This window comes from Thamnophis sirtalis, unplaced genomic scaffold, assembly GCF_051295495.1.
Source record: "Thamnophis sirtalis isolate CommonGarterSnake01/CBP01778 unplaced genomic scaffold, rThaSir2_p1.2 scaffold_3, whole genome shotgun sequence".
NCBI classification, from domain to species: Eukaryota; Metazoa; Chordata; class Lepidosauria; order Squamata; family Natricidae; genus Thamnophis; species Thamnophis sirtalis.
The window spans coordinates 163,701,519-163,814,748 of NW_028261383.1; the positions used below are offsets into that span (position 1 = coordinate 163,701,519).

At 39.5% G+C, this 113,230-nt stretch overlaps 5 protein-coding genes across 8 annotated transcripts; 3 read left to right on the forward strand and 2 right to left on the reverse strand.

The window, feature by feature from the left end:
* Window positions 1–26,835: 26,835 nt before the first annotated feature.
* PIN1 (peptidylprolyl cis/trans isomerase, NIMA-interacting 1) lies at window positions 26,836–61,102 on the reverse strand. Of its 2 annotated transcripts, none has more exons than XM_014068644.2 (4): window positions 60,973–61,102; window positions 48,699–48,899; window positions 37,477–37,587; window positions 26,836–28,343 (listed from the first exon to the last, which is right to left on the reverse strand). In XM_014068644.2, exons 1-4 carry the CDS (start codon window positions 61,028–61,030, stop codon window positions 28,234–28,236), a joined length of 480 nt encoding a protein of 159 aa, XP_013924119.1. In that variant the 5' UTR covers window positions 61,031–61,102; the 3' UTR covers window positions 26,836–28,233. The 2 variants fall into 2 exon arrangements, with proteins under 2 accessions (XP_013924119.1, XP_087566790.1); XM_087710664.1 differs by lacking the exon at window positions 60,973–61,102 and adding an exon at window positions 58,309–58,345.
* Window positions 61,103–69,853: 8,751 nt separating this feature from the next.
* UBL5 (ubiquitin like 5) lies at window positions 69,854–75,784 on the reverse strand. The gene is made up of 5 exons (XM_087710666.1): window positions 75,555–75,784; window positions 75,025–75,117; window positions 73,676–73,759; window positions 71,300–71,337; window positions 69,854–70,082 (listed from the first exon to the last, which is right to left on the reverse strand). Exons 2-5 carry the CDS (start codon window positions 75,078–75,080, stop codon window positions 70,039–70,041), a joined length of 222 nt encoding a protein of 73 aa, XP_087566792.1. The 5' UTR covers window positions 75,081–75,117; window positions 75,555–75,784; the 3' UTR covers window positions 69,854–70,038.
* Window positions 75,726–78,462, forward strand: FBXL12 (F-box and leucine rich repeat protein 12). Of its 2 annotated transcripts, none has more exons than XM_087710665.1 (3): window positions 75,726–75,865; window positions 76,516–76,588; window positions 77,264–78,462. In XM_087710665.1, the coding sequence occupies exons 1-3, from the start codon at window positions 75,762–75,764 to the stop codon at window positions 78,062–78,064; spliced, it is 978 nt and encodes a 325-aa protein (XP_087566791.1). In that variant the 5' UTR covers window positions 75,726–75,761; the 3' UTR covers window positions 78,065–78,462. The 2 variants fall into 2 exon arrangements, 1 of the variants encoding a protein (XP_087566791.1); XR_015696067.1 differs by lacking the exon at window positions 75,726–75,865 and adding an exon at window positions 75,897–76,161 and having other exon boundaries at window positions 77,264–77,330.
* A 5,731-nt stretch (window positions 78,463–84,193) lies between these two features.
* LOC148048295 (hepatic lectin-like) lies at window positions 84,194–92,487 on the forward strand. The gene is made up of 8 exons (XM_087710669.1): window positions 84,194–84,389; window positions 85,085–85,205; window positions 87,649–87,750; window positions 89,764–89,838; window positions 90,246–90,258; window positions 90,300–90,438; window positions 91,102–91,214; window positions 91,860–92,487. Exons 2-8 carry the CDS (start codon window positions 85,163–85,165, stop codon window positions 92,023–92,025), a joined length of 651 nt encoding a protein of 216 aa, XP_087566795.1. The 5' UTR covers window positions 84,194–84,389; window positions 85,085–85,162; the 3' UTR covers window positions 92,026–92,487.
* A 7,705-nt stretch (window positions 92,488–100,192) lies between these two features.
* LOC148048296 (hepatic lectin-like) lies at window positions 100,193–107,625 on the forward strand. 2 transcript variants are annotated; one of them, XM_087710667.1, is made up of 7 exons: window positions 100,193–100,294; window positions 100,401–100,521; window positions 103,243–103,417; window positions 105,248–105,322; window positions 105,736–105,887; window positions 106,551–106,663; window positions 107,309–107,625. In XM_087710667.1, exons 2-7 carry the CDS (start codon window positions 100,483–100,485, stop codon window positions 107,472–107,474), a joined length of 720 nt encoding a protein of 239 aa, XP_087566793.1. In that variant the 5' UTR covers window positions 100,193–100,294; window positions 100,401–100,482; the 3' UTR covers window positions 107,475–107,625. The 2 variants fall into 2 exon arrangements, with proteins under 2 accessions (XP_087566793.1, XP_087566794.1); XM_087710668.1 differs by having other exon boundaries at window positions 100,195–100,294; window positions 103,316–103,417.
* The last annotated feature ends 5,605 nt before the right edge of the window (window positions 107,626–113,230 follow it).

Sequence of the window (113,230 nt, forward strand, 5' to 3'; positions counted from 1 at the left end):
TGACATAGGTGAAGTCTTGTCAATCATTTGGAGACCAATCCCAGTAAGACTGGATCACAAGGATGAATGGTTGCTGGGATCTGGAAATGTTGTATGCTTTGAATAAGGTGATATTTTTCTTGAAGGAAAAGTTTCACAGTCTGGGGAACTCCTAAATTCATTTGTTGGTGGCAGTGGTGGGTTTCTAATTTTTTCCCCTACCAGTTTGCTCACGCATGTGCGACGCTTCTGCGCATGCACAGAAGTGTCCAGGCGAGTAGGCGGAGACTCCCGCCGCTGCTTCAACCAGTTCACCCAATCCAGGCCGAACCGGCAGCAACCCACCTCTGATTGGTGGTCCCGGTAAACTACATGGTTAGGAATATACATTGCCAGTAGAACCTGTTACATCTCAAGCATTCATTGGACAGGATAGGAGAACCTTGTCACTGTGATTTCTGTATGGGTACCTTCAAGATTGGTTTTCTATGATTAACTTGATTTTGTATTTAATAACGGCAGCAAGACTGTTGGTGGCACAATACTGGAAGAAGGAAGATTTGCCTACTATTCAAGAATGGACATTAAAAGTAACAAACTTAGCAGAGATGGCTAAAATATCAGCATATCTCAAGGACCACTCAAATGAGAGATATAAACTGGAGTGGAGAAGATGGATTGACTATACTCAAAATAAATATGGGACTAAGAAATTCCAGATAGTTTATGACTGAAGAAACAAGGAAAGATATAATCTGTTTAGAGTTAGCCTAGCAAAGAGGAGTTAAAGCTCAAATGAAAGATGATACTAACTTTCTTTAAGTTTATTTTAGAACATCTTTGTTAAAGATTTATACCCTGTATTTGTTTGGGTGGGGAAGGCAGGGGGTGAGGTAAACATTTGCAAAAGGTTTTTTTTCTAAAAAAATTCAATAAAAAAAAGATTGGTTTTCCATCATGCACTCTGTGGAGTTGCTCTTAGGACTTGCCCAGAATTTCCTGATACCTTTTAACCTTTACTAGAAGTTCTACGTTGTTTGCCAATGTCCTACCAAGCCAGATTGATATTCATAAATAAAGGCCTAAACAAATTAAAGATCAACTATTGTGAATGTTGGCTTTGTTTTTAATATGTTGTCTTTGTCTAGTTTCCCCCTTTCCCTTGTCTTTTGTGAGCCGCCCGGAGTCCTCCGGGAGTGGGCGGCATACAAGACAAACAAACAAACAAACAAACAAACAAACAAACAAACAAACAAACAATCTAAAACAGTGGAGTGGGGGCAACAGTGGTGAAATCTAATTTTTTTTCCTACCGGCTCTCTGGGTATGGCTTGGGGGGGGGAGGAGTCCTGTGACTGGGTGGGCATGGCTACATAGCCATGTGATTGGGAGGAGTCAAAAGACAGAAATTCACTTTGACAATGTCCTGCTGGAGCAAGGGGTTGGACTAGATGACCTCTAGGTCTTCCAGCCCTGGATTGCTGTGCTCTTTCAAGATATCCTTTGAAGCTGCGTCTAGTGCCAGGTTTGTGGGCCTCCCTTCCTCCCTCCCTCCCTCTCTGTTCTTTCTTTCTCTCTTCCCTTTTTTCTCCCATCCCTACCTCTTCTTTCTTTCTTTCTTTCTTTCTTTCTTTCTTTCTTTCTTTCTTTCTTTCTTTCTTTCTCTCTCTCTTTCTCTCTCTCTCTCTCTTTCTTTCTTTTTTTCTTTCTTTCATAGCACCCACCTCACCCATTTGTTTTTGGCTTACCAAGCCTCAGGGAAGCCTCCTGGGAGCAAAACTGGACCACAAATGCTAAAAAAAAGTTTAAAAAAATGTTCCTACACACGTGCAGCACAGCTGATCGTAGGAACTTTTTTTTTACTTTGTTAAACATTTTTTTACTACCGGTTCGGGCCGGGGGGGGGGGAGCAACCTTTTGGGCACCAGGGACCGATTCCATGGAGAGAGGTTTTTCCATGAACCCGAGGTGGCATGGTTTCATGTGCTGCCTGCATCCCGTGGGTGGGGTTTCGCTTGTTCGTGCAGACTGATTTCTTACAGGCCGTGGACCAGTGCCAGTCCACGGACTGGGAGATTGGGGACCATTATGAGCCTGATAATTCTTGTTCTTGGAAGGAATTCTGGTTTCTATCCCTCAGCCAGCAAACTACTTATTAGTCATGAATCAAAAATGAGCAGAATTGGTATAATTTAGTGATACCAAGCCTGTGCAATAACCTCACCTTTTAATACACCAGTTTAAGTATAAGTGTATTTAAGGGTTTTTTTTTTTTAAATCCCTTATTGTATTGTATTGTATTTGGTTTATTTGTATGCCGCCCTTCTCCAGGAGGGACTCAGGGCGGCGAACAACTCGGGGGGGAAAGGGAACATAAACAACAGTACACATAATTAAAATACACGAAAATCACACAGCCATACCAGTCGAGAGGGGAGGGGAACTCATCAACCCCAGGCCTGCCGACACAGCCAGGTTTTGACGGCTTTCCGGAAGGCCTGGAGAGAGGTCAGGGTTCGGATCTCCGCGGGGAGTTCATTCCAAAGGACCGGAGCTGCTACAGAGAAGGCCCTCCCCCGGGTAGTAGCCAGATGGCATTGGCTGGTGGACGGAACCCGGAGGAGGCCGACCCTGTGAGATCTGACGGGTCTTTGGGAGGTAATTGGCAGCAGGCGGTCTCTCAAGTACCCAGGTCCAATACCATGAAGGGCTTTATAAGTTACGACTAGCACTTTGAAGTGTATCCGGAGACCGATCGGTAGCCAGTGCAGCTCGCGGAGGATAGGTGTAACATGGGTGTACCGAGGTGCACCCACAATCGCTCGCGCGGCTGCATTATGCTTGCCTTTCCTAGTCTACCTAATTTTTCTAACATATTGAATTAATTAGCAATGTGATATCTCAGCTAAATATTGAACCTTGCAATATGCGACACTGATAGACTGCTGGTATGGTGGTTTATTAAAAAGAACCAGCTGTCTTAGAGAATGTTGATATATTTATGTTCCTGTATTCTTGAGGATACTATAAGGAGTGAAAAGAAATAAGGAGTCTGGCTAATGTTAATGAAGGGACTAATGAATTGAGGTCAACAAGGAATGGAAACTCAAAATGCCAAGACACACATCTCTCTCCATCAATCATAGATCATCCAAAGTTGGAACGTTTCTTGAAGAATCCAATCGCAAGCTTCACATTGTGGAGTAGCAAAACGGTCATGGCAAGGATGGACCAGAGTCAATTAGCATCAATCAGATGGGCTTTGGAGGCAATTATTTAACAATTCTTTGTTTCCACTTTCTGGCAGAGGAACATTGCCATCTAGCTCCTGGCTTATGTTTTGCCTTCTTGCTTTTTGATCCATCACTTCAATCTTTCCCTCCTACTTAGGCTGAAAGCATTGGATATAAGCCACTTGATTTCCACATCTGCATTGAGGCAGATTCCTATGCTCATGATGTTTCTTACTGTTGTCTTTTAAGCTGCATGCTTGCTTTGCAAATCTGGCAGTTATTTCACAAAGCTAAGACAGGAGCATTTGAACTTGGTTTGTTTTATGTCTTGCCATCAAACTGCATCAAGTGCATTTGGGCTGGTGTATCAAAAAAGGCTTCTTAATACAAGGAAGCAATGCTCCCTTGTATTACTAGTAGTAATAGTACTACCCTGAAAATAATCCCTCCCAGAAAATACTGTGACACAGCAGCAGCCATGAGGTGATCATGCTCGCCGCCTCCTGAACCTCAAAAATAAAAAGACTTCCCCGAAAATAAGGCCAAGCGCTTATTTTGGGGGTCAAAATAAAATAAGAACCTGTCTTATTTTCGGTTCCACCACAAAACCGCGGTCGACTAAAGTGCGCTCAACGAAACCACGTACCTGACGTCATCACAGCGCGACGAAAAAGCACGCTGTGAGCGGTAAAGCTAAAATTAACGCGTAAACCTAAACCTAACCCCCCCAAACCTAACCCTAAACCTAACCCTAAACCTAACCCTTAACCTAACGCTAAACCTAACGCTAACCCTTAACCTAACCCTAAACCTAACCCTAATGCTTAACCTAACCCTAAACCTAACCCTAACCCTTAACCTAACCCTAACCCTAACCCTAACCCTTACCTTAACGTGAATCGGCTTGCTTTAAAAGCGCTTTTTAAAGCGCCCTTTTTTCTCCGCGGTCGTTGTTGTCGCACTGCTGATGACGTCAGCGACGCGCTTTAATCGGGCGCGCTTTAGTGGCCCGCAGTTTTGTCGTGCCACGCTTATTTTCAGGGGGGGGGGAACGGTAGCAATAGCAATAGCAGTTAGACCAGGGGTAGTCAACCTTTTTATATCTACTGCCCACTTTTGTATCTCTGTTAATAGTAAAATTTTCTAACCGCCCACCGGTTCCACAGTAATGGTGATTTTATGAAAACCTAATGAAATTTTTAAAATAATGTTATGAATTTTTTTTTAAAGTCAATTAAATTTTAAAAAAAGGAAAGTGCTTCAGTATAGGACAAAACCCCTACCGCCCACAATGAAAGCTGGAACACCCACTAGTGGGTGGTAGGGACCAGGTTGACTACCACCGAGTTAGACTTATATACCACTTCACAGTGCTTTACAACCCAACCTCGGAAGAAAGGATGGAAGGCTGATTCAACCTTGAGCCTGGTGAGATTCGAACTGCCAAATTGCAGGCAAAAGTAGCTTGCAGTACTGCATTCTAATCACTGCACCACTCCAGGGAATATGAATATGAGCATGAGTGCAGGTATTGTGTTGGGAAGTTGACAGTCCATAAAGTGGTCTAAGAGCCTAGGAATGAGATTCTCTTAGATCAGTGTTTCTCAACCTTGGCGACTTTAAGTCCTGTGGACTTCAACTCCCAGAATCCCCCCAGCCAGCTCTTGCTGGCTGGGGAATTCTGGGAGTTGAAGTCCACAGGACTTAAAGTCGCCAAGGTTGAGAAACACTGTCTTAGAAGATCTCTTGCATAAGCATTATTCACAGAAGAGACAAAGTGGGGATATCTTATCTACATGACTGATGGGCAATAAATTCTGAAAAATTCTGCAGACCTAACAGAGTAGTAATAGCAGAATACAAGAGACTGGCAAACAAGTTTCCCATCTAGTACTGGGACCAAAGAGCTAGCTTCCAGGTACAAGTAAAGGAAGTGATGGACTCAGAAATTGTGTTTTCCACTTTTGTTAAAAAATAAAGAGGATGACTCTTGGCAACAAACTTTACAGTTTTTAGGATGCCCATCCTGGGGTGATAAGAGAAAAACTGGTTGCTAGGTTACAATCACACCAGCTGGAAACCAACTGAAGAACAAAACTTGACCTCTCTCACATGCCTGCTCTGAGTTTTTCCACACAGCTTGGAGCTATGGTGTGAAGAGAGCTTGAAAAAAAATGGTTTTGATAAAAAGAGGCTCAGGATTGTTTCTCTGGGGAGAAAAGATGTAAGGTGTAAAAAAGATTTTAGAGACAAAAGAGGAAAAAGTGGGTTGTTGGCAACAGCCTTGCCTTGCTAACCCAGATGGATCAGATTAATAACTTGGAAGCACAGATGCTGTTGGAAAAAGCTTTAAGCTATGCTGCCCAGCTTGGAAAGGGAGTTCAGGAATTTTAGTAGACAATAAAGTTTTGAGGGTATTAGGATCGGTAGGAAAAAAATTGTGATTACGATTGTGTTATGTCTACCTTAAAAGAGCAGTTGCAACAACAAAAAAAGAATTTATTTATTTATTAAATGTCAGCTTCCATCTTCGTTTTCTTTGAAACTCGCTAGCAATAGCCATAACCAGCCTGGGGGCAGAGGGGACATGGGGCATTTGGGAGGGGAAGAGTGCTGAAGGTGTGAAAGAATGCTGTGGGAAATTTGGGGGTATGAACACTAAAAGAAATCAGAGGTGCCAAAGTAAGCCCTCTTCCTGCCTTCAAGGACACACTGGCCCTGGGAAAGGAATTTACAATGGTGCCTGATATACTGGGGTCCCAAAACATTACAATGGAACCTGATTGGACTACTCTCAAAGGGGGAAAGGTTTTGGACATTGGGGGTTGCTTTCAGTATATGATTTTCATGTGTTTTTTTCTTCAGAGCTTGCCTTGCTATGCTGCACTCAGCATCTCTAGTAAAAGTACCTTTTCTCTAACACCTATGTAGACAAAGTCATTCTTTCCTAGGGAGTAAGCTGGGGCCAGTCTGACATTAAATTTATATGTCACCCATCTCACTGTCAAGCAACTCTAGGCACCTTGCAAACTTCATAAAAACAAACATGAAAACGTATTAAAGTATTAAAATGAACAGAGGTTAAATAAATTAGGAGCCAGAATACAACAGGGTGGGGGAGTGGGATTTTCTTCCTAATCCACTAATCACCTCCAACATGGGATGCCACTTTTGGCACCCAGGCTAATTGACAGAGTCAGATAATGAGGCCTCTTACAGAAGGACAAGAGGGAGGGGGGGCAGGTCTCACTTCTGGGGGCTCAATATTCCATGTTCTTCAGATTGCACATGTCCCACGAAAATACTTTGGGACTTTGTATGGGGAAGTGTGGAAGCAGGATAACTATCATCTAGTGGTCCAAATAACCTCTGATTATTGGGGAGCTGGGGTCTGAAGCCATTTTACATCAGGTGGCTGGAAAACCTATAGTGTGATGCACCAATATTTTTTTTTAAAGCATAGAAAAAATAGGAAACTCAAGGAAAGAAAAATAGTAATCGCAATTATTTTGGATGAAACTTTATTCAATGCCATTTTAATTAGAAGACAACTGTTGTAACCATTGCGCTAATATTTAGAGGGGGAAATGATGCATAACCTTGATTAACAGCACAAACTTGGCATAAGAGTAAAGTTTGAGTTTTGAAGAGATATGTGAAGAGCACTTTCCAAACTGTAGGCAGGGCCAGAACAACGGCAACCTCATTTTCAATTAAATTTAATTAACATTTAATTAGACCAGATGCATACAATTAGAATGGCTACTCCTTATATATTTCATAATTTCCTCATTTTTGCTATTTGGTGACTACTGTTGGAAAGTCCCAAAGGTGCTTTTCCAAAAGTCCACTGGAGTTTCTTGTTTTTTTCTTTGAAAACAGTTCTGAAGAAGCTTCTTGGATGAGACATGAAATGCTTTCAAAGGAAAAAAACCAAGAAAGTCCAGTTGCCTTTTAGAAAAGCACCTTTGGGACAACTATGACCTGGATGATTGAGAAACTCCACAGACAACTTCTAGAGAGGATTTGAGGGCTAAATGTTCGAATTTGCAATATCTCTATGATGGTAGAGGAGAAGCCTTGGAAAATCTGTTTGGGAGATACTTCAGAAGAGCATACCGTGTTTCCTCGAAAATACGACAGGGTCTTATATTTTTTTGACCCACGAAATATGGCCTTGGGCTTATTAAAGGGGAGGGTGTATTGTTTTTGGGTTGCTGGGCGGCTACTCCCTTGCGAGCGGGCTCCAAAAGAGCTGGGTACAGCCTCAGGGTCGAATGGCTATGTTGCGCTGTCACAGCAGCAACACAGCAGCCATGAGGTGGCCACGCTCGCGAGCAGCTGCCCGGCAACCCCCCTTTCCAACCGGCCACAGTGCCACTGCCAAGTTAGCGGGAGGCAGAGGACGAAGGGCGGCGAACTGGCGCTTGTGTTGCTTGGTGCCTTCCGGGTACTGCTAGATTGGTCAGTGGCGCTGTGCCCGGCTGGAAAGGGGGGGTTGCCGGGTGGCTGGTCATGAACATGGCCACTTCATGGCTGCTGTGTTACTGCTGCAACAGCGCAACAAAGCCATTCGACCCTGAGGCTGTGCGCAGCTCTTTGGGAGCCCGCTTGCAAGAGAGCAGCTGCCCGGCAACCCCCCCTCTTCAGCTGGGCACAATGCCGCTGATCGACCTATCAGTACCCCAAAAGCACCAAGCATCGGTACCCCCAAAGCACCAAGCATCGGTACCCCAAAAGCACCTCGTTCCCGCGGCTTGGTGCCTTCGGGATACTGCTAGGTCGGCGAGCGGTGCTCTGCCTGGCCAGAGGGGGGATTGCCCAGGGGGCTTATTTTAGGGGGTGGGCTTATATTTTTGCCCACGCAAAAAATGTGGCAAGGCTTTAGTTTCAGGACAGGTCGTTTTTTCGGGGAAACACGGTAAGAAATATGAACAACTGCTAGCAGCAAGATTACATTGATGTATACTTCTGCAAGTTGACTCATTGTTGGAAGTTTTTGCTGGATTAAAAGCCCTTGCAGATCCACCCGATCAATTTTCCAGCCTTCAGAAGGAAGAGAACATTGTCTGTGATGCTTGTACTGAACAGTAATTGCTGAAAAAAATTAATGTTTTTACTGGTGTATATCTACAAAAACTTCAGACTTTTACTCATACATTTAATGATTCATTAAATTAGATATGGGATGGGACAGAGGGAGATACATCTGGAGCTTTGTCCTCTATGAATCTATAGCACCTTTTTGTGGCCATTTAACTTTCTTGGCACCTTTTATTTCTTTTTTCATTTATGTAAGAAAAAGTGTCCAGATGTATCAGTAAAACATACCCTGTCTGGATGCCTAGTGCCACTCTAGGAAAACAAAGCCCAGGAAGGAGTTATGGATGGAACTAAAAAGATAAATATGTCCTAATCACCTAGGACTGTGATGGCAAACCTATGGGATCCAGCGGTGGCACACAGAGCCCTCTGCTCTTCCAGGTTGCAGTGTATACATGTGCAGCGGCCAGCTGGTCTTCACAACTTCTTATTCAATTAATAGGCCCCTTTCATTTCCTTACACTGGCAATAATGTGGAGGGCGTTTTAGAGCATTATGTGCACAAGAAGACGTGCCTGAATATAATTTAGACTTCAGTATTAATCAGCTTTCTAACTGACCGATGCTACAAGCTCTGAAATAACAGGCCTTAGCGTGGCGGCCAGCTGCTCTTCCAGGTTTCAACGCACACATGAACCCAGAAGAGAGCAGCTGGCCGCCGCGCATGCACATGACAGACTCTGGAAGAGGAACTGGCCACAGCTCTCATGCGCACCGGCCAACTGCTCTCTTTTGGGTTCCAGTGCTCGGGCGCACACACTCCAGTTTCAGCACTCGGTGCCAAAAAGGTTAGCAATCACTGATCTAGGATGTGTACATAGGGGGAAAGGTAGACTCCTCTTTTTCTCGTAAATTACATGAAAGAGAATTAGTTCTGAAGCTGCCCCTATACAAATGAGGAACACTAATTCGGATAGTCCTGTCCTGTTAACTCAAATGGCATTCTCTCACCAACATCTAAGAGCAGCCTCACCTGGGAGCTGCTATCTGACCCTTCTAGTTAAAGGCGCCCAGCATTTAATCAGGCAGATGAGAAGTGTATCTATTGACTTTCCCACCCGGTGGGGGATTCCCTTCTCCTTCTCTGCGTGGCTTCAAAAAGAGGCAATTTCCTAATGTGCTTTTTCTCCCTTTTCCTTTTAGATCAGCCAGTAAATTGTGCAAGAGGCTTGGCATGTGTTTTGATGACAAGGGTCTCTGGGCTTGAACTCAAACAGAATTAATTGGATGTCACAAATTCCTTCATAGGGCTGCTGCCAGTGAAAGGAATAACAACCTTGAAGTGGATCTTAATCTTGCTCAATTAAGATGAAGGCAACTCCGTTTACTTCCAGGCCTTTGGAGTGAAGTTGGTGGATGCCAGTTACGATAAAACTGAGAACTAAATGTTTGTTTTTTTCTGTGAAGTTGGTTGAATGGTTTGGTCAAAATTGCTAAAGCACACATCAAAAGTGTAAGCAAAGATTTGCCCTCTAAAGCAGGGGTCTCCAACCTCTCCTGAAGAACTCTGGGAGTTGAAGTCCACATGTCAATCTCTATATTGCTTTGCTCGCTATCAGCTGCCATAGTAATGGGGAGGTAGGGGTTTTTGGTATTTGGGAGGGGAATTGTACCAGAGGTGATATCTTGGAGCGAAGAGGGAGTTTTGTTCTCACCATCTTCTGCGCATGCTGAATGGTCCTGTTTAGGTTTGGTCAAGGTCAACCGTCTCTGCATACTAGTTGGATGAGGCCTCCTGAAGATGCACCCCACATGACACCCTTGGGGGCTAGAGATTGGACATATAGCTTGGGGTTGCTGGGGGGAAGGGATTTGGGTAAACTTTTGATGTGTACAATTTTGCGCCTTTTAACCTCAGATCTTGCTTTACTTGAGATGCTATCACTTCATATTCAGTAAAAGTACCTTTTCTCTAAAACAATGGAGTTGAGGGTTTCCTTTCTTGAATTTTGAAGGAGGCACGTCTGACACCACAAGTCTTAAAGTTGACAAGGTTGGAGACTCCTGCTCTAAAAGAAGCTGGACATGTGACTGGTGCATTTCAAGAGAGAAAGAAATAAGCTGAAATTTTTATACCCAACATGAGAAGGACTCAGAAAAGGGCAGAGCAGAGAGGAATCTCTCACTGGTCCTGAAGAAATACTACCCAGGCAGAAATATATATTAGATTGGGGTGCACAGTGAGATTGGAGGATATTTGAGAGTGTTATAGCAATAACACTTAGCCTTATATACCGCTTCACAGTGCTTTATATACTGCTTCACAATGCTTTATATACTGCTCCACAGTGCTTTTTACAGCCCTCTCTAAGCGATTTACAGAGTCAGCATACTGTCCCCAACAATCTGGGTCCTCATTTTACCCACCTCGGAAGGATGGAAGGATGAGTCAACCTTGAGCTGGTGAGATTTGAACTGGCAAATTACAGGCAGCCGGCAGGCAGCAGAAGTAGCCTGCAGTACTGCATTCTAACCATTGTGCCACAACAACTCTTGTATCACGGTTATGCTAGTTCTGCCATCATACCAGGTTAAAAATGAATTTTTGTACTATTAATTCAATTATTATAGAATGATTAAGTGCAATTCACATCATTCCACCCATGTTCCGATTTCTCCTCTGCCATAGTACCAGGGATAATTTACTGGCAACTTCTGGAAGACTTGCAAAACTATATATTGTATGAGTACTCTGTTTTTTGCAACTCTCAGTTTCAATCTGAGGGAAACAATATTCACTTACGTAGATCAGTTTCCTAAATTAGTTATTGATTCAAATGGGTCATGGAACAATCTGGATTCCCAAAACTCTGAATATAGGAAATGTCTGATAATATCATTTAATTTTCAGTTTCATGGCATCCAAATAACCATTGATCAATGTGAGTTTTCAGATGGGGAAGTCTAAGGCTTTCACAGACTCAGACTATATTTAAGCAGAAGATCAATTCCTCCTGTCCCAGATCTTAAGTTATACCTAGAGGACATGCTATTAACATTAATCTGATGGGACACAGTGGTGCCTTATACTATTCCTTCAGAAGCAGCATATATTTCTTTTAAAAAGGCTTGGCCATCTCATTTACAAGGCATGTCTATACTCATCTCAACAGATTTTTTTTTATATTTGGTGTGACACTGAAGATTAATTCAAAACGGTCTGGATAAAATGCTTCTCAGTTCTGGATAATGGCCCTCAAAAGAGAATATGATATACTATTATTCAGTGTAGAGGAATATAGAGCCCAAGGAAGAAGGGCAAGTACCATTAAGTAAATGAAAACTCGATTCTGAAAAGAGAAAGGGAAAGACATTCAAACCAACTCTTTGCAGAGGAATATTTAGGCAGGTTTCCAAGGTTATGTTATGATGCCAATGACAATAGCGTTTCAATAGTCCTTGTTTTGTTTGTTTCATTTCTTGGCCCAATGCTAGGGTTATTAATTCAACTGTAAAGTCCTAACAAATTCAGAAGTGTGCCAGGATGTGCTTTATACCTCTACATCAGTGGTGGGTTAACCGGATGGTGAAATTTACCGATCCGGTGAGAGGAGGTTCGACCAGTGGACCCAGGAGTAACTTCCAGAACACCTGCCCCTGCCCTGTCGCTCGCTCGCTCACCTCTGCCCATCCGGAAGCAGCTCCATTGCTCGCTCCCCCTGCCCGTCCGCACTATCCTAGCCCAATTCGGTGTCGTCCCATACCTGGGAGTGGAGGTGGTGAACTGAGAAGCATGGAGAGGTCCAGCAGCACAATCCACCAGACAGCAGCGGCAAGCTCAGGAGTTTTCTCTTGGATTCCTCTCTGTCCTGCCTCCTCCGATCTCCCAAAGTTCTTTTCCCAGCGTGATAGCTTTCTACTGGATTCCCCTCTGTCCTGCTTCCTCCAATCTCCCAAAGTTCTTTCACCAGCATGTGATAGCTTTCTACTGGATTCCCCTCTGTCCTGCCTTCTACGATTTCCCTAATTTCGGCCCTTAATCCTCCAGTTGTCTATTTTTGGAAGGTTTTCCCCTCTCTTCCCCCTCCCCCTTCATAGGAGTCCCAATTTTTTTTGCCATATGGCTTGTGAGGGGGGGGGTGTCATGCGACTGAGTGTGCATGAGTGATGTCAAGTTGTCCATACCCGCCTGGTCACATGACTGCCAAGCCACGCCCATAAAATAGGCCACACCCACAGAATAGGTTCTAAAAAATTATATAATTTTTATAGATTGGGTTTTTCTTAGTATTTTGCTTGTACACCACTCAGAGTCCCTCCATCAGAGAGATGGGGGGAGCGCAGAGGGGTCATGTGCAGGCATGCCACACCCATAATGCAATGTGCACCCCCAGTGCTCATGCGCACATGAGAGGCGCTCCCCCCCATTTTTGCATGCTTTTTTCACCCTCCCCAGTCTCCAGAAGCTTTATAGGAGCCTGAGGAGGGCGAAAACAGCCTACCCCGCCCCCCAAGGCCCTCCACAAGCAAACCTACCCTACCCTACGAAGTCACTTCCTCCTGAAGGTCCCTGAAGCCTTCAGAGGACTTACACTGGCCCTACAAGCAAACCAGAAGTGACTTCCGGTTCACTCATAGGGTCCTTTTTAGTCCTCCGGAGGCTTCAGGGAAGCCTCCTGAAGGTCCCTGGAGCCTCCGAGGGGCTTAAACTGACCCTACAAGCAAACTGGAAGTCCATTCCCGAACTTCCAGTTTGCCCATAGGGCCGTTATTTTACGCTCCGGAGGCTTCAGGGAAGTTCCTGAAGCCGTAGGAGGGCCTGGGGAGGGGAGGGGATGCTTTTTTCGCCCTCCCCAGGGTTCTATAAAGCCTCTGGAGCCAGGGGAGGGCGAAAAATGGCTTTTAAAAAGGCTGAACTCAACTGGCCAGCGCCCGCATGCGTCGTGGCCAGCCGATAGGGCAACGCTTTGCATGCCCTGACAAATGGCTCCCACAGGTGACACGCGTGCCATGGTTCACCATCCTGGACATAGGTCAATTTATCATTTTAGGGATTTGTGGGACCACAGATATGAGAACCATGACTGTAAGAGTTGACATACATGAGAGTTAAGTCAGTCTTTCAAAGCTAGGAAACCAGTCGTGAAGGTAAATATTACTCTTATTATAAATTATGGCAATAGAATCTTGCAAGTCTGAATGTTCTTCCTTTCTCCCTCTGTCCATCTTCCTGAGAGCCAGGGAGGTCTTATCTGAGAGGCTTTCTCAGATTACAGTTCTGCCCCAGACTCAGATTTCTTTATCTGGTCATTGTTTTGGTAATGGCTCTTCCTTCCATTCCTCACCATTTCTTCTTCCCATTATAAAGTGAAGAAAGATGAACGAGAAGCAAGTATTTGCTGCTCAATATAGTGGCTGTGGACCCATCTGCAGTTTAAGGACCTCTTTATTCCTTCCAAACTCTCTGCTTATTTTTTAAAATTGATCTTTTAAAAGCCACTCAAAGAAAGGAAAAAGCAATTTAGGAAGTGAAATTAGATGTCCCAGAGGATGCACTATTGCAATGTCTTTTTAAAAGCAAAGATACACACCAGTGTATGTGATGTCCTAATTTGTTCTTATGCAGTGTCTTATACAGCCTTTGTTTTGTAATAGGGTGACATTTGGGTTTCTAATCCCCTCAAGGAAGTTCCAAGTTCTTTGTCTCCCTATCAAATGGCCTTCTGTAAGATGGACCAGAAAATCGTGGGCTCAAGAAACCAACTTTGTGTTTTAGAGGATGATCAAAATGTACATGTGTTGATCTTTTCACCAAAAGTCACAAATTTGTTTTCCAGGAAGTCAACTCTGAAACTGACCTGGCTGAAGCTATCTTGGAGCTTCAGCATTGCCACACTGAAGCAAGGGATAAGGAGGGGGGGGGATTAGAGATAGCTGGGGATGTGTAGTTAAAATAAAATACTTTCCGCTGGAAACCAAGGACGTTCTCACACCTGGCTGGAGGAAGGAGTGGTGATGTAACCAGGCCAGCAGATGCTGCATTGATTGGGCCATGCGAGCAGAGGTGGTATTCAATTTTGAGTAATTTGGAGAACCGGCAAATAGGCTGGCTCTGTCCCTGCTGCCTCCCAGCTGATCTTCTTTTGTTGCCCTGAACAGGAGAACAGAGCTGGAAAGCAGGTTAGCGGGATGGGGGTGGGGAATGGGGATTTTGCAGTATCCTTCCCCTGCCACACCCACAAAGCCACACCCACAGAACTGGTAGTAAAAAAAATTGAATCCCACCACTGCATGTGACTGATAGTTTGGGACGGGGGGGAGGGGGGAGAGAGGGAACTGTTACTTTTAATTAGATGAAAACCAAGGGGCCCTTCAGAGATGCTTTTCACCAGATATGTGCCAATTTGATTTGATTGATTGATTTGATTTGATTACATTTATATGCCGCCCTTTTCCCCAAAGGGGACTCAGGGCGGCTCACAATTCAAATCAGGGAAGGGGGTACAGACAGGAAATAAAAAGATGAAACATAACAATACATAATTTAAAACACACAACAGTCATACCATTCGAGGCGGGGGGCAACAGCTCTTTAGCCCCAGGCCTGTCGGAACAGCCAGGTTTTAAGGGCTTTGCGGAAGGCCTGGAGGGTGGTGAGGGTTCAAATCTCCACGGGGAGTTCGTTCCAGAGGGTCGGAGCAGCCACAGAGAAGGCTCTCCTCCGGGTAGTCGCCAGTCAACACTGGCCGGCGGATGGAATTCGGAGGAGGCCTAATCTGTGGGATCTAATCGGTCTATTGGAGGTAATTGGCAGCAGGCGGTCTCTCAAGTACCCAGGTCCAATACCATGAAGGGCTTTATAAGTGACGACTAGCGCCTTGAAGCGTATCCGAAGACCAATAGGCAGCCAGTGCCTATTTGGTATTTCTAATAAAGCTATTCTTTGCAGAATCTACCTGCCTCGGAGTTTTTGCTTGCAAAGGATCTATTACTTGGAACCACGACACGTATCTTGCCATCATGCAGATTTCATGTAATAAGACTGTGGAATATTCTGCATCCTAAAAATATATTTCCCCAGTTGATTGTCCTAGCAACCTAAAAATTGTACCCAGCAGAAAGAATCCTGAACCCAGATTTGATATTTGTTATATGCCCAATAATACATTTTTTTAAAAGAAAGGGAAAGGAACATCAACAATATGTTTCTGATCTAGAAGGAATAGAAGTATATCATCCAGTTTTCAATTTTTAGTTTTATATTACTTCATTCCGTTGCTAAAAAGTTATCTCATTTTGCCTGCATACAAGTGATGGCATATGAGGAAATGCACCTTTGGAATTACAGTTATAAAAATACAGCTCACATAAAAATGTAGTTAATAACATCCATGATCCTAAGAAGGATTTATGACTATTGAAATGGGATTTACATCCTTCTGCCAAATAATAATGTAACTGATATTAAAATACATGACCTAGGCTGACCCAAAACTAGTTTAGTTATCATGAAGCAGTTTACAGAAACTGGGAATTGGTGATTATACCAAGGAAAGAAGGGCTTGCCAAGCTACAGTGAGACAGTAGATTTATTAGAGAAATTATTCCAACTGTCCTTGCAAAAGCTTCATTAAAAGGCAAAAGGAAGATGTTCTCAAGTCTTTATTTATCAGATTTCTGATAGAAGAAATGTTTTCCCTGCTGCCTTTCTCTGACAAGCAACATTATCTTTTTAGGTACAGTGGATTATTCTTAATAAGGAAGAATAGAATTGCTCATTTTGGAAATTCAATTCTGTTTAGGAGGGGTCATTTTACAATTCTGTGGTTATTTTTAATGAAACAGAATACCTTAAATGAGGGGGGGGGGGAGTGATTACTTATATTCTATTCAGAGGTGGTATCAGTGGTGGGATTCAAATAATTTAACAACCGGTTCTCTGTCCTAATGACCAGCTGGGTAGGCATGGCTCGGAGGTCATGTGACCATGTGGGCGTAGTCAACTCAAGGTCACTCAGGTCGATGGGTGCTTCCCCTTAGCTGTTACAATGTAATAAGGGTTAACCGGAGAGGCGGTTTCTGTAAGGAGGGCAATAAAGATTAGGCTAGAAACAACACCAGAATGTTTCCTTCCTGCCTTCCTTGCAGGATTAGCCCTGTAAAGTGGAAAAAAACAAAACGAGATTTCTTCCAACAACCGGTTCTCTGGACTGCTTAGAAAGTTCGGTTCTCTCAAATAGGTGCGGACTGGCTGAATCCCATCACTGGGTGGTATTCAGCTGGTTCTCACCAGTTCAGGCAAACCAGTAGCGGCGGCTGTAGGAGGTTCCACTTACCCTCCCCAACGTGATGTGCAAGCACTGCACATGCACAAAAGGTGGTGCACATGTGCATATGCGGCACATGCGCTCGCACATGCGCTCGCATTTGCAAACTGGCAGGGAAGGTAAGTGAATTCCACTGCTGATTCTATTTTTGTGTTTGGTTTCTTTCCTCCCAGCAATATTTCATAAGCCTTTCTCTTCCCCTCCAGAGCCTTCTCCTTTCCATTTTAAGCCCCAAATTGCACTGCAAGGCTTTCTCCTCTGCCAAGATGCTCTTGATTCAAGGTCATCCAGGGAGCGAGGAAAGACAGTAGCGGCTGTACTAAGTGCTGTGGGCCAGCACAGATTTTAAAGAGCAGAGGGAAGGCAGGCATACCCTGGCATCTTTAAAAGGAGCGGGAGGGCAGCTGCCCCTATGACAAATTAAGAATCTGTGTGAGAGCATCAAGAATGGATGAGATTGGGGAGTTCTTTCATCTCAGCCATAAATAGAGCATTAAAAATTAATCTGCGGCAAGGCATCCCACTGCTCATACTATCATGAGCATGTCTCCTACGCCTTATGCAGAGACATTATGGGCAACTTCTTTTAAAAGCTGGCAACTTTGTGAGATTGTTCCTTCCAGTAGAAAGGAAGCCTTTTAGACTTTTAGCTATACAATTTGGGATGGTGTGGGAGTAGGAATGGATTTCCAGGGGGAAAAAAATTGCAGACTACATGAACCATTAGCATTTCTCAGGTGACCCTGAGGACATAAGATAAATCTCCACATGCTTCAATGACCCTCTAAAATGATGCAAATGACCAGCTGTCTGCAAGGAGTATAAATCCTTCCATTCCCCACCACCCAGTTAGAGCCGAAGAAGCTTCCTGGTTGAGAAGCGAAACATCTTCAAAAGAAAAGCAAGGAAGTCCAGTTGCCTCCTGAAAAAGCACCTTTGGGACAACCATGACCTGGATGACTGAGAATCTCTACAGACTTCCAGTAGAAAAAAAGAAGACAGCAGGATCAGCTAGCTCCATCTCCAATTTTGATTTGTTTTTCCAGGTAGCTTAGCATAGATGCAAATAATCTGTGCAATTTTCATGTATAACCTGTAGGTTGGTGCAGTGATTGAAGCACCAGGTTAGAAACTTGGAGACTGTGAGTTCTAGTCTTGCTTTACGAACAAAGCCAGTTAGTGGATTTTAGTCCAGTTTCTCTCCCTTAGCCCCAGGAGGGAGGCCATAGCAAACCACTTCCAAAATCTTGCCAAAAGAACCGCAGGAACTTGTCCAGGCAATCACCAGGAGTGAACAATGACTTGAAGGTGCACGCACACAAAAACCTGTGATTGTTCTTCCAAGGAATTTGGCCGAGAAAAAAATAATCTGTGCAATTTTAATGTGTAACCTGTATCCTGACTTGTACTTCTCTGCATAGGGTATTAATCTGTGCAATATCCTGACCTATTACTGTGCAATATTTAAGTACCTTTATCTTCAATTCCTAGAGCAGAACCATTTTAAGCAATGAGACAGACCATATTTTCTGTAATTAGAAAATTATCTGTCACTGAGCCCTCATTAGGTCTGCACTGAGAGGCCAGTTTTATCCCGATCAAAGGCTAAAGCTATTTTGAATGCATGCCTATGCAAAGAAAATGTATTGAAAGCTGAAGCTCGGCAGCCAGAGAACCTTCAATTGGTGAAAAAGCAACCAATTCCTCCACTGTGTTGTTAATGATTGACAGAAAGCAATTGCAGCAAGATCCCTTATGAAGAAACACTGGAAGCTGTCTTACTGATCCGTCAAATAGTCCATCTAGGATTCTGGGACTTATTGCGCCAGACATTTTGAGGAACATTGGACTACTTCAGTACTAGCTGCATCACACCAGACAGTCTTGCATTTTAATCTGGACATATTAAGAACAAAACCTTTGGTATTCTTGATGCAAATATATACCGTGTTTTCCCGAAAACAAGACCCTGTGTTATATTTTTGCCACCAAAAAAGGCACCAGGTCTTATTTTCGGGGGGAGGGGAATGTCCTCCACTGACTCACCTCACTTGTGCTTCGCCCCCACCCCCCGACCTCTTTTTCGGTATCACAGGCATTCAGGAATTTCTTCCTCTGGCAAGGCCAGCAAGGTGTTCCTGAAGGTCTCTCTTGCCGATAACAGAGCTCGGGATCAATCCAGAGGCCTTCAGGAAAACCTTGCCGGCTGCAGAAGAAATGGGCCGAGGTGTGCGAGGCCTGGCTGCAACTGTCCGAAGGTAAGAAGTAGGGCAGCTTTACCCCAACCCATCCCTATTAATTTTTACCTGTGCACCCTGGAGTGGGTTGGGGGGTCTTCCCTACATGGTATTGGACCTGGGTACTTGAGAGACCGCCTTCTGCCGATTACCTCCCACAGACGCATTCGATCCCACAGATTAGGCCTCCTCCATATTCCATCTGCCAGCCAATGTTGGCTGGCGACTACTCGGAGGAGGGCCTTCTCTGTGGCTGCCCCGGCCCTTTGGAACGAGCTCCCCATGGAGATTCAGACCCTCTCCACCCTTCAGGCCTTCCGGACAGCCGTGAAGACCTGGCTGTCCCAGCAAGCCTAGGGTTGAGTCGTCCCCCCCTACTCGAATCTGCTGTGTCTGTTGTGCTTTTAAACTGTTTGTATTGTCTGATTGTCTTTGTCTTACTTTTTGTAATTTCTCCTCCCTTGGCTTTGTTCAGCCGCCCTGAGTCCCTTCAGGGAATAGGGCGGCCTACAAATTGAATAAAATCCAAATCCAATTCATTAGGGCTTATTTTGGGGATAGGGCTTCTATTGGGTGGACTTATAAAAATCAATCTAGGACTTACTTTCTGAGTAGGTTGTATTTTCTGGGAAACAGGGGTATCATAAAGAAAATAAATACATCCAATATGCATATATGTATACATTTATTAGAGAGAGAAAAATCTATGAATCTATCACAAACTTCTATAAATCTCTTCATAGACCTCTTTTTTACATAGAAATGGAATATCCTTAACATAGACAAGGAATCAAGATAATCCCAAACTCAGGATTGTCACTCTGAGCTCTTGATCTTTGATGTAACATTAGTGGTCTATTTCTTTCCCCTGAAATTTTTATTACTTTTTTTTTTAATGAAACTCTGAAGAGATTGGGAAATCTTATGAGCCATTAGCACTTGCGTCAAAGTTTTCTTGTGTAAGAGCACTAAATTTTAGCATTTCTGGAGTATTTTAATTATTTACCTAAAGTTGAATTATTTTTATTTAATTTTAGGGGTCCGTGCATGCCATCTAGAGAGGCTTTTACAAAAGTGCTAATAATTTTCATTTATTCAAAATGGAAGTGGGGAACCTGAGTTCTTCTAAAGGTTGCAGAATTGAAACAGTCACTATCCATTATTATGGACTGTTTTTGTTGAGAATTTGATTTTTTAAATAAAGTTTTTTATTTTTTCATTTTCATAACATATAACCACATATATACTTTTACATAGCCAACATCGTATTATGTTATTAAATGTTTACATCAATTCGTCTTAGCATCAACTCCCAAAAACAATTAAACAATTATTGACTCTTCTGCTCTCCATACACCAGATTTGTACCTTATCAGTCACTTTCTTCTCCCGCTGTCTTCCTCCTCCCTACCTCCTTTCTTCCCTCTATCATCCTTCTCTTCTCTACTTCCCCTTCCTATCTCCTTCTCCTCTCTCTCCTTTATACTCCTTCTTTCTCTCCTCCTCTTCCCCCCCTACCTCTCTCCTATATCCCTCTTCTTCTTCTCTTACCTCTCTCTAACACACTTCATCTCATTTACTTGGTGTATTCCAGCTTCTGAGCGAGCTCCATTTTATGTTGATGGTATTTATAATTCCTTTTCAATATACATATTTAATTTTAACATATATCCTCCTTTTTTAAACGAGAGATAAACAAAAAGTATACATATATAGTAATTGTATTTTTAAATTACCCCCCCCCCCCGCCAGCCTATTTTTGGTCGAGATGTAGGCCTGGTTACAATTCCCTGATATTCTCATCATTATATTTATATAATTATGCATCCTTATACGCCCCAAATTTATGATTCTGTCTTTAAATCTCAGTAATTTCCCATTGTAAATTTATTTCATGTTCCCTCCATTTTTCCATATCTTGGCTTAGGTTACCCTTAATTGTCTTTAAATAACAATCCTTACTGTTCAATGTTCATTACAATTCCCTCAATCTACTATATAGAATAACAAGCGGTACACATCTCACTTTGTTCATCATCTTAGAAGTTCTATACATGTCCATGTTTCGTATATTTTAACCCATGCTTAGTTGTCCTTCCATTGTCATATTCAATCAATTAGCAATTCAGTTTAATTATCATGTATAAAAGTGAACCATATACCTCTCCTTTACAATCTCCCCATAACAATTTCATATATGCCAATATTCCATATATTTTGACCTTTATTTAATTATCTTTCCATTATCATATTCAAACATTTAGCAACTCAATTTTATGATCATGTTTAGGAGTAAACCACATATCTCAGCTTTATATATCCCCATATAACAATTTCCAATTGTCTGATTTTTTTTCCTAGGAAGTCTTTTGTCCCACTTCTATATTCCTGTCTTCTCCCTTTTCTCTTTTGACACGTCCACCCTCTTCAATTTTCTTCAAGCCATTGTCAAACCCAAAGAAATCTTTTATATTTCCCTTTATTGGGGCGTAACCCGCTTCTTCAGTTTTCCCTATGCCATTATCAACCTCCATAAGGTCCTTTGCCTGCTTTTGTTGGGACACCTCCCCCCTTTTCAATTTTCCCTATACCACTGTCAAACCCAATGAAGTTTTTTGTCTGCTTTTTATTTCCCACCGTTTCTACCCCTTCATTATCCCTCGCCCCTTCTTCCTTCACGTCTTCTTTCAGTTCCAGCTTTTCTGAGTTCAGAATTCAATTTAAACTTTATTTTAATGATTTATGCATATTTTTTTTATAATTTCACATATTTCTTCAAATTCCCACCTTTCCATAATGTCCAGTTCCAAAGCTACAGATAATTATACAGTTCTCATTTCAGAGTTCGGGTCCACCTTAAATTTAGCTAGCTCAGCTGATGTGAAGAAGAGCACCGGGAGCATCTAAGTCTTTTGTTCTTCCTTAATGCCCAGTTCCAAAATTGCAATTAGTTATACAGTTCTTATTTCAAAATTCTGGTCCACCTAAAATTTAGCTAATTCAGCTAAAGTGAAACCAAAGAAAAGCGGGAGCCATCTTGATCTTTTGCAGAGAAAAAAAAACTTTGTATTTTCCCAATTCTTGATTTACTTTTCCCCTTGTTACCTTCCACCTCTCGTTGGTTGTAGTTGCTCAAAATATATTAATTGGAACAAACTTACATACAGTCAAACTTGGGTATGTTTTTCTTTGCATCCTCCTTTTCAAAGTTCTGGTTTATGGCAGTTGGTTAATTAAATCTTCCCACACAGGCAAGATTATGTTATCAGTTATCAGTGAAAAAATAGTGCTTTTTTCTTGATTTTTTTTCCTTGTTACATTCCACCTCTTATTAAGTTGCTTAAGATATATTAGTTAGAAGAAATTCAGACAAAACAAACCTCAGTATGTTTGGCTTCTATTTCAAAACCAAAACCAAATTTAGAGTTTGTATTTGAGTAGGTTTGTAGCTTCTCTATTTTCTCCTTTTCAATCCAAAATGTTTTAAGCAAATGGCTTTGAGGGAGGGGCTAGTGATTCAACCCTCCATTTTTCTTTTTCTTTCTTTTTGCCAAAATCCAGATCTGTCCATTAATATTATTTATAGTCTCAAGATTCTTTGCCTTTTCCAAGTTTTGATTTATGACTGTGGGTTAATTGAATCTTCTTACCAGTCTTTCATCTCGTCCTGAATGCTCCTGCTCAGCTTTGGCTGGAAGCCAGCTTCTTGGGCAGCCATGTTGCCATGCTACTGCCCTGACTCCAATTCAGAGGGCAAATCTCCAACCTGCGAGGGACCTGTTGCCTCCCTCTGAGTCTGATGAGGCATTGCCCCTTCTTGTCCCCCCCGCTTCCAGGGAGCTTCTGATCCAAAAAGGACATCGGAATTGGTTTGTCAGACAGGGTTTATGTGATACTCTTCAGAGCTCACATCCCCCATGTCTGTTCAACTGGAGAATTTGTTGCTTCTAATTGAAGACCACACTTGTGGTGTCCTTTGCATTCTGAGCAGGATGCTGAAAGCCCAAAAATAAAACCATGCTATCTATGGCCAGAGACCATAATGCTTGGTGAACACTGTACATCTTTTAATTGTATGTATATTTAATCGTACAAAATAACCATTTTTTGTGGAATGATGCAGAAAATGACTACAGAGGAATAAGTCTTCATTTTCTCTTCATACTGAAGTCATAGAAATAGTGCATGGGTGTTATTGTCATAGGACAGCTGTTCTTTCTGCATATGGCTCAGAAGTATAAAGCAGGCAAGAGCCCCACTTTACAAAGAAAGGGAATCAGCATTTGGATGAGCTTCACCTGTGAATTCATATAAATCTGATTCTGCATCTACAGAGTTTGGTCTGGATTTTTCAAGAACTGTAAGACTTTTGCTAGGAAAAACCACCACCCCTTTGCGTATTATGCATGTCTGTAGGTTGGGTTCATCTTTCAATTTCTGAGAGCCACAGCAATCTTATAACTGGCCAGAATCACTGATATCATGCAATGGAGGACAGCCTTTGTAAAGATATAATTGACTACTTTTAGAACCAGAATCAAAAATAACAGATTCTTCTTCAGCATAGTCTGAGACTATGACGGAAAAGTGATAGAAGAAAGGACAGCTTTCCCACATGTAGCAACTCTCTAAGACCAAATCTCAAGTTGCTTCTATACTTGATGTGGTAGCTCTTGATAGAATAAACTCGGGTTTCAGTACTTTTAGTGGCCCAAACTGATGAGAGAAGTGGCTCAAACAAAAGCAAAGGTACTGCTGGCATCCCTGAGACAGGCAACAGTGATACTGAGTCAAGTAGCAATAGCACTTAGATTTATATATTGCTTCATAGTGCTTTACAGCCCTCTATAAATGGTTTACAGAGTCAGCATATTCAGGTACAAAGATAGCCAGGGAAGTGATTGAAGCCTGTGAAATGGGCTGCTTGTCAGTTAACAGGAATGCTGAATAACCACCAACGTACCGAAAGCCAATAGGAAGACCCCACATAAACATGATTCACAGAACAGCCCAAAGCACATATTCCAGTAGAGAAATTTCCTGAAGCTGGGCTCCAGCATGAATCTGAAAGCTCGGAAGAGTACATCTCTGGTCCCAGTGACCGGCCCAAATTCAATTTCGCTTTATCGTGTCTGTTTTCATTCAAAAAAGCCATCAAAGGGTAAGTCCTCATGTTACCTTCTACAGTTAGGGCAGCACAATGAAGCCAAGCAACAGAGGTTGCCATCACTTTATCTAGTTTCCAACTGTTATTTCACAAATACATCACTTCTACTTGTAAAACCTCAAGCAGAGACAGCAAGAAGCCATTTTCCTCCCTTCCTAACAGGAAATGAAGGTGTTTTGTTATGTCGATTTGGCAATTGAAGATACCCTGCAATAAATTCCCCCTCTCCTAAGGTAAATGGCTTGCTCTCTCATTTCCTTCTCTCTTTATCTAGAGATGTTGAGACCTGTTGGCAATGTAATCTCACCGAAAGAGCTTCAAAAGAGTGAGGTGAAGGGGATCAATTTGGGAAACAATGGTCCTTAGTTCTTAGCCCGAAGAAGCCACGCTTTACTTTTTTAATGTGGATTTCTACAATTCAAACTTGATGGCAAATCCTGAACATTCAGCATTGAAGGTTTTGATCATTAAGAAACAGAATGAGGGTCAACTGAACAATGCTTCATACCAATTCAAGCCATTGCTCTTCCTAGCCTATTACTGTTTACTCTTTACTTGGTGCAGCTCCTGAACTAGGAGACGCAATTCTGCTGAAGGAATACACATTTGCTTCCATATTCTGCCACCCCAGGGGAGATTTTGCCAGCCTCCCATCCCTTGAACCTGGCAGGAGTGTTAATATCCATCATGGCTAGAAATTCTTGGAATCTCCATGCATTTATGGGGTGTCAGACGGAGGAAGGATGGCCTGGTCATTTTATTCATAAATTGCAGAGCTGTGGTACAGTAATCACCAATATTTCTCCTCTATTGAAGGACTCTAGTCCTAAAAACCAGGATTAAATTCCTAAAGTAGCAAAAACAGCAGAGCAGCTGAGAAAAAAATCCTAAAAACTTTTAAGAACTCTTTCTCATCTTTCAGAGCTACTTTATGAAAGCATACTATTTGAATTTTTACTTGGCATTCAGTGGGGATTGCTTGCATGGAAGTAAAAGAAACGTAGCCAATTAACTTTGAAAACAATTTTATCCCACTGGATCAGAAACTCCTTCAAATTTCCAAAGAGCATGGAATGAAGATACATTCGTAACTCACTTTTAAAGAGTTATTCATCTTTAAATCTGCCATTGTTTAATGAAAATCTTAACTTAATTTTCCTTCTTCTCTCCTTTGATATTGTTCTCACCACATTATGCTCCTTTGGGGATGATTTTTCTTTTCACTTTCTTCCCTTCCCCCATGTTTCACTTGCTTGTCACCCTGCATTCCGGAGATTTACATTAAAAATAAAGAAATCAATGTGTTGCCATGGAGACAAACTTTCATCCAATGCAACTATCTCATTTTCCCAATGAGTTTGACTGATGAAAGCAGAGAGGTGAAAATGATAATGGAAATATCCCATATTTTGAGCAACCATCCAGTGCCGTAACACTACATTTATTCCCCCCCCCCCGAGTGCCTTGTACGTTGTTAAACACAATGGTCATTTTGACGTAGTGAAAAGGCATGGCTTTACCCCTGACAAATTCACTATGTGACCTTAGGCAAAACACACATAAGCTTAATTGAGCCTGTAAAACATGGCTAGTATTGACCCAGTACAAATGTCTCAAGTGCCTCAACAATTAAATCTTGTACACAGAACAACACCTTGCCTTGTGGTAGATAATCCAAGCTCTATTTCTCAGCAGAAGATATGGCAGGGTAAGATCTCTTTTGCTCTCGCTACATATTTTCAGGAGGACATTCTCCTTCTTAAGCATGTCTCTTGTTGAGGAACTTGATTCTCATGCCAATAGATATTCACAAAAGTTGACTGCAAAAATTGTGGGTAATTTGCATAGGTCCAGAAAGGGAGGATGGATGGATTTAACATTCAGAAAGATTTTAAAATAACAAGCTTTTTTAAAAGAAATTTTCTTTGTTAATACTACTGGGTATTTACTAGCAGCACCACTTATATATGTAAGCCAAGGGGAAGCTTAGCACAGCTGATGATTTTAAAAAAAATCAGATTGCAAGCATAAAAAGGGATGAAATTAAAATGTAGCCACGCCTCCTTTGACAACATCAATACATCATTTCCGGTATCTCAGCTCATTAAAGGGTTTTACTTTTTTTCCCCTTCTTCTAAGTGTAGTCCCAGCCTCAAAAAAGTGTTTCTTTTCTGTCATACAATAAATTCCACCATGGAAACTAGGCAGACTTTGGTCTTTTGAATTCATTTTGAAATGAAGTAATATTATAGTGTGGAAGATAACATGCAGAAAATCACAGGACGTAAACAAAAATTTTCATTTAAGAGTAATTGGATGACAATTTTCAAAAATGTATCTTCTCAAAAAGAAAAATCCTTCAGTGAGTCAGAATTGGGGGGTAGAAAGATGTAAAACCAGTGTGATAGGTATTTCCAGTATTTTCCAACATTTGAAACCTGCTCAAAACATTTATTGAAAGGCACCTCTAGCTATGCCTATATAAAACTTTACGATGAGATATTATATAGGCCAATGCTTATCCTTAATCTTTACTTTTCCTTTCCAATACTTTTCTCATCACCAGAACAACATGTGACTTATCAAACTGAGAGGGATGAATGGAGACTAATCAGGTTTCTTTTCCTCCATCCATCCAGCAGTGCTCAAAGCAGATGATTTATCGAGGAATTTGAAGGCCACAGTTTATGGAGGAGCATGTCCTTGATCTGTTGATTTGGCTAGTTATAGGTCTGCACTAAAAAAACTGAATCCTATGTTCCATTTGACTGATCAGAAAGCACATTAAAATAAAATCTGCACAGTGACATTAAAAATAACAAGAAATAACACAAGATCAAACTTGGTGCTGATGTTGATAGTTGGCAGGGATTTATTTTTATTTCCTCACATAAGAGAACTGGAACACTCTCTGTACATATATATATACACAAAGCTTGTTTGCATCAGATCAAAAGCAGGGAACTTGGTGGGAATTGTACTGATTTTATATAGAGAAAAAACAATGCAGAAAAATAGAAAGAGTGACTTACAGTGTTATCTTAAACCACAAATGGATCATGACCAGCTTCTGAACAAAAGAAAATAGAAAAGAAAAAAAGAAAAGAAAACGCAAACCAAAAAACTTGGAAGCCAATAACTAAATGGCCTTCCCTCGGGATAGTATTTCAGCATCAAGAACAACACACAAGAATGATTAACATGTAATAAATCTAATGAAATTTTAGAGGGCTAAATAAACTTGGGGAGGGGCTGCACTGGAATAACGTAGAAGATAAATATCTGTCTGCCTCAAAAAGGCATCAGCAAGATTTAATTCAATGTGAACGCATTATGGTAATCAGCATAAGGCGAATTTATACTTATATTTCTGACGCAGAGTCCAGTGTATGCTTAGGTGAGCACAGAGAATTCCTATCCAGACAACATCAAGTCCCTTTGCAACTTCTGAAACTCAACCCTTGATGAAAGTTGGAAGCGAAGTCCAGTGATATTTGCACATTATCATGAGGAATCTGTACCCCTAAATCTACAGCAATAAAGTGAGGCCACAGGAGTGTTCTAGTTTTACATCCAAAAACAATTTATCAATGATTGGCCAAATTAAGAAATGAATGACACTGAAGTGTGGGTGAGAGAGATAAGAAATGGGATGTTTTTACTTGTGAACTTAAACCAGAATATAACATGGCAAAGGAGATTTTTATTCTACCTAAAGACACTGAGAGCTAAACTCTGCCACCATCAGTGCAGCCCTATAATAAATAACTCTATGATAAGTTGGATATAGAGGGTAAGCATGGAAGCATGACCCTGTAAGTATAGACATGTCTCCTGAATGGAAGAAACTGTCAATATTAAACTCAAGCAGCTAGGGATTTCCTTTTTTATTGTTGTTAAAAACACTGTCATTGTGTCTATGCAAGATGCTACTATCTCATTGTTTCAATTGTTTTCGGCCCCAGCTAACATGCATCAATACAGGCGGGGGAAAACATTTCTTCAACATGTCAAATAAGGTACTGAAATATGAAACAGAGATACATTGATGTGTGTTGCATATGCACACACTTATTGTTTATGTTTATATATTTTATATTTTACGTATATATATAAACAAAAATAAACAATAAGCTAGATATGAAGTTTGTTCTGGGATAGAGAGCGTACCAATGGTTGGAATAAAGGTTCTCTTGTTCCTTTTTTCCCATCACCCTTTCTTTTCCAAGCGCATGGTGCCAAAACACTCATTCCGTACGCAGAATTATATGGATCCCTGAATCTGTGAATACTGGTCCACTCATCTCACCAGTCCTCAGAGCAAAGGAGGCATCTTCAAAAGGTTTCTGCATTTGACCTGTCAGAAAGAAAAAAAATTCAAGTGAAAAGTGGAAAACTGACAGCCATATCAAGAATATGTAGAATTAATTCCAAGCATGAACATCTAGAAGTAACAAATGTTGCCCCACTGGTTCTAGCTAAACAGAAAAAAGTCAGAGGTAATCCTATAAAATAGTCCTTGATTTACACCCAATTGAATCCAACATTACCACTGCTAAACAAGGCAGTTGTTAAGTGAGTTTTGCTTCATTTTACAACCTCTTGTCACAGTTGTTAAGTGAATCACTACAGCTGTTAAGTTAGTAACAGTTGTTAAGTGACTCTGGATTTCCCACTGACTTTGCTTGCCAGAATTTTGAAAAAGATGATCACATGACCCTAGGATACTGCCAGCTATCAAGTATCCAATTTTTGATCACTTAACCATGGGGATGTAGTAATGGTGGTAAGTATGAAAAACAGTCATAAGTCACTTTTTTCAGTGTTGCTGTAACTTTGAGTGCTTCCTAAACATATGGTTGTAAGTCGAGGACTACCTATAATAGCTATGAGCACACAAAAACCTATAATATAGGATTCCATATTCGTAGACTGGACTTCTACGCGTTTATGGCAAGAGTCTAAATATTTGAAGATATGTTAGATCAGTGGTCCCCAACCCCCGGTCCGCGGACCGGTGCCGGGCCGTGGAGTACCTGGCACCGGGCCGCGCAGCAGCCGGGGGCCATGATCGCTGCAGCGGCCGGGGGAAATGATCGCTGCAGCGCAAAGGCTCCTGGGCCGTGCGCAAAAGCTCCTGGACCGTGCGCAAAGGCTCCAGGGAAGAGAGCCGCGCAGGTACGCAATCAATGTGTCGTCGCGAACAACGCCCCCCCACCCCTGCACGCGCTCAGCGGGCCACGGTAAAATTATCAAAGGCTGACTGGTCCGCGGCGATAAAAAGGTTGGGGACCACTGTGTTAGATGATCTTACTGAAAAATATCACCCAAATATTAATTCTATTTCAGTGCTGGATAAATATATGTGCTTTTCTTTCAGCTAGTGACCATTTTTACAGTGATAAAATGTTAACTAAGGACCCAGCTTTGGGCATACATTTTCTAATATTTGGAGCTTCTGGGATTAAAGTGGTAGGCTATCCTTTCCCTGACACATTCTCCATCGACACGTTCAATGGTGATCGTCCACCATTTGGAATGCAGAGGAGCAGAGAAAATGCATCACAACCCATAAGCCGTGTCAAGCTCAAATGTGATTGAACCAATGTTAATACCAAACGTATGTGCATGTTTTGACTATAGAAACCTGAATCACTCTTATCGTATCTTATCTGCACTTTCGTTGCTGCTCAATTTACCCTCCCGATTCATATAATCAGGATGGGTTTGCATATACATATGGGGGAGTTCCACTCACAAATCTACAAAAATAAAGTACAACAGAGAAAGGATTCTAGCCTAATCTTCTTGCTATGCTGTGTCTTAATTTCTAGCAGTAGAGGTGTTACTGTAGGGCTGTGATGGTGAACCTATGGCACGCATGCCAGCGATGGCACACAGAGCCTGGTCTGTGGGCATGCGTTGACATCACCAGCTGCTCTTCTGGTTTCTGGCACTGGTCTTCGCGGGCGCCAGAGCACCAGAAAACAGCCCAAAAAACAGCCTGAAAACGTCCCAAAAATGCCCTGAAAACGGCCACAAAAATGTGCACACTGGCCCAGCTGGTCTTTGGGTTTCCTGCACTCTGGCACATGCGAACATGAGCTGGCTGGTGCGCATGCACATGCCGGAAGCCCAAAGACCAGCTGGCCGGGGCTCACATGTGCATCGGTCAGCTGGTCTTTGGGTTTCCTGCGCTCCAGCATGCGCACATCCAATCCTACAATCTCGCGTGAATCCAGAAAGCTTAAAGACAGTATTCCAGATGAATCCTTGCCAGAATTTTTTTTTTGCATGTTCTTTGTATGCTGCATACCTTCCTGGTGGTTTGTGTGTCTGAGAAATTAGTAGAATTTATTATTTACTTGTGGCTTTCAATCCATCTGCAACTTTTATCATTATGACTCTAAGCTTCTTCCAGGACTAGTCATAATGGCTTCAGCCTGTTATTTCCCCCAAAGTTTTAGCTCATATAATGGGGAAAGGAAAAGATTTAAAGTTATAATCCTGCTGGCAACAGAATGTTAAGGGGGGGGGGGGAATCACACAAGTAAAATATTTCTCTTTTGAACTGAGCTTTAAAATGGAAGATATAAAAAATTGCGACATCTTTTTTTTAATGAAGAAACCAAAGCCTGTGCATAAGGATGTAAATGCATGCATATGTGCCTCAGTTCAATGCTCTACATGCTACCACTGCAATCCTAATTTTGCTCATTCTTGCACAACCACAATATGAATGGCTGACCACAACAATGTAATTCACAGCTATAGGATTTCTTTTTGAAAAGAAAAAAAATGCAAGACTGGTTTAAAAATGCAGGATGCATTAAATTGAATTGCCACCACAAAAATGCAAGAGGGTAATTAAGTCATTCAAGTAAATTACTTAAATTGTTTCTCATTTCATAACTGAGCTTATAACTATTTGTAATTAAGTATTCAATTTTTTAAAATGCACATATTTCCAGAAGAAATGTGGATACTAATTAACAATTGTAATAAGATATGCTACTCTGCCTTAAATAATTGGTTTTCTCCATGCAGCTGTGCAGCACGTGATAATTTATAACCTTCAAATAAATGTTGATTTGGATTTATCTCAACCCAAATGTTCTTAATTTCTGAATCAGAAAAAAAAACCCCTCTCAGTTTCTTCATCCAGAAGTTAATAAAACAGAGGAAATATCAATTGCTCTTGATTTTTTAAAAGATTAAACGCAAATGCTTATGGTTTTTTTAAAACTTCTAAACATATCTAGGATTTGTAATTGTAGCAAATTATGGTTAGTAATCCCATCAAATAAGTACAAGAAGATCAAAAGTGGTTATAATGGAAGAACTACTTGTGCTCCTAGTCCCATCTAGTGGACAACAAAATTCCAGCAGCATTGCTACTGCATCGTTGAGTGTGCCTCATCTAAACTCTCTCCTTCAGTAAGTCACCCAAGACCACAGCTGAAGTGACAGTTTCTAAATGAGACCCAACTACCAGTCACTGGCAGCCTATGATTAATAGCTTTTTCATTACTTTGCAATCCAAAATGCCAATATTAGCAATCATCTTTTCTTCTGGGAAATATTTGACTCGGGAAGGAATTACTACCCCTGAACAATAAGGCAGAATTTGTGAAGATAAAGGACAATTTAAAAAATAGTATCTTTGTGCAAACCAAGAACTTATTCCCAGGAAAATAAAATACATTTTTTGACCAAAGTTAACAACTTTTTTCCCCCTTCCAGTTACACATCAACACTTACTATCAAGGGCAAAGTCTATCATTTTAAGAAGGAACTAAAGTCTTGGATGATAAACACTAGCTGTGCTAATTATTTCACCTGTATTTCACATTCACATGCTATATATTGATATGAATTTACAGACTTATTTCTTTAAAATTTATTTTAAAAAAGATTGTGGGAAGATTATTAAATATTTTTCTCTAAATTTATTCTGCCACTACTGATGGATCCTATTTGGATTTCTATTTTGGGACTACTTGAAGACGATATATGTTCCAAATATTTCTCATCGTTGGAATACATACAAATGTATTTATTGGAAGCTCATCAAGACAAAAACCAAACCCTGCCACAAAACTGCTTGCAATATGAATAAGGCCTTCTTCAGGTCCTCTGAAAGCCACCATAACCTCTACTATACCAAAATCCCATAACACGTTGAATTATGTGAAATATTCACATGTGATGAGGATTGCTGAACACTACCGGTATACATGTATTGAAATGCTAAAGCTTTTATAGAATTTACATGGAAAAAAATGGACATACTTTGGTGGATTGCTTAAAATTTCATCTATCAAGTCAATCTCCTGAGTTGGGATGTAACTGCTTGTTTTAAAAATATAAAATGCTATGATTTTTTATGACTGTAATATGACACACACATATAATTGCTGGTTTCTCTAATGTTATGTATTGTATCTTGCTGTAAACCAAGGTCACCCAATGGAATGCAGTACCATCCAACCCACTCAGCCAGGGACTACCAAAACAATTTATTTGAATAAATTACCCATGGGGGGGGGGGGGGGAGAGACAGGAAGACAGGAGAAAAGTTAACCAGATGCTTTGGGCGTGAAAATCCAAATCCGGCTTTACTACACTGTAACCATTTGGCTTTAAGTGTACTTTTGCTAACCATGAGTTCAAGAGTCTTTCTTTCCTAATTGACTAAGGTGGGATGGATAACAAAATCAGATGATATAAGCAGCATAAAAGCACATGAAATACATAAATGCCTATATTAAGAATACAAAGCTTTTCTTTCTAGAAATATTGTTAAGGTCACTCAGTATAATGATTTCAGATTTTTATTGGTCAAGGTATCCACACGTTGACTTTTATAGACAAGAAAAAACAATATCAGGCTCTGATAATTTGATGGCTATTGGTTGGAGGATATTTCTAGCATCTGGTGCAGACTACGACTTCATCATAATTAATTAAATTAAATTCAAATACTAAATTATGCCATTATTTTCAAGTAGCTCATTTCAACAAGATGATTGGGTTAAGTTGGTAGCAGATCTGGACAGAGCTTACTCTGCATGGAGAGATGCCAACTGCAGAGATAAACTATAAATCACATATTTTTCTCTCTACAATTTCTGATCCACCTGAGTCAGGGCTCAGGCCAACTAAACTAGCAGACTACAATACAACTAGTATATTTTATTGTAGCTTCATGTATAATTAACATACAGTTAATTATTTTCATTACAAATTAAAAATGTTTTAACAGTCTTTATATTATCTTCATTGTGCTCATTAGAGTATACTCTCCTAACAGCATATGTATTTGAATTCAGGTTCAAGAAAGTTGCACAAAAGAATTATCTACCATTAAGTGGAACATTGCCTCATACCAGATATTTTGTGAGTAAGCTCTTACAATTCAGAGTCCCAGCTTAAACAATTGCTGCCTCTTGTTCTAGATGAAAATCTGTATTGTTTGATTCTCAATCTCTTCTAAAGAAATTATTTTCGTAGCAAATATTCAAGATGCAAATTTAATGAGTATAATGATGAAGATGCCCTATCAAAGAATGAATTATTCCCTCTTAATAGCTCCTTGATTCTGCACTAGCCATTGCAGCTCATTCATTCAGAGTGCTCTTTTTAAAAAACTTTTTATTTTGTTTATGCAAACTTCACATCTTTGCGACACATTACACTTTTTTACATATCTTGTGATTCTTTTATCTGTACATATAAGTCTTGTATAGCTATAACTTTATATATATATATGTGCATTTTTATTATTTCATACATCTTTTTTCTTCATTCTATATATAACATTATATATATTCTATGTGTAACAACCTTTATTACATTCTATATATAACATTCTATATATTCTATGTGTAACAACCTTTATTACATTCTATATATAACATTCTATATATTCTATGTCTAAGACCAAATTAAAAAACAACTACAAAACAATGGCCGCGCAGGTAACAAAAAAAAACAACCCTCCGCGCAGCAGTTTCCAACTGCCGTGCAGTGTTTTTTAATGTCTTACAATATGACTTAAAATATTCCTCCTCCCTCCCTCCTCTCTCTGCAACGAACTCTCTCCTCCAGCGGATAAAGTCAAGGAAGACTCTACCCGGAGACAGATGACGCTGCAGAAGGGAGAATTCCCATTGGTCCTCTGGGGCTTCGGCGATTCCTGGGTAAATGCGATTCGCTGGTTGTAGCCTGCATTTCTCTGCACATCCTGCGTTTCTCAGGCACTGTGTCATCTGAAGCCCCGTTCTGGGCTCAGCAGCCTTTCTGCGATCCCTTCGCTTTGCGGAGAGAGGGAAGCAGCGTGGAGTTGGAATGCCTGAGCCAAAGGAGTCCACAGGATCTTGAGACTTGATTTTTGAGCAGTATCGATCCATTCTACTCTTTCCTTTCCCTTTCTGTCCTTCTATCTTCCTTTTCCTTTCTCTTTTCCTTTCCATTCCTTATTTCCCTTTCCCTTTTTTTATTTTCCCTTCCCTTCCTTTTCCCTCCCTTCTTCATCCTTTCCTTTCTTTCCCATTTCCTTTCCTTCTTTTTCATTTCCTTTCCTTTTCCCTTTCCTTTATCTTTTCCTTTCCTTTTTCTTTTCCTTTCACCTTCTTTTTTTCTTTTCCCTTCCCTTCCCCTCTCTTCTTCATCCTTTCCTTTCTTCTTTCCCATTTCCTTTCCTTCTTTTCCATTTCCTTTCCTTTTTCCTTTCCTTTCTCTTTTCCTTTCCTTTCCTTATTTCCTTTTCCCTTCCCTTTCCCTCCCTTCTTCATCCTTTCCTTTCTTCTTTCCCATTTCCTTCTTTTCCATTTCCTTTCTCCTTTCCTGTCTTTTCCTTTCCTTTCCTTATTTCCTTTTCCCTTCTTTTTTCTTTTCCCTTCCCCTTCCCTCCCTTTTTCATCCTTTCCTTTTCTTTTTTCCCATTTCCTTTCCCTCCCCTCCCCTCCCTTCCTTCCTTCCTGGGGGGTCTGAGGGAGAGGGAGGGACCCTTTTCCTCCTTGCTCCCCTCCCCAACATCTGCTCTGATGGCAATTATGGCTAAAAGAAATTCAGGTGCTCAGGCATGAAAATGTGCTGCTCAAACACTATACTTTTCCGCACACACTGAAAAAATATTAAGAGGGAACATTGCTACAAAACCAGAAAATGATTAAAAGATGGAAATACAAAATAGACTGTAGCAAATAAATAATGGGAAATAAATGCAAAACAATTCAAATGTAATAAAGGTTGTTACACTCAGAGTGCTCCTATTTACTTCTACTGGAAGATATTTCTAGGCCATCTTATCATCCCATACTACCTTGCCTGCAAACTGATGACATCATGTTCTCTACTCAACTTCTTGAAACTTCCAGTTTCAAAGAAAAGGAGGTTTCTAGCTTTTAAAACAAGAATCATACAAGCAGCAGCTAGTGAAATTCTGAAGTTTAAGTTTAGCAAAATGGGAGAACTTCAGCTCGTGAGATACATTTCCCTTCTCAAATGAGGAAATCAAGCAGAATAGATGATACAAAATAAATATGGTAGAATTAATTAGAAGCAGTTTAGTAGAATTCCAGTGTTCTTGGGAAACAAGTCAACATCTCAATATCTGAATCTGCTTCATGTGTATCTCTAGTCTAGAACTTTCCAGATCTTAGGCACAGAAAGGCCTTTCCCAATATCTGCTAGCAGCTACTCTTGTTCATTGTCATTGAGCTTCAACATCTTTTAACTTTCAAACAAAAAGAAATACTGTCTCATGAAAGCCAGGAGAGACAAAGCAACAGGAACATTGTTGTCTTTTCTATTAGCACCTTTTATTTTCAAAACAAGCAGATATATCCCAGCTTAGGAGACTGGTTGATAGATGAAACATTTTACTATTTTTATATAAACTTTTTTTCCAGCCTAAAGGATATCTGATTTCAGGACTTTTAAGACAATAGCCCAGAAATGGATGCAATTGTCCTGGGTAGCATACTTGACGGCAAAGACAGATTATTCATAGCGTTTCAAGGTGCATTATGCTGTGCCCAAGACTAGGAAAACTAACCTAATGTGAAGGAAACAACCTTCAGGTGGTAAATTGCTTAACAAGAAAGCATCAATTAATATAAATATACAGTAGGAACTAGAGGGAAACAATGATTCAGCTGGACTGACAGAGCAGGCAGAAAAGTTTATCATATGCATGATGCATGCAAACAATGCAGCATCCTCACCTATTATGGTTTAGAACATTTTTTTTTATTAAATGCTGCAATTATTTTGACCCAAAGCAGAATCCAAGATGCATGATTGACTCCATTTCTCAAAGAAATTTTAACAAGACACATAACCTATTCAGTAACATCACAAATAGTCGAAAAGGAGTCCTTGAGCAGTGCAGATAAGTGTCAAAACAGCATATGATTATGCAAGCTACAGAGTTGGGAGCATTTGCAATAAGTCACCCATAAGTAGATCTTGAATTCTCTTCAATGACGCTAAGCAGCAAAATGGCCACATTTCAGCTAGTTTTTTTGGCCTACATGGAATTTTAAATAGCTCACCTTTTTTTCCCCTGTTCAATTATGTATGATTCTCAGAAACTGCCTTGACCAATCCCTGCAGTTTTCTTTGCAAGGTTTTTTTAAAAAGTGGTTTGCTATTGCCTGGTTCCTCCAGCTGAGAGTGAGCCCAAAGCTATGTGGCTATATGCCTAAGGGGAGACTGGAACTCACTGTCTCTGTGTCTAGCTTTATGCCTTAACTCAGTTCACCTCTTAGAAGTCTCCTATTCCTATCTAGAAAATATCTTCCATCCAAAAAATAACCAGACCAAAAAGCTGAGCCATAACTCTTTTAGTGATAGAGGTTTCATACTGGAAGGCTCCCTGAAGGTTGAAAGGCTGAGTTGTGGCTTTTGTCTCCTCAAAAGTTGCTTATGGACATTCTGATACCCTCTGTCACATCTGTGTGTGTTGCTGTATGTACTTTCATGTGTAGTCACATTTTGTACAAGAAAAATAGTAAAAAGTTGGTTCCTTCAACAATATATACTGTAACAAGGTCATATCTTCCATAATGCATGATCTGATTAGTGAAATGTATGTTATTATTAGGTACATAATCTGTGCAAACTGAACATGGAGCTATTTTCATAATATCCAGAACTTCTTTAAAAGAATGATCCCAAAATTAAGCTTCCTTGAAATATAAAAGAGAACAGCCTATAGACAACTTTCAATGCTTGGTTTTCATTTCAAGAATTGCCCTGATAATATGGCCATTGCTATAGGTTCTGATTGTCTTGAGGGCTGTTCTGTATTCAAACCCATTGATTTACTCACTTTACTCCCTCTTTAGCATATGCTTCACAAAAAAACAACAATTATTTCATAAGGAGAGGGAATTTCAGTGTCCTTCATTTTATAATTTTGATGGATCTCCCCAACCTGCTCAGAAGGCAGGATTGCAGCCCCATAACATCAATTGACTCACCTCTTCCAAAAGTACCCAGATCTCCCCCTGCCTTGGCTGAGCTGCAGTCACTGAACTGTGATGCTAAGGATTCAAAATCTTCCTCCCCAGATTTAATCTTCTGGATGTAGCCTATAGAGAACAAGGAGTAAAAAGAGTTGAGAATCAGGGGTCTGCTATGAGAAGAGAATATTTCTAGTTACAAAACTAGGATTACTTAGATGTTACTGTTAAACCTACGTCTAGATAATTGCAGGTGTTTCTTTTCAATTTTTAGGAAGGAAAGATCCACAAAACCCTATTATTTTTTCTACAAAAAACAGTATTTCCATATAGAAAGCTATGTATCATAAAACACAGACCTAATGTTGCTTATTTTCTAGAATACTTGTTTTTTTGTATATGGGAATTTGAAAGGTTGGGGGGAAGGGGAAGCATTATCTTATATTTGAAGTGGCTGAATCTGGATATGTTTTTCTGTGGATATCAATCTCCCTTCTAAACCATTCTCTTTCTGTTGGTATATTGTACATATATATTATCCTAAACTGCCTGCAACTGCAAGTTATTTATTCTTAAAATACACTATCCAAAACCTACTTCTTAGTTGTTTTTCCTAAAAACAAGCCCTCTGTACTGCAGTTCAATATTCCCCTATTTCACCATCCTATCTGGTTTGGTTTTTGTAGAACAACTGTATTAAAAAAAAAAAAGCTGAAAAGCACCATATATGAAAGTTATGTGTGTATGTCTAATTACTTTCCAGTAGTTTTCTATAAACAGGAATTGTCTTCTTATAGTACTTATAACAAACACTATTATCATTTATTTTGCAACAGAAGACAGCCAAAAAAGTGAGCCTCCCTTCACTAATTTTAGAGAGAAGTTATAATCAAGAGAAGCTCTGTTGGGCATTTTCTCTTCCCAAATACAATCACTGTTAAACAATGTGAAAATGAACACAGATTTGAGTGCCCCCCTCCCCCATCTTCAGTCGTTCAGTTTTGCCTGTTTGAGAGGTTGAACAGGGAGTCCTTTGTATAATTAAGTTGGCTCCCTGTGCAATTTAAGACCTGGAAAAACGTACTTGTATAATGATAAATTGAGGGGGAGGGAATCTACCTGTGGTTGTGTGTTATAGCTAATTAGGTTTTATAAATATTAAATCTGTTCTTTCAGTTATGCTTTAAACTGTTCTCAACTTACCTTTATAGCAATGTAATTTGCCTTGATTTTGTAAAAGAACTTTTTCTTTCTTTTTCTTTGATCATTCCCTTGCCTCACTCCCTGATGAACACACTTGTGTGTACTGGCATCTTGCCTCCCATATAAATAAAAGCAAATTGCTTTGCAGTTTAGTTTTTCAAAAATGATAGGTTAATTGTGAAGTAGCAATTATTCATTCTTTGGGTTTTTTAAACCTCCATATTTGCCATGCAGTACGTTCCTTTGGTTATTTAAAAATCACTTATATTTCCATATGGCCATTACCTTACTTGTAAAACAAACGTGCAAACGTGTTCCATTATCTGTATCCTGTTCAAAGTGCTTAAGAGTGTTTTATAATTTTATCTTCATGCTGCTAAGTTTGCAAACTTGGTTATTGTTGAGCGTCTGCAAGCAGCCAAAGGGTACTCAATGAGTCTTGAGGCTGCACTGGAATTTGAATCTACATCTTCTGCATGCTAATAGTCCAATATGTAAGCCGTTTCAGTAGTTATATTCTGATACATTCTGTTTCCCTAGTGGTCACTAACAGCATTTCAAATAACACCCAAATTCCAATGAAGAAATGTGTACCCTCTTTGCTACTGTTATATCAGGACAATTATGGTCGTTTGAAGCTAAAAGAAAATACAAATGGAGACTCAAGAGAGGCTCAATAGAAATCCCGATGCTTACTTTGTATGCATCACAATTAAGGAACAGAGTCAGAGCTCAGCTCAACTCTACAACAATCTGCAGATGCTGCTGTTCTTTGATATATTATGCTGGAAACTGGGCAATTCTCCTTCTGTCCTTCAGTACTGGGAATACAACTTTCAGAATTCACAGCCCGTATGACTTAATGTGGTCTGGGTACACCTGGAGAGGCTGCTCTAATCTTTATTTATAACAACAAAAAACTGCTTACATGGCAGCCCATTCAGGAGGAACCGTATGATAGAGGGTCCAGTACTTCTTTAATGGCACTGCTTAAGCGTTATTGTGTTACTTGCAAGACAATTGAGCAGATGTTACCTACAGATGTACACTGAACAAATTTATGGAAGTGCACTGAAAACCAAGATCAAATGAACTATTTTCTTTAAAAAACTAGCTAAGCATTCAAGCAGGATTTTCCAACTGAGCACTCGAGAAATACATTTCTGACTTCTCTCCTGCAGTGAGACGTGTTTATGCAGATCAACAGCACCTGGATAGAAAGCAAATGGCACTTCGGCATTTGAATTGTCAAAGAACTGTTGTTTTGGATGGGATGGGAGGTAGCGGGTGACTATCAATTCACCTAAATAAAATGAGCCTCAACTTAGAGCTCTCTACTGCAGAAAATGAGATCTATTTCTGAAGATTTTCTGCATTCTTGGGTGGACTCTTTCTTCCTATGAGTATTTATATAAATACAGATCACATATTTAATGCCTCCAACTAGTATACCATATCCTGTGTATGCCCACTGTCCCACCATGTTGTTCTCTAGACAATCTGGGATAGGCCCATGATCAATCATGGTTATCCCTGAACTCATGAGCCACCTCAGAGTCCAATCCTAGAAAAGGCAGACTGAAGTCCGCCAAAACTGTAAATCTGAGGAATTCCACTGCCAGCCCAGAAATTGAGTTAAGAAGCACTGGAGCTGGCGTGTAGCAGAGAGACTGATATAACAGCAGCAATCTCAATTGAAGCCTAGAATTCCACTTAATGAACAGGAGCTCACTGATCTGCCAACCTGTAGTTCAACAACTCCGAAGCTAATAAGAAATTCCCAGATAACGAGAGACAAGAGCTAACGTCCCAATGACACGACGTGTGATCTTGGAGCTCCTTTTGCCGCTGGATGGTCCTTTTGGACCTAAACCATCCCAAAGAGACAGTGACAGGGAAGAGTACGTCTTGTTGATCTCAGGGACATCGCAAAGTCCCTGATTGATCCAAGAGAATCTCTTCTTGCCGGCGACAAAAGCACAGCCAAAAGCTGCTGAAGTTGCGACAGCTCCGCAACGGGAGGAAAGCAGAAAGAGAAAGTGTGTCCATTTGGTGAGGAAATTTTATTGTTACAAAAGAGACTGCCCAAAAACAAAAATCAAAGCTAAATTAAACTTGCAAAGAAAAGAAAATAAGCAGCGAAATTAAGCTATATTGCACAGTGTGTTATCCTTTTTTTATGGATGGAAGTCTTGCAAATATTTCTTACTTTTTAAAGTGAAAGTATTGGTTTTTCTTCTATTTCTTTTTTTACCTATGGATTAAATCTTTTTCTTTATTTTTATAATATTGGTTTGGATGGGTTTTTTTTTCTTTATTTTGCTCCATTTAAGAATTTTGTTTCTTTTAAGCCTGGAATAAAGGAAGATATAAAAGGAATATAAAGAGGGTAGTAATTTCAGAGGGAAAAGAAGTTGCACTGTCACTTGGAGGTTGAGTCCTGGAAATATTGCTTTCTCTTTTTTTCTTATTCATTTTGACTTTGCACTTCAAAGGCTTCACCTTGTTTACAGAAGAGATAAGGAGAAGAGCATGGGTTGTTTATGCAGATGCTCTATTGGATATTTCTGTAGCAACTGGAGAGAAGTGCTAACAAAACCTTGTTTTGAAACTAGAGTGGCAGTGTTTACTAGTTGGAAGAATGGCACAGCTCCAAAAAGAAACCATAACATTACAAAAGATTATGTTTGAAATTCAAAAATTATTAGAAACAATAGAGAGAATTGAGAAGATTGGAAAATATAGATTGTAATGCAGTGAAATTTGATGGAAGAGTTGAAGATATCCAGCAAATGGAAAAAGTGGAGGTTAGAGTCCTAAAAACCCAGGGGAGAAATGAACAAAGAGACAATATAATTGTGGATACTGATGGTGAACTGAGTGTGGTTGGAGATGGAATGAGTGGAACATGGAAAGGGCAGATAGATGGAAAGGAGCTCTACCCCAGATTTCAAGGTATAGAAGAAGAAAAGAGAGAAGAATTGATGGATTCAAGGAGAGAAACTTTGACAAAAGTACTACTGATAACCAAAAATAAGCTGATTAAAGAAGCTGATGGAGGGTCTCGAGATTTTACAAGATATGTAAAAAGCAACAAGTTGCGAACAGAAGTCCACACAAATTTGATTAAGGAAATAATCAGAAGACAAATTCCACAAATGGCAAAAGACATAAGACCTCACTATTACTGAAAAAACACAGGTTGAGATATGAAAACTAATAACAAAATATTAGTCAAATTTAGTAAAAATTGGAGCATTATGTTAAAAATGAAGTGATAATGGTTAAAGTTAGATAAATAATTGATAATGATAACAATGTACACATGTGTATTTGTTTGATAAGAGGAAATTTGGTATAAATTCTAAATGGTGATCATTAAAGGAAGTTCAGAAACTTTGTTATGTATGAAAGCTTATAATAGATAAAAAAGAGTAAGTTAAATTTAGTTAAACTAAGACTAAAAATATATATATGAAATGACGGATATTGTTAAATAAATGATTGATAATGATAATAATGTAATATTAATGTGGGGGAGGGGAGTTTTCACGTACAATATTTTAACTCTGGGTCCTTTATTAAAATGCAATTCAGGACCAATGGGAGTAATGCATAATAAAATGGGATGTATCATCGAAGTCACCAGGATTCGAGCTCAAGATTAAGGAAATTTTATCTTTAATGACAGGATGAAAATATTCAAGAGGAATTAGGTTACTGATGATCAGGTTTTGACATTTATTTCCCTTTAAACCATCATACCACAAATACCAATAACTAGGGAGCAACAATGGCTGAACTATTGTCTCCTCTTCTCTTATATTTTTGACACCTTGAATGGCTCTGACTAATCACACACGGGCTCTTAGTCTGATCTATATGAGCTAAGGGATATCGGAACCCTGCCAGATCACACATCAAGCCCAATCTTATGCATGAGAAGGAATAATTCATTTTAAATCCTGTTTCTTAGCATCTTAAGTTTTAAGAGCTGCAGTCTTTTCCACTACTACTATCATCTTGAGAGCCAGCAAAAAACTCAAATAGAAGAACAGAAAAAAAAGTCTCCATGGGAAAAAAAATTGGGGGGGAGTCACTTTCCTGCTATCTTGTTCTCTGACTAACTTGGCTGGAGTTCATCCATTAGAGAGATTACTTCCTCTGTCTTTGTCCCAGCTATAAAGAACATAGAAGACTCCTTTCCTTGTGATAATTAATTTCCCTGCTAGAGGTTTCAGCAGGGCTAATTTAATAATATTCTAAGATCATTAATAACCATTTCTGAAATAACAGTACTACTGAGATGCTAAGAACATTGCCTTCAAAACATTATTTCCTGCTGCATGCAGGCTTTGGGATACCATGGACTTCTGCCAGGATCTAAATTGAACTTATCTAACATTAAACTACCTCAGGCTATATAACTCAAGGAAAAGGGGAATAAGTAATAATTTGGGGAAGGGGGAGAATGAGGCAAATTCATAATTCAGTACTAAACCTTGATTTCATTTCTTTCCCTCTAACAAGAAACAAAAAAAAATCAAAACTGATGCAGCAGAGAACAAAAGGTGGCAATATTTGCAAGTCCAGGCCTGTTCTTTCAAATGTCCTAGCGCTATAGAAAAGCTTTCAGACTTAATCTAGTTGCCTTATGAAAAATCTTCATGATGCACATAGCTTTGTTTCTAAACATTTTGTACCTGTTTGACAAAACTAGCAATATAAATGGATCAACACAAACAGAAAAATATCTGTTAATTAAAGGACAGTCCTCAGCTTACTACTATAATTGGGGCCAAAATCCTTTGTATGATTGTGGCGGTCATTATATGGGGTGTGGGGGTGGCCTCTGGGAATGGGGTGCGTGTGTGTGTCTCAGGGCTTTGTGGAGGTTCTGGAGGCCTTGCACTGCTCCCCACCAAACCCTGAAGGTCTCAGGCAGTTACAGGGCCCATCACCTTGTGCAAAACTGCTGCAGGCTGGGAGGTCTCAGCTGGCTACAGAGCCCAATCGCGCACATACATTCCTTCACTTACCTCTCCTATCCAGCCGATGCAAGGCACAGCCTTCCTACAGAGGTCAGTTTGTGCAATTCTATAAGTACCATTCTCTATAGCAGTGATGGCGAATCTTTTAGACACCAAATGCCCAAACTGAGTGCATGTGCATGCCCAAACAGAAAGGCGTGTGTGCATGCATGAACACGCGGACATGTGCATGCATGGACATGTGTTAATGTGTGCATGTGCGGATATGTGAATGTGCACACATGCAGGAGACCTGAAGACCAGCTGACCAGTGGAAGGCGGGGAATTGCAACACTGGCAACGTGGCAAGCGGTAAGGTCTTTTTCTTTCATGAGCTTCTGTTTCGTTGTTTGCAGATAAACAGAAGTTGATGAAAGAGACACCACAGAGATCTGACCTGGGGCAACCGGGTGCGTGCCAGCAGAGAGGGTTCTGCGTGCCACCTCTGGTACGCATACCATAGTTTCGCCATCACGGCTATATAGACTTCCCAGGTGTAGTGGTGGGGAGAATATTTCTATTTCTGCACCCCACAGGAGGAAGAGTTTTGCTTGGTGCATGAAAGGGAACTTCTCTGGTGGGTGCAGAAAAGCAGAAACAAAGCTTAAATCTTCATGATTTAAAGATTTAAGCTTTGTTTCTGTATCTCACAGAAGGATGTGAGCTCTCCCCTGTGCGGGGAAGGGAACTCCTCTGGTGGGGTAGAGAAAAGGAGCCTAGATCCTGTTCGCAGCAGTTCCCAAGTGCCCTGTGATCATGTGATCTTTTCTGCCGGCTGCCCCAGAAAGTCAATGGGGAAACCAGCAGGGAAGGTTGCACGCTGCTGCCACCTGCCAAGATGACTCCCTCTTGTCTCAAGGGAGTGGCTGAAGGAGCTGCAGAAGGCAGCTGGCATTCCTTCAGGGTGCAGAAATGGAGCGTAAATCATGAAGTTTTCAAGCACCTGAGATGTGGCTGTATGACTTCAGCAGAGCAGCAGGGTGATGTTTTATGATGGCCGGACATGCTGTATGGATCCTAAAGCATCCTTTCAGAGGCAACTGTACCTATGTGTTTGTTAAACAACTGGTCATAAGGACTGCCTGTAAGCAGCAAAGCATGCCTTATATCAAATCAAATCATGAGATATTCTAGCTGTCCATGGTATTCAAATATCTCTCAATATCTCTTCAAAGGGGATTTTTCAGAAGCTCAACATTGTAATTCATTTTGTTTCGATACAAATCAGATAACAGGTGAATGTTTTCTAACTGGTTGTGCCTAATAGTAAACACCAACAGAGGCCTTTCACAGCTTTTAAATCAGCTGCTCACAGATATCTAAATCGTGTAACTATAACTGTAAATAACCCCAAACAGTCCTCCCAAATCTAGCAAATCAGGCAAGTGAACTCATAAATGAATCTGGCCAATCCCTTTAAACAATTTAACACATTCACAAAGCTTCTGTCAATTCCCTTACCTTACAATGGTATTTAACGAATACACAGTAATAGCAGAGTTAAAATCTACTAAACAAATACATGACAGGCAATGATGATACACCTGTCAAACTGATGGCTCCCAAAGGATCTATTTAAACAATTCTGAGTTATAATTATGTTCATTAGATATGATCTCTCTTCACAGAAATTCAATGAAGCTCAGCTGTTTGATTGCGACTGAGGTGGGCATTGATGTAATACATTTTGTGAGATTTTGTTGTTGTTTTTGTTTATAATTTTACTTGCTCATTTTTGGAAGATAATAGCAGGCTGTTCTCACTAAGTCAACAGTATCCATCTTTCTTTATCAAGTCAAAGTACACATCACTTTTAAATAATTATATGCAAAGTTCTATGACCTTTGCAGCAAATGGAATATTTCAAGGGCAGATGGAGGTTCTGGTAGAAAATGGATTTCCTTCCCTTCTGACCATAGTATTTCACACTTTGGAGAATTATAAAAAAAGATAATAAAAGTGACAAATGCATACATTCCTAACTGGTTTTATCAAACCTGCAGCAGAAAAATTGGATGAAACAACCTTTAATCACATCTTTCTTTCTGTCCTTAAATGACACAGAAGATTGTTCTAACACAAAAATTATCAGATGGGACTTTTGTCTCAGGGGCTATCAAGTGATACTTTAATACATTTTAAACAACGCTTGAATATAAAAATTACATCTGGATCTCATATAAAACAAGATTAAAATGTCTCTTTCTATAACCTTATCAGATGATGGAGGCCATTTATTGCTACTGCATTTACTTTTCATTTACTTGGTGTTCTATCTGAAAAAGATAACATGCAGAAAAAATCTGGTCTCAGAATTTCTACTTGAAAATGTAGTTCTGGGACTTTGGTTTCAAACCAAAAGCAGGGCTTGGGGAAGGCAAAAGCCCATTTTTGCAAACAATGGGTGGAAAATGGACAGTTTTTTTGCAAAAACGGGGGTATTTTTGCCTCCCCCCAGCCCTGCTGAAGCCTGCAAAGTCCTTCCGGGGGCTGGGGAAAGGCAAAAATGCCTCTATTTTTACGAAAAACAGGCCGTTTTTTGCAAAAATGGGATGCAGGGGAGGTCTTTGGGAGGCCAAAAATGGCTGTATTCAGTGTATAAGACACACCAACATTTCCACTGCAACAGCCGCTCGTGCAACCCCTCTCTCCAGCCATGCAGAGCGCCATTCACTGACCATGGGGCATTCCGAAGGCACCAAAAGCCGCGGAAGCCGGGGGCAGCGAACAGGTGCTCACGCGGCTTGGTGATACCCCTAGGTCAGTGAATAGCGCTGTGCACGGCTGGAAAGGGGGTTTGCCGGGTGGCTGCCCGTGAGTGTGATCACTTCACGGCTGCTGTGTTGCGATGCTGCAACAGCGCAACACAGCCGTTGACCACTGAGGCTGTACCCGGCTCTTCGGGAGCCCGCTAGCAAGACAGTAGCTGCCCAGCAACCCCCCTCTCCAGCTGGGCACAGCGCCGCTCACCAACCTAGCGGTATCCCGAAGGCACCAAGCAATGTGAGTGCCTTTGCCCCCCCCCCCCCGGGTTCCCGGGACTTGGCGCCTTCAGGATACCACTAGGTCGGTGAGTGGTGCACTGCCTGGCCGGAGGGAGGGGGTTGTCCAGGGGGGTTATTTTCAGGGAGGGGGGCTTATATTTTTGCCCACCTGAAAAATGTGGCATGGCCTTAGTTTCAGGACATGACATATTTTCGGGGAACCACTATACATACATACATACATACATACATACATACATACATACATACATACATATATACATACATAAAACATTTGTTACCACTTCTCCTGGCGCTTCCCCTCATTTTTCCATGCAGCAGTGATCTGACTTCCATGGGAAAAGGTCAATGGACTGAAAGTGACTTGTTAGCTGGCACTCTCATGATAAAAATGATTCAAAATAAGAATGGACAAATAGCTCTTCAGATGCCATTTCCATGCAGTAAAACAAGAAGGATGAGGTCTTTTTGTGTCAGAAAAACATTAAAAAATAACTTATTCCTCTACCATTCTTATAGAGAGTTAGGAAGATGTTGATGGAGATATGCTAAAGGATTTTTAAGACACATCCGGATAACATTCAGAGATGGCTCATCTTGCATCATCTCATCTTGTATATGGATATAATAGATCTTAATAACCTAGATTTTCTAAAGAAAGTAGAACATAACAGAACGAAATATTGGAATGGAACAGAACAGAACGGAAAAGGGAGAGAGAGAGGAAGAGGGATAGGGACAGGACAAGGACTGAACAGTCAAGCAGAGTGGAGTGGAGTGGGTTGGATATATAGAATATAGGAATGGAACAGAACAGAACATTGAAATGGAATAGGAGGGAAGGGAAATGAAGAGGAGAGGAGAGCAGACAAGAGAAGAGGAATATTGGAACGGAACCAAACAGAAGATTAGATTGCAATGGGAGGGGAGGGAATGGAATGGAATGGACCAGAATAATATTGGAATGGAACAAAACAGAATGTTGGAACCCTATGACTCTCATTAAGTATTGTACCTTATGATTCTTTACAAATGTATCTTGTCTTTTTATGTACACTGAGAGCATACTCATCAAAGACAAATTCCTTGTATGTCCAATCACATGTGGCCAATAAAGAATTCTATTCTATCTATTGAGTGTAACGGAATGGAACAGAATAGAATATAGAATATTTGAATGGAATGAAACAGACCAGAACAGAATATTGGCATGGAATGGAACAGAATAGAATGGAATGGAACATTGGAACGGAACGGAACAGAATATTGGAACGGAATGGAACACTTTCTATTGGCCAAGTGTGATTAGACACACAAGGCATTTGTCTCTGATGCTTAAGCTCAGTGTACATACAAGCAACAAGTGATTTGGATCAGTTTCTCTCTTGCTCTCTCTCCCTCCTTCTCTTTCTATCTGTCTAGAAACATAAGCATAAACATAAATATAACTAGTGCAAAGCACTTCATGCTTCTCACCAAAGCTTTTGGTCAGCCTACTGTATTTATTTTGCATATGTAAATTATCATACTTTATATAGGACACAATATACTGTGGTAGTTGTGATTCTGGGCAAAAATTGATAAAGTAATAAAGCTATATAGGTCAGATGAATGAATGGGTAGTTTTGGCAATAAGCCAAGCAAATGGAAGCCTTTTGTAGATCTTCCTCATTTCAAAATGTATTTCACTATTCTAAAGCCTTGACATAACAACATAATGAAATATAAAATTCCCATGAATCAGCTCTTATACCAGAATCAGTATGGTATTGGGAATATGCAATTTGCAGAATTTTTGAAGCCTCCCACAGAAACATATAAAACTGAAAACAAAAGGGATTAAGAATGAGCAGGAGGACCCTTCTACCACCTGCTATCACCCAATAGCCTATTAGGCTCTACAAAAATATTAAAGGACAGAATTGCATGACGTGCTAGGTGGCCAGATGCAGAAAGGAGGATTATAGAAGTTATGCTCTCACTTTCCTTTCCTTTTACTTGCCATTAATTAGTTCCAGGGCCTCCTCCTTGCTTCGAGTGATTTTATCTTCCCTCCATGATGCGGGTCTCCTGGATTGATTGTGTTTCACCAAGAGATGTGAGCATCGCACTTTTGTTGGCTCCCCTTGACCATTCTTGCTGTTTCCAGTGGGGCGCTCCCATTGGCTGGCATTTGTGATATGGTTGAAATAATAAACACGCCCTGCAAAGTAAAATAGAATTAGTTCTAAGGCAAAGCAGTTCACTAAGAGCTTTATTCTTTCTTAAAATAAATTTCCCATGATCTTCCCTTCCCATTGTAATTCTTTCCAGCATTTAATCCACTCTCACTCTCTTCCACATCAGCAGGTTGATGTATTACTTCTCAAATTTGTGCCACCAACTCATTCAATATACCTCCCCTCAACGAGTACCAAGTACAGCCCCAGCATTACATTATCTTGTGATTTCACTGAATGTGTAAACTGTATGAAAGAATGACCATTGGCTTACCTGAAGGGTCCTTTTCTGTGCACCGCAAGAGAATCCAAGCGACGGGTTAAATCAGACTGATTTAACCCGTAGCTTGGACTCTCCAAGCAGTGCACAGGAAAACAACATATCCCAGGTGAGTTTTAATAAAATATTTTTGGTGATATAAAAATGAAACTTTTGGGGAAAATTAAAAAAAAATAGACTGAAAGCAGAAATGTTCCATGTAAAAAAGCATTAGACAACTCACTGATTTTCCAAGAGAATGCTTGGGAAATGGATATAAGAGAAGAGCATGTAGAAGCTGTTTGGAACATAATGTAAAGATTTACATTATAGAATGTCACAAATGTATATGCATTTACATTAATGATATGAAAGTAAATGGCTCATAAAATGTCATAAAAATGCACAAAAGGGAATTATTGCTGCAAGAAATTATACAAGAGAAAGACTCTTATACAGAACATAATTAAAAAGAGCAGGGAATAGCTAAGAGGAAAAGAGGAAAGGAAAATGCAGAGTGATTTTGATGGGAAAAAATGGGTTTTAGAAGAGGGCTAAACAAGGAGCTTCCAGAAGTTAATGTAATTAAAATTGACAGAATGAATTGGAATTAAACTGGCACAAGGCAATGCTGGAAGGAGTATTTCGAAGATTTGTAGAGGAATGACAGGAATAAGCTGAATATTGCAATTAGAATATATATTTAAAAATGCAAGAAAAAAATTAACAGAAGTAGGAATCTTATGGGACAGTTAATAACAACATGTGAAAAAGTCCAATTGAAGCAAATGCTATTAATATAAATTCTCAAGAAAACTGATAATGAAAAGTTATACATGCTATGAGAATGTTAAAAATGATAAAGACTGCAGATGTTGACAGCAAAAAATTTAAAATAATAATATGGACTATGGCTGTGGAAACACAGGAAGCAAAAAGGAAGCAAAGGTGATTGCAAAAACAACAGGAAGATTAAATGTGCTTAGAAAAATGTTCGGCCAAATTCTGATAGGAAGGTTATGAAAGGTGAGCAAAATTTGTGAAGTGGACAACTTTATTAGCCAGAGGGTGTGCGTTGTCCTTTTCGCCATGTCGTGAGAAATGAATGTGAGAAATAAGTTTCTTGTATGTTTATTAAGAGAAAGTGCCTGACAGAAAGCTTAAACGATGTTTTGGGTGAATATGCAATTAAACATTGGTCGCTAAAGACAGTGAAAGATGAATAGAAAACATGCTTAATAAATGGAATGTTTAACAGGCAGTTCAATGCCAAACATATATACCACATGTATGATGTTCCTTTGACTGCTTTAATGTGTTTAGAATATATCTTCAAGAGGCAAAAAAGTGTTGCTTTTGCTGCCCTCTTGTGGTGCCTGGAGGCTTGGGGGGGGAGATGTAGTACAACAGGCTTCAGCAGAACCCTGATAAACTGAATGGCTTTAGATACATGGAGACTTAGGATCCAAGAGCTTAACGTGTTTAGTTCTGGGTGGGATTGCATTCCTAAAGCACAATTTGGGGATCCTGCTAGATTCATGACTCCTGCTCAAAGAGCAGATGGACATTGTGGCTAAGAGACCTTTTGTACAACTTTGGATTGAGCACCTTTCCTAGATTGAGAAGCCTTATGCTTAATAAGTTACGCTCTGGTCATTTTGCGTTTAGACTACTCCAATGCACTCTACATGGGGTTATCGTTGAAAAGCATTTGGAAGTTACAATCACATGAAAAATCTTAGGGGCCCCAAGGGTGGCACTATGCTACACCACGGTTGGATGAACTGCACTGGTTGTTGACTTGCTTCCTGGTCCAATTCAAGGTGCTCACATTTAAAGCACTTAATGGAATGAATCCAGGCTACCTGAGGAACCATCTCAGTCCAATGGGATTGGCCTGCCCCACTTGCTCTGGCAGAAAGGAGATGCTCAGGATCCTGCCAGGCAAGGAATTCCAGCTGGGGGAGGGGGTATCCGGAAGAAGAGCCTTTTCTGCCATGATTTCCATCCCTTGGAATATGATGCCTCTTGAGTTGAAATCTATCACCATCCTATTGTCCTTAGAAGAGAGGCTTAAAACATGGATTTGCCAACTGGCTTGGGATCCAACAAGGGCATCCCATTTTGGAGGGGACTAATTGACTAGTAGATCTCACCTCAACCCCATGCATGCACTGGTTCTTTTTATCCATTTGAATCTTAACTGTAATGTTTTAGCTTTTAACATCTGCTGTTTTAATGTTTTAATTCTCTTGTTGTTTTTTTATGACATTATAAGTTGCCCAGAGATGCTTGGTAGAGAGATGGGCATTTAATGAATACAAATAAATTCTTGTGCTGGTATTAGTATAGGTATGTTGATCAGGAATATGAACATACATGTTTCTTGTATGCAGATGATGCTAAACTTCTGGCTAAGAATCTAAATGATTTGCAGTAAATGTTAGGCTGTATAGCATAATGAGAAGCACAAATATGAAAAATAATGTAACCAAGGCCAAGCTTGTTGCCTTGGATAGGGAAAATGGAGCCAACAATGGCAAGTTATACATGAAGGGCAAAAGCAAATGAAAAAAATGAATTTATATAAGCTTCTTTGAATGTTTACTAAAGATGGGGAAATGGATAAAGACAATCTAAGATACAAGCAGGCTGATACAAAAGTACAGAGTAGTCTGTTGCCTAGTGTAAGTGAATGCTGAAAGGAGTATAAATGGCTGTATATAAGAATATACCTCTGCATATTTTTATAAGGAAATGAGAATTCAGTATGAAAACATAAAATGCAGATGGAATGGCCTACTGATGCATGAGCAATAAAGCAAGGAGACTTGTATAGAGCACATAAGTGACACAGTGGAAGGAAGGGTGTTTTGCAATGATAGAATGGTATGAAAAAGTAAAGTAAATGGTATTGGTATTAAGTTGTTTTAGCTATATTTTCTTTTTGTGTACTGCATTTATCTTTATTTTCTTATTTATTCCATTTCTATAGCTTAATATCTTTGGTTTACTATTTTTTACTCCTTTTCTCACTCTGCATAATATTGCTTATCATGAAAAAGAATATTATTGGTATGTTTCACTGGAAAATCATTATCCAAGACGATTTGTAAGCAACAACAATCAAATTTCTATCATTGAGATTTGGTATGTTCAGCTGCTATTATGAATAATTTTTCCATACAATATGCACATCACACACATAATATGCAATTTTACATGATTCATTTTGGCGCCAAAAGATTCAACAAGATTATAGGTGATGTTAAACTTTGCAATTACACCTCCTGAGTCACTAATGGGATAAGAAGAAAATGGTTTTTCTCTGTAAGACATACTCTTTAAAGAAATTGGGCCAAACTGTTAGGCTGGATAAATCTTAATAACCTAATATTCTTTTCTCATACTTTAATCACTGTAATTTACATCATTTACAGAAAATGCTAAAATTGTTTTTCAATGTTATTAATGACCTGAAAAACAGTCTGGTTTAGAATGAAAATCTAAAAATAAGCAATTATATTTAAAATCTCTTCACTTCAATCTATCTGTCAAAAATAGATATCTAAGTAGGCCTTTTAAATACAGAAAGAAAAATCCAGAGAAACAATTGATTTTCAGCCATTATGATTTTAAACTATTTTCTATTGTGAAAAAATGTAACCACTTTTCAACTACTTTGCTCATAAACTATAGAAGAAAAGTTAATAATAGAATAGCCAACTCTCCCATACCAACAATGGGAAAAAGTTACAAACATTGTATTAAACTGAAAAAGACTGCTAAGCAGCGTGAACACAGATCAGATTATAATATGATCATAGCTCATCTTCCAGAAAGTACTGTTAGGAAATAACTATTTTAGGTCTGAATTATATTTGAGGCCTTAAATTCATTCCAAGATCAAAAACATTAACAGAAATGAGGGTGGACTGCATGACAGTGCAAAAACTGTTATTTGCTTTTTAAAGACACTGTAGTCAACTCCAGATAGTTCTCAATTTACAACCATAAATGGAATGAGAATTTCTGTCCCCAAGCAAAGTGGCCCTTAAGTGAGTCATCACATGACCAGATCCAATTTACGACAATTTTTAGCATAATCATTAAACAAATCAGCATGGCTGTTAAGTGTTAAAGACACAGACTTTAAATGAGTCATGTGGTTGTTAATTGAAATTGAATTGATTTTGCTTTTCAGAAGCTTGCTGGGAAAGTCAAAAATCACAATCAAGCAATTGCAAGCCAATGCCACTATCATAAATGGAAGCCTGTTCCAAGCACTCAAATTAAGATTAAATGATCATGGGGATAGGTGAGACAATTGTAATTTCAAAGGTATATCATCACTTTTTCCAAACCAATGTAATTTTGAATCATTGTTAAATGAACAGTCGGAAATTGAGGACTACTTGTATAGACCTTTCTTAGTCCAATTGAGGCTAAGAAAAGCTGCAGGATCAACTGTCTAATGTAAAATTTTCCATGTAGTACCCTGACATTTAAACCTGGTTGCAAAAATCCATTTCAATTTTTTTTTACAAATTTAAAATAACATACAAATAACATGCCCTTCTTTTCTAACTTGTCTTTGAAAACTTCAGTATAGATGCTACATATATACCGTGACCCGTCAAAACCGCGGTCCACAAAAGCAGGCTCGACGAAAGCGCGTACATGACATCACAGCGCGACGAAAAAAATTAAAAATTGAAATAAAATTAAAATAAGCTGATTCACATAAAGGTAAGGGTTAGGTTTAGGGTTAGGGTTAGGTTAAGGGTTAGGGTTAGGTTTAGAGCGTTAGGGTTACGTTTAGCGTTAGGTTAAGGGTTAGCGTTAGGTTTAGCGTTAGGTTAAGGGTTAGGTTTAGGGTTAGGTTTGGGGGGGTTAGGGTAAGGTTTTCGCTTTAATTTTACATTTATCGATCACAGCGCGATGTTTTCGTCGCACTGTGATGACGTCACGTACGCGCTTTCGTCGAGCGCGCTTTTGTCTACCACGGTTTTGTGGTGGAACCCATATATACACTATATTGCCAAAAGTATTCGCTCACCCATACAAATAATCAGAATTGTGAGCAAATACTTTTGGCAATGTAGTGTATGTGCTTCCTACAAACACCCCCAATGAAACTGATTGAAGCGGTAGTTTATGTCTTTCCTACCTAATCTAAGTTCCACTGCCCTTTTTGAGGATCTCATCAACTTCATCCAATTATTACTTTCTCAGCCTTCCCTGTTCATACAATCCATTCACGTACTTGTTCATTTTCTTTACATAACTAAACTTTCTCGGTGTAGATATCTCTATCATCATTCACTTTTGCATTCAGTCTACACGCACACCTAATTCTAATAAAGTTGACAGTATGTCATAAAATGGGCATTTTGGTGGCAAAACTATACTTAACTGGAAAAAAGTAACCCTTATTTTTTTAAAAAATAACACGTGTTCTTATATGCAGAGCAGGTTATAGTAATAACAGTCACTTGCTAACAGCAAATGAACTATATGGGAGATAGATGTACACAAAGTTAGACACTGTGACCAACTTCAACCCTCTTAACTCTAATACAAGCAAAAGTAATTAAATAAGCAATGGAATAAAAAAATTAAGTGGTTGACAGGCCTGAACCTTGTCTAATTGCAGGAAGGGATACAGAACTGACTGCAAGCAAGAATTTACCTCAACAATTACCATGAAAAAAAATATAGTAACAGCAAAGTGCAATATTTTGATTGCACTTTGGTCAAAAGTTTCTTCCTAATGTAAATGGAGAGCACAAACTTAAATCTGTTTAAAAAGATCAACAAAGCAAAAGTATTTTTGGATGTGTTAAAAATGTAAGAGCAAGGCAATGTTATCTACAATACATTTGCTGGATGCACATTTTTGCACTGTCAATCTGCTTGAAAAAGAAGACAATTCACAGTAAAACATTATAATTTATAAATCTGAAATTCCTTATTTCAGATAATTTTGAAAAAGGAGTACCCTTACCTACAGACAAGGGCAATCTTTTAGAATGTGCATTTAAAAAAACAACTGTGAAGTTGCCGTTTGTTCAATTACCTATTACCAGTGGTGGCAAAGTGCCTATATCTGCTATTTTAATGATCAACATTCTAAGTGTCCAATTAAAATCATGGAATGATGGAGCACAGATATAATGTGGAATGAGAAACTACATTTTGCTCCAAAAATTTTTTAATCTTACTATATCTCTAAAAGAATCTTACAGATTCTAAGTCAAATCCTAGGATCACTCCTTTTAACTAAGTTCCAAGAACCTTATCATAAAATCACAAGATAAATACCGATAGATCTCAAAAAGTTATAGGGAAGAGGTGACACAATTTTGCACAATTTTTATTTCTTTAGGTATCACTATTTCCCAAGTGTTAATCCAAAAAAACAAAAGTAAATGAACTTAAATATGGAATTCATCCTGAATACTTTATAAGAGAGTACATTATTTTTTTTCCTTAAACCTTGAGAAGAACATCAGAAACAACTTCTCAATTATTTTTACCTTGTTCTAATGCAATTTTATCATTTTTGAAGGCAGCACAGCACACCCATGATTTTCAGAAGCTGCAGTGAGCTCCAACAAGCTACTGATGAATGTATTAGCTTTGTTTTCTTCCCATATTCATAATTATTTTAAAATTTCTAATATAGGAAGAAATTAATACATTTTGGGCAAGTTCTTATGCTATCACATGTATATATTTAGGGACATTTGTAAGAGAACTTCATTGTGGAAGCTGAAGGAAGTCCAAAGACAAGAAATCAAAATATACAAATGTGCCTGCATAGTTCTGGCAAAGATATGAAACTCAAGAAAACAAAAGCTAAACCATTAGTATTATAAACCTAAGAACAAGGCTCAATTTAGCTTTAAAAATATTTGTAAAAACTAAAAGGAAAAACAAAGTTAGAAGCTATCAAAGGTGTGGGGACTAAGCCATGTTTTCAACAAGATAGTTTATGCAGAATTATCATCTGTCTGAAAAGGTTAGATAGTGCACCCAATACCTGACTCTTTGGAAATCAGGTTCACCTGAAGAAATAATGGAATATGTGACATTTTTCAGAGCCATGGCTATCTATGATTATCTGCTCGTGACAAAGCGTGAATGTGTATCTAGGCACAATTCTTTATAGTAAGGAATTAGCCAGCAATCTGCTATTTTTCAGCTGAGATCTAGAAAAATTTCTAAGAACAGTGTCAAAAATTTATCAGCAATATCAAACTGAATAATCTAAAACACTGCCAAATTTGTGACTGGTGTTTGATTACAGTATGGCTTACTTTATAAATGCAAACTGTAGGAGAGATCTTGTAGGGCTCTAATAATAGGGAGATACTGTAACAATCTGAAAATCCGTTACATAATTGAAGCTTATTTCACTGAAGAGTGTCAATGAAAAGCTAAAAAAAAAAACTCAATGTGTAAGATAGCCTCATCAAGATTGCCTCGTGGTACAGTTATTAGAATGCAATATTGGGGTTCAATCCTGACAGGGCTCAAGGTTGACTCATCCTTCCATCCTTGCAAGGTCTGTAAAATGAGGAGCCAGATGGTTGGACACAATATGCTGGCATTGTAAACCGCTCAGTGTCATAAAGCACTGTGCTGAAAAGGATTGTGGGGCAGATGTAAGTCCAAGTGCTATTGCTATGAAGGTGTCAAGATTAAGTTAAACTGTATTTCAGTTGTTATGAAATCAGATGGCTACTAAAAAATAAAGCCTCAAACCAGTTCCACCTGATTTCTTAGGAAAATACGCTAGCATAATTGCCTATATGACAATCAAATAAAATAGGAAGTTGGGTTCGGCCAAAACCAGGAATGCATTTTTATTGGTTTGCAAGCTGCAGGCAGTTTACACGGCATGTCAAGTTTCATGTCCGAAACTAGGTGGACGCAATTTGCTTGTGGGATGTGTGAAGAGCTTTAAGGTTATCACTTTAACCCCCTCTCCTTTCCAAAACTGGAAAAGGGAAGTTCTTTTTAAAAAAATATTCTATGCACTCTGTAGGTCACAGAAGAGATGTCACATACAGTATATTGCCAAAAGTAATCGCTCACCTATCCAAATAATCAGAATCAGTTGTGAGCGAATACTTTTGGCAATATAGTGTATTTTTCAATCCTGACTTACCGGTATACATAATAGTGCCAGAAATATTCTGACCCAAAGAGGAAAACCTGGTAGATATATGGATATATGAGAAACCTTGCAAAATAGGAAGTGTCCCTGGGATATAATTATATTCAGATATATTCACATAACCCATTATAGGTTGGGGGGAATGAATCAGAATTAGAAAAATCCTATAAACCTGGGTATCATCTTCCTCCTACATTACAGAGTTAAATGGTCCCAAATAAATCATGGCATTTGTAAATGCTGCACGCCTACTTATACAACAGCTATTTATAATTCTAGCCAAAGTGGTGTCATGGAGCTGGTGCTCATTGTAAATTATATCACTATCAAATTTAAAAATTTCTATGCCACTCAGAGTCACTATACCAGTGAGATGGGCAGCATAAGAAATTTAATACAATAAAGTGAAATCTGCAGGGGAAATCCAATGTGATCATATTTAACTTCAAAACCGGCCATCTCAAAATGGGTATATTAGTTTAAACATAAGTCAAAGCAGACTTACTGAACGATATTTCCAGTTCTCTGAAAGAAAAAAGGTTACTTACAATATAATGAACGCAATGTCAGCTTTAAGAGATGCAAATAGATTGGAGAGGATGTCACTGTGGTTAATGAACAGTCCTGAGGCAAAAAAGGCTTCCTTTAAAAAGTGGAAGTCTAAAATTAAGAGGAGCAAAAAGAACTCAATGCCAACAAAAGCAAATTTTACTTTTTAATAAAGTAGATGAAAAAGCAAAGCAATTTGGAAAGCCTAATTACAAGTTTCAACAAAATGCTGCAAAATGGAGTGCTCACATTCAGAATTTTGCTCATCCAATATAACAACCCTCTGTTTCCTATTTCTCTGACTGATACACAGTCTACAAGCATGATTGCCCCATGTTCAGTCATTATTCATTGGGGGGGGGATGTTTTTTGTGCTCCATAAATCTTCAATGCATCCTACCTTTATCTTTTTCGTCCTCCATTTCTTAGCACAATTTTTTCCCGTGGACAATGTGAGCCTGTTTCCTGCTGAGAAGTAGCTTGGCTAAATGCCTCTGTACTTCCTGATTTGATCTGTAGTCCTTCCTCTTTCTATTCTTTCCTGGGACTACACACATGTAACCCTTTCTAATGCTGTATGGGGAGAGGTTTCACCATTTGCTTTCTCTATCTTTTTTTCTAATTCTGCAAATATTAAAATAATTTTGAACAAATTGTTATAAAATATGCATTTTTTCAAGTTTGGCTTATTAATAATGAGCAAGCAAACTTCAACATCTCTAGATCCATCAAAAGTGGAGGAAGAAGAATCAGAATAGCTACACAATTAAATTATAAGACTAAAAAGAATACTAAGCAAAAATACAAGCAGCTCCATGACTGCAGAAAATGCAGAGTCAGCAAAGCCTTATTTTCTAAAAGAATGATATCAAACAGATGCAACAGAATTACATTTAGACTTAACAAACATACTAAAAACGTAAAAATCTATAAATTTAGATAGCATATTATAGTTAAAACATGATCAAACTACGTATTTGGGGGTAAATCCAGCTTCCAATCTATACCAGTTATAAAATCTCAAATGGATGACTATTTCTCAACCTAGCCTACCTTCTTGCAGAGTGGTTACAAAGATAAAATATGGGGAGGAACCCTGCCTCCACCTTGGAGGAAAATTGGGGAAGAAATGTCATAATGCAATGTAGTTGCTATAATCCACCATTATTCAAAAGGTAAATACACTTTTTGCTTTTTATAAAAATATATAATATATATAATATATATAATATATATATATATATAAATCCAAAAACTGTTTTAAGATAAATTGATTGAAATCAAAGTCAAAGGCTGAATACCCCGAAACAGCACTTTGTTGAGCAAGAATCCTTGTAACTTCTATAAGAGAACATATTGCCTTAAAAACCTTTTAAAATTCAATTAGTGTTAGAAAACATATATAGAGTGGCCAATTACTATACTTCGCCAAAGGCATCTATAAATATGTGAGAAGAGAATAAATCTTTTTAATCAAAAATGGTTTAAGTAGGAAGTTGAGGGTAGCAATGAATGGCTACTATGCATCATTAGTATCTCAAAGGATAGTTACATGCTAGAGAACAAGGTAACAGATAAAATAATTTGTAGAAGACAAATTATTTAACCTAGTGAAATCTTCCCATTGTATACCTTCAAACTGTTGAGCAGGCATGAAAATGGCAAATGAGATTCAACACATTTACAAAATCCTATGTTTCAGTAAAATACCAGCTTGGTGAGAAATAAATAAAAACTAGATATCCAAAAAATAGGATAATGGTGGAGAGCTCAAAAGAAGTAAAATCATTGTGCAACAGCAGTAGGAACCTTGATGATAGGAGTAACTGTAAATTTTTGCAAAATGATGAATATGGAGAAAATTAACAGGAGCATTTTCTACTTTTTAGAAAACTAAAATTTGAGGTCACACAACAAATTGCCACAAGCAAATGCTTCACAAAATGCATAACTTAGGGAATTCACAGTTCTAAGTCTAAGAATTTTAAGAGGGGATTAAGCAATTTCACAGTGAAGATATTGTGCTTTTTTTAAATAAAGGAGAGCGTCCATATTCAGAAATCATGCTGGATACTGTTTGTATATTTGGGACAGGAGTAGTGGAAAAGCTTCAAGTTCTGTTGCTTTGTTTCTTACATGCTTCCGAACGCCTCCCCCTCCCCAAATTCCTAATATTCTGATTACTGCAGTGGAGGAATCCTTCCTCTGATTCATCAGAGATCCTTCCATGATTTTTCAGAACAGCTCCTCCCCTCTCCCGCCCCAGAAGCACACATAACTCTATTTTGAATTCACAATATCGGGTCGAAAATGTAAACTGGGATGGTGCCAAATGACATTCACTTACATAATTCTGTAGTTTTTAAGTCCTGAAAACACCAAGATTCCTAATGAAACGGGGGGGGGGGGAAATCCCTTAAGGGCAGGTAGGGGTGGGTGCTTATTTCATTGAAACGAATAAGAAAAAACGATGATAAAATTAATTGGAAGTTTATTGTTTTATTTTTTTCAAAACACCGTCAAAGAAATGAATAGCTATGGAGAGAAAGAGGGGAAAGCGGGGGCGGGGGGAGGAATGGAGCAAAAGGGGAGGGCAAAAGAATTCGGAGATAAACGGATTTAACAAAAAGAAGGGGAGGGGAGGGGGGAAAACGCGATGTACATGATGCCCGTTTTCAAAAGCCTGCGCTGTTTTTCGAGGAGCCGTAGCAGCATGCAGCCCGCCCTAACACGTAACGCCTCATACTGAACACCCCCTCAGAAAGCCTTCCATCCAAATTCAAATCCCTCCGTTCGATACCGGAGATTTTCCTCCCCGTCTTCAACCGTCTTTTCACGGGAACTCTTCTTTTCCAAGGGGGGGGGGGGAGGCCGCCACTCCCTCAGGCAAAAAGGCCTCATTGACCCACCCCCACCGCTACCACTACCACCCCCGGTGTGTCAAGGCCTTCTATTGTCGCTTCAGACGGGGACGTGCACGTACAAACTTTCTCGCACCCCACCCCCCACACCCCGCGGGGCACCCCCAGATCCAGCCCTCATCCCTTCCCCTCCGCGGCGGTACCGGAGCTGCGGCTCATGCGCTTCTCCCAGCCCGCGGGGAGCTTCTCCTCCTCCGCCATCTTTCCTCCTCTCACAGCACAGGCAAGCGCAGATCCGGGCCACGCCCACTTCTCCTGGCAACGCCGCCACCGCCGCGCGCGCTGAATAGGCACCACGCGCCGGGCTATCTCGCGACAGCCAGCGCTTCTTCCCCTGCCATTGGCCTCTCTGGCGGGAAAGCCTCCTTCCTATTGGCGGGTTTTGTGGAAAAAAAAAAGAAGGGATGGAATCCCGCTCGGAGAAGGAAGGCCTATCTAACCTGTCCACTATTTCAGCCTCATTGAAACCCAAGGGTGTTTATTTTTTCCAAGAGGCAACTGGACATTCTGGTTTTTCTTTGAAGACGTTTCGCTTCTCATCCAAGAAGCTTCTTCAGCTCAGGAAAGTTCTTGGATGAGAAGCGAAACGTCTTCAAAGAAAAACCAGAAAGTCCAGTTGCCTCTTGAAAAAGCACCTTTGGGACAACCATGACCTGCATGACTGAGAATCTCCGTAGACTATTGGTAGAGGCAGTGGAGGTGGTGGTGGAGGCTGCAGTGGAAGATTGAAAGGAGGATGAATCTTTAAAAGGCTAGGCTCTGTTGAAGCCTGAGGCGCAAAGATGGAAAATCTTCATAATATCAACAAATCGGATTGCATTCTCTAAATTGGTGACCGCTGTGCCATTTTGAATTGTATCCTGAAATTCTCCAGTCTTGAGCTGGAAACTGAGACTTCGAGCTCGAGGAGAATTTGCCTGTAACGAAATCAAGAACCATTGCATTAATACCAGCTAGAGATGCAGGCAGATAAGTTGCTCACTTCTCCAATTCCAAGATTAGTGACGGGCAGTTTTGAAAGTCAATCTCTGAACTGTAACTGTGCTAAACTTAAGTGCTGTAAGAGGATAGTATTAGTCTTACTTGAGCCTCGTGACTATTTCCAGTCTTGGCATCTGGGTCCTCCATAAGCAGCAGAAAACAGCCATGCCAGGCTTTTTATTATTACATTTATAGGCTATTTTCTTTCATTGTGGCTCAGCCTGCGGAACAATTGTCAATGTAAATTTCGTGGGTAAATTTTTAATGTCAGAGTAAATGTTTAATGTCAGAGAGCCATTTGCAGTTTGGGTCTCTAACCAAGATCATTTTCAGCTCTTCTACCGTGAAATTACAAATAGTGCGCAACTTACAACAGTTCATTTAGTGACATCATTGAAAAAAGTGACATGACCATTTTTCACACTTACAACCATTACAACCTCCTCATTGTCATGTGATCAAAACTCAGACGCTTGACAATTGACTCATATTTATGATAGTGTCCTGGTGCTTATCTTTTGCAACCTTCTGGCAAGCAAAGTCAATGTGGAATCCAGATTCGTTTAACATTGGTGTTACTAATTTAACAAGTGTACTGATTCACTTAACAATTGTGGCAAGGAAGGTCATAAAATGGGGCAAAACTCACTTAACAAATGTCTCATTTAGCAACATAAATTTTGGCCTCCATTGTGGTCCTGAAATTGAAGAGGAGGTGGTTGAAGCTGAAACGTTATCTATTCTTACTTGTGAAAAACACCAGGAAATTCAGTCTCCCACAGTAACAAATGCAGTCTCTCGACTTCTCCCACACATAGGCTTGGACAACATAAAAGTGAGTATATTGTTGCCCATGCTTAAGATGCTTGGTCACTTTGGGCAGGGTTGTCTAAAAAACAGTTCGGTTTGGGTGCAAGAGACCTGAAATGGGAAACACAAAGAATGACCAGCAACTGAGTGTCTGAAGAATTGCTTGTGCAGCTGGGTAATAACATCATTTGCCTAAATCCAGTACAGCATAGTTGAGTGGTCTCAAACTAAAATATTGGGTGCTTAGGGGAATGAGGTAATTAGCCCAAGGGCTGCAATATTGAAGTGTCAAATTCTTGACATAAAAGTCTCTATAGGTGGATCATGTTTTATGATATGCAATTAATCATAAGGTCATTACGGTAAGTTAAAAATGTTGCAAACTAATTGGTCTTGCCCAATAGCCCTTGGAAGATCATGTTATGTGTCTTTGCTCAATCCTTTGCTTTATTTCATTGTATCTTCGCATTATGGTAAAATAGAGGCAACCGTTTTCTTTATCAGATTTCAGAGCGTGCAAGAAGGGAGAACTTTAGTAGACCTGTATTCATTTGTTTAGCTCCCATTCTGGAGTCCAAAGTGCATTCCAGGTGCATTTGATACCAAAAGTAGGCTGCTCTCACAAAATGGCAGATTATTAATTATGTGGCATCAAGTCATTTTTGACTCCTAGGGATCACGAGTACACTTCATGACGATCTATTCCTGTCAAATTTTCCAATGGTGCTTTCATTGCCACTATAACTGAGTCCATTCATCTTGTTGCTGTACATCCTCTTTCCTTTCACCTCTTCCACCATTACAGCCTTTTCTAAAGAGCTGTGCCTTCACCTATTGTGCCCAAAATAGGATAATTTGAGCCTAGTCATTTGTGCTTGAGGGAGAACATGGTGATCACAGCGACGAATCACTGAATTGATTTGTTTGATGATCCATTACAGGCAGTCCTCAATTTATGAGCACAATTGAGCTTAAGTGAGAAATTTGTTAAGTGAGTTTTGCCCCATTTTATGATTTTTCTTGCCACCTTTGTTAAGTGAATCACTGCAGTTGTTAAATTAGTAACCCAGTTGCTAAGTGAATCTGGTTTCCCCATTGACTCTGCTTGTAGAAGGTTGCAAAAGGTGATCACATGACCCAGGGACCACTGCAACTGTCATAAATGTGAGTCAGTTGTCAAGCATCTGAATGCAAATCACATAACCATGGGGATGCTACAATGGTGGTAAGTCTGAAAAACAGTCATGTCTATTTTTTCAATGCCGTAACTTCGAACCGTCACTGAGTGAACTGTTGTAAGTCGAGGACTACCTGTAATTTATTTTCTTTTCTGTCCACCATATTCTCAGGAGCCTTCTCCAACACCAAGTTCAAAGGTGTCAATACTCTTCCTCTCCTGCTTCTTCAAAGTCCAACTTTTGCTTCCATACGGTGCACAGGAAATGCCATAGCTTGCACCATTCTAGTTTTTGTAGGTATAGATAAATCACAGTAATTTGAATATCTTTTCCAAGGCTTTCACGGCTATTCTACCAAGTATTAATCTGTAGCAATTTTTATGCTTGTTCCTTCACTGTTGATGGTTAATCCTAAAAGGAAGAAACTATCCACCATTTCAGTATCTTCATACTAGTAAACATGGTGATAGGCATTGCAAAAAAGCTACCCTTAAAATAAATCCACAAGAGGACTCCAAATTTGACCGCTTTGCAAAAACTTGCTTAGTTTGCATATTCTATGGAACGGTATTCTATTAAAATGGAAGAAGTTTTGTAGCACCTTTTCTCAGTTGTGGCTATGAAAGGGGAAGCGATGTGATGGACTACAGTGAAGCAGCGGTTTTCCAGGGAAGAGGAACCACATTTCAATGACAGGAGGAGGCAAGAGACAACACAGCCTGGTCTTGGATCAGAAAAAAATGGAAGATATTTGGGATAGTCGTAGAATTTCTCACAGTGTATTTGTTAGGGTTTAGAGCAGTATAGACAAGATTCTCTCTATATAGTGCAAGTAAATAAAGACCTGAACTTTGGCTGGATTGTTCTATGTCAGTTCTTGGGCTGAGCCTGACATTTTCCAACTACCTAAAATTTGATGGTAAAAAAAAGGTACCAACAGACTCCTGATTTTTTTGCCACCATAGGTACACATTTCTCCTGTTATATTTTTATTATAACATTTTGTAAATTACAGTAGATCGCAGGATGGTAGCAATAAGTGACAACCGCTAATGAGAATGTGTAAACAGGATTGGAAACTTAACTGGAGGCTAAGGAAGGGAACATTGTACTCTGAACAAGCTCTTTACTAAGGAATGTAATGGATTTCTCTTTTCTGCAGAACTCCATATATTACTATGATGAATCCTAATTCTAAATTATTTTACTGCTGTCAATAACTCACCAATAAATACGTTAGAATATAGAAATATACAGAAAATATTCATAGCCCTTGTCAAGCTTAATTATAAGTCTTTTTATTTTTGTGGAATTTAAAGGGCAAACTGTTCTGTCTTTTGTCCCTAAAATATAAGTATACTGGTACTGATTATTAACACCAGGATAGATGGGGAGAAATGTTCTAGAGGCTAAATAAATGGATCTGGACTGTTGCTGCCAAAGTAGCTTGTTCCTAGGAGAGGCTCACAAAAAATTTCCTTGCTCGAATACTTGAAAAATAGATTCCATCTATCAAAAAATGTCATTTGGCAAGGCCTAGAAGGCTTTTCTATCACAGAGTGTGCCCTATGGAACATCCTGCCCTTCCAAGATCCAGTTTGGCCCTAACACTGCTGGCATTTCATAAAAGCTTTTAAAACATTGCTATGGGGTTAGAAGATTACCATGATCTGTGAGATTGATATGTCATCTGCTGATTTACATTTTCTTCAGTTGTCATTAGGTATATATCTCATTGTTCAGTAACTCTATATTAGTCACCCGAGGTTACTATTTTGAAATAAGTAGCCATATAAATTGATTCAAACAATTCATAAATGCTTTTAATTTATACGATATTTTGTTGAAAAGACCATGCTATGCTATAGTTTATTTTTCTGACTTCCAATGACTCTCCATGTTTATAGGTTATTGTGTATTTGTTGTGATTGTGTTGCATTGTTTCAATTTTTTGTTTTAAAGTTACTTTAAGACACTCATAATTCTGTGTGTATGTCCATGCTACAGATATACCACCCATATATACATGATATATGCTTAGTTGTCAGTCCCACCAATAACCACATACCTATATATGCAGTATATCATTCCCCTGTAATCAATAAGAATGTTCCTTAAGTATATATTAGAATATGTATTGATAAATCCAAAATTTAGTTTTTCTAAGCAATTCCCATTTAAAGATGGGAAATATACTAAATGACTAATATTATCATGTTTAGGTAGATGTAAATATCCTTTTTGCAGTTTCATTAATTAATTTTTGTGCATGTACTACATTATTGGGTATTTTTTAACCCAGTAATTAGTTTTATGGTTATAATCTAAGCTATTAAAAAAGAAATAAAATATATACAATCATATATGAAATCACTATCCCAATATAATGAATGCATCAAAAATTAAAACCAGGTTGTCAAATGTTTTTTAAATTTATATTTATTAAATATTGTAGTTACAGTAATAAAAGCAAATACAAATTAAACTCAGAAAAATGAAACTATAAAAATGCAAAGAAAGAAAACGATTTTTAAAAACCTGCAAAGTAACTTCCAACCTTTATCAAAAATAAAAACATATTTGATAACTCTTTATCCCCTGTAAGATTACAAATAAGTATCTAGTGTTCCCATAACCCATCTCTTAGCTATATGTAAATTCATGAATCATCAACTTTTCAGTCCTGGTGTTATGTTAGAAAACTAACTTCGTATTCCTTCCTTTTTTTTTAAACAATCTTATTCCTTAATTCATTCAGACGTTGTCATAAGATTTGGCCTCTTCAATTTTTCTTCCTTCTTCCCATCACAGAGGCTTCTTCAAGGCTTTAGTAAATCTCGTTTTTAAATACAATAAAAAGTCATTATCCAAGTCATTGTCTTGATTTGTTATTTGTATTTCCACTTTGATTTTCAAAGCTTTAATCAGCTTCTGGATATCCAGTAAAAAGTCCTTATCAGGATCACTTCCCTGGCTTCTCATTTGTAATTATCTATCTTATAATCCACACCATTACGGGTTCTATTATTTCTGCATTTTTTGGACATAAGTCTAGCCACAGCAGCAGACATTATTGCTGACATTTCTGAAAACTTTAGCTACTAATATTTGGCCCAATTTTTGAAAAAAAATATGAATTATTTCTAATGTTAAAGTATTTTGTGTCATTTTAGAAATTCCCACATTAATTGAAGAACAGAGTTTATACTTTTTTTTCTTTTTCTGCCTGGAATTTTTAGACCTAATATCCAATTTTAATTCATAAAGCTAAAGTTCTTATTTTGAATTAAGAAAGGCAAAAACATTCTGGTTCCAGTGAGATGGTGTTTTATTTAATTATTCAAAATCTTATAGTAAAAGCCCAAATCCCAAAGCTGTCTGGACCTTAATTTGTTTATACCTTTCTTCGATCAAACTTATTTAACCTTTTGCTGCTTATTTCCAATTCTTTAATTTTATTAACATAGTAAAAAAAATTGTTGAAGGGGGAAAGTAAACTCACCAGTGGTTTCCCAAACTTTTCATTTTGAATATATCTACTAAAATAGTAAATATGCAATCATTGAAGATAATTAGAAAGTAAGGATAACGAATTCGGTGCCTTTTAAAAACTCTACCACATTTGTGAGCAAGATGGCTGGTTCCTTCATTTCCTGGCTTTCAGTCCCATGGGAGACTGTTATCCTGCAGTCTCCTCAAAAGGAACAACCATCCAAAGCATATGTAGGTGATCTCCTATCCCTCAGGTGTCAAACTCAATTGCGTCACATGACGTATTGAAATGTTTTTGTCTTTGCGGAGCTGGGGGAGCGTGGCCTGCACATGACGCATCTGGCCCATGGGCCACCAGTTTGACACCCCTGTCCTATCATATCCTTATTTAGGGACGTTCCAAAGAACCTTTACTTGTCGGTTCTTCAGTCTTCAACTCCATTCTGTCATGCCTCCACCTGAAGTCCCAGATTATCAAATTTTATACTGCCTAGGAAATGAATGATTTAGCCAGATGCTGGAAATGCAATATAGATACAATATACAACTTCCCAAGGAGACATTCTACACTTATAGAGTCCTCTCTAATGCACTACCTTTTCTATGTATACATATCTGCTGCTATATAATGTACAGAATGAAAAATGAGATAAGGTTTTGTCATCTCTATCTTGATGACAACTCAGTTCACATTTATTGCCTCCTAGTAGCTTCATTATATGTTAAATGGGACCATGAGTACTGCCAAAGCGCAAAAATCTTCATCTATTTATGCTACTAAAACTCTCCTATCTGTTTATAATCTTCAATTGGGCAAAACCATGCATTATCGGACAACATTTTTGAACTAAGATATCTCAAGTAGGCTAACTTAAAAATGCATCCAAAATCCAGGACCTGTTATTCCAGTGGGATTGAAATTTCAAGGATCTTCACACCATTTGTATTGGCAAAGTTGTGGCCACTGCAGCATCACACTCCAGCCAGTCACATTATTGCGATTTCTGATGCTCCTGTCAACATCCCACAAGCAAAGTCAATGGGGCAGCTGGCAGGAAGTTGGAATTCATTCCACTTCCATTGCTTTTTTGCCTACCCATGGCTATTCTATATTGGTTTAGATAAAGAAGTCTCACAGAAATGACCCAATGGGCCATGGTTTCTCTAATCTTTATTTCTAGAAACAACCAGCCAAATCACTGGATACAATATATGCAATGCAACACCTTGTTCAAAGATGGTGAAAGATACGATCCAATGCCCCCAAAGTCAAAGAGAACAGAATTGCATTCCTAATTCTCCTTTGCTAAGATCATCACATACAACAGAAACCAAAGTAGATTCTCCCCCATAACAGACCTAAAGCACGACTTTAAACTGGCACTGCCCTCTCCTATTAAATGTAATAAGATATTGGTGAGCAGCTAGTCTACTTTTACAAGACCACAATTTCAGCCAGAATTCAAACTTCCCCAAAATATATCTACACAAGAGATAGTTATATATCCTGGAACCAATAGCAAAGAAAGATTCCCTCCAACCCCCCACCCCTTTCCATATTAAAGAGCCTTTGTTCTTTTGAAAAACCAGCAGAAATCGAGGAAAAATGAGCAAAAAAAATGGGGATAGAACTGAGAAAAGAAACGGTGTCTTCCGCCTCACAACAGCCTCAGAATTAACTGATGAATCTTCAAAAAACTGTAAGGGGGAGGAGTAAAAGAGTGGAGACTGAGGAGATTATCAGAAAAAAATGGCTATTTTTTAAAAGGATAATCAACATTTAGCACTGGTTTCTTTCTTCTCATTACTATTTCTGGCATTTATACTCATCGTACACAGTAAATTGTGTGGTTTATTCAGCTTAGTACCTATAGCAGAAGTCCTCTAAATTAGGGGCAGACCAATATTTATTTTCTGCCTAAAAGTTTAAGTTCAACTTCAGCTGTGATCTTAGGAGAATTTTAGAATTCTTTTCAATACCGTTTTTGCTGTAACTACTAAAGATAAAAAGTTATGTTTAGACTTTTCTTAAGACTGGTTTTAATTATCTCTTGTGAAATTCACCTAATTTCCAGATAATGGGGAAACACATTTTTCTTAGCCACATGCTTAACACTTGAGCCAGGAATTCATGCTACAAAATTGATTTTAGTTCAGCCTTCTTTTGCCTGGCAATTAGTTACATAGGTTGTTTGATCTGTCACATATCAGGATTAAGGAGAATACCTTTAGCTGATTTGAAGGGGAAATGATTGAATTACCTAGAAGACAGACTGTCTCAACAACAACTACCAGTATACGTTTACTGAATCTGTCCAAGAATTCTGCACCCTTGGATAATAATTGAATGAACAATATTCAGTAACATGACAACACTAAATGTGGAGGTCATGTTTAATGCAAGTGATGGCAAATTCTGGCAAGTTTAAATATTTTTCAAGATTAGCTATCAGCTAAGTGAAACTGTATGGGGGGGGCACTTTCTTGCTTATCTCCTGACAGCTGTGTTTTTAAAGTCACATTCACTAACACCATGGTTAATATTTTTTAAAGAAACATTGAGCACATGTGTCAATCACATTTATTCAATACAAATACATAAAACAAGGTTTGAATACAGGTTTCCTGATTTATTGCCATCAAGGATAAAATATTCCTGACAATGTCAAACCACAAAGTAACCCATCTATAAACTGAAAATTCAGAACAAGGAAAAAGAGCAAAAATATCACTTGTTATGACCAAACACTACTGATAATACAGTTCCAGGTTCATGCCATCATGGATTTCATCTGAAAGTAAGGAGTTAAGGTTAATTTTTACAAGAAAATATTAACAAATACAAGTTAAAAATAGGCTTAGCCTTTGAAAATAACATCGTGCCAAAGTGACTCCTTTGGAAATACTGTCAATACTGTTTATGCAAACACACACACACACACACACACACACACACACATATATATATATATATATATATATATATATATATATATATATAATCAATCTATCTATCTATCTATCTATCTATCTATCATCTATCTATCTATCTATCTATCTATCTATGTATGTATGTATGTATGTATGTATGTATATAATATGACCATATATATTTTTATAATGCCCCAAATATCTGGCCTCCCCCAGTTATTCAGGATTTAAAGCCCAATTCTATTTTCTTGAGACAAAGAACGTTAGTGTGCTTGTCAATTAGTATCAAGACCTATAATTTCCATTTCTTTCAAAGCTCAAGAAGACAGAAAAACAGAATAGTGTAGGGATCAAGCAACAGGGTACACAATTCCTAAAAATGACCAAAAAATTGAGTCCTTCAAACAATTTATGTCTTAAAGGCTTGATAGAACTGGAAAGATTTATATTGCTGAGAATTCTGGGGTCATAAAGGAAACATACTGAATGGAAAAGGCTTGGGAAATGGGAAAGGTAGAAGTCTAGAAAGCCTTAATTTTCAATTTAAACTGTTGAGTATGCTTCATGCCATTTCTCATTTTGAACATTTTAGAAGTTGTTTATGTTTGGAAGAGAGCTGTTTCACACGTTTAAAAAATGCCTTATTTTCAAAATTTAGTGCTCAAAACAGTTCAGGGTATCTTTAATTTTGACACCGAAACATTCTGATCTTACAATAGGCTGTTCTGCATATATCCAAGGTGGTTCAACCTCAGAACAAAGATAAAAGTCAATTTGCAGAAACACTTTCAATATACTTGAAATGGATGTTTTGATGTTGTAAATGTTTTGACGATTGAACAAGACATTCTGAGTTTGGAGTATTTCAGCATCAAAATATTATGTGGAAAACATAGATACTATATATAAGCATGTTAAAATGTCTGAAATATCTAAAAGGAGATACAATCAATTGATGATTTGGTAGTTGACTAAAACTTAAATGCCTCCCCAAAAAATAACAAGCCATGCAAGTAATTTTAAAGAAAGGTTAAAATGTCACATTTTCTTTTTCTACTGTCAATCTTTTAAAGGATACAGTCTGCCAGCATCACGTGGTCCTTGAAAATTGTATACCTATAATATATATATATATAAATATAACTATAAAAATAACTGTAGCTTTTACACAGTTCAGTAACAATAAGTCAATAATTATCACAATCAAATACTATCAGGCCTCAACTTAAGTTGTGATCATCATCATCATAAAACAGACCTGATTTTATGACCTTTTCATAGTGGCCGTTCATTCATGTAAGCGTGCAGGAGGGGAGAGAACCCCCATGACTTCAAATCTTGGTCGTATGTAAATAAGGTAAGTTCATTATAACTGAACAGCCAGTTAGTGCCTGGTTATAAATTGAAGACTGCCCGTATAAACAATCACAATAATAAAATGAAGGGCCAATCAGCATTAAACAGCTGGCACTGTGGGAACCATCACAAGTTTGTTCCATTCCAAAGTAAAAACTCATCCATCAAATTGTATCAACTTAAATACTTATACAGATTATCAGTCTGCTGTTAGTCACAATTCAAGGTTTCTCTTTCAAGCATGAATCTTTGTTACAATTTATTCCATTTTCATCAGTTACAGACTGCAGTGGCTTCTTCCTAAACTGTAAGATACAGATAGTCCTTGACCTACCATTGTAATGGGAGTTATTAAGCCAGGCATCACATTATTGTGTTGCTTAACGACTCCATCCATGCTTTTGCTGGTGTGCTCAATAAGCAGAGCAGGTATATAAGCCCTAAGAAACCTAGAAGAGGCCCAGCTCATGAGTGGCCTGTCCAAGGCGCCCCAGGCTCAGTTTCCTGCCGCTCTGGGTCCCTCCAAACCTTTGGCCTGCTTTCTTGCTCCATCGGTCTTGGGCTTGCTTCCCACCCTGCTGGTTCCCACATCCTCTTTCCCACGTCCCGTGACTTATCAGCCACTTGCCTTTTACTGTGGAAGCAGTTACTTCAGTGTGTGGCCTTCCTATGCAGTGGAAGTGGCGTGGCTCCATCTCAGAAGCAGACAGGATTTTGGAACAGCCCCAATTAAGTGTAGCTGTTCCACAATTGGCGCCCATTTTCAGGACAAAGCCATGTGGCCTCCACTGTGTAGGAAAGCCGCACAGCACAATAGCTGCTTCGAGAAGATCTACAGCAGGGGTGTCAAACTCGATTTCATTGAGGGCCACATCAGGGTTGTGTTTGACCTTGAGGACCCAGGATAAGCGTGGCCAAGATGGGCGTGGCCAGCTCGACGTCACTCATGTCGGGGCTATCTGTGGTGGCCAAGTGCTAAGGCAGAACTTCCCTCAGACCCTCCCTCCCTCTAATCTTCCTTCCTTCCTTTTCCTTTCCTCTTCATTCTTCCTTCCCCCCTTTCCTTATTTTCCCTTCCTTGCTCTCTTTCCATCTTCCCTTCCTTTCTTTGTCTTTCCTCTTTCCCTTTCTCCTTTCCTGTCCCTTCTTGTATGCTCAAATGCAAACGGGGAAGCATTGCTCCTATTGTTTTGCTTTTAGTTTGTTTTGCTAGCCCTGTGCCAGTGAAAATGGAGCCCAAGGGGGCCACATGTACCTTCCAGACCATATTCATGAGGACCCAGATTGTTAGAGGCAATATGTTGACTCTGTTAATCACTTAGAGAGGGCTGTAAAGCACTGTGAAGCGATATATAAGTCTAAGTGCTATTGCTATTGCCAAGTGCCAGAATTTTGTTCATGTGATTACAGGGGGCAGCCATAACTTCAAAACCAGGTTGTAAGTAGTTTTGGGAGGTCAATCAGAACCAGTTGGAAATAAACAACAGTGGTAAGTAAATTTCTATGAAATGAATTTGAGATATTCTTTCTCTTCCTTTTAAGTAGAGAAACTTCTCTTTGTTGTGACTAAATTATGAAATGAAATTATCAGCAGAGGATATAATTGGAAATCTTAGTGTTCTTTCTCTTTTGACATTAGTGGTTGATTACTACCCAGTTTTTAAGATATACATACAGACCCAGTGTGGAGTAGAGCTTAAGGTACTTAAGGAGCTTAAGGAATTGTAGTCCTGTTTTAGACATAAAAAAACCAGATTAAGTGACTTTGGGGCAGTAACTTTTTTTATCCCAACTAACCTCACAAAGTTGTGGGGAAAATAAGAGGCAGAAGAGTTACGTATCTTTGTTGCTTTAAGTTATGTATAAAAAGGTGTATGTCAAAATCACTGTCAATTGCAAAAAGGAACTTTACTTGAACAGTTTACACTCCGCGACAATAATTTTTAGCACCATGGGACAACAATATCTGCCTATCAGGTCTTTGGAAAGGATTTGATGGGTAGATAAAGATGCCAAATCCAATTTAACATCTGATTGACTGATCACCTGAGGAGTTATATTCAAAGCATGTTATGAGTAAGTTGGAGAGCCTACTTACCACTTCTTCAGAACTATCTTGTCCCAGCGAGTACCAGTCTGGGCAGCAATAAGCTTCTTAAGGTCTCTGATGCAATCATCAGTGCTGAGCAGTAATATTGGTTAAAGAAATGAATGAGAAAATAGGGCCTAGCACTAAATAAGCTATTTGTTATGCATAACTTATCAGAAACAATTGAATCTCTTGTACAGTGTAAAATGGGGGATGGATGCAGATATACTGTACATTGCTCAATGCAGATAACTAAAGGACTATTTTTTGCACTTTCAAATCTATGCACAAATATATCTGCATGAATTTATTATAAACAGTCCCTGGATTAAGAACATCCAACTTTATGTCAACCCCTAAATGTGAACCTATTATTAAAAATGATGGATAGCATTCTCCTTCCTTGAGTTGAAGAAGCACTGAAGCTACACAATGCTTTCAGCAACTGCTTAAGCAAAATATTTTTAATATAGTTAATTCTCAACTTATGACCATAATAGAGCCTGCAATTCTGTTTATAAGTTGTGATAGTTGTTAAATGGGTCATCACATTACCACACCTGATTTTATGACCTTTTTTGCAGTTATTAAGCAAACCCATGGTTTGCTATGGGGTATTTTTGCTGGAAACTGGAAGTTAATGCCAGTTTCCACCAAAAACTTTGTTAATTATGGTCATGTGACCACAAGATGCTGCAAACAGCCATAAATGTGGGCCAGATACCCAGCATCCAAACTACTGTCATATGACTGGGGGTGGGGGGGGGTAGCTGTTGGAACCTTGAATGCAGGTCATAAGAACCTTTTTCAGAGTTCATTGTAACTTTGAATGGTTGCTAATCAATTAGTCACCAAAGAAAGAGCAATCATGAAAAATTCTTCACTCTCCCTCAATTTCTACTCCTAGCACAAAATTTTCATCTCCAATTTGGAGATTCCTAAGATTTTCATCTCATCCTATGGTTATGTAGTGAAAAAGGTTTCAAAGCAACAGATCCCTATTTCTGCGATTGTCTGGGGAAATACAGTGGACATAAAAAGTCTACACACCTGTTTAAATGCCAAGTTTTTGAGATGTAAAAAAAATCAGACAAAGATAAATCTTTAGGGGGGGAACTTACAATAATGTGGTTGCACTTTTTGTATCCACTGTATATATTGTATAACATCAGAGAGAAGCAAAATCGAGAAACATCTAAGCCACATTCACACTGAATTTTGTTGTGGTTTCCATAATCAGTATTTTCTATTTAGAATCCCTTTCTTGCCATTTTACAGCCAAAAAGATGAGCTAAACAAAAACGGGAGGGGGGGGGTAATAATTGCTATCCCAAAGCGGCTTCTTTGGTCTCGGATACTTGCACTTCACTCTAACTTTCTTGCCCAGCCGATCGTTGCAAACTACTTCAATCATCTTGATCGCGGCTTTCACGTTCGGCTCTGCTAGAAAGCTAAACAAAATAATCAGTGTCAAAAAAAAAAAGTAATCCGGCAGTCTGATATAAGCACCGAATATAGTTGAAAATCTATTTTAAGCGGAGGAAAGGGAGTTCTCCAGCTTAATGGCCATTGTCTCTCAGCCCCTGGCTGCTTGAAGATGTGTGAACTTCAAATCCCAGAATTCCTCAGCACCTTCAAGCAGCTAAGGTTGATAAACTGCTAAATACGGCATGCTGTATACATCTTAAAACTCCCCCTCTGCAACTGCATTAGGAGGCCTCCGTGTACTAACAAGACGCAGAAGCCTAACGAAGCCCCAGTGCCTAATCTCTGAGGCGTGGACAGGTGGGAAGATATAATTCCCCGATTCTCACAACCGCCCTCAGCCACCAGGCCCAACCACCAACGCGACTCGAAATACGCCTCCCCCCGCAAGAGCCCCTCTCACCGCGGAGGAGGCTTCCTTCAGACCGAGAAAGCCGAGACGCCGCAACCTCTCAGCGGAATATGGAGACTTCTCGCCACAAAAAAAACAACAACAATCCAGGCTCGCCAACCCGGAAGTGCGGGGTCACTCGGGAAAACGGAAGCTCTACAAGCCACTTCCGCCAACAGTTGCCGCTCTTTTATACCGCAGGAAGATACGCTGTGAAAGATGATGGCCGCGCTATCCCTTCCGACTCTTTCCTCTCTGCCGGACTCGCTTCTGCTCCAGATCCTGGTCTGGCTGCCGCTGCGTGACCGAGTGGGCGTGGCGAGGTAATAGTCGGCTCCGCCTCGCGTTCTCCATTTCCATGGAAACTACCCTCCCCCCTCCTCCTCCCAACGTCAACGTCTCTGTCCGGCGTCCCTGTTTTCGGGATAGGTTCGGCCGCCTGCGTAGCGTTTGCTTAAACTCCGATTGGTGGCTTCATCCGCTTGCTGTGCCTGTGGCGCGAGACCTAAACTCGTCACAATGCGAAATAACGGATCGACGGAAACGTTTTGCGCAAAGGGCAGATAACAGAAGTTTTTATCCATCAGACACCTGAATGCGAAATAACATCATAAACTAAGTATGATGGACTTGCAGGGCCGGCGCAGCATGTAACATGTTCACACTGGTATAATGGGACTGGGTGTTTGTTAATATGATTTATTGGGTATGGGATATTTTTATTTATTTCTTTTCTTTTGTCTTCACTGTGAGTTGTATTGCGTTGGGGGGGAGGATGCACAGAGGGAGTTCAACCAAACTCATTGTACATGCGTTGTGTGCTGACTAAAGAATTATTATTATTAATATTGTTAATTCCCATGACATCCATGTAGGAATGCCTGGGGGGGAGGGGGGAGGAAAGAAGCCGTCTTGGTCAATTCGTTTAGGGGAGATGATGAGCATGTTTGCTAACAAGCCTTTCTTTCTGCAGAGTCTGCAAACGGTGGCATCGTTTGGTGCGGGACAATTCGTTGTGGCGACACGTGGACCTCTCTTCTTACAGGGTCAGAAATGCCTAGCCTATAGTCGCATATGTGAGAAGGGCAGCTATATAAACTTAACCAAACAAGTAATTCTGAACATAGGAGGTAGATGTTTTGGGAAAGGCAGTCAGTTTATATTCTGGTGGCAACATTGGCAGGGCAGGCCACCAGAATATAAAATGACAGCAAACTGCGCTCCTTACTAGCAGTGATGATGTTATCTCGTTTGGGTAATGAAACGTCTGTGAGAAAATAAGCAAGCTCAGAGAGCACCAAGGACTCCACGGATAAACTACAATTCCTCAAAACCCATATTCATTTTAAAAGTTATAAAAACTTTTTAAGGTTTAGACCAGGGCTCTCAAACTCCTGGGCCGCGGGTCGGATGCGTCATGCACTAGCTACTCCTGGTTTAGCAAAGGAGGAAAAAGGCCTAATACATCACTTGACACCGCCATGACAACAATGAGTTTGACACCTCTGGTTGAGACGAAACATTTGAGTGCCGTCTAGCCTAATCTTATTTTATTCATCTATTTTAGAAATAAGATTCAGTGAGCTGTTTCATACCTGGGGTGTGGGCATAGGCTTGGAAATTAGATTTGTTTCTGTGCCAGTTATAATTTTTAGTAATTATATGCATTCCAATATTTTTTTACCTAGTTGCCAATTCTATTGTTTTTCCTTTCCATTTAGCTTTCCTCCAAGATCTTATGGCATCTTCTACGGAACTATTTCCAAGGCAACTTGCAGACTCTGAAGCTACGGGGATCTCTCCACTCCTTTCGAAAACAAGAAATACTTACCTCAGCACTGCTTCAGGCTTTGGGCAAACAATGTCCCAAACTCCACCAATTGAGTTTGATGGAGGTAAACCTCCGTTCATTCCAGTTCAGCTGTATGCCCTCCTCTCTTACTACCCTAGAGCTGAGACGTTGTGAGATCCCTTTTATTTGGTTCCAAGTGCCAGACCCACCCTGCGCTTTCCCAAAAATCCAACAACTTTCAATCTGGAATGTCCCTGCTTTTTTCAACCAGCATCTATTTAATATTGCCACCCAGGGCACTCTCAAGACTCTCATCCTTTCAGAAGCCTATCGTATAACAGATGTGGGGATCCAGGAAGTAGCACCACATCTGAAAGACCTTCAGCATCTTGCCTTGTGCCATTGTAGAGTTGGTGATTCAGCCATGCACTTCATTGGGCGCCACATGAAGCAACTGCAGCGTTTAGATCTCAGGACCAATTCTTTGACAGATGTAGGTCTTCTTTGCTTAAGTGGTTTGCCAAACTTAGAGAGCCTTTGTTTGAGAGACTGCAGTCAACTTTCTCCAGAAACTATTTTAATTGTTTGCCAGTCACTCCCCAGCCTGAAGCATCTTGATTTAAGCGGAATAGACTTTGAAGACAAAGTATTCCGAAAGATCCAGTTGAGTTTGCCCAACTGTACAGTGGCAAACATCATCCCTTGCACAGATCCCAGTGCAATATCTTAGAAGATAGCAAATTTTCCCTATGCATATTATTCACAGGTCAAAAGATGGCAGCACTCAGATACATTTCCTTAGCAGCTTTTTGTCCTTGCAGCCCAAATGTTTGTCGCAAGTAACACATTTCAAAGGCCATTAGTTTAACTGTTGTGTAAATTATATGGCCAGTGTTTGTACTGCAGATGTCCTGCTATGTTGACATAACTCAAGCATAAAGAATCCACTGTCTTTCAAATTTTTGATACACCTCTTAACTCCCACCAGTTCCAGCAAATACAGTAAGCTATGAACCTTGATAGAAAAAGTATTCAAGAATTCCAGGGACTGCCAGGCTTTAAAGTATGACATTAAAAAGTGACCGAGAGATTAAAAATTAAAATAATTTATGTACTACAGGTATAAGATGTTATTAGACATACTGTGCCATTTTAAAAGCACTGCACACATTTCTGGACATCTGATCTAGGACATGGCCTCTGTTCTGAAGTCTATTCCTCTTCCTGAATAACTCAAAAGTTGATATCTTTTTAACAAGCACAAAGGTTACACTTACAAAAGTGCATAATTTTCAAGGCCAACCACATTTTATTGTTTTTAAACACCAGCTTATTTGCTTAAAATCTGACACAACAAGTTTTGGCTTTTTAAAAATAGATTATCTGAAGTTTGTATTCCACATTATTTTTTCCCATGAACTCTGAAACCGATTAACTTTCAGACAGGACTTAAGTTATGGATATTCCATCAAATACTTCATTACAAAGCCTACTTACCTGATGCTTCAAATGCATACAGAAGCTTTGGGAGAGGCCTGCACAGGCCATTCCGAAAGTGTGGTCTCTGTGGTTAGGCTTAAAGTAACAGAATGGAAAAGCTATTAAATTCTTAGGGAATAATATCATGCTATTGAACTCTCTTTACATTTTGATTTAATTTCTGTTCTGGTTCCTTGGTGCCAATACTTTTTGGAATACTGCCTGGCCATTCTACCAAAAGCCAAATGTGATCCTCAGATTGAAGAAAAAATATCATCCTTACACTATTAGACCTGAAATTAGAGTCAGCCATCATTTTATTCATATTTGTCATATTACCCATGGAATGCCTTTTCCTTTCCCATCTTACATCTCTGCTCCCAACCACCTTTGCAGCATTGTAGTACTGATCCAGCTTCCCCATGTCACCACCTTGGTTCTCATTAGCATTACTACGAGCAGAGCAGAAGTGGGTTCCGGATTCCGTTCCGACCGGTACGGTTGGAACGGGCCCGGCGGTGTCCACATGGAAGCATGCAGTGCGTGCATGCATCTTAGCGCCTCCGCAATGCTCCAGCTGCTCAGTGGAGTGGAGCGCAGGTACTGTATGTGCCGTGTGCATGCGCAGAAGCACTGAACACTTAAAAAGACCAGTAAGGAGCTCGGGCAGGTGGGTGGACCCTCCATAGCATCATACTGGAATGGTATCCAGTGCTCCGGCAGCCTCTGGTACGCCCACAGCAGGGTGCAACCCACCACTGGAGCAGAGAATAGAAATGCCTTTGGCTATTATGGACAATGCCTGGAACACACTGAACCATTCATAGAGATACCACCAAGATTTTGATTTTCTGCATTCCTTAACCCTTTCCTCCCATTAAAATGTATGAGTTGCTATAATCTTTTCCAACAATTTTATGAGCAGCCAATGCTACACTGCTCTATCCTTGTAGGTAATGATGGGAACCTCAGGAATGGTAGGATCTTCTTACATCTACTGTATTTCAACTTCCTTTTTGCACATACTAAACTCTGCCTTCATAGGTTTGTTGAACAGAATGAACTCCCTTCACATTAACTATATGTTTGAGTGACTTAATTGTATCATGCTATTGTATTTGCACTGTCTGCCTTTTTTCATTTTTTTTCACCACTGATTGTTGTGTCACCTCTACGGTGACAAAAAATAAAGTCCTTCCAACTGAACTAGACTCCTGGAGAGTTAATGAGCATGTCCAGATAGGTTGTTGGTTTTAGTTTTTCAAAACAATACGGAATCAGTTACGTCAGTGCCTTCTGGTATGTTTTCTCTATTAGCCAATCTAGTCTACAGTCCTGGGTTTTCCTGCTAGTTGCCAATTTAAATCTTAAATCAGGTGTGATTCTGCTTAGCTTTGCTGTTGCCACCTAGCTGAGCTTCTGTCTTACTTGCTCATAAAAAGTGATTGAGCCTTTCTGGTCATGTTTGTAACAATAATCCGCTCAGCTTCTGTATTCACCTGTAACTTAGTAAAATAAATTTTGGAAGAGAAACTAATTCTTTTTATTTATGAGAATTTTACAATAAAAGTCAAATCTAGAGGAAAGGTTAAAAAAAAGTTATTAAATATGACTTCTGACCTCTTCAATAGATTTACAGTTCTATAATTCTCCTTCCCTCTTAGTTGTTATACAAATCCCTTCAGCCTCTCACTTAGTCCACATCTTTTTAAATCCCGAAATCGATTTTTTTCTTCTTTCTTTCAGCAAAAAGTTCATGTAAGGTTTCCAGTCTGTTTGGGTAGATAAATATTGACTTCTTATTGAAGTTCATTTGCCAGTAAAATTATTTTTTTTCTATTTAGGATATATACTCTTTTATTATCAGGGACCATCCACCATTGAGGTAAAAATATATGGTCAGCCTAAAATTTTAATGATCATTCTGGTCATATCAGACTACACAGCCTTTCTCTCAAAGGATGACCCAATAGGTCAGAGGATTTTCTAGAATATAAAATTAAAGAGCCAAATAACAGACTGGAACAAAATCTTTTACTGTTGCCTTCTATCCTCCTTTAGACTATCATGAGGTCTGTAATAGCATATTGACTATAAGTCTCCTTGAAATAGAATCTTGCTAGTTCAAAACTTCACAGAAAAAAAAATATTACTATTCTTATTTCCTCAGCTTCCTGTCTTTTCCTGTGCTTTTGTTAAAAATAAGTCTAACAGCTCATTGTTTCATCATTTTCCCAATCACTCATGAGCGACAGGTTTCATTTTTAGTTCTCAAAGCTAGGGTGAACCCTTCTACCACAGATGTGGTTCTGCTTCACCGCTAAACCATCCTTCCATGTTTTCAGTGTCTTTCTCTCCACTTGGAACTGAACCCCATTTCTTCCAACAATTGGAAACAACTGTTCAGAATTCCACCTTGTGACTTTTGTTCCTTTATTTACTTGTTCTTGAACCCTTAACTTTTGGACTGGCTGATTACTTGACAGTTTAATTCCTGGAAGGAATTTGTACCATTCTATTGCTGCATGAAATACAAATGGACTAATTGAGGGAAGCTCTCTTTGCACAGGCCTTGATTTATGATCTTGTTACCTACTTAATTCCTTAGCAACTATCTGTGTGTGTCTGCAAAGCGAGACAGAAAAAAGCATTGACTCCATTGACAGAGTATTCCAGTCTTCTAAAGTAGTCAATGAACTGCCAGCGCAGGGTAGTCTTCAAAAGATAAAAACATGCTGTCAGAAATGGGCAGCCATTTTGGTAATGGGGCACTAAGCACTGCAGATAAAAGACAATGGGATGTTCCCAGCATGTAATTATATCTTCTTCCATTTCAGCTTAAGTACACAATGTCTTTAATGATGGAAGACACAAAAAGAGATTTGTAAAATTTAGAATATTAATGTAGCTTGTGTATTTTTAAGTAAAACAGTATTTAAATAAAATATTTATTCAAAATATATTTAAAATATGGATATAGAAATATTTTTAATGATATATCCTCTTGCTCCTGTGCTTGTTTACCAATTTTTAACAAAGACAGCTAGCTGAAAGAGAAAGGGGAATATCAGATCAAGAATTTCTGTATAAATTCATGTTTATAGTTTGAAGTTGAGACGGAAGAGAAATTAAGAAACTAATTAAATTGGTTGTGATATGTGCAAATGGTTGTGATAGGTGAAAATTGTTATTTTATAGGGACATTTTTACCCAAAGCAGTAAACCATTTATACAATTTAAGGCACATGGTGTGTGTGGGTGTGTGTACAAAATGATAATTCAAATATTTATATTTTACCATTGCCATCAGAGGGTGGAGTTAAGATGTCTTTGAAGGAGGTATGGGAATTAGAGAATTGGAATTGAAACAAAAATGGGGGGGAAGCCCCATTCCTTAATGTCACCTAAACAATTTTGCAGCAAGTACATTAAGATTTTACACATGATCAGTCATCATTGGACACAACTGGATGATAAACTTGAAGAAAATATCTCTGCTTGGTAAGGGTGAGGAAAGGAAAGACAATGGACAAGTAGATGAATGGGATCGTAAAAATTATAGGACTGTCCTTCGTACAATGTATAACGTATGTTTAATATACAGTCATACAATGAGATGGTCAGTATTTACATATACAGTCACCAGGAGTTGAGCAACTAACTAATGTAACTAAAATCTCCCCAACTTGACATCAATCATGCACACACACATTCAGTCACATGCCCTCCCCACCTAGCCATGCCCACAGAACTGCAACAATTTTTGTTTTGCCAGCCGGGAGGCTGGCAAAGAAACCTTGTTTTCCCTGCCACCCGGAGCTCTCAGAGAAAGGAGGCAGGAAAGTGAACCCCAGGTGGCATTTCTGCCTCCTTACTAGAGAGCTGGCTTTGGGGATGGCCAGCCTGCGCCCTTCACTCATCTTCCACCTAGAGGCTCTGCCAGCAGGGCGACTTCCATTTATATTTCCGGAAATCAGCTGCAAATTCTTTTCATCCATATTGGAAAGCTGTGCACCTTTTGCGTTATTTGGAAACACTTCCTCAAATAGGGACTTTGTGGTTTTGCTGAAATTGCTCTAAAGAATAAATAAATAATGGTTAAATATTAGCTCAGGATGATTCTTAACTTTCCTGCCCTTCTGCTCATCTCTTTTATGAATATAGCCACCTTTCAAAGCTTACTCCTTGCACCAAAATCACAATGTCCCTATATATAATGAATGGGAGAACTAAAAGAATCCTGCTAATGTCATCAGGTTTTCCTTAATTATATAAAAGGCCTACTCTTTGTTCTCATCCACCAACTTCATAAGAGCAAGACCAATGATTAATATCTTACTGATGACAAAGAACTGTAAACAAGCAAAGAATCCCACACATTTCCGGTATTAAGACTAGCACAAAGAACTGATTGGAATAGAATAAACATCAATGTATTATTGACAAACGTATTCACTGTTATAGCAATAGGAAGCTCATTATTGTAATTTGCATTACAATATTTTCGGAACAATTTGTAAAGGCAGGCATACAGAGGTAGAAAGTCATTTTCTACCTATGTATGTCATTTGTTTGCTGCTTAAGCAATTTTGGGGGAAAAAATAAAGTAATTGACTAATTTGGTTTCTTCAAACCAAAAAAGCATAGATCACACTATGGCTTAATATGAACAGAAGTATACTGTATTTTGCAGTAATGAAGTCTAGAAGTGACCGGGATATTTACAATTGGCCAGTTCTTATTTTTCTAGGAAAGGACACAGCTGGCAAACCAGGTACAATTTGCTTACAGCCGAGGTTAGCCAAGAATACAGCCTAGATGAGATGAAACTCTTTTAGATGTGTTCAAAATAAAAAGAAAATCTGGGACATCTTCCCCTCGAGACCATGCCTGCAGTGCAGGAAGGAGAGCAGCAGAGGCAAAACGGCCTTTCTGGGTTCATCTGAAGAAGTCCGTCTCCCTCCCCCCTTCCCTCTCTTTGAGAAGCGGTTTGCAAAGTCCCGGTTTTGCAAGGCGCTTGTCAAAAAGAAGGCAGTGCGGGTTTCTTCCAACAGCTGAGTCCTCCACTCCGGCACAGGAAGTGGGTGGGTGGAGCAAGCATGGTGCAGAAGGTGGGGCAAGAGACACAGAGAGCAGCGACCGGGTGGGCGGGGGGAGCGAGCAGGGGAGCAGGCCAGAGGAGGGAGCGTTCCAGTACCCGGTATGCAAATGCATGCTGGATTTCTGCCACCAGTCCGTGCGTACCGGACCAGACCAGCTGAAACCCACCTCTGGTTTGACCACACTGTTAATAACATTCTTCCAACCACTAGAATGCTTTTCAACTGATATTTGAAATTTATTCAAGCTAAATTAATATTTGCTGACTATCTTGTCATCCAGCTCAAGCTGCTAGGTTACTCTTCACTGATGCTACCAAAATGGAGCCAAGACAAAATCTGAACCATTCCACCTCTTCCTTGTTCTTTTTAAAACTTTTGTCATCTGCACTAAACAGATTTTCTTTTTATTTTGAACACACATCTAAAAGAGTTTCCTCTGATCTAGGCATTTGCATTTGCTAACCTCAACTGACTGTAAGTAAGCAAATTGTACCTGGTTTGCCAGCTGTGTCCTTTCCTGGAAAAATAAGAACTGGCCACTTGTAAATATCCGGGTCACTTCTAGACTTCATCATTGCAAAATACACTATACCTCTGTTCATATTAAACCATAGTGTGATCTATACTTTTTTGGTTTGGAGAAACCAAATTAGTCAATTACATTATTATTTTTTTCCAAAAATGTTTAAGCAGCAAACCATGACTTTCTACCTATGTGCGCCTGCCTTTACAATTGTTCTGAAATTATTGTAATGCAAATTACAATAATGAGCTGCCTTCTGCTATAACAGTGAATACATTGGTCAATAATACATTGATGTTTATTCTATTCCAATCAGTTCTTTGTGCTAGTCTTAATACCGGAAATGTGTGGGATTCTTTGCTTGTTTACAGTTCTTTGTCATCAGTAAGATATTAATCACTGGTCTTCCTCTTATGAAGTTGGTGGATGAGAACAAAGTGTAGGCTTTTCTATAATTAAGGAAAACCTGGTGACATTAGCAGGATTCTTTTAGTTCTCCCATTCCTTATATATAGGGACATTGTGATTTTGGTGCAAGGAGTAAGTTTTGAAAGGTGGCTATATTCTAAAAAGAGATGAGCAGAAGGGCAGGAAAGTTAAGAATCCTCCTGAGCTAATATTTAACCATTATTTATTTATTCTTTAGAGCAATTTCAGCAAAATCACAAAGTCCCTATTTGGGGAAGTGTTTCCAAATAACGCAAAAGTTGCACAGCTTTCCAAGATGGATGAAGAAAAATTTGCAGATGATTTCCGGACATATAAAGGTATCAATATATCTTCCCATTCAAGATGTAGTGTATTTCTAAATGAGATATAGACTTATCCTGGAGGATCCCTTGCCTTCCTATCAAGCTTTTCTATAATCAGCTTTTTGAAGCCTCTTTTCCAAATAACTCAAGAAGTGTGTTGTGTGGCAACTAGGGAGTTAAACATTTTTATGACAATAACTGATAGAAGTTTGTCTGGTGCCTATCCAGTTGCCTTTTCAGCACTGGGTAAAAATCTTCCTGCTTTTAGAATTCTTTTATACGCCATACTTCAGATGACTTTCCTGCTTGATATGAAGTTTCATATTTTATGTTCCGAGTTCCTTCCTTAATTTGTTTTTCCACACATAATCCCATCTTTTTTTTTCCTTTGAAAGCAACTAGGTTTCAAATAAATAAGTTGCTTGAAGTGAGACTTCCAAATTCCCACTTATCTAAAGTATTTATTTATTTGCCAAAAAATAACAAATAGGTTCTGTAGATAGAAATATCTGAAGAAAAATGAGGGGTGACAGCATCCAAGCAGTAGCATGAATGGGTTTTTTTTTAATGCCATGTTTAGACACAACAATTCCAAACTGCATCAAGAGTTTGTAGGGCAGTGGCAATTGACTTTAGATTTTTGCTCCTACTAATCCCACACAATATGATTTGGTACCCAGGTATTATTATTATTATTATTATTATTATTAATAATAATAATAATAATTTATTTGTCTTGTATGCCGCCCACTCACGGAGGACTCCGGGCGGCTTACAAAAGACAAGGGAAAGGGGGGAACAAGACAAAGACAACATATTAAAAACAAAACCAACATTCACAATTTCTATGGAGGTAGATGCTTCTCAGCTCCCCCCAGCCTGCTGGAACCACCAGGACTTGGTGGCTTTGCGGAAGGCCGGGAGGGTAGTAAGGATCCGGATCTCAACAGGGAGCTCGTTCCAGAGGGCCGGAGCTGCAACAGAGAAGGCTCTCCCCTGGGGAGTCGCCAACCGACATTGGCTGGCAGATGGAATCCGGAGGAGACCCAACCTGTGCGATCTAATTGGTCTGAGAGAGGTAACCGGCAATCCTCAGGATTCCCTACTTTGGTTAATACTGGCCTGATCAATTAGCTCTAACAGGAAGAAGATATTGCAAATCCCACATCGAGAAGTTCAGGGAGCTGAAGTGAGGTGGTGCTACATTTCTGTAGCATTGCTGACATTGTGTGTATAAACAACTCTTTCTCACAATCTTAAAATTTGTAGACCTCATCCCCAGAATTCAACAGCCAACAATGCTGGCTGGGAAATACTGGGAATTGGACTGAAGTTGCTACGGTTGAGGAATATTGGTATATAGAGTAAATATGATTACCTTGACGGAGATATATAGGAACTGTTACCTAGGCAAAAGAGACTAAAACATTGGTTGAGTGCTAAACTACGAGATAACATTCAGAGGCAGCTCAAAGCAGACATTCCTCCCTAATTCAGTAAAAGTGTAAAAAGGAGGAAGCCGCATAGCAGTCACTCTCAATAAAAAATAGTTTTAGCCTGTGGAATCTAATTTACCTAGTGAGGTTGACCCTGAACAAAGTCTCCCCATAGAAATCAAACTGACTCCCTCTGTTGGTGCTTCAGAAGCTCTTCAAGGCCCAACTGTTTCAAAGAGCCTTCCCTTAATGTGAACATTACTATTCTGTTTTTATTTCTTTTGTAGCATACATTGTACAGGAATGGAGGCAAATATATATTGTACAATTTCAATTTTTTGATTTTTCTGTCTTACCAACCATAAGAGATGAATCAATCTCACAAAAAGTGAGGGAAATGAAACTTTGTTTATAAAATTGAAATGATACAATATGAAGCATAATTTGCAAAAAAAAATCATTTTCATCTCTAAATTAGTGATCATGGGGGAAGGACAGCTTTAAAATTATTTTGTGTTTATATGACAAATCAAAATGGCTTATTAATGGTATATCCCCTCCCAAAAAATGAATAGAAAGAAAATAAATCTTGAGCTCAGTTTGAAATTGAAATAAATTTGAATTTGAAATACTGTCTGCCCCTATTTTATGATGATTTTTTTTTTAAAAAAAATCAAGGACACATACCAACTTACACTTAATTTCCACTTGCTTTTCTGGTATACCAAGAGTTTGGAATGCAATTTCCAGCATGCTGTTAAAAATAAGCCCCTTAACCTAAAGCCCATTCTAAAAATAAATGAGATGACCTTTATGGAATCCAGTTGGTCTACAAAACAAGGTCTGTAAACCATTTATTAATGAAAGGTTCATTCTCCAAATTGTTGAAATAAACATAAGGTTTCTGAGAAAGCACATAGCTTAGGCCAATTCTCTTTTTTGCTGTAAGGAACATCCACAGAAAATCCTACTCATTAATTGGATAACATTTCTACATTTTCATTCTTTCCTTTCATGTAAAGGAGGAAGAAACCTGATCCCAAGATCATTATTTCCAATTTATGTGCTATTGGGTCTCTCTTATTTGCTAATTCTCATTGGCTATGCATTGTCCTTCTCCAAAGGTATGTTTTCTTCCTATATGTTTTGCAATATTTCATGTAATAAAAGAGGGAATTTCTAAAGAAAGCTGAGAAACTCAGAGCAGGTTTCCAGTTTATTCTCTTTGATTTTTAGCTCAAATGGCCAGAAGAATATTGAGCAAGATGGAGGATCTTTCTGGTAAATTAGGTGTAAAAGGAACACTGGATAAATTTGCAGCATTGAGCTAAAACAGCCTTTCTCAACATTGTATCTTCCAGCTGTGTGATACTCCCTGCACAATCTAGGGATCTTGGGAATTGTACTTCAATAGATTTCAGGAAGGCTTCTTAATACAGTTAGTCCTTGACTTACGACCATAATTGGGTCCAGAATTTCCATTACTAAGCAAGGCAATTGTTAAGTGAGTCACACCTGATTTTGTGATCTTTTTTGCTATGGTTGTTAAGTGAATCATTGCAGTTAAGTGAATCATGTGGCTGTTAAGTGAATCCAGCTTCTCCCATTGACTTTGCTTGTCAGAAACTGGCTGTGAAGGTCACAAATGGAGATCACATTATCCCAGGATGCTGCAGCCATTGTAAATACATGCTGGTTGCCAAGTGTCCAAATTTTGATCACATGATCATGGAGATGGTTCTGAGTGTGAGGACCAGTTGTAAATCTCTTTTTTCAGTACCATTGTGACTTCAAACAATCCCTAACTGAATAATTGTAAATCAAAGGCTACCTGTAAGCAGCCTCCTGGCTTTATAAACTCTATTGGCCTCTCTGGTACTGAGATGGAAATGAAGACGTGGTTTTGAGGAAACTCAGACATGGAATCTAAGGTTCGATCAGTCATTCTCAATCTAGAGCAAGGGTTCAAACTCACAGTGTCACGTTGTCATCATGGGACGTATTGCGACTTTCCCGCCTTCATTAAACTGGGGTGGGTGTGGCCCGCACATGATGCATCCCACCCACAGGCCACGAGTTTGACGCCCCTGATCTAGAACCTTCCCGTTATATTGGATTTTAATTCTCAGTTGCTCCAGACAGGACAGCCAGATCAGACAATCTGGGCAGTGGTGAGTTGCAGGCGGTACGCCCCGGTACGGGTGTACTGGAGCCTACCCGGAGCACCAGGTACCATTCTGATATGATGCTCCGGAGGGCCCACCCACCCGCCCGAGTTCCTTACCTGTCCTTTAAAGCCTTCGGCACTTCCATGCATGTGCATGGTGTGTACAGCACCTGCGTGACACTCCATCGAGCACCTAGAGTGCTGCGGAGGTTTGCAGAGGCGTTGCTGGTAGGTATGGCGCATGTACGTGCCGCATGTGTGTGCGCCCGCACCGCACACTTCCATGTGGATGCCGACGGGCCCATTCCAACCGTACCGGTTGGAACGGGAATGGGAACCCACCACTGAATCTGGGGATATATGAAAGTTGGTATCTAATACATATCTGCAATGTAAGTACAGCTTTAATCCTGCAAAGAATTTGCCAACAGCTGTTCTTGTTCAGTTTTGTATTGTCATTTGGTGGAATTTTATCATTAAAAACTGAGCTTGACATTTCCTTCTCATTCTCCAATGCCATTCCCACTGCTCTTTGTTAGCACATTTGTATCCATACAATATCTATTGCAGAATGGTACTATAAGACACAGTATAGGACTGTATCCTTCGTTGCTGAGCACTTGTTATGTATTATTGTGGATAAATGCCACTTTTCAGGAAAAAGTCTTATCAAATCAGCGTGTAAGGTGCACAAGTTATTAATAAAACCATAGTTAAGTAGAACTTTGGAGATGGTTTCCACTGAAACATTGAAACCATCACCCCAATGATGTTGGGCAACCCAACTGGAACAGAGTCTGAAGTGGGCTTTATCTGCTTGCCTTTTCTTCCAGGAAGATTCCAAAGGGCCATTAGTAGCAGTAGTGACCAGAATGAAACAGTCCTACAAGTGAAGCTTCTCTTCTGATTACAATTCTGTTCTTACTATAAAAAATGACATGCATTTCTTTCCCTTCCTTTACAATATTAGTCTCAACAATTTCATCCGAAGTCAACAAGATGGCAATCAATTTTTCAAAGGATAATTTCACCCATGACTTTCTCTGTAAGTTTCTCTGTTTCCCTTTCTGGTCTCTACTTCATGGGGCAATTCTGCTCCAGGGTCTTTTGGGGGGGGGGGACAATTCTGCTGCAGGTCAAGAAACAGTACTGCAGTGGTTCCCAAACTTGGCAACTTTAAGACTTGTGGACTTCAACTCCCAGAATTCTCCAGCTAGTTCTTCTGGCTGGAGAACTCTGGGAGTTGAAGTCCACAAGTCTTAAAGTTGCCAAGTTTGGGAACCACTGCAGTACTGCTTTAATGCATGTCTCTGCAGGACATATCTAGCTTTGTCTGTGCAGATTGTTTTTATCAGTCCTTATCATCAGAACAATCTTCTTGCTCTTGCATGCATTGTCAAGCCAAGCCAGTATCAATTTTTGACTTTATTTTTTTCTCCTCCTGTTACTCAGTGTTCCCGTGTGGTGCTGAAAGGCCTATGAAGCGGTATATAAGTCTACTGCTATTGCTGATACTAGACAATGGGAATATTTTGGTGGAAAATGTTACTACTTTTCCCTGAAGACAGTTCCTTGGAATGAAGCCAAGGCAGACTGTGAATGCAAACAGTCATGGTTGGCCATCATTGATAATCTTGGAAAACAGGTAAGATGGGACATCTACAAATGTGATGTAAACTTTCTTCCCAGGACATAACAAGCACGGAAAAAGCTAAGGTAAAATTTGTTTCCTATCTTATGTGCCTTGCTCTGGTTCAGATGGCATTCACTTCTAGAGTTTATAATGTTATGCAAGTTGGCAGGTCTGACTTGGTGAAAAATAAAAGAAGGAATCTGGGTTTGTCTTAATAAGTCAAATGTGTTTATTCAGCTGAATAAAGTTGGATCCTCCTAAAGGTGGAGGAACAGAGTGTGAGGCAGATATATATACATTTCTTTGCTTTCACTTAGTTACATAAGGGAAAGCTGGCACACAATAGATCATAAGGTATAGAAATATAGAAATTATAAAAATAGTCAAGCATGCCTTCTGTGGTTTTGGTCACAGGCCTAACCCTTAGGCTAGAGGTTTCCCGTGAAACTTTCCTTGGCCTCAAAGGTCTGCTGAGGCCTAAACTTTAGCCTTGCCATCTTAACATTTGAGCAATCATCAAATTTATCAGATTCCTGATCAACAATAAGAAGTAATTTGACCGCCATTTTTCTCCCTTCTTCTGTTTTATGTTTACAAAGGAAATAGCATTTAAAACTCTTATACTGCCACAATCCAAATGCCATCATTCAAATTTCTTGGATTTTTCTCTTGCAGAATTTCATACAGACTCGGACCAGAAATCAACGTTATTGGATTGGTCTCCATGACCAACATACAGAAGGAGATTGGAAATGGTTGGATGGCAGTAATTACAGAAATGGCTTTCAGTGAGCACTTCCTCCTCCTTGTTGTTGTTGTTGTTGTTAGAAAAGTTGGGGAACACATGGCTCTTCAACTGTTGCTGAACTTCACTTCCCAGCTGCCAAGCTAGCACTGTCAAGGCTGAGGGATATATTGAGAACTGCTATTCATTACCAATTGAATGGCTACCATTTGCTCACCCACATCATGAATTCAACTTCAATTCCATTTTTTCCCAATATCTCTGAATTCTGACAGGCAGAATAAGGGAAAGACTGGCTTCAAACATCATACCAAGCTATAAAATGATTTTATGTTGGCTTAATATGAACTCAACCAGCAATCACTCATAGCAATGTAATGCCTCTAAACATCCTTTAGATTTGTAATCCTATAATCACAATCCTATAATCGCTAAAATAAGACACATAAATCCATTTATTTCCAGGGAAGGTGAATTGGGGTCTATACAGTTTAGGAAATCTATTTCACGGTGAGTCTGATGAGGAATTTTCACTCTCATTTAGAAACATTTATCAGTAAGATGTTTACTATATAGAAATGTTTAGGAAACAATAGCATGATGGCTCCAGAGATAAGTTTATTGAATTTGAGATTATTTTTTGACTATTGGAGATAAAAACATGCACCACCTCTTGTTTCCATCTCAGGAATTGGAGGAGTGGTGAACCCAACTTTTACCAGCGTGATGAGGAGGACTGCGCCCTAGTTTCGCTTAATGGTGAATGGAATGCTTACAACTGCTTATCCGTCAGCTTTTACATCTGTGAAAAGCCCAGACTGAGCACACCCAAAGCTGCCTCAAAGCGGCCCTGAGCCTTGAAGCAAAATGTCTAGATACCAATTTGGGAGGAAAGACTGCAGCCCTCGCATCTGACAAAGAAGCACTACACTTTTGTTAGATAAAGATCTCGATTTAACATGGAAACAGTACCATATTGGTAGCTCTGGATTATCTGGCAATTTCTGTAGCTAAATCAAATTATGTATGTAAATTTTCTAAGCAAATGTTTCCTGCAATCTGGAGGAACCAAATACTAATCTATCCCAGAAATCATTACATAAGGGAGATAAATTTAATGCCATTGGGCATAATATAAATGTTCTTGCTATTGCTATGTCATTATACGAGTCACTGAATAATGTGAAAATATTAAACTATTTAAAAAAATCACTAGTTATACCTCATATTTGCACAATTGTAAATACAACCACAGGGGGAAGAAGATGATGCTGTTAAAATTACCAGGGTTCAAGCATTGTATTAAGACATATTTACTGTGTGTTACTGAATAAGCCACAGTTGACTTTGTACAACAGGCTACAAGCTAAGCCATAATGTATAAACTGTAACAGTTTATTACATGACATGGTAACACAAAACCAGTGGTGGGTTTCAAAGTTTTTTAGAACCTCTTCTTTCGGTGTGACCTGCTTTGTGGGAGTGGCTTGCCAGCCATGTGACTGGGTGGAAGTGGCTTGGCAGTCAGGTGACTGAATGGGAGTGGCTTGGCAGTCATGTGACTGGGTGGGTGTGGCCAACTTGTAAAATGTGGTGAAACTCACTTAACAGCGCTCTTGCTTAGCAACCAAAATGTTGGCTCAGGCACGCTGGCATTTGAAGCACGCAAGTCTTAAAGCTGTCAAGTTACAAGACCCTTGCACCTCTAATCCTTTAGGGGAAAAAACCCCAGGGGTGTTTAAACTTGACAGCTTTAAGACTTGTGGACTTCAACTTATTTTATTTATTTTTATTTTTATTTATTTTACTTTATTTGTATGCCGCCCTTTTCCCTGAGGGGACTCAGGGCGGCTCACAATTCAGAATTCCTCCACTCGCTGTTCATCTTGATGATGTGCGGATGGGCAGGGGGAGGGAGCTGGAACCGGTTCTAAACGGCACTGTAGATTTGTGGAACCTCTTCTATAGAAGAGGTTAGAACTGGCAGGAACCCAACCCTGCACAAAACTTAACACAGCACGTAATGGTTTAGTCATCCTGCTGCTTCCTGTGTGATTTTGTACTCCAGATATACAAATGAAAGCCAAGAAAACACATTGTTTCTTAGACTGCAAAAGGCCAAAGTATGTATCAAGCATGAGTTACGTTTTGGTCAGGAGGATTTGATGCCGTGTTAGTTGGTAGGTTTGGACCACACATGAAGGAGCGACAAGGTCACATCATCTCTGAAAACTGCTTTGGACATGTGCAAATCAACATCTCCATCTAATCTCACACATTAGCAAATCAAGGAACTCTTCAGGATGGGACACATTCCCAACACACACTTTCATCATGTATGAAATCACACAAGACACCAGTTCAACCAGTGATCTCCTTCCACTTTTACAGATGAGTTTCAATATGTTTTCTTTCCCAATAAGCATTGCTTTGAATCTTAGCATGGCAAGGGACTGTAGACAGCAACCTTTCAGCTCTTAGAGCAGAGCTTCCTTTGTTACCCACACTTTTTTTTCTTTTGTTACCCCAAAATCTCCTATCAAAAATACTTTTTCACCACTTATCAGAAAGTTCTTACTTAAACTTTCCTGTTGTGATTAGGCCATGGGTTCATGTGTCATTATGGCTTTTACCAAATTTGGGATAGTTTACTCAGGTTTGGGAACCACTGTGTTAAGATGCTAAATCAGAGACTTGTAAAATTTGGTGAAACTCACTTAACAACACTCTTGCTTAGCAACCAAAATGTTGGCTCAGGAACTCTGGCATTGAAGTGTGCAAGTCCTAAAGCTGTCAAGTTACAAGACCTTTGCACCCCTAACCCTTTAGAAAAAAACCCAGGGATGTTCAAACTTGACAGCTTTAAAACTTGTGGACTTCAACTCCCATAATTCCTCCTCTCGCTCTTCATCTTGATGATGCGCGAATGGGCGGAGGGAGGGAACTGGAACCAATTCTAAATGGCACTGTAGATTTGTGGAACCTCTTCTATAGAAGAGGTTAGAACTGGCAGGAACCCATTCCTGCTAAGCATCTTTTGAAGAACCTATGACTTGACTGACAAATTATGGGGAGCCAAGGTGGCGCAGTGGTTAAATGCAGCACTGCAGGCTACTGCTAGATTAGCAGTTCAGCGGTTCAAATCTCACCGGCTCAGGGTTGACTCAGCCTTCCATCCTTCCGAGGTGGGTAAAATGAGGACCCAGATTGTTGGGGGCAATATGCTGACTCTCTGTAAACCGCTTAGAGAGGGCTGAAAGCCCTATGAAGCGGTATATAAGTCTACTGCTATTGCTATTGCTATTATGTAAACGATGATTTATTTAACTTATTGATTTACCTATATCAGATAGAATTGCATGCTTTTGTAAAATAACATTACTAATAAGCTATGGTTTTCAAGCCAGTGGCTACACTCGTATAGCAGCTGAGTCAAAACCAAAAAAGTATCCTAATGCCATACATGAATTCAATCAACATTATTATAGGTCCGGGATGGCGCACCTATGGCAGGTGTGCCCGAAGTGGCATGGTCTCACTTGTTCCTCTTCTGGGTTTCTGGCATGCATGCGCCAGAATGCTGATCAGCTGGCGTTCGTGCATGCAGCAGTGCCTGAAATTGGAAGAGCTGGCTTCCGTTTTCCTGTGTGAGTATGCGCACTGGCAGCTGATCAGTGCATGCACATGCACAGCAGTAACCGGAAGAATTACTGGCACTCCAGAAACCAGAAGTTCATTTTTTGGCGTGCACATGCCCTCTGGGCAGCTCCTTTTCCTGGTCGCGTATGTGCAAAGTGCTTCCTTTTTGGCACTTGGTGCTGAAAAGGTTTGCCATCACTGCTATAGGTAATCTTTACACCATACCACTCCCCAGTCTCTCATTGACATGTTTTAAACTAGACATGCTAGACCTTCATTCCTCCAACTTCTAAACACAGAGAACAGGGACTGAACATCAGAGGATTTTCTTTAGTTGACCAATAGGAAAGTATAAAAAATAACATTCAATCCATGCCCTGCCACGAACCAGATCACTTTGTGGGGTATTAAAATCCCTTCACATCATGCCCATTCCAAGTAACAAATTAAATAAATTGCTAGCCTTTCTTCATCCAGGTTTTTACAATAAGATGCTTGCATTTCTTGGAGGAAAAATATCTGAGCATTTACTATAAGGGCAAAGATGCCTAATCACCCTCTCTCTCTGCTGTACTTAAAAGCCCCTTATTAGCTGCTGAAAGAGAAATAAATGTTGGCACTTTTGCATTTTAAAAACTTTTACAAGCGGCTATAAACATGGCTGCATGATGAGATTAGGATTAAATCAGTATTAGATTAGGGAAAAGGAGAATTACATTCTAAATAATGCCTATGGGAAAGAAGAAGAAGAAAAATCATCTAGAGGCAATTAAAAGCAAGAAGAGGCACCTTGGCCCTTTTATTCCAAGGTCTCCTACTTCAGACCATGCAGGATCATGAATCTTCAGGCACCATCACCATACACACTCACAGTAAGCAGAGAAAAGCAGGACCCTTAAGAACTCAGTGTAGTTTGTTGCAAAGTGGACATTATAAGTTGCAGCATTCACAGGAGGGGTGAGTAGGGGACAAATAACAAAAATAGTATCGGGCTGACATGATGTATACTTCTTCCTCCCTTTTGTATCTGCATTGTAGTGTACAAAAGAGGAACAACTTTCACTGCAATGTCATGGCACACCTGAAAGTGATGGATGTATGGTCACATTGATACATATATGAGCAACTACAGAATAAGGAATTCAGCCCACCTTCCCTTTTCCCCCCTCTCCATATATACAAATGATTCTCGTACAGGGGTTAAACCTGGTTTGCTTTCTCCTACTCTTTACTTAATCAGTGTGTGGGTAACAGATTCACACAATACTTGAACCAACCAGAAGTAAGATTTATTAAAAGTTGTTTGCAAAGGCTAGTGGAACTTTAGCTGGGCACAAGAATAGAAGTCTACACCCAGTTACAGATCTTAGCATATTTTATACAATTCAGCATATTTTATACAGTTCAGCATATTTTATAGAATTCTATCACTGGCCACTTGTCCCTCCTTGCCGGTTGATAGGCCCAGGTCAATCACCTATAACAGTCTGCCTATAATCTGCTATTCTACGTAAACTTTAAAATTAGTTATGCCTGTGTTGCTAAGCACCTAGCCCCTTCATTTCTCATCTCTTTAGTATTCTCATATCTTGTTTTTCTGTACAACTCAGTGCCTGGTACATATCTCAAACCAGAAGCTGTGTATATCCAGAGTTCACACATTGGGCAAATATGGCTGTGCCTTGGATATGTAATAGTGTGGCTATACTTTTAAAATACTAACTCTAGATAATTTGAACAAAGAATATGATATATAAGCTATATGCTAGTCTACATTGTGGAAAATTACAACTTATTATATTGCATCCCATATTTACTTATTACCTTGTTGGGTAAACTTTTATTAACTCTTTACGTCTTTATTCTGATAATAATAACTTTAAAATATCTCCTGCAAGTGGAACAACTTGCCTCCAGAAGTTGTGAATGCTTCAGCACTGGAGGTTTTAAGAAGAGATTGGACAACCATTTGTCTGAAAAAGTACAGGGTTTCCTGCCAGAGCAAGGGTTGGACTAGAAGACCTCCAAGGTCCCTTCCAACTCTGTTATTCTTCTGTGACATTGGTCTTTTTGCTGCTCCCTGCCCCTCCCCCCAAATACATTTGGTCTGATCTGGAGCTTTGTCTCCTTCAGCAATGGGGTGCCAAGCTCACCGTATCTGCTTCACCTAGAAAACTATTCCTGCTTTATTTATAATAAATTAAATATTATTCAGCGAAACAGAAAACAAACTACAAAAGATAAAAAAAGTGCAGGAAATGGAAGAAAACAGAAAAAAAGAAAAGAAGTGATCCCCTCCCCTTTCTTTCTCAGGAAGTATAGTTAAGATTAACCAAGGAACAATTCCAAGGCTCAGCAAATAACAGACATCAATCCTAGCTGCATTTTAAAGTGGAACCAGCAGCATATGTGTTCATTTATATGCAGAGAGAGAAAGAGACAGAGGGACAGAGAGGGGGAGAATTTGCTGGGAAGTGAAACCCTTCCAGCTATTTTTTTTCCTCTTTAGGGACATGTGAACAGAATAATCGATCAAGCACAGGATTCAAGCAGTTGGGAAAGGCAAGGATGCCTCCCTTTAGAAAAACAAACAGCTCGAAAGAGTTTCATCCTTGTAAACAGGAAGTTAGCTTTCTTTTCCATTTCTGATTTCACTGCAACAGAATCAGAAATAAATAAGCTCACCTAACAATGGTATCAAAATAGCCTCCCCACTGCAAATTTTCAGAAGTGTACAAAAGTATCCCCTGTGAGAACATATATTTCTGTTATTAATCTCATATTACATATTTGGGACGATGCGCATTGCACGATATCAGCTGAATGGAGTATATTATAAGCCCTGTAAATAAACAAATACATTATAAAATGTGGAGGGACTTTCTTGAAAGACTGTCCTTTACCATTACCCATAATTCCCTTTATACTGATACCTCTTAGATCACAGGTCCCCAATCCCCGGGCTGCAGCCCACTAGTGGGCCTTGAGCCTTTTGGAACCGGGCTGTGGAAGTGGCGGGCAAGCAGTCCCTACTTCCACGAGCCCTGGGCAAGAGCGGGCAAGCATGCTCCATTCGCGTGAGTGACGAGCCCAAATGCAGGAGTGGGCTTCTGGGGCTTTGCGGGGGGGGGGGGGGCGGTGTCAGGAAAACCTCTAGCTAAGATTCTGTGCAGCTCAGAGAACCCTCAAATCCCACTCCTGGCTGGCCCTGCCAATCCCACCCCTCCCAGGAGTCCCCACGCATCCAATTTTGATTCAATTTTTTAACAAAGACAGACTGCTAGCTGAAAGAGAAAGGGGAATATCAGATCAAGAATTTCTGTATAAATTCATGTTCATAGTTTGAAGTTGAGATGGAAGAGAAATTAAGAAACTAATTAAATTGGTTGTGATATGTGCAAATGGTTGTGATAGGTGAAAATTGTTATTTTAAAGGGACATTTTTACCCAAAGCAGTAAACCATTTATACAATTTAAGGCACATGGTGTGTGTGGGTGTGTGTACAAAATGATAATTCAAATATTTATATTTTACCATTGCCATCAGAGGGTGGAGTTAATTTATAATCATAAATTATATGGCCAATGTTCGTACTGCAGATGTCCTGCGATGTTGACATAACTCAAGCATAAAGAATCCACTGTCTTTCAAATTTTTGATACACCTCTTAACTCCCACCAGTTCCAGCAAATACAATAAGCTATGAACCTTGATAGAAAAAGTATTCAAGAATTCCAGGGACTGCCAGGCTTTAAAGTATGACATTAAAAAGTGACCGAGAGATTAAAAATTAAAATAATTTATGTAGTACAGGTATAAGATGTTATTAGACATACTGTGCCATTTTAAAAGCACTGCACACATTTCTGGACATCTGATCTAGGACATGGCCTCTGTTCTGAAGTCCGTTCCTCTTCCTGAATAACTTAAAAGTTGATATCTTTTTAACAAGCACAAAGGTTATACTTACAAAAGGCATAATTTTCAAGGCCAACCACATTTTATTGTTTTTAAACACCAGCTTATTTGCTTAAAATCTGACACAACAAGTTTTGGCTTTTAAAAATAGATTATCTGAAGTTTGTATTCCACATTATTTTTTTCCATCAACTCTGAAACCGATTAACTTTCAGACAGGACTTAAGTTATGGATATTCCATCAAATACTTCATTACAAAGCCTACTTACCTGGTGCTTCAAATGCATACAGAAGCTTTGGGAGAGGCCTGCATAGGCCATTCCGAAAGTGTGGTCTCTGTGGTTAGGCTTAAAGTGACAGAATGGAAAAGCTATTAAATTCTTAGGGAATAATATCCTGCTATTGAACTCTCTTTAAATTTTGATTTAATTTCTGTTCTGGTTCCTTGTTGCCAATACTTTTTGGAATACTGCCTGGCCATTCTACCAAAAGCCAAATGTGATCCTCAGATTGAAGAAAAAAAATCATCCTTACACTATTAGACCTGAAATTAGAGTCAGCCATCATTTTATATTATCCATATTTGTCATATTACCCATGGAATGCCTTTTCCTTTCCCATCTTACATCTTCTCTGCTCCCAATCACCTTTGCAGCATTGTAGTACTGATCCAGCTTCCCCATGTCACCACCTTGGTTCTCATTAGCATTACTATGAGCAGAGAAGAAGTGGGTTCCGGATCCTGTTCCGACCGGTACGGTTGGAACGGGCCCGGCGGTGTCCACATGGACGCATGCAGTGCACTCACACATGCGCGCAGTACGTGCATGCATCTTAGCACCTCCGCAATGCTCCAGCTGCTCAGCGGAGTGGAGTGCAGGTGCTGTACGTGCCATGTGCATGCGCAGAAGCACTGAAGACTTAAAAAGACCAGTAAGGAACTCGGGCATTTGCATTTGCTAACCTCAACTGACTGTAAGTAAGCAAATTGTACCTGGTTTGCCAGCTGTGTCCTTTCCTGGAAAAATAAGAACTGGCCCATTGTAAATATCCGGGTCACTTCTAGACTTCATCACTGCAAAATACACTATACCTCTGTTCATATTAAACCATAGTGTGATCTATACTTTTTTGGCTTGAAAAAACCAAATTAGTCAATTACATTATTATTTTTTCCCCAAAATGCTTAAGCAGCAAACCATGACTTTCTACCTATGTGCGCCTGCCTTTACAATTGTTCTGAAATTATTGTAATGCAAATTACAATAATGAGCTGCCTACTGCTATAACAGTGAATACATTGGTCAATATTACATTGACGTCTATTCTATTCCAATCAGTTTTTTGTGCTAGTCTTAATACCGGAAATGTGTGGGATTCTTTGCTTGTTTACAGTTCTTTGTCATCAGTAAGGTATTAATCACTGGTATTGCTCTTATGAAGTTGGTGGATGAGAACAAAGTGTAGGCTTTTATATAATTAAGGAAAACCTGATGACATTAGCAGGATTCTTTTAGTTCTCCCATTCATTATATATAGGGACATTGTGATTTTGGTGCAAGGAGTAAGTTTTGAAAGGTGGCTATATTCTAAAAAGAGATGAGCAGAAGGGCAGGAAAGCTAAGAATCACCCTGAGCTAATATTTAACCATTATTTATTTATTCTTTAGAGCAATTTCAGCAAAACCACAAAGTCCCTATTTGGGGAAGTGTTTCCAAATAACGCAAAAGGTGCACAGCTTTCCAAGATGGATGAAGAAAAATTTGCAGATGATTTCCGGACATATAAAGGTATCAATATATCTTCCCATTCAAGATGTAGTGTCTTTCTAACTGAGATATAGACTTATCCTGGAGGATCCCTTGCCTTCCTATCAAGCTTTTCTATAATCAGCTTTTTGAAGCCTCTTTTCCAAATGACCCAAGAAATGTATTGTGTGGCAACTAGGGAGTTAAACATTTTTATGACAATAACTGATAGAAGTTTGTCTGGTGCCTATCCAGTTGCCTTTTCAGCACTGGGTAAAGATCTTCCTGCTTTTAGAATTCTTTTATACGCCATACTTCAGGTGGCTTTCCTGCTTGATATGAAGTTTCATATTTTATGTTCCGAGTTCCTTCCTTAATTTGTTTTTCCACACATAATCCCATCTTTTTTTTCCTTTGAAAGCAACTAGGTTTCAAATAAATAAGTTGCTTGAAGTGAGACTTCCAAATTCCCACTTATCTAAAGTATTTATTTATTTGCCAAAAAATAACAAATAGGTTCTGTAGATAGAAATATCTGAAGAAAAACGAGGGGTGACAGCATCCAAGCAGTAGCATGAATGGGTTTTTTTTTTAATGACATGTTTAGACACAACAATTCCAAACTGCATCAAGAGTTTGTAGGGCAGTGGCAATTGACTTTAGATTTTTGTTCCTACTAATCCCACACAATATCATTTGGTACCCAGGTATCATTATTATTATTATTATTATTGTAAAATTGTATCACAGCGGTCAGTTGTTTCGCCGGATTTGGCATTGGTTACTAGTCGGGCCCCACCCAGGGGCCTAGGACGTCGTAACGTATTTTCGTAATATGCGTGCAGATCCAAGCAGTGCGGCTTTTTGCATTTGACTGATGGTGATTTTGTCAATTTTTAACTGTTTTAAATGTAATTCCAGTGCTTTTGGAATAGCACCCAGTGTGCCAATTACCACTGGAATTACCACTGCTGGTTTGTGCCATAGTCGTTGAATTTCGATTTTTAAGTCCTGGTATCTTGCGATTTTTTCATGTTCCTTCTCGGCGACCCTGCTATCACCTGGTATTGCGATGTCTATGATTGTGACCTTATTATTATTATTATTATTTATTTGTCTTGTATGCCGCCCACTCCCGGAGGACTCCGGGCGGCTTACAAAAGACAAGGGAAAGGGGGGAACAAGACAAAGACAACATATTAAAAACAAAACCAACATTCACAATTTCTATGGAGGTAGATGCTTCTCAGCTCCCCCCAGCCTGCTGGAACAGCCAGGACTTGGTGGCTTTGCGGAAGGCCGGGAGGGTAGTAAGGATTCGGATCTCAACAGGGAGCTCGTTCCAGAGGGCCGGAGCTGCAACAGAGAAGGCTCTCCCCCGGGGAGTCGCCAGCCGACATTGGCTGGCAGATGGAATCCGGAGGAGACCCAACCTGTGTGATCTAATTGGTCTGAGAGAGGTAACCGGCAATCCTCAGGATTCCCTACTTTGGTTAATACTGGCCTGATCAATTAGCTCTAACAGGAAGAAGATATTGCAAATCCCACATCGAGAAGTTCAGGGAGCTGAAGTGAGGCAGTTCTACATTTCTGTAGCATTGCTGACATTGTGTGTATAAACAACTCTTTCGCACAATCTTAAAATTTGTAGACCTCATCCCCAGAATTCAACAACCAACAATGCTGGCTGGGAAATACTGGGAATTGGACGGAAGTTGCTACGGTTGAGGAATATTGGCATATAGAGTAAATATGATTACCTTGACGGAGATATATAGGAACTGTTACCTAGGCAAAAGACACTAAAACATTGGTTCAGTGCTAAACTACGAGATAACATTCAGAGGCAACTCAAAGCAGACATTCCTCCCTAATTCAGGAAAACTGTAAAAAGGAGGAAGCCGCATAGCAGTCAATCTCAATAAAAATAATTTTAGCCTGTGGAATCTAATTTGCCTAGTGAGGTTGACCCTGAACAACAGTCTCCCCATAGAAATCAAACTGACTCCCTCTGTTGGTGCTTCAGAAGCTCTTCAAGGCCCAACTGTTTCAAAGAGCCTTCCCTTAATGTGAACATTACTATTCTGTTTTTATTTTTTTTGTAGCATACATTGTACAGGAATGGAGGCAAATATATATTGTACAATTTCAATTTTTTGATTTTTCTGTCTTACCAACCATAAGAGATGAATCAATCTCATAAAAAGTGAGGAAAATGAAACTTTGTTTAAAAAATTGAAATGATACAATATGAAACATAATTTGCAAAAAAATTTCATTTTCATCTCTAAATTAGTGATCATGGGGGAAGGACAGCTTTAAAATTATTTTGTGTTTATATGACAAATCAAAATGGCTTATTAATGGCATATCCCCTCCCCAAAAAATGAATAAAAAGAAAATAAATCTTGAGCTCAGTTTGAAATTGAAATAAATTTGAATTTGAAATACTGTCTGCCCCCTATTTTATGATGATTTTTAAAAAAATCAAGGACATATACCAACTTACACTTAATTTCCACTTGCTTTTCTGGTATACCAAGAGTTTGGAATGCAACTTCCAGCATGCTGTTAAAAATAAGCCCCTTAACCTAAAGCCCATTCTAAAAATAAATGAGAAGACCTTTATGGAATCCAGTTGGTCTACAAAACAAGGTCTGTGAACCATTTATTAATGAAAGGTTCATTCTCCAAATTGTTGAAATAAACATAAGGTTTCTGAGAAAGCACATAACTTAGGCCAATTCTCTTTTTTGCTGTAAGGAACATCCACAGAAAATCCTACTCATTAATTGGATAACATTTCTACATTTTCATTCTTTCCTTTCATGTAAAGGAGGAAGAAACCTGATCCCAAGATCATTCTTTCCAATTTATGTGCTATTGGGTCTCTCTTATTTGCTAATTCTCATTGGCTATGCATTGTCCTTCTCCAAAGGTATGTTTTCTTCCTATATGTTTTGCAATATTTCATGTAATAAAGGAGGGAATTTCTAAAAAAGCTGAGAAACTCAGAGCAGGTTTCCAGTTTATCCTCTTTGATTTTTAGCTCAAATGGCCAGAAGAATATTGAGCAAGATGGAGGATCTTTCTGGTAAATTAGGTGTAAAAGGAACACTGGATAAATTTGCAGCATTGAGCTAAAACAGCCTTTCTCAACATTGTATCTTCCAGCTGTGTGATACTCCCTGCACAATCTAGGGATCTTGGGAATTGTACTTCAATAGATTTCAGGAAGGCTTCTTAATACAGTTAGTCCTTGACTTACGACCATAATTGGGTCCAGAATTTCCGTTACTAAGCAAGGCAATTGTTAAGTGAGTCACACCTGATTTTGTGATCTTTTTTGCTATGGTTGTTAAGTGAATCATTGCAGTTAAGTGAATCATGTGGCTGTTAAGTGTATCCAGCTTCTCCCATTGACTTCGCTTGTCAGAAACTGGCTGTGAAGGTCGCAAATGGAGATCACATTATCCCAGGATGCTGCAGCCATTGTAAATACATGCTGGTTGCCAAGTGTCCAAATTTTGATCACATGATCATGGAGATGGTTCTGAGTGTGAGGACTCAGTTGTAAATCTCTTTTTTCAATACCATCGTGACTTCAAACAATCCCTAATTGAATAATTGTAAATCAAAGACTACCGTAAGCAGCCTCCTGGCTTTATAAACTCTGAAGGCCTCTCTGGTACTGAGATGGAAATGAAGGCATGGTTTTGAGGAAACTCAGACATGGAATCTAAGGTTAGATCAGTCATTCTCAATCTAGAGCAAGGGTTCAAACTCACAATGTCACGTTGTCATCATGGGACGTATTGCGACTTTCCCCCCTTCATTAAACTGGGGTGGGTGTGGTCCGCACATGATGTATCCTGCCCACACGCCACGAGTTTGATGCCCCTGATCTAGAGCCTTCCGGTTATATTGGATTTTAATTCTCAGTTGCTCCAGACAGGACAGCCAGATCAGACAATCTGGGCAGTGGTGAGTTGCAGGCGGTACGCCCCAGTACGGGTGTACTGGAGCCTACCCGGAGCACCAGGTACCATTCTGGTATGATGCTCCCGCACCGCACACTTCCATGTGGACGCCGACAGGCCCGTTCCAACCGTACCGGTTGGAACGGGAACCAGAACCCACCACTGAATCTGGGGATATATGAAAGTTGGTATCTAATACATATCTGCAATGTAAGTACAGCTTTAATCCTGCAAAGAATTTGCCAACAGCTGGTCTTGTTCAGTTTTGTATTGTCATTTGGTGGAATTTTATCATTAAAAACTGAGCTTGACATTTCCTTCTCATTCTCCAATGCCATTCCCACTGCTCTTTGTTAGCACATTTGTATCCATACAATATCTATTGCACAATGGTACTATAAGACACAGTATAGGATTGTATCCTTCGTTGCTGAGCACTTGTTATGTATTATTGTGGATAAATGCCACCTTTCAGGAAAAAGTCTTATCAAATCAGCGTGTAAGGTGCACAAGTTATTAATAAAACCATAGTTAAGTAGAACTTTGGAGATGGTTTCCACTGAAACATTGAAACCATCACCCCAATGATGTTGGGCAACCCAACTGGAACAGAGTCTGAAGTGGGCTTTATCTGCTTTCCTTTTCTTCCAGGAAGATTCCAAAGGGCCATTAGTAGCAGTAGTGACCAGAATGAAACAGTCCTACAAGTGAAGCTTCTCTTCTGATTACAATTCTGTTCTTACTATAAAAAATGACATGCATTTCTTTCCCTTCCTTTACAATATTAGTCTCAACAATTTCATCCGAAGTCAACAAGATGGCAATCAATGTTTCAAAGGATCATTTCACCCATGACTTTCTCTGTAAGTTTCTCTGTTTCCCTTTCTGGTCTCTACTTCATGGGGCAATTCTGCTCCAGGGTCTTTTTTTGGAGGGGAGGGATGACAATTCTGCTGCAGGTCAAGAAACAGTACTGCAGTGGTTCCCAAACTTGACAACTTTAAGACTTGTGTACTTCAACTCCCAGAATTCTCCAGCTAGGTCTTCTGGCTGGAAAACTCTGGGAGTTGAAGTCCACAAGTCTTAAAGTTGCCAAGTTTGGGTACCACTGCAGTCTTGCTTTAATGCATGCCTCTGCAGGACATATCTAGCTTTGTCTGTGCAGATTGTTTTTATCAGTCCTTATCATCAGAACAATCTTCTTGCTTTTGCATGCATTGTCAAGCCAAGCCAGTATCAATTTTTGACTTTATTTTTTTTTCCTCCTGTTACTCAGTGTTCCCGTGTGGTGCTGATACTAGACAATGGGAATATTTTGGTGAAAAATGTTACTACTTTTCCCTGAAGACAGTTCCTTGGAATGAAGCCAAGGCAGACTGTGAACGCAAACAGTCACGGTTGGCCATCATTGATAATCTTGGAAAACAGGTAAGATGGGACACCTACAAATGTGATGTAAACTTTCTTCCCAGGACATAACAAGCACGGAAAAAGCTAAGGTAAAATTTGTTTCCTATCTTGTGTGCCTTGCTCTGGTTCAGATGGCATTCACTTCTAGAGTTTATAATGTTATGCAAGTTGGCAGGTCTGACTTGGTGAAAAATAAAAGAAGGAATCTGGGTTTGTCTTAATAAGTCAAATGTGTTTATTCAGCTGAATAAAGTTGGATCCTCCTAAAGATGGAGGAACAGAGTGTGAGGCAGATATATATACATTTCTTTGCTTTCACTTAGTTACATAAGGGAAAGCTGGCACACAATAGATCATAAGGTATAGAAATATAGAAATTATAAAAATAGTCAAGCATGCCTTCTGTGGTTTTGGTCACAGGCCTAACCCCTAGGCTAGAGGTTTCCCGTGAAACTTTCCTTGGCCTCAAAGGTCTGCTGAGGCCTAAACTTTAGCCTTGCCATCTTAACATTTGAGCAATCATCAAATTCATCAGATTCCTGATCAACAATAAGAAGTAATTTGACCGCCATTTTTCTCCCTTCTTCTGTTTTATGTTTACAAAGGAAATAGCATTTAAAACTCTTATACTGCCACAGTCCAAATGCCATCATTCAAATTTCTTGGATTTTTCTCTTGCAGAATTTCATACAGACTCGGACCAGAAATGAACGTTATTGGATTGGTCTCCATGACCAACATACAGAAGGAGATTGGAAATGGTTGGATGGCAGTAATTACAGAAATGGCTTTCAGTGAGCACTTCCTTGTTGTTGTTGTTGTTGTTGTTGTTAGAAAAGTTGGGGAACACATGGCTCTTCAACTGTTGCTGAACTTCACTTCCCAGCTGCCAAGCTAGCACTGTCAAGGTTGAGGGATATATTGAGAACTGCTATTCATTACCAATTGAATGGCTACCATTTGCTCACCCACATCATGAATTCAACTTCAATTCCATTTTTTCCCAATATCTCTGAATTCTGACAGGCAGAATAAGTGAAAGACTGGCTTCAAACATCATACCAAGCTATAAAATGATTTTATGTTGGCTTAATATGAACTCAACCAGCAATCACTCATAGCAACATAATGCCTCTAAACATCCTTTAGATTTGTAATCCTATAATCACAATCCTATAATCGCTAAAATAAGACACATAAATCCATTTATTTCCAGGGAAGGTGAATTGGGGTCTATACAGTTTAGGAAATCTATTTCACGGTGAGTCTGATGAGGAATTTTCACTCTCATTTAGAAACATTTATCAGTAAGATGTTTATTATATAGAAATGTTTAGGAAACAATAGCTTGATGGCTCCAGAGATAAATTTATTGAATTTGAGATTATTTTTTGACTATTGAAGATAAAAACATGCACCACCTCTTGCTTCCATCTCAGGAATTGGAAGAGAGGTGAACCCAACTCTTACCAGGGTCATGAGGAGGACTGCGCCCAAGTTTGGCTTAATGGTGAATGGAATGATTACACCTGCTCATCCGACAGCTTTTACGTCTGTGAAAAGCCCAGATCGAGCACACCCAAAGCTGCCTCAAAGCGGCCCTGAGCCTTGAAGCAAAATGTCTTGATACCAATTTGGGAGGAAAGACTGCAGCCCTCGCATCATGACTGACAAAGAAGCACTACACTTTTGTTAGATAAAGATCTCAATTTAACATGGAAACAGTACCATATTGGTAGCTCTGGATTATCTGGCATTTTCTATAGCTAAATCAAATTATGTATGTAAATTTTCTAAGCAATTGTTTCCTGCAATCTGAAGGAACCAAATACTAATCTATCCCAGAAATCATTACATAAGGGAGATAAATTTAATGCCATTGGGCATAATATAAATGTTCTTGCTATTGCTATGTCATTATACGAGTCACTGAATAATGTGAAAATATTAAACTATTTTAAAAAATCACTAGTTATACCTCACATTTGCACAATTGTAAATACAACCACAGGGGGAGGAAGATGATGCTGTTAAAATTACCAGGGTTCAAGCATTGTATTAAGACATATTTACTGTGTGTTACTGAATAAGCCACAGTTGACTTTGTACAACAGGCTACAAGCTAAGCCATAATGTATAAACTGTAACAGTTTATTACATGACATGCTAACACAAAACCAGTGGTGGGTTTCAAATTTTTTTAGAACCTCTTCTGTGGGTGTGACCTGCTTTGTGGGAGTGGCTTGCCAGCCATGTGACTGGGTGGAAGTGGCTTGGCAGTCAGGTGACTGAATAGGGAAAAAAAACCCAGGGGTGTTTAAACTTGACAGCTTTAAGACTTGTAGACTTCAACTCCCAGAATTCCTCCTTTCGCTCTTCATCTTGATGATGTGCAGACGGGCTGGGGGAGGGAGCTGGAGCCGGTTCTAAACAGCACTGTAGATTTGTGGAACCTCTTCTATAGAAGAGGTTAAAACTGGCAGGAACCCACCCCTGCACAAAACCTAACACAGCACGTAATGGTTTAGTCATCCTGGCTGCTTCCTGTGTGATTCTGCACTCCAGTTATACAAATGAAAGCCAAGAAAACACATTGTTTCTTAGACTGCAAAAGGCCAAAGAATGTATCAAGCATGAGTTAGGTTTTAGTCAGGAGGATTTGATGCCGTGTTAGTTGGTAGGTTTGGACCACACATGAAGGAGCAACAAGGTCACATCATCTCTGGAAACCGTTTTGGACATGTGCAAATCAACATCTCCATGTAATCTCACACATTAGCAAATCAAGGAACTCTTCAGGATGGGACACATTCCCAACACACACTTTCATCATGTATGAAATCACACAAGACACCAGTTCAACCAATGATCTCCATCCACTTTTACAGACGAGTTTCAATATGTTTTCTTTCCCAATAAGCATTGCTTTGAATCTTAGCGTGGCAAGGGACTGTAGACAGCAACCTTTCAGCTCTTAGAGCAGAACTTCCTTTGTTACCCACACTTTTTTTTTCTTTTGTTATCCCAAAATCTCCTATCAAAAATACTTTTTCACCACTTACCAGAAAGTTCTTACTTAAACTTTCCTGTTGTGATTAGGCCATGGGTTCATGTGTCATTATGGCTTTTACCACATTTGGGATAGTTTACTCAGGTTTGGGAACCACTGTGTTAAGATGCTAAATCAGAGACTTGTAAAATTTGGTGAAACTCACTTAACAACACTCTCGCTTAGCAACCAAAATGTTGGCTCAGGAACTCTGGCATTGAAGTGTGCAAGTCCTAAAGCTGTCAAGTTACAAGACCTTTGCACCCCTAACCCTTTAGAAAAAAACCCAGGGGTGTTCAAACTTGACAGCTTTAAAACTTGTGGACTTCAACTCCCAGAATTCCTCCTCTCGCTCTTCATCTTGATGATGTGCGAATGGGCGGAGGGAGGGAACTGGAACCAATTCTAAATGGCACTGTAGATTTGTGGAACCTCTTCTATAGAAGAGGTTAGAACTGGCAGGAACCCATTCCTGCTAAGCATCTTTTGAAGAACCTATGACTTGACTGACAAATTATGTAAACGATGATTTATTTAACTTATTGATTTACCTATATCAGATAGAATTGCATGCTTTTGTAAAATAACATTACTAATAAGCTATGGTTTTCAAGCCAGTGGCTACACTCGTATAGCAGCTGAGTCAAAACCAAAAAAGTATCCTAATGCCATACATGAATTCAATCAACATTATTATAGGTCCGGGATGGCGCACCTATGGCAGGTGTGCCCGAAGTGGCATGGTCTCACTTGTTCCTCTTCTGGTTTTCTGGCATGCATGCGCCAGAATGCTGATCAGCTGGCGTTCGTGCATGCAGCAGTGCCTGAAATTGGAAGAGCTGGCCTTCCGTTTTCCTGTGTGAGTATGCGCACTGGCAGCTGATCAGTGCATGCACATGCACAGCAGTAACCGGCAGAATTACTGGCACTCCAGAAACCAGAAGTTCATTTTTTGGCGTGCACATGCCCCCTGGGCAGCTCCTTTTCCTGGTTGCGTGTGTGCAAAGTGCTCCCTTTTTGGCACTTGGTGCTGAAAAGGTTTGCCATCACTGCTATAGGTAATCTTTACACCATACCACTCCCCAGTCTCTCATTGACATGTTTTAAACTAGACATGCTAGACCTTCATTCCTCCAACTTCTAAACACAGAGAACAGGGACTGAACATCAGAGGATTTTCTTTAGTTGACCAATAGGAAAGTATAAAAAAATAACATTCAATCCATGCCCTGCCACGAACCAGATCACTTTGTGGGGTATTAAAATCCCTTCACATCATGCCCATTCCAAGTAACAAATTAAATAAATTGCTAGCCTATCTTCATCCAGGTTTTTACAATAAGATGCTTGCATTTCTTGGAGGAAAAATGTCTGAGCATTTACTATAAGGGCAAAGATGCCTAATCACCCTCTCTCTCTGCTGTACTTAAAAGCCCCTTATTAGCTGCTGAAAGAGAAATAAATGTTGGCACTTTTGCATTTTAAAAACTTTTACAAGCGGCTATAAACATGGCTGCATGATGAGATTAGGATTAAATCAGTATTAGATTAGGGAAAAGGAGAATTACATTCTAAATAATGCCTATGGGAAAGAAGAAGAAGAAAAATCATCTAGAGGCAATTAAAAGCAAGAAGAGGCACCTTGGCCCTTTTATTCCAAGGTCTCCTACTTCAGACCATGCAGGATCATGAATCTTCAGGCACCATCACCATACACACTCACAGTAAGCAGAGAAAAGCAGGACCCTTAAGAACTCAGTGTAGTTTGTTGCAAAGTGGACATTATAAGTTGCAGCATTCACAGGAGGGGTGAGTAGGGGACAAATAACAAAAATAGTATCGGGCTGACATGATGTATACTTCTTCCTCCCTTTTGTATCTGCATTGTAGTGTACAAAAGAGGAACAACTTTCACTGCAATGTCATGGCACACCTGAAAGTGATGGATGTATGGTCACATTGATACATATATGAGCAACTACAGAATAAGGAATTCAGCCCACCTTCCCTTTTCCCCCCTCTCCATATATACAAATGATTCTCGTACAGGGGTTAAACCTGGTTTGCTTTCTCCTACTCTTTACTTAATCAGTGTGTGGGTAACAGATTCACACAATACTTGAACCAACCAGAAGTAAGATTTATTAAAAGTTGTTTGCAAAGGCTAGTGGAACTTTAGCTGGGCACAAGAATAGAAGTCTACACCCAGTTACAGATCTTAGCATATTTTATACAATTCAGCATATTTTATACAGTTCAGCATATTTTATAGAATTCTATCACTGGCCACTTGTCCCTCCTTGCCGGTTGATAGGCCCAGGTCAATCACCTATAACAGTCTGCCTATAATCTGCTATTCTACCTAAACTTTAAAATTAGTTGTGCCTGTGTTGCTAAGCACCTAGCCCCTTCATTTCTCATCTCTTTAGTATTCTCCTATCTTGTTTTTCTGTACAACTCAGTGCCTGGTACATATCTCAAACCAGAAGCTGTGTATATCCAGAGTTCACACATTGGGCAAATATGGCTGTGCCTTGGATATGTAATAGTGTGGCTATACTTTTAAAATACTAACTCTAGATAATTTGAACAAAGAATATGATATATAAGCTATATGCTAGTCTACATTGTGGAAAATTACAACTTATTATATTGCATCCCATATTTACTTATTACCTTGTTGGGTAAACTTTTATTAACTCTTTACGTCTTTATTCTGATAATAATAACTTTAAAATATCTCCTGCAAGTGGAACAACTTGCCTCCAGAAGTTGTGAATGCTTCAGCACTGGAGGTTTTAAGAAGAGATTGGACAACCATTTGTCTGAAAAAGTACAGGGTTTCCTGCCAGAGCAAGGGTTGGACTAGAAGACCTCCAAGGTCCCTTCCAACTCTGTTATTCTTCTGTGACATTGGTCTTTTTGCTGCTCCCTGCCCCTCCCCCCAAATACATTTGGTCTGATCTGGAGCTTTGTCTCCTTCAGCAATGGGGTGCCAAGCTCACCGTATCTGCTTCACCTAGAAAACTATTCCTGCTTTATTTATAATAAATTAAATATTATTCAGCGAAACAGAAAACAAACTACAAAAGATAAAAAAAGTGCAGGAAATGGAAGAAAACAGAAAAAAAGAAAAAAAGGGATCCCCTCCCCTTTCTTTCTCAGGAAGTATAGTTAAGATTAACCAAGGAACAATTCCAAGGCTCAGCAAATAACAGACATCAATCCTAGCTGCATTTTAAAGTGGAACCAGCAGCATATGTGTTCATTTATATGCAGAGAGAGAAAGAGACAGAGGGACAGAGAGGGGGAGAATTTGCTGGGAAGTGAAACCCTTCCAGCTATTTTTTTTTCCTCTTTAGGGACATGTGAACAGAATAATCGATCAAGCACAGGATTCAAGCAGTTGGGAAAGGCAAGGATGCCTCCCTTTAGAAAAACAAACAGCTCGAAAGAGTTTCATCCTTGTAAACAGGAAGATAGCTTTCTTTTCCATTTCTGATTTCACTGCAACAGAATCAGAAATAAATAAGCTCACCTAACAATGGTATCAAAATAGCCTCCCCACTGCAAATTTTCAGAAGTGTACAAAAGTATCCCCTGTGAGAACATATATTTCTGTTATTAATCTCATATTACATATTTGGGACGATGCGCATTGCACGATATCAGCTGAATGGAGTATATTATAAGCCCTGTAAATAAACAAATACATTATAAAATGTGGAGGGACTTTCTTGAAAGACTGTCCTTTACCATTACCCATAATTCCCTTTATACTGATACCTCTTAGATCACAGGTCCCCAATCCCCGGGCTGCAGCCCACTAGTGGGCCTTGAGCCTTTTGGAACCGGGCTGTGGAAGTGGCGGGCAAGCAGTCCCTACTTCCACGAGCCATGGGCAAGAGCGGGCAAGCATGCTCCATTCGCGTGAGTGACGAGCCCAAATGCAGGAGTGGGCTTCTGGGGCTTTGCGGGGGGGGGGGGGGCGGTGTCAGGAAAACCTCTAGCTAAGATTCTGTGCAGCTCAGAGAACCCTCAAATCCCACTCCTGGCTGGCCCTGCCAATCCCACCCCTCCCAGGAGTCCCCACGCACCCCATTTTGATTCAATTTTTTAACAAAGACAGACTGCTAGCAGCTAGCTGAAAGAGAAAGGGGAATATCAGATCAAGAATTTCTGTATAAATTCATGTTCATAGTTTGAAGTTGAGATGGAAGAGAAATTAAGAAACTAATTAAATTGGTTGTGATATGTGCAAATGGTTGTGATAGGTGAAAATTGTTATTTTAAAGGGACATTTTTACCCAAA

Coding starts and splice junctions, on each gene's coding strand:
- PIN1 (XM_014068644.2), bottom strand. CDS start 61,030: ATGGCGGAGGAGGAGAAGCTCCCCGCGGGCTGGGAGAAGCGCATGAGC. Junction 48,900..60,972: donor GCGCATGAGCCGCAGCTCCG/GTACCGCCGCGG, acceptor TTTACTTTGCAG/GGCGTGTTTATTATTTCAAC. Junction 28,344..37,476: donor TCTGGGTACTTTTGGAAGAG/GTGAGTCAATTG, acceptor TCTTTCTGACAG/GTCAAATGCAGAAACCTTTT.
- FBXL12 (XM_087710665.1), top strand. CDS start 75,762: ATGATGGCCGCGCTATCCCTTCCGACTCTTTCCTCTCTGCCGGACTCG. Junction 75,866..76,515: donor GACCGAGTGGGCGTGGCGAG/GTAATAGTCGGC, acceptor TTCTTTCTGCAG/AGTCTGCAAACGGTGGCATC. Junction 76,589..77,263: donor TGGACCTCTCTTCTTACAGG/GTCAGAAATGCC, acceptor CTTTCCATTTAG/CTTTCCTCCAAGATCTTATG.
- LOC148048295 (XM_087710669.1), top strand. CDS start 85,163: ATGGATGAAGAAAAATTTGCAGATGATTTCCGGACATATAAAG. Junction 85,206..87,648: donor TGATTTCCGGACATATAAAG/GTATCAATATAT, acceptor TTTCATGTAAAG/GAGGAAGAAACCTGATCCCA. Junction 91,215..91,859: donor AATTACAGAAATGGCTTTCA/GTGAGCACTTCC, acceptor TTTCCATCTCAG/GAATTGGAGGAGTGGTGAAC.
- UBL5 (XM_087710666.1), bottom strand. CDS start 75,080: ATGATTGAAGTAGTTTGCAACGATCGGCTGGGCAAGAAAGTTAGAGTG. Junction 73,760..75,024: donor AAAGTTAGAGTGAAGTGCAA/GTATCCGAGACC, acceptor ATTACTGCTCAG/CACTGATGATTGCATCAGAG. Junction 71,338..73,675: donor AAGATAGTTCTGAAGAAGTG/GTAAGTAGGCTC, acceptor TATATATTATAG/GTATACAATTTTCAAGGACC.
- LOC148048296 (XM_087710667.1), top strand. CDS start 100,483: ATGAAGAAAAATTTGCAGATGATTTCCGGACATATAAAG. Junction 103,418..105,247: donor TGCATTGTCCTTCTCCAAAG/GTATGTTTTCTT, acceptor TTACAATATTAG/TCTCAACAATTTCATCCGAA. Junction 106,664..107,308: donor AATTACAGAAATGGCTTTCA/GTGAGCACTTCC, acceptor CTTCCATCTCAG/GAATTGGAAGAGAGGTGAAC.